Source organism: Podarcis melisellensis (assembly GCF_964234715.1).
Source record: "Podarcis melisellensis genome assembly, chromosome: 17".
In the NCBI taxonomy this organism is placed as follows: domain Eukaryota; kingdom Metazoa; phylum Chordata; class Lepidosauria; order Squamata; family Lacertidae; genus Podarcis; species Podarcis melisellensis.
In genome coordinates this window covers 11,736,755-11,879,918 of record NC_138534.1, presented here as the reverse complement: position 1 = coordinate 11,879,918, position 143,164 = coordinate 11,736,755, and the positions used below count along the sequence as shown (strand labels likewise).

General features: G+C 43.6%; 9 protein-coding genes across 11 annotated transcripts; 1 reads left to right on the top strand and 8 right to left on the bottom strand.

Moving 5' to 3' along the window:
• Window positions 1-5,238: 5,238 nt before the first annotated feature.
• TMEM52B (transmembrane protein 52B) lies at window positions 5,239-19,422 on the bottom strand. 2 transcript variants are annotated; one of them, XM_081894894.1, is made up of 6 exons: window positions 18,811-19,422; window positions 18,348-18,479; window positions 17,944-17,987; window positions 16,215-16,264; window positions 8,120-8,290; window positions 5,239-5,809 (listed from the first exon to the last, which is right to left on the bottom strand). In XM_081894894.1, exons 2-6 carry the CDS (start codon window positions 18,399-18,401, stop codon window positions 5,559-5,561), a joined length of 570 nt encoding a protein of 189 aa, XP_081751020.1. In that variant the 5' UTR covers window positions 18,402-18,479; window positions 18,811-19,422; the 3' UTR covers window positions 5,239-5,558. The 2 variants fall into 2 exon arrangements, with proteins under 2 accessions (XP_081751020.1, XP_081751021.1); XM_081894895.1 differs by having other exon boundaries at window positions 18,823-19,422.
• Window positions 19,423-21,147: 1,725 nt separating this feature from the next.
• Window positions 21,148-25,600, bottom strand: LOC309360080 (olfactory receptor 10T2-like). 2 transcript variants are annotated; one of them, XM_081894656.1, is made up of 3 exons: window positions 25,196-25,600; window positions 22,912-23,095; window positions 21,148-22,685 (listed from the first exon to the last, which is right to left on the bottom strand). In XM_081894656.1, the coding sequence occupies exons 2-3, from the start codon at window positions 22,991-22,993 to the stop codon at window positions 21,730-21,732; spliced, it is 1,038 nt and encodes a 345-aa protein (XP_081750782.1). In that variant the 5' UTR covers window positions 22,994-23,095; window positions 25,196-25,600; the 3' UTR covers window positions 21,148-21,729. The 2 variants fall into 2 exon arrangements, with proteins under 2 accessions (XP_081750782.1, XP_081750783.1); XM_081894657.1 differs by lacking the exon at window positions 22,912-23,095 and having other exon boundaries at window positions 21,148-22,696; window positions 24,366-25,600.
• Window positions 25,601-27,718, bottom strand: LOC309360106 (olfactory receptor 10T2-like). The gene has a single exon (XM_081894693.1). The coding sequence runs from the start codon at window positions 26,731-26,733 to the stop codon at window positions 25,789-25,791; it is 945 nt and encodes a 314-aa protein (XP_081750819.1). The 5' UTR covers window positions 26,734-27,718; the 3' UTR covers window positions 25,601-25,788.
• A 2,157-nt stretch (window positions 27,719-29,875) lies between these two features.
• LOC309360105 (olfactory receptor 10T2-like) lies at window positions 29,876-32,859 on the bottom strand. Its single transcript, XM_081894692.1, has one exon. It carries the CDS (start codon window positions 31,817-31,819, stop codon window positions 30,875-30,877), a length of 945 nt encoding a protein of 314 aa, XP_081750818.1. The 5' UTR covers window positions 31,820-32,859; the 3' UTR covers window positions 29,876-30,874.
• A 5,593-nt stretch (window positions 32,860-38,452) lies between these two features.
• LOC309360648 (olfactory receptor 10T2-like) lies at window positions 38,453-40,439 on the bottom strand. The gene has a single exon (XM_081895324.1). It carries the CDS (start codon window positions 40,003-40,005, stop codon window positions 39,061-39,063), a length of 945 nt encoding a protein of 314 aa, XP_081751450.1. The 5' UTR covers window positions 40,006-40,439; the 3' UTR covers window positions 38,453-39,060.
• Window positions 40,440-44,606: 4,167 nt separating this feature from the next.
• On the bottom strand, window positions 44,607-46,102 carry LOC309360505 (olfactory receptor 10T2-like). The gene has a single exon (XM_081895063.1). It carries the CDS (start codon window positions 45,564-45,566, stop codon window positions 44,622-44,624), a length of 945 nt encoding a protein of 314 aa, XP_081751189.1. The 5' UTR covers window positions 45,567-46,102; the 3' UTR covers window positions 44,607-44,621.
• Window positions 46,103-49,414: 3,312 nt separating this feature from the next.
• Window positions 49,415-55,095, bottom strand: LOC309360118 (olfactory receptor 10T2-like). The gene is made up of 2 exons (XM_081894710.1): window positions 54,813-55,095; window positions 49,415-50,625 (listed from the first exon to the last, which is right to left on the bottom strand). The coding sequence occupies exons 1-2, from the start codon at window positions 55,018-55,020 to the stop codon at window positions 49,889-49,891; spliced, it is 945 nt and encodes a 314-aa protein (XP_081750836.1). The 5' UTR covers window positions 55,021-55,095; the 3' UTR covers window positions 49,415-49,888.
• A 4,422-nt stretch (window positions 55,096-59,517) lies between these two features.
• Window positions 59,518-60,615, bottom strand: LOC309360104 (olfactory receptor 10T2-like). Its single transcript, XM_081894691.1, has one exon. It carries the CDS (start codon window positions 60,568-60,570, stop codon window positions 59,626-59,628), a length of 945 nt encoding a protein of 314 aa, XP_081750817.1. The 5' UTR covers window positions 60,571-60,615; the 3' UTR covers window positions 59,518-59,625.
• Window positions 60,616-89,297: 28,682 nt separating this feature from the next.
• On the top strand, window positions 89,298-138,234 carry LOC309359748 (ovostatin-like). Its single transcript, XM_081893766.1, has 35 exons — window positions 89,298-89,556; window positions 93,379-93,562; window positions 96,675-96,831; window positions 98,658-98,710; window positions 98,830-98,850; window positions 101,026-101,194; window positions 101,844-101,928; window positions 102,738-102,855; window positions 105,824-105,953; window positions 106,120-106,229; window positions 106,518-106,676; window positions 106,959-107,186; window positions 108,351-108,405; window positions 109,167-109,315; window positions 110,572-110,721; window positions 112,250-112,420; window positions 113,590-113,713; window positions 114,931-115,021; window positions 115,448-115,676; window positions 118,461-118,587; window positions 119,331-119,422; window positions 120,818-120,869; window positions 121,696-121,779; window positions 122,872-123,048; window positions 124,371-124,452; window positions 127,343-127,499; window positions 130,000-130,074; window positions 130,511-130,676; window positions 132,418-132,638; window positions 132,805-133,020; window positions 133,133-133,257; window positions 135,756-135,846; window positions 137,175-137,237; window positions 137,337-137,439; window positions 138,084-138,234. Exons 1-35 carry the CDS (start codon window positions 89,492-89,494, stop codon window positions 138,134-138,136), a joined length of 4,332 nt encoding a protein of 1,443 aa, XP_081749892.1. The 5' UTR covers window positions 89,298-89,491; the 3' UTR covers window positions 138,137-138,234.
• Window positions 138,235-143,164: the final 4,930 nt, after the last annotated feature.

Here is a 143,164-nt window from a genome sequence, read left to right as displayed (position 1 = left end):
TCTGCCTGCATCTCAGAGAAGGTGCATCACACAGGTCTGCGTCCCAGTGGCAACAGCCTCTCCTCCTCCTTCCCTGCTCTCCAACAGGCACTATGAGCTGCCCAAGGGAGGATGCTAGCAGTGGTGGCCATGGAGAAGCCAGGGAGAGGCAACGGGATGTTTGCTTCCAGCTGCCACTGCTGCCGCCACTCTGGACAAATACAAACTCCTCCTCCTCCCTGAGTTCAGCGTTGGTACTGATGGGGGAAATAGGGCATCTCAGGATCAAATCAGAAGCCGGGGTGGCCTCCGTAACTCTGGGACTGTCCCTGGAAAACTGGGACACTTGGAGGGTATGCAAAAAGGTTAGGAGTGTCGACATGCAGAGGGCCAGGAGGCCAGCTGGCTAGCCCCAGCTGGGCCGTCTCCTTCCAGCTGTCCTGCTGCGAAGACCATCACCTCTGCTCTGACGTATATCAGCGACCGGGGCTTCTGAGCAAGGGCACACTATCAGCAGATCAAACTGCACACACAGAATAGGCTGGAGGCTTATGGAAGCATACTACAAGTACAGAGCTCAACCTCAAGAGCCAGTGTGGTGTAGTGGTTAAGAGTGGTGACTTGTAATCTGGTGAACCGGGTTCGCATCTCCGCTCCTCCACATGCAGCTGCTGGGTGACCTTGGGCTAGTCACACTTCTCTGAAGTCTCTCAGCCCCACTCACCTCACTGAGTGTTTGTTGTGGGGGAGGAAGGGAAAGGAGAATGTTAGCCGCTTTGAGACTCCTTAAGGGGAGTGAAAGGCAGGATATCAAGTCCAAACTCTTCTTCTTCTTCTACAGATTTATTAATCATAAATCAGAACAAAGAAACATGTCATCTCTCTCTCATGTCGTCTCAGAGAGAACAGAAAAAGCAAAAGCTATACACAACGGAAGTTCCCAGCAATCTGTGCTGGAATGTAAACAGACATGTGACACGCAACAATTCCACACGTCTGCTCCTTAAGGTGGAATGGAAATGTCAACAAGGAGAACCCACTTCCTCCTAGTCTGAGCAGTCCTTGCTCAATAGACTCCAGAAATGCCTCCTGGATTTGAACAGAAGACGGAGGCAGCACTTGTGGACTACAATGATCAGCAGGAGGGAAAGATTGAGAGTGCAGAAAGGTAAAGGTAAAGGACCCCTGAATAGTTAAGTCCCGTCAAAGGCGACTATGGGGTTGCGGCGCTCATCTTGCTTTCAGGCCAAGGGATCAGGCGTTTGTCCACAGACAGCTTTCTGGGTCATGCAGCCAGCAGGACTAAACTGCTTCTGGCACAACGGAACACCGTGATGGAAACCACAGTGCACGGAAACGCCGTTTACTTTCCCGCCACATTGGTACCTATTTATCTACTTGCACTGGTGTGCTTTTGAACTGCTAGGCTGGCAGGAGCTGGGACAGCTATGGGAGCTCACACTGTTGCGGGGATTTGAACCGCCAGCCTTCTGATCAGCAAGCCCAGGAGGCTCTGTGGTTTAGACCACAGTGCCACCCTTTTCCCGGTTGAGAGCGCAGAACCTGCTGTTGATGAAGTAGACTGGCAGATGGCACCAGAGGCTGGTGCTGAGCATATTGGCCAAATAGGGGCTGCCATGGCGTCACCTGGCCAGCAGGGGGAGTGGCAGACGGCCCTCTGTGCTGATGCAATGCATCCCACCTGCTGTGGCAGAGGAAGTTCAGTAGAGGGAGCCTGGAAACTGCTGGTGAAGAATAGGTTGTTATGTGGCAATAGCTGCAAACGAAGACGAACCCTGTGAATATGCCCACATCAGAGGGGCTCATTGGGGATTCAGACAAAACAGCTGTCTTGGCCCCCTTTCAACTGTGGTCCTCACCCAATTGCTTATCACACCTGCAGTGTTTTTGGGCCAATGTTTTCCAGAGAGTGCTCAACCAAAGGAGGATTTTAGCTAGCCATGTTTCCAAAAGGAGAGAAAAAAATTGGATTTTATTGGGTGTATAAAGCACAGAAATAATACAAATATAATAGCCACCCCTCCCCTCACAACCTCCTTATTTCTTCCTACAACAATAGCTTTGCAGTGATGGAAGACATCGTTTGCCAAAGTCAAAGATTGAGTGATGTTCAGTGCTCACATTTCAAACGACAAAGATTTTTAGCACCTATAATGAGAAGGCCCCCTGGCCAGAACCCCTCTGACATGATTTTATATCTCCTTGCAGACACAGATAAGTATGTGACCTGGAGTGTAGCACTCTTTGCAACTGCCGCTAGGAAAATTAGAGCAAATTATATAACCAAGGTAGCCACCAACTGTAAAGGAGATGAATTTATTTGACCCTATCTACATCAAGCTATATTCTATCCTTATCACCAAACTCTGAATATAATTGCACATTGTATTAATTAACATAGTTTTTTAATATATTAGTGGCCATGTGATAATTTTAGCTTATAAATTTTATTGTTTAATGTCTTAAGTTGTATATTAAGGTACTTTTATAGCTCTGTTTAGAGTAGGTAATGTCTTGATAATATAAATGTTTAAAGTTTTTTTTGCATCAATCCAGAATATTTTCTTTTAATTGTTGAATGATTCTGTGTACATTGCGGCAGCCTTTGGCTATATTCAATAAAGCTGACCGACTGACCAACGACAAAGAATGAGAGCTGTAGTCTGAGGAAATAGTGGAGCTACCAGAAGATTGAGCATTTGATCTTTCCGTCATGACATCCAGATTTACGTGTAATGTAGTTGCAAATAAAGTGTCTGACTTCTCCTCCCCTTAGGAGGCCCTGGTGTTGTGAGTGTCTTCTTGGCAATTGCCAACTTCCAAACATTTGTACAGCACAATCTGTGTAAGGTCTTGTAGGTTTATCTACCGTATTTTTTGCTCTAAAAGATGCACCAGACCACAAGACGCACCTAGTTTTTGGAGGAGGAAAACAAGAAAAAAAATATTCTGAATCTCAGAAGCCAGAACAGCAAGAGGGATCGCTGTGCAATGAAAGCAGCAATCCCTCTTGCTGTTCTGGCTTTTGGGATAGCTGCGCAGCCTGCATTCGCTCCATAAGACGCACACACATTTCCACATTTTTAGGAGGGAAAAAGTGAGTCTTATAGAGCAAAAAATACAGTATGTCTGAACGATTGCCAGGCATGCGCCAGCCAGAAAGGAAGTTAAACAGCTTTGACTGATTTAAATGGCATTTCCAACACTCAGGTAACACAAGCTGAATTTCCCCGAATTTGTTTTGGCACAACTAATAGGTGCAATGAAGTGTAGATTGAAGAATTATAATAACAGCACACACAAAACGAAATTAGTGCTAGCGAATAAAATCTGTTTCCAGTTCAAAAATTGGACAAATACTTCCATAACCAGTTGATTTAGCTTAAACTCATTAAATTAGCAAATGGCACAGATGCTGGCATCATATTTATGTTATTTATTAATAGCTTTTACAATAGTTACTGATTTAAAGTATTTTATAGCAATACAAACAAGAAACAAACAAACAAACAAACAAAAAACAGTAGGAAAGGTACCAGCAAAGCAAGTCTGTTTTCTTGGATGGGTTAGTACTATACAAAGTCAGATCAATATATTCATAAACAAGGACTCAGCTATTCAGCTGTAAATAAAACGTTTTAATTGTGTTGCGTGTTTTAAGTGCAATATACAATGTGACACTAGATGGCAATGGTGAGCCTTATGGAAAATTCAATGTATTTTTCAAAATGCTTTTTTTTTAAAAAAAAATAATAATTTCAGAACGGTTTTTATATGTGTGTAGATTCCACCCTAGAGCAATATGGGGGTGGGGGTAGGAAGGGAGAGAAGAGGGCAGATGGGAAAAGGATAAACTCCAGCAGAACCCATTTGGCATATAGATCATGCGGAACTCTAAATAGGAGTCCCAGGTCTCAGGATGTTTTATGTTCTTTGTGCTTCCAGCTAAAGGTGGCCTTTTCTTTTGCTGCAAAAGAAAAAGGTCTCCCAAACATAATGCAATCGGGGAGCTGTCCGATCCTTCCAGTATTTGATTGTAGCTGCTTAGCTAATAGGATTTGCAGGGACCAATCTCATTGCCCTCCATCAAGGCAGAGGACACCAGGAAGTAATGGTGTACAACATCAACATTTGAATTAATACAGGACAAGGCTAGATCATAAGTTTTGAGTGCTGTCCTGGCTTCACTACAATGCCAGTGCAAATCTGTAGATGAAACATGTTTGTGACAGAGGAAAGGGAGGGAGGTACATGGCAGGGGGGAAAAAAGCTGCAAGAACAAAGGTCCGTATAGTTAAAGCTATGGTTTTCCCAGTAGTGATGTATGGAAGTGAGAGCTGGACCACAAAGAAAGCTGATCACCGAAGAATTGATGCTTTTGAATTCCGGTGCTGGAGGAGACTCTTGAGAGTCCCGTGGACTGCAAGAAGATCAAACCTCTCCATTCTTAAGGAAATAAGCCCTGAGTGCTCACTGGAAGGACAGATCCTGAAGCTGAGGCTCCAATACTTTGGCCACCTCATGAGAAGACTCCCTGGAAAAGACCCTGATGTTGGGAAAGATGGAGGGCACAAGGAGAAGGGGACGACAGAGGACAAGATGGTTGGACAATGTTCTCGAAGCTACCAGCATGAGTTTGACCAAACTGCAGGAGGCAGTGGAAGACAGGAGTGCCTGGCGTGCTTTGGGCCATGGGGTCACGAAGAGTCTAAACGACTAAACGACTAAACAACAACAAGCTGCAAGAAAGGAAAGCTGCCAGTACCACAGGCTCAGATGTATGCGGCTATTCAGCTCCCTTTTCTAATCTGCCATCAGGCCACCTTGCACTGAATTTGATGGCTGAATCAAGGAATGGAAAGACCCCAGGTTTGTTTACTTCCTGCAGTGTTAATAGTTTGTAATTCAACCATCATGCTTCACCCAGGTCCTCAGGCATGGAAAAAGAGAACCAAAGAATTAATCGCACACCACATCTTTTTAAAAAAACCAAAACAAAACAGTATTTCCCCCACTCAAATACTTTAATGGCCTCCTTCAATTAATCACCATTCTCACTAATCATGTAATGATAACTAGTGATAGTTTAAGGATTAAGGACTCAAAGGCAGGCAACCTATTATGTACATCATTAAGAAGAAAACACCACACAAATATTCAAGGCAGGAATGGATGGTCAGTGAATAAAGATAGATCATGAATTGAAATTCACTGCAAACATTTGTGTTGTGCTTCCAGCACTAGTGATCGATTTAAGTGTCCAAGAGAAATGCAAACTTTGGAAACACGTGTAAAATCTCTGCTCTTGCATACAATGTATTTCCACATTGCTACAGGTTGTATGCAATTTATTTAATGCATCGTGCAAATAATAATAATAATAATAATAATAATAATAATAATAATAATAATAATAATAATATATTTACACCCTGCCCATCCAGCTGGGTTTCCCAAGCCTCTCTGGGGAACTTGAGAATTGTAGCATTAGAAAACACTACAGCTACCAAAGGAACATAATTTGAAGTGGTCTTGGCAGTACTTGATGATGATCTGGTTCAGGAGCCTTGGCTTGATGGTTGATCTGCTTGTTGGCCTTTTTCGGCATCCACCGACTGTTTCTCCTCCTGCTGTGACTCTGGGGCTGGTTCTCCACTTCTAGCCACTCTGAATCTACTCATGTGCACAGCCTCCTCGTAAATGGGGGGTGTCTCCACCCCAGCAGGGTAATGTATGGCTGGGAGAACGCTGTGGGAATGAGCTACTGCAAGCATTCTTCTAGCAGCTGGACCAAACACCGAATGGAAGGCTGAAAAGGAGAAGAACACACAACTCTCCAGGTTACTTCCAGGACCTTAAATATTAGGAATGAGCGAGGATAAGAATGACCCCAATGCTGTGACTGATCGATGGTCGAGGGGGCTTCCGCCAAAGGAATGCACACTGCAGAATGCACACAGAGTGCACACAGAATTTATTATCCATGATAACACAGAAGAGACACAGTAGTGGGAGGGGGCAGGGGAGCCATGGCCCTGGGCACTCATTTTTGAGGGGTTGCAATCAGGTGCCCCCGCAACGGGCACAGAGTCCTGGCAGCTGAGGTATTTTTTTTTAAAAAAAATATTGACAATTTCAACATAACAAATTATCAAAACACATCATCTTCATTATTCCCCCCCACCTCCCCAACAAACCCTCCCTACCTCCCCCCTACGACTTCCCTCAGCTCCTCTCTCTGATTTCTCAACCAATGTTAACTTCTGCATATTATAAAATGGTATACATCCTTATATTATCTGTCTACTATGTTAACCCTCAATAAATTTGTGTATGTTTATTCAAGATCTGCCAAGGAGCCCGATTCATTTTTCTGTCTTTTTAAATAACGTGTAAAAGGTTCCCATTCTTCTCTAAAGTCACAGTTGTCCTTGTCTCGTAATTTGCGTGTCAATTTTGCCAATTCTGCGTAGTTCATCAATTTTTCTTGCCACTGTTCTTTTGTCGGGGTTTCCTCATTCTTCCATCCTTGTGCAATCCAGACTCTTGCCGCTGTTGTTGCATACATCAATAAATTCTTTCTTTTCCTTGGCAGGTCTTGTCCTACAAGCCCTAACAAAAAGGCATTTTTGGCAGCTGAAGGTGGCGGCGGGCGGGTTGGTTTAGTGGGCAGGTGGGTGGAGTCAGTGGGGGAGGAGCCTGTTGGAGGCAGGCTCCGTTCACCCTCCACACATGCCCCCCTGGCGTTCTCCTCCCCATTGCAGCTGCCCAGTCCACCAGGAGGGCACAAAACCTGCCTTGCCCTGTGTGCCAGCAACCCACGCTATGCCACTGTAGCTGCTTCTACAGCTCTGGATATCGACACCTACCTAGGGGCAGAGACAGGCTGCAGCTAAAGTTTCCTTGTGCCCGGCAGTTCCGGCGGAAAGAGGAGGGTGGGCACCAATGCTGCAGCCCACTCTCCTGGACTGTGGCACCCAAGTGTACCCTCTGCGCCGCTTTGCAAGCTCCCTGCATTTTCCACCCCTCCTTGGGGGACCTCTCTGCACACCCGCCCCGGGCAGCGTTTCCATACGTTCCACCACTGAATACATTTTAAAACTGTAGCATCTCTCCAAGGGAAGGAAGCAAGACTGGGATAACAGAAATGCAAAACAATCTGCTTCTTCCTTGGATGAAATGTCCGAGACCGCTCTGCACCATTACTGGTTTTGCCTCAAAGGCAGATGGAGATTGGAGTAGGGTCCTTTCTATTGATTTAATTGATTTTTCAACTTAAAGCTTTACACATAAATCATTAAAACAAGATTCCAAGGTATATCCTGGATTCCATCCTCCCCTATGTGGGTCCTATTATTAATCATTTCCTCCCGCATCTTTTATAATACAGTGGTACCTTGGGTTGCATACGCTTCAGGTTACATATGCTTCAGGTTACAGACTCTGCTAACCCAGAAATAATACCTTGGGTTAAGAACTTTGCTTCAGGATGAGAACAGAAATCATGTGGTGGTAGCGGGAGGCCCCATTGGCTAAAGTGGTACCTCAGGTTGAGTACAGTTTCAGATTAAGAATGGACCTCCAGAACAAATTAAGGTACCACTGTATGCTGAAATGGCTAAAATGACCGGAAAAGTCAGAAATCAGGAAGACCAAAATTTTAATAAGGAATGGGGAAAATTTATAGCTTATGTTAAAGACAATTGTAAACAGTTAAAATCGTTAGTAGGATTGGAATATCACTTGTTTAAGGTTGATTCTGAACATAATGGAAGAGGTAAAAGGTAAAAGTACAGTGGTACCTCGGGTTAAGTACTTAATTCGTTCCAGAGGTCCGTTCTTAACCTGAAACTGTTCTTAACCTGAAGCACCACTTTAGCTAATGGGGCCTCCCGCTACCACCACATGATTTCTGTTCTCATCCTGAAGCAAAGTTCTTAATCCGAGGTACTATTTCTGGGTTAGCGGATTCTATAACCTGAAGCGTCTGTAACCTGAAGCATCTGTAACCTGACGTACCACTGTAGTCTGTTAACTCGATCTGCCATTCTTCTCTAGTAGGAACCTTTGTATAGATTTTAAGCAGCTAGCATGGGACTAGTATGGTTGCTCAACTCACAAGTGATGGTGCTTTGAAGAGTGCTGTCATGGTCAAATGCGATGACTGTGACTTCATAGGGCTGTGAGTTGTCGTCTTCCCCGGCTGGGTGGCAGTGAAGGCAGCAGTACCTCACACAGACAGAGACGAGGCCGCAGAGGAGGAGGAGCCCAACCATCACAACCACAAGCCCAGAAGTGGGGGGAAAGAAGGGGAGAGTCAGAACCACTGCCGTTTATTGTTCATACTAAGTAGGAACATGGGCATAGCCTATGGTTACCAGACATCCCCATTTCCCAGGGACAGTCCCCGGATTTACAAATCTGTCCCCGGACAAAATCTTTCCCAAGAATGTCCCCAGATTTCATTTAATGTCCACAGGTTTATATTTTAAGTGTTGTAGATTTATTTGTAGGGGATGAATGTTGTGTTATTGGTTCAACTGCACAAGGCACTTCATATGGGGACTTCCAGCGATGCAAAATGGCGGGCGCCATGGCAGCGAGCAGCTCCTGAAGCCAGCCAGAGTCAACTGCGCTACCAGGCTGGCTCCGGGCTGCTGAGACTGCCGCTGCCGCCATCACTGCCGAGGGGGAACCGGGGATGCCCGGCGCGTCAATTGGGGGAACCGCTGACACACACATGTGCGTGACCCAAATTGAGCCAGGCGCAAGAGCCAGGCCCAACTGCCCAGCAGCACTCCGGGGCCAGGAAAACCCCGGAGCCGACACAGGGAGAGGGAGGAGAGGAGAGGAGAAGGAAGAGAGAAAGAGGAAGGAGAAAAAAGAGGGGAGCCCCGACCTTGTCGCACCGCTGCCACCACTCAGGAGAAGAGGTAGGAGAGCAACGGGAGGGCAAGGACACGTGGCTGAACCCAGGACCGACCCGAGCCTACTCCATGGCGGCTAGCACTCCAAGACAGCAGGCCGGGGCCCAGTGGAAGGCCACGTGACAGAGGTGACCACAGAAGAGAAGATATTACTTCTTAATTTTTTTAAATAACTTTAAAAAAATATACCCCCTTTTTTTTAATAAAAAGTGTCCCTGAATTCCTTGAAAAAAATCTGGTAACCTTAGCATAGCCAGGCTTTATGTTAGGGGGGCAGGCTTCATGTTAGGGGGGGCAGAGCCTCAGTTAGTTAAGTATTTTCATTGATTTACTTGATTTAGGGGGGAAGCTGCCTCCTGTCTCCCCCGCCCCGGTTAAGCCCATGTATTGGAACCCAAACATCATGAATCAAGTGATGAGCAGATTTCCCAGCATGCCATTCGTTTGTACCAAAATAAGTCCGTTTGCCCCTTCTCAGGCTGGAAGATATGTCGGCGGCCCTCCGGGCCTCCTCTGTGAACTGGCTTATCGTCCTCCTGCCGCCAAATTGGCCAATGGCAGAAAGAATTAGAGGGTGTTCCCCTGGGCGCGGGAATAACAAGCCAATAGCGACGCTTTGCCCCATGCCCAGAGCAAGGATAAATTCCTGGCCTGCTGGGCATTTTGGCATCTCTCTCGCTGCGATGGTGCACACACACCTTTTGAATGGCAATGCCCATCAACTTTTGAGGGGCTTGGCCCCCTCAAATACTTTGGAGTACATAGGAGTTGGTTCCTATGTCTGCAGTTTGTTCCAGAAGCAGAGCAATTCAATTTGTTCCTTCAGTCTACAGCAGTGGCGTAGCGTGGGTTGTCAGCACCCGGGGCAAGGCAAGTAATTTGCACCCCTAACCCATGGATTTGCGCCCCCTAACCTGTGGATTTGTGCCCCCTAACCCTAACCCCCAGATGTTGCGCCCGGTGCGGCCGGGCACCCCCCACGCTACACCACTGGTCTACAGTCGTACCTTGGAAGTCAAACGGAATCTGTTCCGGAAGTCCGCTCAACTTCCAAAACATTTGGAAACCAAAGCACAACTTCTGATTGGCTGCAGGAAGCCCCTACAGGCAACAGAAGCTACAGAAGCCCCATCAAACGTTCGGCTTTCTAAAGAATGTTTGAGAACGTGAACACTCACTTCTGGGTTTTGATCATTTGGGAGCCGATTTGTTTGGGAGCCAGGGCGTTTGAGATGCCAGGTACGACTGTATTTGCCTTCCCTGCCCCACTCCCCCTGCCCCACATCTAGAATGACAAAACACTACCCAAAGGCACTCTTGAACTTTGTTTCTGTGTGGTGTTTTATCAATGCACACGTGCAGATCTGGTAACTGAGAAGAAAAAATATATGAACTACTGTTGGAACCTACTGTAAACCACATGTGCATGTTGGTGTTGCAAAATTTAGAAGCAGGACATCAAACAATGAAGAATTTCTAATTTACCAGTACAGTGGTATTTTGGTAGTTAAATGCCTTAGTTGTCGAACAACTCAACTTCCGAATGTCACAAACCCAGAAGTGAGTGTTCCAGTTTGTAAACGTTTTTTGGAAGCCGAACATCTGATGATGCTTCTGCAGCTTCCGATTGGCTGCAGGAAGCTCCTGCAGCCAATCAGAATCTGCACCTTGGTTTTTGAACCATTTTGGGGGTCAAACGGACTCCCGGGACAGAATAAATTCAAGAACCAAAGTACGACTGTATCATTTTGGAAGGACACTGGATGCAAGGGGACACTTCCTTCTCATCTAGTCCCTGAATCCAGGGGGATATAATATTAGGGCTGCTGGCTGAGGTAGTAGACCTGAATGTGCACCATAGCATTTTAATCTGCAGGCTTAACAGGAATCACACGTCCTCTGCATTAACAATCCATCTATGTAGAAAACTAGTACAACAATAATATTATGGCCAGTCATCTCTCTGTAATGGTAGTTTTCTATGCTGGGGTATGTTAATATTTTAAACAGAGGTGTTCTAGCCCTATTCAAAGTGGATCTTTTTGAAATTAATGGTCATTGAGGCCCATTAATTTCAATGGCTCTACTCTGAGCAGAAATCAGTTGGATACAAGCTCCAACCTGCAGATTGATGTGGCACAGCCCTAGCACAGGTTTGGGTCTTGTTATGTAGTGTAGTTTCACCCTGGGCCAACAGGGGGATACTGTATATAGTTTTCACTCAGGTCTGTAGATAGTTTTCACTCAGGTCCGCAGCAGTTATTTTAGGCGGGAACTCTGGGCTGTGGTTGTTACAATGTTGACAGCCGGCTGCCTATAAAAGCAGGCCGGCTGAGCTGTTTGCAGTCAGTTCTATTCCAGCTTACAAAATAAAGAGCTACTTGAAGAAATCGCTGTGCCGGCTGCTATGTCAACCCCCAACTTAATACTGGCGACGAAGGTGGGATGGATGGACATCAGAGCACAGCCAGATGCGGCCAGCCTCTGAACTGAGTTGAATCACTGAGCTGAATCACAGAGCGAAATCACTGAGCGAAATCACTGGGCAGAACCAATTCAGAGCTGACTGTTCTGGCTAGAGCACTGTGTTCCATCCATCGCCCTTCACGCCGGCATCGGAATCATGGCTTCACTTGTGCCTCTACCGCCGTTTGTGTCAGCCTCTGAATCATGGGACTCCTACCTCGCTCGGTTCGACTGCTACCTCCAAGCCAACGAGCTGACAGCAGTATCAAAGGATCGGAAGCGGGGCCTATTCCTCAGCCTCTGTGGGCCTGAGGTGTTTGAGACGGCCCGAGCATTGGTTGCGCCTGAAGCAGTCCAGGCAACACCATGGGACACGATCCAAGAGAAGCTCCGCAACCACTATGCACCAAAGCCGTCCAAGATTGCTGCCCGCCATGCGTTCTACCACCGGAACCAGGCAGAGGGGGAGTCAATCAACAGCTACACCACCGCCCTGCGCCAGGCTGCAATGCACTGTGAGTTCCGAGACTTAGACGATGCCCTGATGGATCGAATCGTCTGCGGGGTCCGGGACATCCATCTGCAACGGCGTCTCCTAGCCAAGCCAGACCTCACGCTACAGAAAGCCATTGAGGAGGCTGTGGCCTCAGAAGCTGCTGAACGCTCCGCCCAGGAGATCCGCAAGTCCAGCAGCCCGCGTCTTGCTAGGGAGCCAGTTCCGGTGCATCATGAAGAGGCCAGCAGTGATGAGGCATCCTCCAGTGAAGACGATGACGTGCACCAGACAAAGCGGGAGCGCAGGAAGTTCCAACAGAAGTCCAAGGGCCAACCGGAATGTGCCGGCTGCGGAGGCAACCATTCCCGTGCCAAGTGTCGATTCAGAGACGCCATCTGTAGGAAGTGTTCCAGAAGGGGCCACATCGCTAAGGTCTGCCGATCGGCTCCGTCTGACACCCCCCCTTCATCGACTCGCAAGTCCAAGTCTTCACTCCAGTCTGCCAAGGAAAGTTGTTTCGCTCTCACCAACTGCCGCTGCCCGTCTGGAACCACGATTGGCCAAACCGACTCGCCTACGCGACGCAAGCTGAACGTCACGGTGCTCATTGAAGGAGCTCCATGTGACATGGAGATCGACACCGGGTCTGCCCTGTCCATCGTGTCATGGAGCACCATCAAAAGACTGGTACCCAGAGTGTCCAAGAGGCAACTCAACTCTCACCGCGTACACCTGAGAGACTACCAGGGAAACGACATTCCCGTGGTAGGCGTTGGCCGGTTCCGGATCGCCTTCAAGGATTTTTCGGGCCTGCTCCGATTGGTGGTGGTCGAAGGTCAGCGGCCAAGCCTCCTAGGGCTAGACTGGTTTGATGCCCTCGGCCTGGAAGTCACCGGCATCAACTGCATCTCTAACGCAGAGACTGAGGGTCTGGTCAAAGACTTTGCCGAGGTTTTTGACGGCACCTTGGGGCAATATACAGGTACGCCCATCTCCTTTAGCCTTGATCCACAAGTCGCCCCCATCAAGCTAAAGCCACGCCGGGTTCCCTTTGCTCTCAAGGCTAAGGTGGACGAACAACTGGACAAACTGATTGCCCAAGGAGTTTTGGAGCCGGTTGACCACGCCAAGTGGGAAACCCCCATCGTCACGCCTGTCAAGCCAGATGGGTCGGTGAGAATCTGCGCCGACTACAAGTGCACGATCAACAAGGCACTTCAGCAGCACGCTTATCCGGTTCCTGTTGTCCAACACCTGCTGCATTCCCTGGGTGAGGGTAAGGTCTTCGCTAAGCTGGACCTTGCCCAAGCATATCAACAACTGCCAGTTGATGATGCCACTGCTGAAGCCCAGACGATCGTCACCCACCGGGGGGCATTCCGTTGCCGCCGGTTGCAGTTTGGGGTGAGTGTGGCTCCTGGAATCTTCCAAAGCCTTATGGAGCGTCTCCTGCAAGGGCTTCCGGGCGTGGTACCATATTTTGATGACGTCTTGGTGTCTGCAGACTCACACCAGCAGCTGTTCGAGCGCCTCCGTGCCGTGCTGACTAGGTTCCAAGAGGCCGGGCTCAAGGTAAAGAGGGAGAAGTGCCAGATCGCCGTTCCACAGGTAGAGTTCCTGGGCTATCTTATCGATGCCTCCGGCCTTCACCCAACCACATCCAAGATCCGCGCTATCCAGCAGGCCCCCACCCCAAAGAACAAAACGGAGTTGCAGGCATTCCTGGGGCTGCTGAACTTTTATAACATGTTCCTGCCCCACAAAGCCACAGTGGCTGAGCCTCTTCACCGACTCCTTAGCACTAAGACGCCTTGGGCCTGGGGTCATCGGGAGACGGCGGCCTTCAACGCGGTCAAGGCTCTCCTTTCTTCAGACAGTGTGCTGGTACAGTACAGTGAATCCAGGCCGCTGGTCCTTGCCTGCGACGCCTCACCTTTTGGCATCGGTGCTGTCCTTAGTCACCGTTTTCCAGATGGAAGAGAAGCACCGCTCGCCTACTTTTCCAGGACACTATCTCCAACGGAACGGAATTACAGCCAGCTCGACAAGGAGGCATTGGCACTTGTGGCTGGAGTGAAGAGGTTCCATGAATACCTCTATGGCAGGACTTTTGACCTCATCACTGACCACAAGCCACTCCTGGGCCTCCTCGCCGGTGATCGTCCAACTCCACCGGTCCTCTCGCCACGCATGCTGCGATGGACTGTTTTCCTGGCTGCCTACCACTACCGGCTCATCCATCGCCCGGGGAAATCGATGGGCCATGCCGACGCCCTCAGCCGTTGCCCTCTTCCAGCATTTGTGGAAGACCCGGCTCCAGCTTCATCGCTCCTTCTGATTGAGGATCTTCCGGCAGCGCCTGTATCAGCTACCACTGTGGCCTCCGCGTCTGCCCAGGATCACACCATCAGCCGGGTGCTCAACTGGGTGTGGAGGGGGTGGCCACAAGGGCCTTTTGCATCGGAGTTCCAGCCCTTCGCAACCAGACAACATGAACTCTCAGCTCATCGCGGCTGTCTGCTGTGGGGAGACCGCGTCGTGATTCCCCAGGGACTCCGTCAGCGCGTCCTGGAGGCTCTGCACGTTGGCCACCCGGGAATTGTCAAAATGAAGGCATTGGCTCGGTGTTACGTCTGGTGGCCTAATATGGACGATGCCATCACTGCCTGGGTGTCCGCCTGTCAAGCGTGCCAAGAGTCGAGGCCTGCACCACCGGCAGCTAAGGGACACACCTGGGAGATGCCAAAGACACCCTGGTCGAGGGTGCACATCGATCTGGCTGGCCCCTTTCACGGCCGGACCTTTATGGTAGTGGTGGACGCCTATTCCAAATGGCTGGAGGTCGCCCTGATGCCCTCCACCACTACCGAAGCTGTCATCCGGGTGCTGCGAGGCCTGTTTGCAACGCATGGGTGTCCTGATGTCCTTGTCTCTGACAACGGACCGCAGTTCACGTCAGGCACCTTTGAGCGGTATCTTTTGGGACTGGGCATCCGCCATGCCCTAACGGCACCCTTTCATCCATCCAGCAACGGGCAAGCGGAAAGAATGGTGCGCTCGGCAAAAGAGGCACTGGCGCGCCTGGACCGGGGAGACTGGCATGAGCGGGTCGCCGAATACTTGTTCGTGCAACACATCACCCCTCATGCGGCCACAGGGAGGAGTCCTGCTGAACTGCTTATGGGCCGCCGCCTCAGGTCACCGCTCGACCGGCTACACCCGGACTTTGCCGTGGCTGAACCCCCAGGCTGTGCCAACGCGCCACGGTCATTTGTCCCAGGAAACCAGGTCTTTGCCCGGAACTATGTGGGGGACATTCCTTGGGTGCCAGCCACAGTAGTGGGAGTCACTGGACCTCGCTCGTACCAGGTGGCACTCGAAGATGGACGCTTGTGGCGACGGCACATAGACCAGCTTAGGCGCAGGGTTGGGAACTTGGACACTACCGAGGTGCCCCCAACTGCGCTTGCAGCTCCAGAAGAGACACGTACAGATGGCGAGGCCCCACCTACACCTCCCTCGCAAACTACCAGCGTGGAGCCGAACCAAGCCGCTTCAGAACAGACTCAGACCACTCCACTTGCGGAGGCTCCACCCACAGCAGCGGATCCAGGGGAGTTGGTCCCAACGCCACCTAGGGTCGCACCACAGCCTCAGCGAGAACTGTGTGGCCCTCCGGACTTGGCTACCAGTCCCCGGCGGTCTGGCAGAGTTTCCAAGCGCCCAACTTATTTAAAGGACTATGTTGTTGGACATGTATCACTGTTGGTCTAAGTATGGTAAATGTAACCGATATGCTTTTGTGCCTAATTGAACCATTACGCGTAGTGCTGTATATAAGGAAACCATTACGATTGTAACTAACGCCTTATCTCGGTGGGGAGGGGTGTTATGTAGTGTAGTTTCACCCTGGGCCAACAGGGGGATACTGTATATAGTTTTCACTCAGGTCTGTAGATAGTTTTCACTCAGGTCCGCAGCAGTTATTTTAGGCGGGAACTCTGGGCTGTGGTTGTTACAATGTTGACAGCCGGCTGCCTATAAAAGCAGGCCGGCTGAGCTGTTTGCAGTCAGTTCTATTCCAGCTTACAAAATAAAGAGCTACTTGAAGAAATCGCTGTGCCGGCTGCTATGTCAACCCCCAACTTAATAGGTCTTCAGTGAAAATTAGGCTTCAATGGAAACAGAACTCAGCACTGCACAGAAACCCCAGGCTGTCACAATGCACATTCCAGGACAGCTTGCAGCTGGTGGCATCATTCATCAACGCAAACATCACACAACTGACACAGTTACAACATCTTTTTTCCAAAAAGAAACTTACCAGATGTACCAGAGATGGACCCAGTTTTGGCTTGAGCAGCTTTGGGGAGAACTGGTGATTCAAGAAAATGTTAATATCATAGAAATAAAAGCCAGGTTTGCACATCCATGAATGCCCCTATTTCCCTTTGCTTGGTTACTCAAGATTTGTTAAGTAGCATCTGTGCATTTAAAGTGATCAGAGGAGACAGGACTGTTTAATCAATGCTTAACATTCATCTCTTTCATGGTATTTAGCTGAAGACCACCTTGGGAGAAAGGCAGATATGAATATATTAGATTAAATCAATAAATGATTTGGTTTTGTAATCTGCACAGTTACTTCAAACATCTTAAGCCTCAGCCATCTCTAATACTTCTTTTCTTTGAACATCCCAAGTGCAGATAAACACAGGAAATTTACTGGGTGATAACAGAGGGCTGACAATGAGATACTTGTTTGAAAGAAGGCGGGCAATATTAGCTTTTAAAGTGAGACTGTTCCTTTCAAGACTTCGTTCAGCTGGTTCCAAGAAGCTCAGATCTCCTCTTCTGCACACACAATTTCCACAGCGCTCACTGACATTATTTAAGGATCTCTCTAAACCTGGCCCCAAGAGGCAAAGAAGTCTAGTGGCCTTCAAAAGTTGTGACTCTGTGCATCAAACATGGATTCACATTTGAAGCATGTGGTCTAGAGCTCACCCGCCGATAATCCCAGACCTATGGTGAGATTGTGAGACAGTGCAGGGGTTCTGGCTTAAAATATTTGCAAACTGGGCAAGTAAACAAGCCCAAGATCATCCCAGAGCCAGCATTGGCCTACAGCTCCATTTTCTGGGGGAAGAATGACAATTCCCATACATTACAAATCCACAATGACAAAACTCTTAGTGGCAGAGTGACTCAAACTTTCCAAAAATTGGGGAACATCTGTACACATTTCCATGAAAAATTGTTAAACTAAGCTATGGCAACTGGGCCTTTAGGAGAAATTGACACAACAACATAGGGAAACCCACAACAACAAGTTCAAAGTGACCCAATACAATATCCCTTTCCTTGCCTTGTTCATAGCTGTCAACGTTTCCCTTTTTTAAAAGGGAAATTCCTTTATTCCGAATAGGATTCCTCGCAAGAAAAGGGAAATGTTGACAGCTATGGCCTTGTTACTGAAGGGGATCAGATAGGTGGCCCCCAAGTCCCCCTCTTATTTTGGATGTTGGAAGTTGGATGTCAAGTTCCCCGAAATTTCTTGGGAGTCTGTAACTTCTGGTCAGACTCTTTAAAATGGCTGTTGCAGCCCCCTGCACAACGAAACCAGTTCGGAAATGATGGTGTTTGTATCACCACTAAATACACTTTCTGGAGGACCCAAGCTTTCCTTACAGGGGTCAGCAAACATTTCCAGCAGGGGGCCAGTCCACTGTCCCTCAGACCTTGTGGGGGGCCTGACTATATGGAGGGGGTAATAAACAAATTCCTATGCCCCACAAATAACTCAGAGCTGCATTTTAAATAAAAGGAAACATTCTACTCATGTAAAAACACTCTGATTCCCGGACCGTCCGCGGATTGGATTTAGAAGGTGATTGGGCCGGATCCGGCCCCCGGACCTTAGTTTGCCTACCCATGATTGAGACCATTGCCAAAGAGTGTGTGTCTCCCATCTGAAAACTGAAAACTGAGGCAAATTTTCACTCAAAATTTCAGTCAACTGCAGGAAGCAGTTAATTCCATGAGCATACTCACTGGTCAGTGCCTGAACAGCTCTCCTGCAGTGTCACCTGAGGAACCTTTAAGAGATGAAAAGTCAAAGTGGCTTTTATTCTTTCCTCTTCATCCATTTCATTTTTAAATCATAGAATCGAAAGGGTCATCTAATCCAACCTGAATATGCAGCCGGGCCATACAGGGATCAAACCTGCAACCCTGGTGTTATCAGCACCACATTCTAACCAGCTGAGCTATCTTTGCCGTCTTCCTCAAGGATATAATTTTTTGTTCTACACCCCAGCCAGATATTTCATTCTTCTCTCTCTCTCTACTGCATGACTTAGAGATGCTTTCTACATTTTACAATACAGAACCCTATTTGAATTCTAATTCCCTGCTGGCTTTCCTTTCTGGCCAAACCGAAATCCAAGGTGCCTTACCTGAGACAGACATGTCAGAGCAGAGATGGCCACAACTCGGCTCGTCTTCCCCATCAGTGAATCTTCTGTTGCTCAGTCTTCTGTCGTCCAAAGCAGGGACCTCCTTGCAACCTCACGTTCATCATGCGCCATCTTCAAGCCGGCATAAGAGACATTGATATTGCCTGGGGGCACCACATCTCACAGCTTTTATTCTTTATACTTTTGCCCCCATCACGTAGCCTTTCTTAGAAATTCACACTTCCTATCTTTTAGCTCTGATCGATCTTCTATAAGGACACACACAGAAATATAGGCAAATTGTACATGCGTAATCTCAGTAGCTTATACCTCAGAAAGTCAAAGAAAGCTGAGGAGTGTCTTGTCCTGGTGCCCTGTGAAAAGTGCTCCTGTATCACTCTACCTGTCCCCTTGCCTTCACCACCCCAACTCCCAGAACCTAGTTCAGGATAAAGCAACTGACCTTCTGCTTTACCTAGGTTGAGAGGTCTGTTCCTCTGCCTTCTGCATCTATGTCCTTATCGCTTTTCAATGAACAAGAGGGGATACTTGAAAAACGACGGAAAAAGCATTTCCCAGTATTCCACCCATGCGTTCCACTAATCCCCCATGGCCTCCCTTGCTCCAAAGTTTCAATAAAGCACCAGAGGTATAAACATTAATCTGTAGCAAATGATTGCTACTTCCCTGTTTAGACCCACGTGCTTTCCACGCTTTTTACTTTAGTGCCGTTTGGCTTTCTTCTCTCAGTTCTCCCTCAAGCGGTTACATTAAACAGTCTCTTAACGGCCTGTTTCCCCCTTGTATAATAACCACAATTACATTCCTGCATGTTCAGCATATAAATACATGAGCTGAGCATGCAGATTTGTATATAGCAGTAGGGGAGAAAGGGTAAACATTTCCGAATAATCCATAATTCAAATTTCAGTCGGTCATAACACAATCGGTTTTTGCGCTTAATAATCCTTCTGCTCTGGGGCTGTATTGCATCTGAAAAAGTCTGGCAGGTGTTTTACCCTCTGCTACAACCGTGACAACAATTAAGCTGGTGAATCATTACTCTGGCATAATTTTCCGAGGCAGTGAGCAGAACCGATGGATTTTTTTTAAAAAAAAGGAATAGAAGTCACACAACTAGAATTTAAACAGGCATGTCAGGTGTATATGCTCCAAGGAGAACAGCATGCATATAAAAGTGCAGAAATACAGACAGCAGCATGTTGACACGGATGCTGGATCCAGAAACTGACTCTCTTTGGTGCTGGTTCAGGAGCACCTGACCCCCAAACAGAACTGAATATTTTCCCTTAAATATTTTGCCCTTCAAGGTCAAGGTCCTGAGTGGAATACTGAGAAATACTTTTCCATTCATTTTTCAAGCACCACCACTTCTTCGCTGCAAAGCCATAAGCACATGAATGCAGAAGGGGATCTTTGCAAAAACCCCATCTGGAAGGGCCCTATATCTAATAATCTAATGGGCAAATAAAAATTATAAGCTTTTCCCCCATATGTTGCTCTGCAGGTTTAAATTATATAAATATTAATGCTAAAATAAATTTATGCTGTAAAAATGGCAAAGCTCCGTTTTGCATGTGCTGTATATGTGCCAGCCAACAATTTTCAAAAAGCAATTGTCAGAACAGGCAAACTAATTCTGCGCAGTGGTACCTTGGGTTAAGAACTTAATTCGTTCTGGAGGTCCGTTCTTAACCTGGAATTGTTCTTAACCTGAGGTACCACTTTAGTTAATGGGGCCTCCCACTGCCGCTGCACCGCAGCCACGAGATTTCTGTTCTCATCCTGAAGCAAAGTTCTTAACCCGAGGTACTATTTCTGGGTTAGTGGAGTCTGTAACCTGAAGCGTCTGTAACCTAAAGCGAATGTAACCTGAGGTACCACTGTATTTGTTTGCTCTGAAGGTCTCCTCACTGAATTCAACCTAATGAGATGGGAGAATTAAGGGAAAGGAACGTATGCCATACTAATTGTTCTTTGAGAAAGCCAAAGAGCAGAAATTAGGTCCATTCCACATCAATTCAAATTTCTGAAAAACAACAGACATATTTTCACATGATTCCCTGTTTAAAAATAGTCTTTACTGGGGAGAAGCAAGAGCAGAAGAAGCCACCTCCACAAAGATCAGCAGAAATGTTGAGTTTTTCCAGCATACCCAACTGCCCCCAGCTCAAATATACAGTACATGATGATGATGATGATGATGATGATGATTTTATTATTTGTACCCTGCCTATCTGGCTGGGTTGCCCCAGCCACTCTGGGCAGCTTCCAGCATACAATAAAACATTAAAACATTATATAAAACATAATAAAACATTAAACATTAAAAAAAACTTCCCGAAACAGGACTGCCTTCAGATGTATTCTAAACGTTCCATAGTGACTTATCTCACTGATATCAAGAAGATTTTTCAACACAAAGAACAATCTTGATGCCTTGGTTAAGTTTCAGCATTTAATGACTCTGCATGAATGTTTAGTCATGAAATTGGGATTAAGATTTGGGAAGAAACAAGAGTAATCTTTCAAAACATGTCTTTTGTTCTAGAGCTTCCTTTATGAGACAATCCCCTTTCAAACCAATATATTTCACAGCATTTTAAAAGGTAAAGGTAAAGGCACCCCTGATCATTAGGTCCAGTCGTGGACAACTCTGGGGTTGCGGCGCTCATCTCGCTTTATTGGCCGAGGGAGCCGGCGTACAGCTTCTGGGTCATGTGGCCAGCATGACTAAGCTGCTTCTGGCAAACCAGAGCAGCACACGGAAACACCGTTTACCTTCCCGCCGGAGCAGTACCTATTAATCTACTTGCACTTTGACATGTTTTTGAACTGCTAGGTTGGCAGGAGCTGGGACTGAGCAAGGAGAGCTCACCCCGTTGCTCAGATTCACTCAAAAGGACCACAGTGCCACACCGCGCCTTTCCAGCATTTTACTAAACAGATAATCAAAGTTATAACTACTAAATCAAGCCCACCATTTTCCAAACGAATATTCCATATCTAGATGAGTGGAAAGATAATGCTGCAGTACTATCAGAGATCTGCTTTCTCCAGAACATTATACAAAATTTGTTGTGCTTGATGATTCCTCTTCAGGGTGAAAACTTGTATTTCCTTCTAGATTCTCAGATTTGTTGGGTGCAGCAGGGGCTTTTCCAGCATTTTACTAAACAGAAAATCAAAGTTGTAAGTACTAAATCAAGCCCACCATTTTCCAAATGAATATTCTATATCCAGATGAGTAGAAAGATAAGGAACAGCCGCAGAACTTTCAGAGATATTCCTTGTCCAGAGAGTTATACAAAATCTGTTGTGTTTCATGATTCCAAGGTGAGAACTATTTCCCTCTGGATTTTCATATTCTTTGGGTGCAGGAGCTTTTGCCAAGCGATTTCTTAAGCGCTATTTGAACATCTTTGTTTCTCAGGCTGTACACCAAGGGGTTCAACAAGGGAGTCACCATTGTGTAAGAGACAGAAATAAAAGTGTCCTCATCTAGTGTGTATCTGGATTTGGGCCTTAAATAGATAATGGAAGCACAACCAAAGTGCACTACGACCACGATAAGATGGGAGGCACAAGTGGAAAAGGCTTTCCGCTTCCCAGCCGTTGTGGGGATTTTCAAGACAGTGTTAACAATTGAAAAGTATGAGAGAAGGATGAACAGGAATGAGCAAAATACAACCAAAACACAAATAATGAAAATGACAATTTCTCCTATGTAGTTTCGGTCACAGGCTAATTCAAGCAAAGGTGCTAAATCGCAAAAGAAGTGCTTAAGTTTATTTGGTCCACAGAAAGGCAAAGTAAATATGATTATAGTCTCTGAGGTGGAAAAAAGAAATCCAGTTGTTGCTGAACAAGCCACCAGCTTGGTACAGAGTCTTTGATTCATCAGAATCTGATAACGTAAAGGTTTGCATATGGAGACATATCGGTCATACCCCATTACTGCTAGAAGCATACAATTTGTGCACCCAAAGCCCAGGAAAATGCACATCTGAGTGGCACAGCCAATGAAGGAGATGGTCTTCTTTTCTCTTAGAAGATTTGCAAGCATATTGGGGATAATGACAAGTGAGTAGCAGATTTCTGAGAAGGAGAGGACGGAGAGGAAGAAGTACATGGGGATGTGGAGGCTGCGGTCAAGCCGTATCGCAGTGATGATTATTATATTTGCGAACAAAGTTAGCAGGTAGATTAGAGAGAACACCAGAAACAATGGAACCTGCAGGTCTGGGAAACTGGAAAACCCAGCAAGGATAAATTCTGTCACCACTGTTTGATTTCCTCTTCCCATTGATGCAGCATCTGAAAATAAACTTTAAAAGCGTTACAGATTGCAACAGTGCTCGTCAGCTGATGTTTTATACAAAAATACTGGGGGGAAATGCTTGTTCAGAAAATTATTTTTTATTTTTTGTTATTTAGTAAATTTGCGTACTGCCATTCAAGTGAATATCACAAGCCAGTTTACAACATAAAAACACAAAATGCATAACATGACTGTAAAAATGCAATAACAATAATAACTTACAAGGAAGCAGGTTGGATGTTGAGCTCTTCCAAGTGACAGCAATTTGCCACAATATCCTTTTTATGATGTTTTTATTTAGCATGGAATGATGTAAACACTTAGAAATCCCACCTGATATTATCTCCACGGTGTTTCAAAGCGTAAAATAATCAACCATCTTATTATCAGTGGGAGTTGTTAAAATCTACAAGTAATGTAAAAATACATGTAATTTTATTGGGTGTATTTCCCCCCCTAAGACTGTTGACTTAATCTATATCGATACATTTTAGTATGTCTACTTGATTTTCAATTTTTATTTTATCATGATGAATATTACAGTTTGTTTCGGTCTTTCTGATTAAGTGGTTTGCCAATATTGTTTAATAAATAAAACAGCTGGGTTAGCTGCATCAAAGTGACCTCCTCCGGATACAAGTGTGGGCAGTGTGTATGGAGGTACATGTCATGTGACAAAGACACATGAGAGCAGAAGCAGCAAAGCAGGCTGGGAAGTGCTGGGACTGCACAGTCATTTGGGCCTACTAAAGTTATTCAGGCCTAACTGCCAACTGTTGAGTCACCCTGACATGTGACTTAGTAGCCAGTTTCTCTTTTGTGCTCTCTGTAAGATGTGAGAGTCTGTCTGCTTCAGCTATGAACAGTGTTGAATAGTGGGTAGACATAGCAGACGACGCAGCGATTTCTCCAAAGCAGCTCTTTATTTGTAAGCTGGAACAGAACTGAACTGAAGGGTTCAACCAGCCTGCTTATATAAAGCTCCACAGTAACCGTTTTCTGTAACTATCCAATCACTGAACTTCACTTTCGATCCCTTATTTGCATATGTGGACCTGAACTATCTACAGTATCCCCCTGCTGGCCCAGGGTGAGAACTTCAGTACATAACAAATATTACCGTATTTTTCGCTCTATAGGACGCACCAGACGATAAGACGCACCTAGTTTTTGGAGAAGGAATACAAGAAAAAAAATATTCTGAATCTCAGAAGCCAGAACAGCAAGAGGGATCACTGCGCAGTGAAAGCAGCAATCCCTCTTGCTGTTCTGGCTTCTGGGATAGCTGCGCAGCCTGCATTCGCTCCATAAGACGCAAACACATTTCCCCTTACTTTTTAGGAGGGAAAAAGTGAGTCTTATAGAGCAAAAAATACGGTATGTGTTTTATTTTAATTATCTCATATTTATCTGCATTTGATAATTTTTTTTCAGCGGGGGTGGAGCAATAATGGGAAGTTGAGGGACCTGCACAGTTCCTCGGGGCTGTCATTTTCATTTCACGTGAAGGATCTCAGAGGCTCCTCTGAAATTTAATTGATTGATTTCCCCCTCATCTGAAAATCTCAGGGCATAAAAATACAAGATAGAAACACAAAATACAGAAGAAAAACATAAACAAACAAAAACCACACCCCCTCTCCCACAAACACATTTAAAAGAATAGAAGATGTTACCTCAGCCCAAGGCCTCAGTTGACAAGGAACGTTTTTGCTTGGTACCTATAGGTAGTATAATGAAGGTACCAGGCGGGCCTCACTTGGGAGAATAAAGCCCCTTTTATAAAAATTCCTCCTCCTTCTTGGTGCCCGCTTGTGGACCCACAAACATGGCACCTCTTCCTTCAGCATTTTCCTTGGAAATGCAGACAGGGCACTAGAAGAAAAAGGGAGAGAGGGCAATGTCTTCTGCTCTGAATCTCTCTCTGTGTATATGTGTGTTGGGGGGCAGGCAGGGGGCAGAGAGAGTTAAAGGCCAAAGGCCTGGTTATAGAAGAAACCTTTTTGCCTGGTGCCTAAAAATATATGATGGTAGTCCCAGTGCAACTATACAACTGTGAAACCTATTCTATGTGTGGTAAATTTGTCCCTGCATCTTGCCAGGGAGACTGAGAATCTTAAGCTCCTCTTATGCTTTTATATCCATTTTTTGTTTTAGATCACTTTTTTCAGATTCGTTGCTTTTTTAACATTTCAGTTTAATATTAGTTAAATAAGGGGCTATATTTCCTTTTCAAGGGCGATTCAGCATCATAAGTTGGTTTGTGGTGTAGTTTATCTGGGTCTGAGGTAACTTCTGTTTCTGCTTGTCCTACTTTTGTATTGTTAAACTTTGGCCGTATCCATGCTACACATTTAAAGTTCTGTGATACCATTTTGAATGGTGGGGTTGGGGCTCCCTCAGGGTGAAATCCCCAGCTCTCATTCCCCACCCCAGGGTGTGGGGTCATCCTTCAAAGCCACCATAGCCTCATACTCCTTCCAGTATTGGAGGCAGCCTAGCTTACCTCAGAGGGTTATTGCCAGGATAATTTGGATAGGGAAAGCACACCATGTATACCACCTTGACTTCCTTGAGGAATGGTGGGGTGTTCAAGTAAAAATAAGAACAATTTTGACACTTCAGTCTCAGCACTATATGAATTGGAAATAGTTCTGCATGAATGTTTGGTAGTGAAAATGAGTGCTAGGATTTGGAAGAAAACAACAGCAATCTTTAGAAATGTTTCCTTTGTTGCAGGGCTGAATGATTACAGGTTTATTTATGAGAAAATTCCCACAACTCAATTTATTTTCCAGTGATTTACTACAGAGAAAATCAAAGTTGTTTGTAAATGCTAAAGCAAGGCCACATTTTCCCAAATGAATATTCCACATACAAATGATTTTTAAAAAAGATGAGAAAAAGCTACAATACTATTTGAGGCGTTCTTTGTCCATTAAACAACAAATACAGTATTTGTTGGGTTTTAGAATTCATCTTCAATTTTTAAAAAGATGAGAAAAAGCTACAATATTATTTGAGGCGTTCTTTGACCATTATACTATACATATTTGTTGGTTTTCATAATTCCTCTTCAAAGTGGCTAACACTTAACTGTCACATTCTTTGGGTGCAGGAGCTTTTGCCAAGTGATTTCTTAAGCGCTATTTGGACATCTTTGTTTCTCAGGCTGTACACCAAAGGGTTCAACAATGGAGTCACCATTGTGTAAGAGACAGAAATAAAAGTAGTCTCATCTAGCGTGTAGCTGGATTTGGGCCTTAAGTAGATAATGCCAGCACACCCAAAGTGCACCACGACCACGATAAGATGGGAGGCACAAGTGGAAAAGGCTTTTCGCTTCCCAGCCGTTGTGGGGATTTTCAAGACAGTGTTTGAAATTAAAATGTACGAGAGAAGGATGAACAAGAATGAACAAATTACAACCAAAAAAGAAATAATGGTAATGACAATTTCACCTATGTAGTTTCGGCTGCAGGCTAATTCAAGCAAAGGTGCTAAATCACAAAAGAAGTGCTTAAGTTTATTTGGTCCACAGAAAGGCAAGGTAAATATGATTATAGTCTCTGAGGTGGAAAAAAGAAATCCAGTTGTTGCTGAACAAGCCACCAGCTTGGTGCAGAGACTTTGATTCATCAGAATCTGATAACGTAACGGTTTGCATATGGAGACATATCGGTCATACCCCATTACTGCTAGAAGCATACAATTTGTACACCCAAAGCCCAGGAAAAGGAACATCTGAGTAACACAGCCAATGAAGGAAATGGTCTTCTTCTCTCTTAGAAGATTTGCAAGCATATTGGGGATAATGACAAGTGAGTAGCAGATTTCTGAGAAGGAGAGGACGGAGAGGAAGAAGTACATGGGGATGTGGAGGCTGCGGTTAAGCCGTATCGTAGTGATGATGATTACATTTCCCATCAAAGTTACCAGGTACATAAGAGAGAACACCAGAAACAACATAACCTGCAGGTCTGGGAAATTGGAAAATCCAACAAGGATAAATTCTGTCAATATTGTTTGATTTTTTCTTCCCATTGATGTAGAATCTGAAAATGAACTTTAAAGATGTTAGAGATTGCAACAGTGCTCGTCCGCTGATGCTTTATACAAAAATACGTTGGGACAGGCTTGTTCATAAAATGATTATTTATTTTTTGTTCTTTATTAAATTTATGTACTGCCCTTCAGCTGACTATCACAGGCCACTTTACAACATAAAAACACAAAATGCATAATGTGACAGTAAAAATGCAATGGCAATAATAAACCATTTGATGTGCCTTAAGCAGCACGCTATACAGCTGCCTGAGAAAAGGCCGCCTCCATTTGCCCAATGGTAGAACCGGCCTCAGTAGACCGAACCTAGCACAACAGTTGTGCAACCAGCAAAATAATTGTGTCACCCCTTAGACCTTTTATGACATTCACTTTACCAACACGTCTACACTGCAGAGTTGAATGTCTGATAGAGTTGAATGTCCTTTCGAGGAATCCTGGGAATGTCTGCTCCCAACTTAGTGAGGCAATAGAGCCAGTTTACAAGACTGTATTTTCCATTGAACTAAAATTTTAGCAACCAAACAACATCTTGGCATAGCTCATCACCATAGATTACAATTCTGTATTCTTATAATTGATGTAATTCCACTGTGAATGGATGTCTGGCTACAGCCCACAAACTGATGAAGGAGCACAGAGGCAAGTGAGCTGAAAGTTTGAGGCTTCACAATATTCCTGTCAATGGAAAAATTAACAGCATCACAAGGCATAACTCTGAACACCACTAGAATATTTTATTGAGGAGCATGCCTATCTTAACCTGCCTTTTAAACAGTCATGCAGTCAGTGTCTATTCCAAATTGTAGCACCTCTGCAGCGTCTCAGGTTGCAGTCTTCACAAGGGCTGCCAAGCTACCTCATACCCCTTCAAGCAAATATTGGATCTGGAGCATTGTGCATGAAAAACAGTAACTCTGCCATTGAGTATGAATCTTGTGGCCAAGATAAAAAAGAGTCAGGTGCTTTGATTTTGTTCTTATTTACCTTTAAAGTGGCAGACAAGAACATGGGTAAGGCAAACTAAGGCCCAGGGGCCAGATCCATCCCCCCCCCAAAAAATATAGTCCGGCCCACCACAAGGTCTGATGGACAGTGGACTGGCCCCCTGCTGAAAATGATTGCTGATCCCTGGACAAGAGCATCTGAAGGGCTGAATGAATGAATTCAAAACAACGCTGCAGAACCTCAAACCACAATAGACTTACAAGGAAACACGATGGATGTTGAGCTCTTCCAAATGACAGCAATTTGCCACAATATCCTTTTTATGATGTTTCTACTGAGCATGGAACAATGTAAACATGATTATAAATCCCACCAGATATTATCTCCACGGTATTTCAAAACATAAAATAAACCAACCATCTTATTATCAATGGGAGTTGTTAAAATCTACAAGAAATAATTAACAATACATGTAATTTTATTGAGTATTGCTATTTTTCAATATGCATTTATTTTAGCATTCATAGCAATACTCCATTTTGTGTACAATATATTATTACATTCTTGCCAACACTGTACAGAAAGCAAATGTCAGAACAAATCACATGAAAGCAAAAGAGCAGAAATTAAGTGTGTTTGGTTACAAGAATTCCAACATTGAAAAATCAGACTCCAAATGTTTTGTGTCACTGGGATGGCGGGAATTCTGTATTGATTACACTGGTCAACAACAAATTTGTTGTCTGCGTTTTTTCAGTTGATTTAGGACAAATCCGATGCGCTGAATCCAAAAATCACATTGGTTTTGCTCAATCAGGTCACGTTTTTGAGCTATGGCCACATGTCATTTTTTTTTTATGTTTTTGTTCACATGTACGCTTGTGTGGAGTATTTCAGAAGAAGTTGGTGGGGGTAAAATGCCATGTCGAATAATTGTTTTGATTGGAAATGATTATTTTAATGACAAGAAGTATTCAGGTCCAATAGTTCTGGGTGATTATGTCGAAAAGGGATCAGTTTGAAGTAATAAAACCTCGAAATCTTCCATAAATTGGTGCGGCTGGGATCAACAGAAAGAACCGGAGCAGCCTCAAGTATCCTGATCTTCAATCAGCACGTCGTCCTGTAGCTCACTGTGATGAAATTCCAGTGCCTATCTTCGGAGAACTATGTGCTGGAGAAAATTGGTTATGATCAGCATAAGTGGTTTATTTGTGTTGACCTGAAGATGGTGAACTTTTTGTTGGGACAACAGTCTGGCTTCACCAAGTACCCATATTTTCTGTGCATGTGGGATAGTAGGGACCGTGCTCAGCATTACATGAAGAAGAACTGGCCTGTGCGGGAGGAATTGGTGCCTTGCAAAGAAAGGAACGTCATCAACAACCCTCTGGTGGACAGAGACAGAATACTCTTCCCACCGCTGCACATCAAGCTCGGCTTAATCAAGCAGTTCACCAAGGCTCTGGACAAGGATGGTGACTGCTTCACTTACTTGTGCCAGGCTTTTCCAGGATTGACCATGGAGAAGTTGAAAGTTGGCATCCTTGACGGTCCTAAGATCTGTCAGCTCATCAGAAATCCAGAGTTCAGAAACTCAATGAAAGAAGTGGAACTGGAAGCGTGGAAGGCTTTTGTTCTGGTAGTGAAGAACTTTCTTGGCAACAATAAGGCCAGAAACTACGCAGAACTTGTCAACAACATGCTGACTGCTTTCAGAAACCTGGGCTGCAACATGAGCGTCAAGATGCACTACCTATTTTCACATATGGACCAGTTGCCTGAGAACCTGGGTTCAATGAGTGACGAGCAGGGTGAGAGATTCCATCAGGACATGAAAGAGATGGAGACCAGGTATCAGGGTAGCTGGGACGCAGTCATGATGGCAGACTACTGTTGGACTCTGAAGAGAGACCTCCCTGCCGCTGAGCATTCCAGGAGTTCCAAGAAACAGAAGTTCAAGCCCTGAAGTTTGAAAAATGGTGAAGCAACATGCAATTTACGGGTACTTACCTTTATCAATGCCCACCATTCAGTTTACAGTAAACCTGACCTGATGGAGAGAAATGGATGCCATTTCCTGATTCAGCAGTGCAAAAATACCCTAAATCACTTGTAGAAATCTAGACAACATTCAAAAAGTAAAAAAAATTGCCCAGTGTTAGCTATGAATGTTTGTATGTGATGCCAGTAAAAGGTTTGATGATGATGAAAAAGCAGATTCCCTCCTTTAAAAATACCATCACAGGGGACAAGGAAGGGCAGAAAAAGCCACATCCACAAAGATAAACAGATACGTACCCCAAACTGACCCCAAAAGAAATATACAGGTACCAGCCAGGGACCTGGGCAGGGGGAGAATTCATGCCGCTGCCCGGGAGAAGCTGCGCACTGCTATCCCATAAGCCAGGACAGCAAGCTGTGATCCCACTTGCTGTCCTGGCTTCTGGGATTCAGAATATTTTTTTTCTTGTTTTCCTCCTCCAAAAACTAGGTGCGTCTTATGGTCTGGTGTGTCTTATAGAGTGAAAAATACAGTACTTAATTCGTTCTGGAGGTAGGTTCTTAACCTGAAACTGTTCTTATCCTGAAGCACCGCTTTAGCAAATGGGGCTGCTGCGCCGCTGCCACGTGATTCAGTTCTCATCCTGAAGCAAAGTTCTTAACCTGGGGTACTGTTTCTGGATCAGCGGAGTCTGTAACCTGAAGCGTCTGTAACCTGAAGCGTATGTAACCCGAGATACCACTGTATACGGGTACCAGCCATTCAACAAGAACGATTTTGACACTTCAGTCTCAGGACTATATGAGCTTGAAATAGTTCTGCGTGAATGATTGGTAGAGAAAATGTGGGCTAGGATTTGGGAGAAAACAACAATAATCTTTAGAAAAGTTTCCTTTGTTGCAGGGCTGAATGATTACAGGTTCATTAGGAGAAAATTCCCACAACCCAATTTATTTTCCAGTGATTTACTAAAGAGAAAATCAAAGTTGTTTTTAAATGCTAAAGCAAGGCCACATTTTCCCAAATGAATATTCCACATACAAATGAATTTTTAAAAAGATGAGAAAAAGCTACAATACTATTTGAGGCGTTCTTTGTCCATTAAACAACAGATACAGTATTTGTTGGGTTTTAGAATTCATCTTCAAAGTGGATAACGCTTAATTTTCACATTCTTTGGATGCAGGAGCTTTTGCCAAGTGATTTCTTAAGCGCTATTTGAACATCTTTATTTCTCAGGCTGTACACCAAGGGGTTCAATAAGGGAGTCACCATTGTATAAGAGACAGAAATAAAAATAGTCTCATCTGGCGTGTAACTGGATTTGGGCCCTAAATAGATAATGCCAGCACACCCAAAGTGCACTACAACCACGATAAGATGGGAGGCACAAGTGGAAAAGGCTTTTCGTTTCCCAGCCGTTGTAGGGATTTTCAAGACAGTGTTTGCAATTAAAATGTACGAGAGAAGGATGAACAAGAATGAAGAAATCACAACCAAAAGACAAATAATGAAAATGACAATTTCACCTATGTAGTTTCGGCCGCAGGCTAATTCAAGCAAAGGTGCTAAATCGCAAAAGAAGTGCTTAACTTTATTTGGCCCACAGAAAGGCAAGGTAAATATGATAATGGTCTCTGATATAGAAAAAATAAATGCAAGTGATATTGAACAAGCCACCAGCTTGGTGCAGAGTCTTTGATTCATCAAAATCTGATAACGTAAAGGTTTGCATATGGAGACATATCGGTCATACCCCATCACTGCTAGAAGCATACAATTTGTGCCTGCCAATCCCAGGAAAATGCACATCTGAGTGGCACAGCCAATGAAGGAAATGGTCTTCTTCTCTCTTAGAAGATTTGCAAGCATATTGGGGATAATGACCAGTGAGTAGCAGATTTCTGAGAAGGAGAGGATGGAGAGGAAGAAGTACATGGGGATGTGGAGGCTGCGGTTAAGCCGTATCGTAGTGATGATGATTATATTTGCGAATAAAGTTAGCAGGTAAATTAGAGAGAAGACCAGAAACAATGGAATCTGAAGGTCTGGGAAATTGGAAAATCCAACAAGGATAAATTCTGTCACCACTGTTTGATTTCCTCTTCCCATTGATGCAGCACCTGAAAATAAACTTTAAAGGTATTACAGATTTCAACAGTGCTCATCAGCTGATGTTTTATACAAAAATACTTGGGGAGAGGCTTGTTCATAAAATAATTATTTATTTTTTGTTCTTTATTAAATTTATGTACCACCCCTCAGCTGACTTTACAACATAAAAACACAAAATGCATAATGTGACCGTAAAAATGCAATAGCAATAAAAATCCTTTGATGTGCCTTAAACATCATTTAAACAGGATTAAGGATTTAGGTTTGGTGGGCAGAGTGTCTGAAGAACTATGGATGGAGGCTCGTAACATTATACAGGAGGCAGCAGCTAAAACCATCCCAATGAAAAGGAAATGCAAGAAAGCAAAGTGGCTGTCTAACGAGGCCTTACAAATAGAGGGGGGGAGAAGGCAAGCAAAATGCGAGGGAGACAGTGAAAGATACAGGAAATTGAATGCAGATTTCCAAAAAATAGCAAGGAGAGACAAGAAGGCCTTCTTAAACAAGCAATGCAAAGAAATAGAGGGAAACAACAGAATGGGAAGAACCAGAGATCTGTTCAAGAGAATTGGAGATATGAAAGGAACATTTCGTACAAAGATTACCATAATAAAGGACAAAAGTGGTAAGGACCTAACAGAAGCAGAAGACATCAAGAAGAGGTGGCAAGAATACACGGAGGAATTATGCCAGAAAGATATGGATGGCTCGTACACCCCAGGTAGTGTGGTTGCTGACCTTGAGTCAGACATCCTGGAGAGTGAAGTCAAATGGGCCTTAGAAAGCACTGCTAATAACAAGGCCAGTGGAAGTGGTAGTATTCCAGCTGAACTATTTAAAAGTTTAAAAGATGATGCTGTTAAGGTGCTACACTCAATATGCCAGCAAATTTGGAAAACTCAGCAGTGGCCAGAGGACTGGAGAAGATCAGTCTACATCCCAATCCCAAAGAAGCGCAGTGCCAAAGAATGCTCCAACTACCGCACAATTGTACTCATTTCACACGCTAGCAAGGTTATGCTTAAAATTCTACAAGGAAGGCTCAAGCAGTATGTGGATCGAGAACTTCCAGAAGTGCAAGGTGGATTTAGAAGAGGCAGAGGAACCAGAGACCAAATTGCAAACTTGCACTGGATTATGGAGAAAGCTAGAGAGTTCGAGAAAGACATCTACTTCTGCTTCATTGACTATGCAAAAGCCTTTGGCTGTGTCGACCACAAAAAACTATGGCAAGTTCTTTAAGAAATGGGAGTGGCTGATCCTCATCTGTCTCCTGAGAAATCTCTGTGTGGGACAAGAAGCTACAGTTAGAACTGGATATGGAACAACTGGTTGGTTCAAAATTGGGAAAGGAGTACGAAAAGGCTGCATATTGTCTCCCTGCTTATTTAACTTATATGCAGAATTCATCATGCGAAAGGCTGGGCTGGATGAATCCCTAGGCAGAATTAAGATTGCCGGAAGAAATATCAACAACCTCAGATATGCAGATGACACAACCTTGGTGGCAGAAAGTGAGGAGAAATTAAAGGACCTTTTAATGAGGGTGAAAGAGGAGAGCGCAAAATATGGTCTGAAGCTCAACATCAAAAAAACGAAGATCGTGGCCTCTGGTCCCATCACCTCCTGGCAAATAGAAGGGGAAGAAATGGAGGCAGTGAGAGATTTTACTTTCTTGGGCTCCATGATCACTGCAGATGGTGACAGCAGCCACGAAATTAAAAGACGCCTGCTTCTTGGGAGAAAAACAATGATAAACCTAGACAGCATCTTAAAAAGCAGAGACATGACCTTGCCAACAAAGGTCCGTATAGTAAAAGCTATGGTTTTCCCAGTAGTGATGTCTGGAAGTGAGAGCTGGACCATAAAGAAGGCTGATCGCCGAAGAATTGATGCTTTTGAATTATGGTGCTGGAGGAGACTCTTGAGAGTCCCATGGACTGCAAGAGGATCAAACCTATCCATTCTGAAGGAAATCAGCCCTGAGTGCTCACTGGGAGGACAGATCGTGAAGCTGAGGCTCCAGTACTTTGGCAACCTCATGAGAAGAGAAGACTCCCTGGAAAAAACCCTGATGTTGGGGAAGATTGAGGGCACAAGGAGAAGGGGACGACAGAGGACGAGATGGTTGGATAGTGTTCTCGAAGCTACCAGCATGGGTTTGACCAAACTGCAGGAGGCAGTGGACGACAGGAGTGCCTGGCGTGCTCTGGTCCATGGGGTCACGAAGAGTCGGACACGACTAAATGACTAAACAACAACAACAACAAACATGACTCCATACAGTTGCCTGAGAAAAGGCCGCCTCCATTTGCCCAATGGTAGAGCCGGCCTCAGTAGACATAACCTAGCACAACAGTTGTGCAAGCAAGAACATAATTGTGCCACCCTATAGACGTATTATTACATTCACTTAACCACTAAGTCTACACTGCAGAGTTGAATGTCTGATATCTCCCTTTCGATGAATCCTGGGAATGTCTGCTCCCAAGTTAGTGAGGCATTAGAGCCAGTTTACAAAACTGCATTTGCCATAGAACTAAAATTTTAGCAATCAAACAACATCTTGGCATAGTTCATCACCATAGATTAAAATTCTGTATTCTTTTAATGGATGTAATTCCACTGTGAATGAATGTCTGGCTACAGCCCACAAACTGATGGAGGAGCACAGAGGCAAGTGAGCTGAAGAGTTTGAGGCTTCAAAATATTCCTGTCAATTGCAAAATTAACAGCATCACAAGGCATAACACTAGAATATTTTATTGAGGAGCATGCCTATCTTAACCTGCCTTTTAAAGAGTCATACATTTGGTGCTTATTCCAAATTGTAGCACCTCTCTAGGGTCTCAGGTTGATGTCTTCACGAGTCCTGCTAATCTACCTCATACCCTTTTGGAAAAATATTGGATATGGGGCCTTCTGCATGAAAAGTAGTAAATCTGCCATTGAGTATGAATCTTGTTCCCAAGATAAAAAAGAGTCAGGGGCTTTGAAATTGTTCTTATATCCCTTCAAAGTGGCAAGGACAAGAGCATCTGAAGGGCTGAATGAATGAATTCAAACCAACGCTGCAGAACCTCAAACCACAATAGACTTACAAGGAAACACGATGGATGTTGAGCTCTTCCAAATGACAGCAATTTGCCACAATATCCTTTTTATGATGTTTCTACTGAGCATGGAACAATGTAAACATGATTATAAATCCCACCAGATATTATCTCCACGGTATTTCAAAACATAAAATAAACCAACCATCTTATTATCAATGGGAGTTGTTAAAATCTACAAGAAATAATTAACAATACATGTAATTTTATTGGGTGCATTTTTTCCTAAAACTGTTGACTTCATCTCTATATCGATACATTTTATTATGCCTACTTGTTTTCCATTTTTTCTTTTATCAGGATGCATATTACAGATTGTTTCGGTCTTTTTGATTAAGTGGTTTGTGAATATTGTTTAATAAATAAAAATAGCGTCCAGGACAAATGGCTCTGGGGTAAGCCACACCCATTGTCAAAAAGGCAGGGCAAGTTCCATCTCACAAAACCTAACATCTCACAAGGGTACTGAAGACATCAGGGTTCAAGGAGATGAGCATAAACTGAATATTTTCACAGATTATATATTACTGATGCTCCACAATCCAAGCTAAGCCCCTTTTCCTTTGCAGAAGGTACTAAATAATTTCATGGCAGTATCTGCATTCTCAATGACTTGTGGACCCAGGTGTTCAATCTAATTCCTATTATTGTGAGTCAACCCTTGGCAATGGATCCAGATTTGGCATTACGTTCTCTAGAAAGCAATACAACCCAACCATTGACCGCTATCCTCTTGTATTTATGTTCTAAGCATCAGCTAAAATCTCCATTGCTAGTCACTGGAAATCCAGATCCCCATCCTGGTATTGTTGGTTTAAAAGGTTATGGGACATTGCTCTCTCTAAACATCTAACATGCCGGAGAGGGCATTAAAAAACTTTGAGGAAATAAGAGAACACATCTCAGACTGGTTCCAATACCATCAGTTATTTGAAAAATTTAAATCTGACAAACAAAAGGGGTTCTCAACAGAAATTTCCCGATTCGAATCTGATCTTGTAAATTCTAAAAGAAAAACTCTTTCCAAAACTTATCGACTCCTTCTTGACTGGACAGTCAAGGAGGAGGAGGCAACAGTGGCAATGGTGAGGTGGTCCCAGGATTTTGGCCATTCAATAACCATGGCCCAATGGGAAAATTTATGGAAGATCAATTGGAAATTCACAAATTGTTACCCAATTAGAGAGAACTTTCAAAAAATGCAACATCAATGGTATCTAACACCATGGAAACTTTCAAAAATGTATAAAAATGTGTCAAGTAATTGTTGAAGATGCGGTGAATCAGGAACATTCTACCATATGTGGTGGATATGTAGGAAAATACAGGTATTCTGGGAGAGTATACATGCAGAACTGCAAAAAATGCTAAAGATCTCTTACAATAAAAAACCAGAGGCCTACCTCCTGGGAATAACAGATTTGGATATTCCACAAAAGAGGAAGGGTATCTTTTTATATGTGACGGCGGCAGCAAGAGTTTTGATCGCAGCAAAATGGAAGAGTAATGAAATCCCCTCTATACAAGATTGGATCCAAAAGCTGACAGAATATGCCGAATTAGATGGTTTATCATAAAAAATAAATCAAAACAGGAATTTGTTTCAAAATGGGAGGTTTTCAAAGATTATCTGAAAAATAAATATAGTAGTTTAAATTCTGTTGCAGCAATCGAGGAACATCAGTAATACTTTCAAGGTAGATATAAGAAATTAGATTTATTGAGAATAAGTTTAATTATGATAAAAGTGTGTACTGGCAAAAAGTAATATGAATTTGAAATATGGAATAGACGGGAGGTTGGGTCTTTAGTGTTAAGACCAATAGATGTTTTATTGTTTGCTAAGAAAATTATGTGTCTATGGTTATTTTTGTAATTTGTGTGTAATTTGGTATATCTGTGTGTGTTTTTTTCTTGTTGTATAAATAAAAAACTTTAAAAAAAACATGCCAGAGAGGGTTTAGCGGCAGGGAGACGAAAACAGGCTGTTTCTATTCCATTTGGTAGCTCTTTCTATCCTTTGGCAATGCCGAGCCAAACAAGCACCAACTGTCCCATAGCCCAAATAAACATATGGAGAAGTTCTCCGTATGTTTAGTTGATATTATATGGTATTATATAGTTGATATTATATAGTAAACACCTGGCTTGGGCATCTACGTTTTTAGCAGCATTGCATGAATGGTTCTTTTTTCCATTGTTGTTGTTGGAATCATAGAATTTTAGAGTTGGAAGGGACATGTCATGAATGAGCCAGCTCCCAGTGAAGGAAGCAGTTACAAAGAGAGAGGGTTAAATGGCGGACAAGAGGAGCCTTGGCCAGGGTCAACTCCTCCGCCCGTTGGAATGACAACTGATAATGTTGCATGCGAGCAGGAACCTAGCCAAAGCTGTCAGGACTTTCAAACAGGAGCGAACAGAAACATGGGTAGTTCATCAGAAAAGGAAAAGACTGAGCTAAGACAATAAGTGTGGATAATAGGTGAAGGGGCGGTTGTTAGGAAGAAAAACAAGAGAATTAGGGTTAGTATGTTCAATATTTTCCATCATCACAGGAAGGAGTCAGAAGGGTCATCATGATTAGTGGAGATTGGCGGCACTGTAGAGTCATCTGGAGAACACTGTTATTGCTATAAATCTTCCTTTTTAATTAACCACGCTGGCTGCGTTATCAAGTCGGAAACTGGGACTCCTGACAGGACCCAAGGGCCACCATCGGCTGTGGTGAGAACTGCAGGGCCTGCTCCCTTAAAGGCCTTTCCAGCTGACCTAGGGAGCAAGGACCAGGCCCTCACACTTACAGCTATGAAGGGACTCCTGTGGCAGAAACTGCTTTCTTGGCTGCTGAACCCACTATTGATCTCATCAGCTCAATCCACCAGAGCCTGTCATACGGGAGAATTCCTCCTTGACACACACACACACACACACACACACACACACAGGCACTATAGCTAATCTAGTAACTTCTTTCAATACTGCCTGCCATTCCCATTCTCCCCAGGTAACAGCTTGCTTGCTCTGCTGAGACTCTTTGCGGAAAAGGTGCTGAAGAACGGACACCATTCAGACCATTCTATCCCAACCACACCATACAGTAGAACTGCACCCAACCCCTTCCACACTACTGAATTATGCGGGACCTTTCTTGATATATTGTGTGTTTTATGGTAGAAGGGAAATCAGCCTGGGAGCTACATTATTCTAGGATGCCAACTGAAGGACAAAAACATTATGTGGTCCAATGCAGGAAAATCGGGGGGTGAGGGGTCCACTCAGACATGATAGCACTGCAAATTAACGATCCAATTGCATATCTGATTATGTAATGGGAATATAATATGATATAGCCTTTCTTTGGGCATGGCTTTGGAAGTAATTAAAGTGTCAGGTTTAATATATATATATATTATATATATATGAATGAATGCTAAAATAAATGCATATTGAAAAATAGCAATACTCCATTTTGTGTACAATATATTATTACATTCTTGCCAACACTTTATAGAAAGCAAATGTCAGAACATACTACATGAAAGCAAAAGAGCAGAAATTAAGTGTGTTTGGTTACAAGAATTCCAACTTTGAAAATTCAGATTCCCTCCTTGAAAATAGCCATTACTGGGCACAAGGAGGGGCAGAAAAAGGTACCTCCACAAAGATAAACAGAAATGTACCCCAAACTGAACCCAACCAAAATATACGGGTGGCAGCTATTCAACAAGAACAATTTTGACATTTCAGTCTCAGCACTATATGATCTTGAAATAGTTCTGTGTGAATGATTGGTAGAAAAAATGTGGGCTAGGATTTGGGAGAAAACAACAATAATCTTTAGAAAAGTTTCCTTTGTTGCAGGGCTGAAGGATTACAGGTTCATTTATGAGAAAATTCCCACAACTCAATTTATTTTGCAGTGATGCACTAAAAAGAAAATCAAAGTTGTCTGTAAATGCTAAAGCAAGGCCACATTTTTCCAAGTGAATATTCCATATACAATGAATTTTTTAAAAGATGAGAAAAAGTTACAATACTATTTGAGGCGTTCTTTGTACATCAAACAACAGATACAGTATTTGTTAGCTTTCATAATTCCTCTTCAAACTGGATTACGCGTAATTTTCAAATTCTATGGGTGCAGGAGCTTTTGCCAAGCGATTTCTTAAGCGCTATCTGGACGTCTTTGTTTCTCAGGCTGTACACTAAAGGGTTCAACAACGGAGTCACCATTGTGTAAGAGACAGTAATAAAAGTAGTCTGATCTAGTGTGTAACTGGATTTGGGCCCTAAATAGATAATGCCAGCACACCCAAAGTGCACCACGACCACAATAAGATGGGAGGCACAAGTGGAAAAGGCTTTTCGCTTCCCAGCCGTTGTGGGGATTTTCAAAACAGTGTTTGCAATTAAAATGTATGAGAGAAGGATGAACAGGAATGCACAAATTACAACCAAAACACAAATAATGAAAATGACAATTTCTCCTATGTAGTTTCGGCCACAGGCTAATTCAAGCAAAGGTGCTAAATCACACAAAAAGTGCTTAACTTTATTTGGCCCACAGAAAGGCAAGGTAAATATGATTATAGTCTCTGAGGTGGAAAAAAGAAATCCAGTTGTTGCTGAACAAGCCACCAGTTTGGTGCAGAGACTTTGATTCATCAGAATCTGATAACGTAAAGGTTTGCATATGGAGACATATCGGTCATACCCCATCACTGCTAGAAGCATACAATTTGTGCATGCAAAGCCCAGGAAAATGCACATCTGAGTGGCACAGCCAATGAAGGAGATGGTCTTCTTCTCTCTCAGAAAATTTGCAAGCATATTGGGGATAATGACAAGTGAGTAGCAGATTTCTGAGAAGGAGAGGATGGAGAGGAAGAAGTACATGGGGGTGTGGAGGCTGCGGTCAAGCCGTATCGTAGTGATGATGATTATATTTGCGATCAAAGTTACCAGGTAGATTAGAGAGAAGACAAGAAACAATGGAACCTGCAGGTCTGGGAAATTGGAAAATCCAACGAAGATAAATTCTGTCACCGCTGTTTGATTTTCTCTTCCCATTGATGCAGCATCTGAAAATAAACTTTAAAGATGTTACTGATTTCAACGGTGCTCGTCTGCTGATGCTTTATACAAGAATACTTTGGGATAGGCTTGTTCATAAAATGATTATTTATTTTTGGTTCTTTATTAAATTTATGTACTGCCCTTCAGCTGACTATCACAGGCCACTTTACAACATAAAAACACAAAATGCATAACGTTACCGTAAAAATGCAATAATAACAAATTAAAGAACAAGCCATTTAATGTGCCTTCAACATCACTCCATACAGCTGATTGAGAACTGCCTGCTTCCACTTGCCAAACGGTAGAGCCGGCCTCAGTAGACAGAGCCTAGCACAACAGTTGTGCAACCAGGAACATAATTGTGCCACCCCTTAGACCAATTATTACATTCACTTGACCAACACATCTACACTGCAGAGTTGAATGTCTGATATCTTCCTTTCAAGGAATCCTGGGAATGTCTGCTCCCAAGTTAGTGAGGCCAGTTTACAAAACTGCATTTTCCAGCGAACTAAAATTTTAGCAATCAGACAACATCTTGGCATAGTTCATCACCATAGATAAAAATTCTGTATTCTTTTAATTGATGTAATTCCACTGTGAATGAATGTCTGGCTACAGCCCACAAACTGAGGAAGGAGCACAGAGGCAAGTGAGCTGAAGAGTTTGAGGCTTCACAATATTCCTGTCAATTGCAAAATTAGCAGCATCACAAGGCATAACTCTGAACACCACTAGAATATTTTATTGAGGAGCATGCCTATCTTAAGCTGCCTTTTAAACAGTCATGCAATCAGTGTTTATTCCAAATTGTAGCACCTCTGCAGGGTCTCAGGTTGATGTTTTCACTAGTCCTGCTAAGCTACCTCATACCCTTATGGGAAAATACTGGATCTGGAGCCTTCTGCATGAAAAACAGTAACTCTGCTATTAAGTATGAATCTTGTTCCCAAGATAAAAAAGAGTTAGGTGCTTTGAAATTGTTCTTATCTCTCTTTAAATTGGCAAAAACAAGAGCATCTGAAAGGCTGAATGAATGAATTCAAATCAAAGCTGTAGAACCTCAACCACAATAGACTTACAAGCACGATGGATGTTGAGCTCTTCCAAATGACACCAATTTACCACAATATCCTTTTTATGATGTTTTTATTGAGCATGGAACGATGTAAACAATTTTATAAATCCCACCAGATATTATCTCTACGGTGTTTCATAACGTAAAATAAATCAACCATCTTATTATCAAAGGGAGTTGTTAAAAGCTACAAGGAATAATTAACAATACATATAATTTTATCGGGCATATTTTTTCCTAAAACTGTTGACTTCATCTCTATATCGATACATTTTGTTACATCTACTTGTTTTCCATTTTCTTATTTTATCATGATGAATATTACAGATTGTTTTGTGTAAAGTGCCGTGTGGTCTTTCTGATTAAGTGGTTTGTGAATATTGTTTAATAGATGAAAATAGCGTACAGGATAAATGGTTCTGGGGTACGTCACACCCATCGTCAAAAAGGCAGGGAAAGTTCCATCTCACAAAACCTAACATCTCACAAGGGTACTGAAGACATCAGGGTTCAAGGAGATGAGCATAAACTGAATATTTTCACAGATTATATATTACTGAAGCTCCACAATCCAAGCTAAGCCCCCTTTCCTTTGCAGAGGATACTAAATAATTTCATGGCAGTGTCTGCATTCTGAATGATTTCTGGACCAATGTGTTCAATCTAATTCCTATTATTGTGGGTCAACCCTTGGCAATGGATCCAAATTTGGCATTACTTTCTCTAGAAAACAATACAACCCAAACATTGACCACAATCCTCTTGTATTTATGTTCTTAGCAGCAGCTAAAATCTCCATTGCTAGTCACTGGAAATCCAGATTCCCATCCCGGGATTGTTGGTTTGGAAGGTTATGGGAAATTGCTCTCTCTGAACATCTAACATGCCAGAGAGGGCTTAGTGGCGGGAAGATTAAAAACAGGCTGCTTCTGTTCCATTTGGTAGCTCTTTCTATCCTTTGGCAATGCTGAGCCTAACAAGCATCAACTGTCCCATAGCCCAAATAAACCTATGGAGAAGTTCTCCGTATGTTTAGTTGATATTATATGGTATTATATAGTTGATATTATATGGTAAAAATGTCTTGGGCATTTTCATTTTTAGCAGCATTGCATGAATGGTTTTTTCCATAGTTGTTGTTGAAATAATAGAATCTTAGAGTTGGAAGGGACATGTCATGAATGAGCCAGCTCCCAGTGAAGAAAGCAGTTATGAAGATAGAGTGTTAAATGACAGACAAGAGAAGCTTCGGCCAGGGTCAACTCCTCTGCCCATTGGAATGACAACTGATAGTGTTGCATGCGGGCAGGAACCTAGCCAAAGCTGTCAGGACTTTCAGACAGGAGCGAACAGAAACATGGGTAGTTCATCAGAAAAGGAAGAGACTGAGCTAAACCAATAAGTGTGGAGAATAGGTGAAGGGACGGGTTGTTAAGAAAGAAAAAACAACAACAGGGTTAGTAAGTTCAATATCTTCCGTCATCACAGAAAGGAGTCGGAAGGGTCATCATGATTAGTGGAGAATGGCGACACTGTAGAGTCATCTGGAGAACACTGTTATTGCTATAAATATTCCTTTTTAATTAACCACGCTTGCTGCGTTATCAAGTCGGAAACTGGGACTCCTGACAGGACCCAAAGGCCACCATCGGCTGTGGTGAGGACTGCAGGGCCTCCTCCCTTAAAGGCCTTTCCAGCTGACCAAGGGAGCAAGGACCAGGCCCTCACACTTCCAGCTATAAAGGGACTCCTGTGGCAGAAACGGCCTTCTTGGCTGCTGAACCCACAATTGGTCACATCAGCTCAATCCACCAGAGCCTGTCTTCGCATACGGGAGAATTCCTCCTTGACACACACACACACACACACACACACACACACACACAGGCACTATAGCTAATCCAGTAACTTCTGTCAATACTGCCTGCCATTCCCATTCTCCCCAGGTAACAGCTTGCTTGCTCTGCTGAGACTCTTTGAGGAAAAGGTGCTGAAGAACGGACACCATTCAGACCATTCTATCCCAACCACACCATACAGTAGAACTGCACCCAACCCTTTCCACACTACTGAATTATGCGGGACCTTTCTTGATATATTGTGTGTTTTATGGTAGAAGGAAAATCAGCCTGGCAGCTACATTATTCTAGAATGCCAACTGAAGGACAAAAACATTATGTGGTCCAATGCAGGAAAATGGGGGGGGGGGGTTGAGGGGTCCACTCAGACATGATAGCACTGCAAATTAACGATCCAATTGCATATCTGATTATGTAATGGGAATATAATATGATATAGCCTTTCTTTGGGCATCGTTTTGAAAGTAATTAAAGTGTCAGGTTTGAAATATATATATATATATGAATGAATGCTAAAATAAATGCATATTGAAAAATAGCAATACTCCATTTTGTGTACAATATATTATTACATTCTTGCCAACACTTTATAAAAAGCAAATGTCAGAACATACTACATGAAAGCGAAAGAGCAGAAATTAAGTGTGTTTGGTTACAAGAATTCCAACTTTGAAAGAACAGATTCCCTCCTTGAAAATAGCCATTACTGGGGACAAGGAGGGGCAGAAAAAGCCACCACCACAAAGATAAACAGAAATGTTCCCCAAACTGAACCCAACCAAAATATACGGGTAGCAGCTATTCAACAAGAACAATTTTGACACTTCAGTCTCAGCACTATATGAGCTTGAAATAGTTCTGCGTGAATGATTGGTAGAGAAAATGTGGGCTAGGATTTGTGAGAAAACAACAGTGATCTTTAGAAAAATTTCCTTTGTTGCAGGGCTGAAGGTTTACAGGTTCATTTATGAGAAAATTCCCACAACCCGATTTATTTTCCAGTGATGTACTAAAGAGAAAATCAAAGTTGTCTGTAAATGCTAAAGCAAGGCCACATTTTTCCAAGTGAATATTTCATATACAGATGAATTTTTTAAAAGATGAGAAAAAGCTACAATACTATTTGAGGCATTCTTTGCCCATCAAGATGTTAGAAAATCTCTTAGCCATGTCAGAGGAATGTGCCACTCTCCAGGCACCCGGCATGATTTCCTTGTTGACCTCCCCGTCTGCGACTCCCGGCAGGATACAGGCGAGGTCTCTATCGGCGATCCTTCTCAACGTGAGAAGAACAGACCACTCCTCCCTCCTCCCAGCCTTTCCCAGGGAGGGGAAAGAGACAGACAGAAATGTATTTGCATGCCTTTATTTCTGTCTTTCCAGCAGTACAGAGAAAACATGTCTGCACTCTCTAAACACCAACAGCAGAGCGAGAGACTCCGCCCCTGTACTTACAGTACAGGTCAGATGACACTCTGAGCTAACATCCGGTGCTCAGTACAGTGAATAGACTGCCCCTTTACTCCCACGGTACAGTCCCAAACATCAACATCCTGTTTGGCTTTCCAGCCAGCTGCAACTCGCTGCTGCATTGCTCCTTTTTTGTAACACAAACTACACATATTTGTTGGGTTTCATAATTCCTCTTCAAAGTGGATAGCGCTTAATTTTCACATTCTTTGGGTGCAGGAGCTTTTGCCAAGTGATTTCTTAAGCGCTATTTGGACATCTTTGTTTCTCAGGCTGTACACCAAAGGGTTCAACAACGGAGTCACCATTGTGTAAGAGACAGAAATAAAAATAGTCTGATCTAGCGTGTAAATGGATTTGGGCCTTAAGTAGATAATGGAAGCACAACCAAAGTGCACCATGACCACGATAAGATGGGAGGCACAAGTGGAAAAGGCTTTCCGCTTCCCAGACGTTGTGGGGATTTTCAAGACAGTGTTTGCAATTAAAATGTATGAGAGAAGGATGAACAAAAATGAACAAATTACAACCAAAACACAAACAATGGTAATGACAATTTCACCTATGTAGTTTCGGCCACAGGCTAATTCAAGCAAAGGTGCTAAATCGCAAAAGAAGTGCTTAATTTTATTTGGTCCACAGAAAGGCAAGATAAATATGATTATAGTCTCTGAGGTGGAAAAAAGAAATCCAGTTGTTGCTGAGCAAGCCACCAGCTTGGTGCAGAGTCTTTGATTCATCAGAATCTGATAACGTAAAGGTTTGCATATGGAGACATATCGGTCATACCCCATCACTGCTAGAAGCATACAATTTGTGCATGCAAAGCCCAGGAAAAGGAACATCTGAGTAACACAGCCAACGAAGGAAATGGTCTTCTTCTCTCTTAGAAGATTTGCAAGCATATTGGGGATAATGACAAGTGAGTAGCAGATTTCTGAGAAGGAGAGGACGGAGAGGAAGAAGTACATGGGGATGTGGAGGCTGCGGTTAAGCCGTATCGTAGTGATGATGATTATATTTCCCATCAAAGTAACCAGGAACGTAAGAGAGAACACCAGAAACAACATAACCTGTAGGTCTGGGAAACTGGAAAACCCAACAAGGATAAATTCTGTCACTATTGTATGATTTTCTCTTCCCATTGATGTAGAATCTGAAAATGAACTTTAAAGATGTTAGAGATTGCAACAGTGCTCGTCAGCTGATGTTTAATACAAAAATACTGGGGGAGATGCTTGTTCATAAAATGATTTTTTTTGTGTTTTTTCTTCTTTATTGAATTTATGTACTGCCCTTCAGCTGACTATCATAAGCCAGTTTACAACATAAAAACAGAAAATGCTTAACGTGATCGTAAAAATGCAATAATAACAAATTAAAGAACAAGCCATTTGATGTGCCTTAAACATCACTCCATACAGCTGCCTGAGAAAAGGCCACCTCCATTTGCCCAATGGTAGAGCCGGCCTCAGTAGACAGAGTCTAGCACAACAGTTGAGTAACCAGCAACCTAATTGTGCCACCCCTTAGACCAATTATTACATTCACTTGACCAACACATCTACACTGCAGAGTTGAATGTCTGATATCTCCCTTTCAAGGAATCCTGGGAATGTCTGCTCCCAAGTTAGTGAGGCCAGTTTACAAAACTGCATTTTCCAGCGAACTAAAATTTTAGCAATCAAACAACATCTTGGCATAGTTCATCACCATGGATTAAAATTATGCATTCTTTTAATTGATGTAATTCCACTGTGAATGAATGTCTGGCTACAGCCCATAAACTGATGAAGGAACACAGAGGCAAGTGAGCTGAAGAGTTTGAGGCTTCAAAATATTCCTGTCAATTGCAAAATTAACAGCACCACAAGGCATAACTCTGAACACCACTAGAAAACTGAGGAGCATGCCTATCTTAAGCTGCCCTTTATAGAGTCATGCAGTCAGTGTCTATTCCAAATCGTAGCACCTCTCCAGGATCTCAGGTTGCAGTCTTCACTAGTCCTGCTAAGTCCTGCTACCTCATACCCTTTTGGAAAAATATTGGATCTGGAGCCTTCTGTATGAAAAACAGTAACTCTGCCATTGAGTATGAATCTTGTGGCGAAGATAAAAAAGAGTCAGGTGCTTTGAAATTGTTCTTATATCCCTTCAAAGTGGCAAGGACAAGAGCATCTGAAGGGCTGAATGAATGAATTCAAATCAAAGCTGCAGAACCTCAAACCACAATAGACTTACAAGCACGATGGATGTTGAGCTTTTCCTAATGACACCAATTTGCCACAATATCCTTTTTATGATGTTTTTATTGAGCATGGAATGATGTAAACAAGTTTATAAATCCCACCAGATATTATCTCCACGGTGTTTCAAAACGTAAAATAAATCAACCTCCTTATTATCAATGGGAGTTGTTAGAATCTACAAGTAATAATTAACAATACATGTAATTTTTTTCTAAAGCTGTTGACTTCATCTCTATATTGATACATTTTGTTACATCTACTTGTTTTCCATTTTTTTATATTATCATGATGAATATTACAGATGGTTTCTGTGTAAGGTGCAGGTTGGTCTTTCTGATTAAGTGGTTTGTGAATATTGTTTAATAGATGAAAATAGCGTACAGGACAAATGGCTCTGGGGTAAGCCACACCCATCGTCATATAGGCAGGGAAAGTACAATGCTAGCACAACACCTAACATCTCACAAGGGTACTGAAGACATCAGGGTTCAAGGAGATAAACATAAACTGAATGTTTTCACAGAGTATATATTACTGATGCTCCACAATCCAAGCTAAGCCCCTTTTCCTTTGCAGAGGATACTAAATAATTTCATGGAAGTTTCTGCATTCTCAATGACTACTGGACGCAGGTGTTCAATCTAATCCTTTTATTGTGGGTCAACCCTTGGCAATGGATCCAGATTTGGCATTACTTTCTCTAGAAAACAATACAACCCAAGCATTGACCACTGTCCTCTTGTATTTATGTTCTAAGCAGCAGCTAAAATCTCTATTGCTAGTCACTGGAAATTCAGATCCCCATCCCATGATCATTGGTTAAGGAAGGTTATGGGACATTGCTCTCTTGGAACATCTAACATGCCAGAGAGGGCTTAGCGGCAGGGAGACAAAAACAGTGTTTCTATTTCATTTGGTAGCTCTTTCCATCTTTTGGCAATGCTGAGCCTAACAAGCATCAACCGTCCCATAGCCCAAATAAACCTGTGGTGAAATTCTGTCAGTCACAGTTGATATTATATGGTAAACACCTGTCTTGGGAATCTACATTTTGAGCTGCATTTCATTAACGGTCCCCCCCCCCATGGTTGTTGTTGGAATCATAGAATCAAAGATTTGTAAGGGACCCAAGGGTCACCATCGGCTATGGGGAGGATAGAAGACGTAGAAGAAGAAGAAGAAGAAGAAGAAGAAGAAGAAGAAGAAGAAGAAGAAGAAGAAGAAGAAGAAGAGGAGGAGGAGGAGGAGGAGGAGGAGGAGGAGGAGGAGGAGGAGGAGGAGGAGGAGGAGGAGGAGGAGGAGGAGGAGAAGGAGGAGGAGGAGGAGGAGGAGGAGTTTGGATTTGATATCCCGCTTTATCACTACCCGAAGGAGTCTCAAAGTGGCTAACAATCTCCCTTCCTCCCTCACAACAAACACTCTGTGAGGTGAGTGATGCTGAAAGACTTCAGAGAAATGTGACTGGCCCAAGGTCACCCAGCAGCTGCAGGTGAAGGGATGGGGAATCGAACCCGGTTCACAAGATTACAAATCCACCACTCTTAACCACTACACCACACTGGCTCTCTTAAAATACATAAATGCATACATAAAATAAATACAGGGCCTACTACCTTACAAGGCCTTTCCAGCTGGCCTAGGGGGTGAGGCCCAGGCCCTCACACTTCCAGCTACAAAGGGACTCCTGTGGCAGAAACTGCCTTCTTGGCTGCTGAACCCACTATTGGTCTCATTAGCTCAATATGCCAGAGCCTGTCTTTGCATACGGGAGAATTCCTCCTACACACACAAACACACACACACATCAATTAATCCGGTAACTTCTTTCAATACTGCCTTCCATTCCCATTCTCACCAGATAACAGCTTGCTTGCTCTGCTGAGACTCTGTGCAGAAAAGGTGCTGAAAAATGGACACAATTCAGATTATTCCCTCCCAACCACACCATACAGTAGAATTGCACCCCTTCCACACTACTGGATCATGCTGGACCTTGCTTCAGATATTGCATATTTTCTGAGAGAAGGAAAATCAGCCTGGCAGCTACATTATTCTGGAATGCCAGCTGAAGGACAACAACCTCCTGTAGTCCAATGCAGGAAAATCAGGGGTGACGGGTCTACTCAGACATGATAGCACTGCAAATTACATATCAAATTACACATCTAATTAAGTAATGGGCAAATAAAATGTTATAGCCTTTCTTTTGGCATGTTTATGAAGGTCATTAAAGTGTAAGTTTTAAATTATATAAATATGAATGCTAAGATAAATGCATATCGAAAAATTGCAATGCTCCATTTTGTATACAATATATTGTTACGTCCTTGCCAACACGTTACAGAAAGCAAACGTCAGAACAAATCACATGAAAGCAAAAGAGCAGAAATTAAGTGTGTCTGGTTACATGAATTCCAACCACTGACAACGCAGCATACTGTATTTGTCACCCTATAGGACGCACCTGATTGTTGTTGTTTTTTGGGGGGGGAATAATATTTTTTTAAAAATCCGCCCCCCAGCTGCAGATATCTGCCCAAAGGCTCCCCAGGCTTGCTGATAGCTTCCTGAAACCTAGAGAGCGAGTGGGGTCGATGCGAACCAACCCCTCTCGCTCTCTACGCTTCAGCGACAGCCTGCATTCGCCCCATAGGACGCACACAAATTTCCCCTTCATTTTTGGAGGGGAAAAAGTGTGTCCTATAGGGCGAAAAATATGGTATATGATCCCCTCTTTAAAAATAGCCATTACTGGGGACAAGGAAGGGCAGAAATAATTATGTACCAAAGATAAGCAAAAATGGACCCAAACTGACCCCAACAAGAACAATTTTTATGCTTCAGTCTCAGCATTTTATGAGCTTGAAATAGTTCTGCGTGAATGTTTGGTAGTGAAAATGAGGGCTAGGATTTGGGAGAAAACAATAGTAATCTTTAGAAACGTTTCCTTTGTTGCAGGGCTGAATGATTACAGGTTCATGTATGGGAAAATTCCAAAAACCCAATTTATTTTCCAGTGATGTACTAAAGAGCAAATAAAAGTTGTTTGTAACTGCTAAAGCAAGGCCACATTTTTCCAAGTGAATATTCCATATACAGATGAATTTTTCAAAAGATGAGGAAAAGCTACAATTCAACTTGAGGCATTCTTTGTCCATTAAACTACACATATTTGTTGGGTTTCATAATTCCTCTTCAAAGTGGATAACGCTTTATTTTCACATTCTTTGCGTGCAGGAGCTTTTGCCAAGCGATTTCTTAAGCGCTATTTGAACATCTTTGTTTCTCAGGCTGTACACCAAGGGGTTCAACAAGGGAGTCACCATTGTGTAAGAGACAGAAATAAAAGTGTCCTCATCTAGCGTGTATCTGGATTTGGGCCTTAAGTAGATAATGGAAGCACACCCAAAGTGCACCACGACCACAATAAGATGGGAGGCACAAGTGGAAAAGGCTTTCCCTTTCCCAGCCGTTGTGGGGATTTTCAAGACAGTGTTTGCAATTAAAAAGTATGAGAGAAGGATGAACAGGAATGAGCAAAATACAACCAAAACACATAGAATGAAAATAACAATTTCTCCGATGTAGTTTCGGCCACAGGCTAATTGAAGCAAAGGTGCCATATCACAAAAAAATTGCTTAACTTTATTTGGCCCACAGAAAGGCAAGGTAAATATGATAATGGTCTCTGATGTAGAAAAAATAAATGCAAGTGATACTGAGCAAGCCACCAGCTTGGTACAGAGTCTTTGATTCATCAGAATCTGATAACGTAAAGGTTTGCATATGGAGACATATCGGTCATACCCCATCACTGCTAGAAGCATACAATTTGTGCCTGCCAATCCCAGGAAAATGCACATCTGAGTGGCACAGCCAATGAAGGAAATGGTCTTCTTTTCTCTTAGAAGATTTGCAAGCATATTGGGGATAATGACAAGTGAGTAGCAGATTTCTGAGAAGGAGAGGAAGAAGTACATGGGGATGTGGAGGCTGTGATCAAGCCGTATTGCAGTGATGATGATAATATTTGCGAACAAAGTTAGCAGATAAATTAGAGAGAACACCAGAAACAAGGGAATCTGCAGGTCTGGGAAATTGGAAAACCCAGCAAGGATAAATTCTGTCACCACTGTTTGATTTTCTCTTGCCATTGATGCAGCATCTGAAAATAAACTTTAAACGTATTACAGATTGCAACAGTGCTCATCGGCTGATGCTTAATACAAAAATACAGGGGAAGAGGCTTGTTCATTAAATAATTTTTTAATTTTTTGTTCTTTATTAAATTTATGTACTGCCCTTCAGCTGACTATCACAGGCCACTTTACAACATAAAAACACAAAATGCATAACAGGACTGTAAAAATGCAATAATAACAAATTAAAGAACAAGCCATTTGATGTGCCTTAAACATCACTCCATACAACTGACTGAGAACTGCCTGCTTCCACTTGCCAAACGGTAGAGCTGGCCTCAGTAGACAGAGCCTAGTACAACAGTTGTGCAACCAGCAACATAATTGTGCCACTCCTTAGACCAATTATTACATTCACTTGACCAACACATCTACACTGCAGAGTTGAATGTCTGATATCTCCCTTTCAAGGAATCCTGGGAATGTCAGCTCCCAGGTTAGTGAGGCATTAGAGCCAGTTTACAAAACTGCATTTGCAATTGAACTAAAATTTTAGCAATCAGACAACATCTTGGCATAGTTCATCACCTTAGATTAAAATTATGTATTCTTTTAATTGATGTAATTCCACTGTGCATGAAGGCATAACTCTGAACACCACTAGAATATTTTATTGACGAGCATGCTTTTCTTCAGCTGCCTTTTAAAGAGTCATACATGTCTATTCCAAATCGTAGCACCTCTCCAGGATCTCAGGTTGATGTCTTCACTAGTCCTGCTAAGCTACCTCATACCCTTTTGGAAAGATATTGGATCTGGAGCCTTCTGTATGAAAAACAGTAACTCTGCCATTGAGTATGAATCTTGTGCCCAAGACAAAAAGACGTCAGGGGCTTTGAAATTGTTCTTATTTTCCTTTAAACTGGCAAAAGAAGGGCATTAGAAGGGCTGAATGAATGAATTCAAATCAAAGCTTACAAGGAAGCACGATGGATATTGAGCTCTTCCAAATGACACCAACTTGCCACAAAATCCTTTTTATGATGTTTTTATTGAGCATGGAATGATGTAAACCAGTTTATAAATCCCACCAGATATTATCTCTACGGTGTTTCAAAACGTAAAATAAATCAACCTTCCTATTATCAAAGGGAGTTGTTAAAAGCTACAAGTAATAATTAATAATACATGTAATTTTATTGGGTGTATTTTTTTCTAAAGCTGTTGACTTCATCTCTATATTGATACATTTTGTTACATCTACTTGTTTTCCATTTTTTTATTTTATCATGATGAATATTACAGATGGTTTCTGTGTAAGGTGCAGGTTGGTCTTTCTGATTAAGTGGTGTGTGAATATTGTTTAATAAATAAAAATAGCGTACAGGACAAATGGCTCAGGGGTACGTCACACCCATCGTCATATAGGCAGGGAAAGTTCCATCTACAAGTACAATGCTAGCAGAACACCTAACATATCACAAGGCACTGAAGACATCAGGGTTCAAGGAGATAAACATAAACTGTATGTTTTCACAGACTATATATTACTGATGCTCTACAATCCAAGCTAAGCCCCTTTTCCTTTGCAGAGGATACTAAATGATTTCATGGCAGTATCTGCATTTTCAATGACTTCTGGACCTAAGTGTTCAATCTAATTCTTATTATTGTGGGTCAACCCTTGGCAATGGATCCAGATTTGGCATTACGTTCTCTAGAAAGCAATACAACCCAACCATTCACCACTAACCTCTTGTATTTATGTTCTAAGCAGCAGCTAAAATCTCCATTGCTAGTCACAGAAAATCGAGATCCCAATCCTGGGATTGTTGGTTTGGAAGGTTATGGGAAATTGCTCTCTCTGAATATCTAACATGCCAGAGAGGATTTAGCCACAGGGAGACAAAAACAGAGTGTTTCTATTCCATTTGGTAGCTCTTTCTATCTTTTGGCAATGCTGAGCCTAACAAGCGCCAACCGTCCCATAGCCCAAATAAACATATGTAGAAGTTATGTCACTTCTCCATATATTTAGTTGATATTATATGGTATTATATAGTTGATATTATATGGTAAACACCTGGCTTGGGCATCTATGTTTTTAGCAGCATTGCATGAATGGTTCTTTTTTCCATTGCTGCTGTTGGAATCATACAATCTTAGAGTTGGAAGGGACATGTCATGAATGAGCCAGCTCCCAGTGAAGGAAGCAGTTAAGAAGAGAGAGGGTTAAATGGCAGACAAGAGGAGCCTCGGCCAGGGTATGTACAGGTACCAGCCATTCAACAGGAACTATTTTGACACTTCAGTCTCAGCACTATATGAGCTTGAAATAGTTCTGCATGAATGATTGGTAGAGAAAATGTGGGCTAGGATTTGGGGGAAAACAACAGTAATCTTTAGAAAAGTTTCCTTTGTTGCGGGGCTGAATGATTACAGGTTCATTTATGAGAAAATTCCCACAACCCAATTTATTTTCCAGTGATGTACTAAAGAGCAAATAAAAGTTGTTTGTAACTGCAAAAGCAAGGCCACATTTTTCCAAGTGAACATTCCATATACAGATGAATATTTTAAAAGATGAGAAAAAGCTACAATACTATTTGAGGTGTTCTTTGTTCATTAAACTTGTTGTTGTTGTTCAGTCGTTTAGTCATGTCCGACTCTTCGTGACCCCATGGACCAGAGCACGCCAGGCACTTCTGTCTTCCACTGCCTCCCACAGTTTGGTCAGACTCATGTTTGTAGCTTCGAAGACACTATCCAACCATCTCGTCCTCTGTCGTCCCCTTCTCCTTGTGCTCTCCATCTTTCCCAACATCAGGGTCTTTTCCAGGGAGTCTTCTCTTCTCATGAGGTGGCCAAAGTATTGGAGCCTCAGCTTCACGATCTGTCCTTCCAGTGAGCACTCAGGGCTGATTTCCTTCAGAGTGGATCGGTTTGTTCTTCTTGCAGTCCATGGGACTCTCAAGAGTCTCCTCCAGCACCATAATTCAAAAGCATCAATTCTTCGGCGATCTGCCTTCTTTATGGTCCAGCTCTCACTTCCATACATCACTACTGGGAAAACCATAGCTTTTACTATACAGACCTTTGTTGGCAAGGTGATGTCTCTACTTTTTAAGATGCTGTCTAGGTTTGTCATTGCTTTCCTCCCAAGAAGCAGGCGTCTCTTAATTTCGTGGCTGCTGTCACCATTAAACTACAGATACAGTATTTGTTGGGTTTCATAATTCCTCTTCAAAGTGGATAACGCTTAATTTTCACATTCTTTGGGTGCAGGACCTTTTGCCAAGCGATTTCTTAAGTGCCATTTGGACATCTTTGTTTCTCAGGCTGTACACCAAGGGGTTCAATAAGGGAGTCACCATTGTGTAAGAGACAGAAATAAAAATAGTCTGATCTAGGGTGTAACTGTTTTTGGGCCCGAAATGGATAATGCCAGCACACCCAAAGTGCACTATGACCACAATAAGATGGGAGGCACAAGTGGAAAAGGCTTTACGCTTCCCAGCCGTTGTGGGTATTTTCAAGACAGTGTTTGCAATTAAAATGTATGAGAGAAGGATGAACAGGAATGCACAAATTATAACCAAAACACAAATAACGAAAATGACAATTTCTCCTATGTAGTTTCGGCCACAGGCTAATTCAAGCAAAGGTTCTATTTCGCAAAAGAAGTGCTTAACTTTATTTGGCCCACAGAAAGGCAAGGTAAATATAATTATAGTCTCTGAGGTGGAAAAAAGAAATCCAGTTGTTGCTGAACAAGCCACCAGCTTGGTGCAGAGTCTTTGATTCATCAAAATCTGATAACGTAAAGGTTTGCATATGGAGACATATCGGTCATACCCCATCACTGCTAGAAGAAAACAATTTGTGAATGCAAAGCCCAAGAAAATGCACATCTGAGTGCCACAGCCAATGAAGGAAATGGTCTTCTTTTCTCTTAGAAGATTTGCAAGCATATTGGGGATAATGGCCAGTGAGTAGCAGATTTCTGAGAAGGAGAGAATGGAGAGGAAGAAGTACATGGGGATGTGGAGGCTGCGGTTAATCCGTATCGTAGTGATGATGATTATATTTGCTATCAAAGTAACCAGGTAAATTAGAGAGAACACCAGAAACAATGGAATCTGCAGGTCTGGGAAATTGGAAAACCCAGCAAGGATAAATTCTGTCACCACTGTTTGATTTCCTCTTCCCATTGATGCAGCACCTGAAAATAAACTTTAAAGGTGTTACAGATTGCAACTGTGCTCATCAGCTGACTTTTAATATAAAAATACTTGGGGAATTACTTGTTCATAAAATTATTTTTTATTTTTCTTATTTAATTTCTTATTTATTAAATTTATGTCCTTCAACTGAATATCACAGGCAAGTTTACAAAAAAGTTTATAAAAACAGAAAATGCATAACAGGACCGTAAAAATGCATAATGTGACAGTATCAAATCAAAGAACAAATGATTTTATGAGCTTTAAACATCACTCCATACAACTGCCCGGGAACTGCCTGCTTCCACTTGCCCAATGGTAGAGCCGGCCTCAGTAGACAGAGCCTAGCACAACAATTGCGTATATAGGTCCCCAAGCCACCCCTCAAAACAATTCACAAATCACACATAATTTAAGTTTAAGGTTTTTGGGCACTATTTTGGCCCCAACTTTATTAAAATACAAAATCTGTGAGTGGTTGCTTAGACATTGGTTATGACTATCTGTCCCCCAGCCTGGGACAGAACTGACTATCCGAACTCCATCGGAAGCCAGTGAAGGGAAAACAATGTTGGGGATCAGTTGAGCTGATTGTCAGTCCCTCACCACTCACCCAACCAGGCTTGCCGGCCCTGGTCCCATTTCAGGGATTGGACGAAATCGTGGCAAGTCCCAGGATTCCTTTAACGGAATTCCCTTCCAGCACCATTGGAGGGGCAGGCACAGCCTATCCTGACCCCTCCACCACCAGCTTTTTATAACCAATGCCTAACCGCAACCTTACAAGTTGTGACAAATTGCTAAGTAGTAGGCAAAAACCAAGTGGCCCCAGCCAATCAGCCAAATGGACAAAATTCCTACTAGGCCCCTGCCCCAAGGCAGACGACCCCATGACAGGCAAAGCAAGGTCAACCAGAACACAGGGCGGGCGGGCGGGCGGGTGATCCGATGCACTCTGCGAAAGGGAAAGCAAAAGGCAGAGTGCCCCAATATTTAAAGACTATGGTCCCACCCACCAATTTGCTGCATGCAATTTGCCCCAGCAACCCGGTCAGCCAATCATCGCACCAGGCAATGACTGGCAGCCCACACCGCAACCAGTGCTCTTATTTTAGGGAGAACACGCTTTGTGCAACCAGCAAAATAGTTGTGTCATCCCATAGCCATATTCACTAGACCAACAAGTCTACACTGCAGAGTTGAATGTCTGATATCTCCCTTTCGAGGAATCCTGGGAATGTCGGCTCCCAAGTTAGTGAGGCCAGTTTACAAAACTGCATTTTTCATCGAACTAAAATTTTAGCAATCAGACAACATTTTGGCATAGGTCATTACCATAGATTAAAATTCTGTATTCTTTTAATTGATGTAATTCCACTGTGAATGAATGTCTGGCTACAGCCCACAAACTGAGGAAGGAGCACAGAGGCAAGTGAGCTGAAGAGTTTGAGGCTTCACAATATTCCTGTCAATTGCAAAATTAACAGCATCACAAGGCATAACACTATAATATTTTATTGAGGAGCATGCCTATCTTAACCTGCCTTTTAAAGAGTCATACATTCGGTGTCTATTCCAAATTGTAGCACCTCTGCAGGATCTCAGGTTGCTGTCTTCACTAGTCCTGCTAAGCTACCTCATACCCTTTTGGAAAAATATTGGATCTGGAGCCTTCTGTATGAAAAACAGTAACTCTGCCATTGAGTATGAATCTTGTGGCCAAGATAAAAAAAGAGTCAGGGGCTTTGAAATTGTTCTTATATCCCTTCAAAGTGGTAAGGACAAGAGCATCTGAAGGGCTGAATGAATGAATTCAAATCAAAGCTGCAGAACCTCAAAGCACAATAGACTTACAAGCACGATGGATGTTGAGCTCTTCCAAATGACAGCAATTTGCCACAATATCCTTTTTATGATGTTTTTATTGAGCATGGAACGATGTAAACAAGTTTATAAATCCCACCAGATATTATCTCTACGGTGTTTCATAACGTAAAATAAATCAAAAATCTTATTATCAAAGGGAGTTGTTAAAAGCTACAAGTAATAATTAATAATACATGTAATTTTATTGGGTGTATTTTTACCTAAAACTGTTGACTTCATCTGTATATCGATACATTTTGTTACATCTACTTGTTTTCCATTTTTTTATTTTATCATGATGAATATTACAGATTGTTTCTGTGTAAGGTGCAGATTGGTGTTTCTGATTAAGTGGTGTGCGAATATTGTTTAATAAATAAAAAATAGTGTACAGGACAAATGGTTCTGGGGTAAGCCACACCCATCGTCATATAGGCAGGGAAAGTTCCATCTACAAGTACAATGCTAGCACAACACCTAACATCTCACAAGGCACTGAAGGCATCAGGGTTCAAGGAGATAAACATAAACTGAATATTTTCACAGAGTACAGTGGTGCCCCGCAAGACGAACGCCTCGCAAGACGAAAAACCCGCTAGACGAAAGGGTTTTCCGTTTTGGAGGCGCTTCGCAAAACGAATTCCCCTATGGGGTTGCTTCACAAGACGAAAAAAATCTTGCATCCCCCCGCGGGTTTTTTCCGCTTTTTTCGCCCTTTTCTTAAGCCGCTAAGCCGCTTATCAGCTGTTCCGCTGATAAGCCGCTTAACAGCTGATCGCTGGAAGCCGCTTGACAGCTGTAGCGCTAATCCGCTAAGCTGTCAATGGGCTTGCTTCGCAAGACGAAAAAAACGCTATACGAAGAGCCTCACGGAACGGATTAATTTCGTCTTGCGAGGCACCACTGTATATATTACTGATGCTCCACAATCCAAGCTAAGCCCCTTTTCCTTTGCAGAGGATACTAAATGATATAATAATAATAATAATAATAATAATAATAATAATAATAATAATAATAAATTTTATTTATATCCCGCCCTCCCCAGCCGAAGCCGGGCTCAGGGCGGCTAACAACACCAAAATAGTGCAACATTATAAAAACATTATAAAAATTAATTCATGGCAGTATCTGCATTCTAAATGCCTACTGGATGCAGGTGTTCAATCTAATTCCTATTATTGTGGGTCAACCCTTGGCAATGGATCCAGATTTGGCATTACTTTCTCTAGAAAGCAATACAACCCAACCATAGACCACTATCCTCTTGTATTTATGTTCTAAGCAGCAGCTAAAATCTCCATTGCTAGTCACTGGAAATCCAGATTCCCATCCCGGTATTGTTGGTTTGGAAGGTTATGGGACATTGCTCTCTCTAAACATCTAACATGACAGAGAGGGCTTAGCAGCAGGGAGACAAAAACAGGCTGCTTCTGTTCCATTTGGTAGCTCTTTCTATCCTTTGGCAATGCTGAGCCAAACAAACAGAAGTTTTGTCACTCACAGTTGATATTATATGGTAAACAGCTGTCTTGGGCATCTACGTTTTGAGCAGCATTGCATGAATGGTTCTTTTCCCCCATTGTTGTTGGAACCATAGAATCTTAGAGTTGAAAAGGACCCAAGGGTCTCCGTCGGCTGTGGTGAGGACAGCAAGGCCTGCTCCCTTACAAAGCCTTTATCAGCTGGACTAGGGAGCCAGGCCCAGGCCCCCAAAATTCCAGCTGTAAAGAGAGTCCTCTGGCAGAAACAGTCTTCTTCGCTGTTAGACCCACTATTGATCTCATTAGCTCAATCTAATTCATGTCTGGTTACTGTTGAATGGTCACTTTAAAATGTGAAGGTTCATTATTGCTTCACAAGTTGTGTATGTCTTTAAGGGCCAGGGCCAGGGCAAATAATGAGGCACAGTCTTACAGCTTTGAAACATAGCTGCTGAGTTGTGTTAATCAAGCTGTGTCAGTAATTGGGTATAGTATATAAGGAGCAGCACCTAGCTCTCCCATTACCCTGGGGGATGGGTCGGTGTTTGGGTCATGTTTGTTGTTGTTATCTTTAGTGAAAGAGGAGTTTTTGGTTTTGTTATTAAAACCTTGTTTAAGTTATTTTTTGAGTCCCTTTTTAATGCATGGTCTCCTCAGCAAGCTCTCTGCAGCGCTACTAAACTGCATCAGCAGTTACATGAATTCCAACCTTTGAAAACGCAACATATATGATCCCCTCTTTAAAAATAGCCATTACTGGGGACAAGGAAGGGCAGAAATAATTATGTACCAAAGAAAAGCAGAAATGGACACCAAACTGACCCCAGCAAGAACAAATTTCACACTTCAGTCTCAGCATTTTATGAGCTTGACATAGTTCTGTGTGAATGTTTGGTAGTGAAAATGAGGGCTAGGATTGAGGAGAAAACAACAGTAATCTTTAGAAACATTTCCTTTGTTGCAGGGCAGAATGATTACAAGTTCATGTATGGGAAAATTCTGACAACCCAATTTATTTTCCAGTGAAAATTTATTACCCAATTTATTTTTCCAGTGAAAAATCAAAGTTGTTTGTAAATGCTAAAGCAAGGCCACATTTTTCCAAGTGAATATTCCATATACAGATGACTTTTTCAAAAGATGAGGAAAAGCTTCAATACTACTTGAGGCATTCTTTGTCCATTAAACAACAGATATTTGTTGGGTTTCATAATTCCTCTTCAAAGTGGATAACGTTTAATTTTCACATTCTTTGGGTGCAGGAGCTTTTGCCAAGTGATTTCTTAAGCGCTATCTGGACGTCTTTGTTTCTTAGGCTGTACACTAAAGGGTTCAACAACGGAGTCACCATTGTGTAAGTGACAGAAATAAATGTCGTCTCATCTAGCGTGTAACTAGATTTGGGCCTTAAATAGATAATGCCAGCACACCCAAAGTGCACCACGACCACAATAAGATGGGAGGCACAAGTGGAAAAGGCTTTACGCTTCCCAGCCGTTGTGGGGATTTTCAAGACAGTGTTTGCAATTAAAATGTACGAGAGAAGGATGAACAAGAATGAACCAATTACAACCAAAAAAGAAATAATGGTAATGACAATTTCACCTATGTAGTTACGACCACAGGCTAATTCAAGCAATGGTGCTAAATCACACAAGAAGTGCTTAAGTTCATTTGACCCACAGAAAGGCAAGGTAAATATGATTATAGTCTCTGATGTAGAAAAAATAAATGCGAGTGATACTGAGCAAGCCACCAGCTTGGTGCAGAGTCTTTGATTCATCAGAATCTGATAACGTAAAGGTTTGCATATGCAGACATATCGGTCATACCCCATCACTGCTAGAAGCATACAATCTGTGCACCCAAAGCCCAGGAAAATGCACATCTGAGTAGCACAGCCAATGAAGGAAATGGTCTTCTTTTCTCTTAGAAGATTTGCAAGCATATTGGGGATAATGACGAGTGTGTAGCAGATTTCTGAGAAGGAGAGGATGGAGAGGAAGAAGTACATGGGGATGTGGAGGCTGCGGTTAAGCCGTATCGTAGTGATGATGATTATATTTCCCATCAAAGTTATCAGGTACATGAGAGAGAACACCAGAAACAACGGAATCTTCAGGTCTGGGAAATTAGAAAATCCGGCAAGGATAAATTCTGTCACTATTGTTTGATTTTCTTTTCCCATTGATGCAGCATCTGAAAATAAACTTTAAAGGTGTTACAGATTCCAACAGTGGTCATACCTGATGTTTTATTAAAAAAAAAATACTTGGGGGAAATGCACTCATAAAATGTCTGCTTCCAAGTTTGTGAGGTATTAGATCCAGTTTACAAAACTGCATTTCCTTGAGAAATAAAATTTTAGCAATCAGAAAACATCTTGGCATATTAAAATTAAATTGATGTAATTCCACTGTGAATTCATGTCTGGCTACAGCCCATAAACTGATGAAGGAGCACAGAGGCAAGTGAGCTGAAGAGTTTGAGACTTCACCATATTCCTATCAATTGCAAAATTAACAGCATCACAAAACATAACTCTCAACACAACTAGAATCTTTTCCTGAGGATCATGCCTATCCTAACCTGCCTTTTCATGCAGTCAGTGTCTATTCCAAATTGTAGCAGCTCTCCAGGGTCTCAGGTTGATGTCTTCACTAGTCCTGCTAAGCTACCTCATACCCTTTTGGAAAAATATTGGATCTGGAGCCTTCTGTATGGAAAACAGTAACTGCCATTGAATATGAATCTTGTGGCCAAGATAAAAAAAGAGTCAGGGGCTTTGAAATTGTTCTTATATCCCTTCAAAGTGTTATAGAGAAGAGCATTTGAATGACTAAACCATTCTGCAGTTCAAATAAAACCTGCCAAACCTCAAAACACAATCAGCTTCTTCAGTTATCAACCAGGAAATATATATATATAGCAAATAATTCTTACAAGGAAGAAGGTTTGGTGTTCCAAATGACAGCAGTTTGCCACACTATCCTTTTTACAATGTTTTTTCTGAACATGGAATAATGTAAACAAGTTTCTAAATCCCACCAGAAAAACTTAAAGTAAGTCAACCATCATGTTATCAATAGGATTTCTTAAATTCACAGGTAATGTGAATATTGTTTAATAAATAAAAAACCCAAAGTCTAAAAGGTGAGGAAAGTTCAATCCATAAGCACAATGCTAGCACTTTCTAATATCCTCAGAAGCATTGTGAAGATTTGGGGCTGGTTCATTACTGAGAGATTTCAGAATGATTTCCATGAAGTATGGGAAAACTGAAAATCTAATAAAGAACCAAAATCATCTAAAGAAACGGATTTGGTTGCACAGGGTGCTTACAGATGAGCCCAGGTGTAAGAAGAGCATACGTAAGAAATGGAAGGAAGGAGAAATCATGAATAAAAAGTGTACATGAACAGCCAACACTTGCAGGGAGAAGATCAGGTAGCCCAAGCTCTGGATGAATTCCTGATTGCAAGAGGTTAAATATAAAAATCATAAAGGTTTCTTTGGCTATGTTCAAAGCATGAGGAAGAACAAGCAAGTAGGATGTCCTCTGTATGGAGATGATGGAGAAATGCTATTGAGTGACAGAGAAAAGGTGGAAAACCTAATTCAAAATTGCAGGGCCTGATGAGCTCCTCCCGAAGGTACTAAAAGATCTTATTTCAGAGCCTCTATATATCTATAATCTATAATCTTTGAGAATTATTGAAGAACAGATGAGGTCCCCGTTCACTGGAGGCAGGCAAATGTTGTCCCGATCTTCAAAAGTAGTGGGGGAGAAGACCCAGGTAGCTACTGACCTGTGAGCTTGACATCGATACCAGGAAAGGTCTTAGAACAGATAATAAAACCATTTGTCTGTGAGCACATAGAAAAGATTCTGTGATTACTAAGACCCAGCATGGGTTTCTGGAAAACAAGTCATGCCAGACGAATCCCATTTAATTTTTTGACAGAGTTACAAGCATGGTGGATCAGGAGAATGCTATGGATATAGTGTGTCTTGATTTCAGTGAGGCTTCTGTCCCCCATTTATATTCTTGTGGAGAAGCAGGTAAAACGTGGGTGGATGAGGTATCTGTCAGGTGGATTTGTAGTTGGTTGAGTATGAGGACCTCACGCATCAGACCGCCCTAGGGACATAGTCATCTGATTCTAGAGATATTAAGCTAAAGAAGCTATTTTCAAAGCATTGCTCCATTTCCATGAACTGAAATGTGGGTTGGATTTAATAGAAATATTCAAGGTTCTCTGTCCAGAGATCCTTTCCTGCCACAAAGCTTTTAGTCAATACACTCTGGCTTTCAAAACCATGGGGATCCTTTATCAGTGGATCCTTCAAATTGCTAGTGCAAGATAATGGCAAATTCTGGGTAATTAGTGATGACCAACATGCAGGAAACCTCCTCTGGTACTGTACCTCAAAATTATGCTTAATGAATCTAAACTTGGGCTTACTGTCCACTTATTCCTACCCTCTGCTTTCTCTTACTTAACCAGTTACTGATCGACAAAAGGGCTACACCTCTTATTTCTTATTTCTGCTATGAAACTGGTTTATTTTTAAAAGAATCAAATAGCAACAAGCTCTCTAACGGTCCCTGAAGTTCATATTTTAGCAGAAGAAAATAACCAACCCCCAAGTGTCTTGTTTGTCTAAGAGAACAACAGAAGGGAATCAAAACTGATAAATGCAATTATAAGTTCAGGTGTCCCTCAGAAATCACTTATTTGAAAAGTGCCAATTTCCTAATGATGCCCTCGGTGACTTATCTCTTCTCTGTTGTGCTGGGGAATTGGAAGGATGATTTGAGACGGGGAAATGATGCAATATTCAGCTTTGTTTCTCTTGGTATCTAACAAAACCAGAGTTCAGTGTATATTGCAATTTCCAAAGCCCAGGGCTGCACTTTTGGCCCTGCTCCTGGCATGGGGCACAGTGCTGGGACCCCTTTCCTGTTCTCTTAGAATTACACCACTTTGTTGCTGTTCCCTTGAGTATCCACTAGGGGGAGAACCTTCTCCCCCAGACCTGACTGAACTTTGCTATAAATTGTTCCCTTTAACCTTTCCCCTTCCTCTTATTGGTGGTTCTTCCTCCTTATTTAAGCATAAGAATTATTACCACCAGAAGAATAGTAGGTTTTATTGTGGTGTCTATGATTTAAAAAAATAATAATTGTCATTTGATTTTTACAAATTCCTTCACACAAATAGTATTATCAAACTTTACTCAATATTCTTTTGAATCTCAAGACGCCCCTCCTCCCCCTGTGGATTCTTTAACTAACTTTTTAAACTGCATAGTATAAATCTGTCTAGTTTATCATCCTCCATTGTATCCAAAGTCTATGTTTCATTGCAAGCGTTATTTAAAGCCTGCCAAAGATTTCGAGTGTTTACAGTGGTCTTTCAAGTACATTATATATTTATCCCATTCCTGAGCCCAGCTCTGGCCGGGGAGGGTGGGGTATAAATAAAATTATTATTATTATTATTATTATTATTATTGAAATCAATGGAGAACTACAGAGACCCAGTGGTGGAGCTTCATGCTCTGGCACCGGGGGCGGAGAGCAGGCAGGGGCATGGCTGGCGCTCATCCCAGGGGGCATGGCATGTGTCCCGGGGGCGCGGCGTGTCACCTATGGGGGAGTGGCGCCTTGTGCAGGGGGGCAGCCACAATGACACCCCACCAGGATTGTGGTGCCCCCTCTTCCTCCGCCAGTGCAGAGACCTGCCTGTCAAACCGTGTGCGTGAAATAAGTTTAGTACTAGTTATTAATCTTGGCCAATTTTATGAATGAAAGCTCAGGAAAAACATGAAGGAACTCTGGAAACTGTATGAACATGGGTTTAATTGTAAATAAAAGTCAAGCCGAAGATCACTACCTAAACCAAAGGGGTTCCAGGGATCAGACCAAACCATGAACTGCCACGATCTCCAAGGCGCAGGATAACATGGGCAGAATCCAGTCTTGGGAAATTGCCAAACAGGCTATCAGAACTGGTGTTAGGAGAAAAGGGCAGCTATCAATGCACAAATAAAGAAATGTTTGACACAGATAAGGTGAATAGCGTATGACAATGACTGTGATTGAATGTGAAGGCAAATGTTAATGTACGCCTGAAAGGTGAAATATGAGTGGAGACTTGCCATTCAGATATCTTGATTGACAGCTGGCCTGTCAAGTTTCAGATATCTTGATTGACAGGTGACCTATCAATGGCAAAACTTACCAGAAAAATAAGAAATCAAGATAACAAACTTTTTATAAAAGAATGGAAATGGTTTATTGAATATTTGCAAACAAATTGTAAACAGATAAGAACATTGGCAGGATTATTGTAATACAGTGGTACCTCGTGTTAAGTACTTAATTTGTTCCGGAGGTCCGTTCTTAACCTGAAACTGTTCTTAACCTGAAGCACCACTTTAGCTAATGGGGCCTCCCGCTGCCGCCGCACGATTTCTGTTCTCATCCTGAAGCAAAGTTCTTAACCTGAGGTACTATTTCTGGGTTAGCGGAGTCTGTAACCTGAAGCGTATGTAACTCGAGGTACCACTGTAACCTGCAGTTTTGTAACAGTATATATTTAGATTAATAAATGAACAAATTGAGTTAATTTGGATATGCCGAAAATATTAAAAATAAATTTAAGGAACCGCAGAAAGAGGGGGAAGGAAGTCAGGTTTTGAAATGTTAAAATGACTTTCAAATTATTGAAATGTATAAACCTGATATATAGATATAGATACACACACACACACACACACACACATATCAGGTGACCTGTCAAGGACTCACATTTCCATTAAACACCACCTCTTTCTGTGACATGTTGTGATGTTTGTACTACACTCTTAGAGGTGGGATCGGGGAGTAGGGGACAGCTTTTAAAGAAATTGCATCCTTTCTTGGGGGCTTCTTCTTCTGATGTTATTTTAGTCGTAGAAACCTTGTTGCAACAAACTAAAGATCAGGCTTATGAACTGCATTGCTTTTTATATACCTGGTTGCAGTTTCTTGCTTTACTCTAACCAACAAGCGGACCCCACAGGATCGTGAGTTCCTTCAGCTATAGCAGTGGTCCTTTAACAAAATTCAGAGTTCAACCTCCAACACCAGAAAAGATTTGAACCAGTCAGGAAGAGTACCAGTAGCATGACATCTGCATGGGCAGGTCAGCAATTTAGGGCAGTCTCCTCCAACTGGCAGCTCAATTTTCTCCCACCCTCCACAACACTCTTTGGTCCTACCCCTCTTTGCCCACCCCCAACTGACTATTGTATTTTTTGCTCTATAAGACTCGCTTTTTCCCTCCTAAAAAGTAAGGAGAAATGTGTGTGCGTCTCATGGAGCGAATGCAGGCTGCGCAACTGTCCCAGAAGCCAGAACAGCAAGAGGGATTGCTGCTTTCACTTCTTGCTGTTCTGGTTTCTGAGATTCAGAATATATTTTTTCTTGTTTTCCACCTCCGAAAACTAGGTGCGTCTTGTGGTCTGGTGCGTCTTATAGAGCGAAAAATACGGTACCTCATACACCCTTGGCAGCAGTATCCTTTATATTTGTGCACCCTGAGATGGAGGCCTTCCTGTTTACTGAGCGGAGAGGACAGAGGCTGCTGGCTCATCAACTTCCCTGCTAGTTTCGCCTCACAGTCCTATCCTGAGGCCTTCTGAAGCCAGATCATTCTAGGCGTGGGAAAGGGATGCCTGCCTGCCCCTCCCTAGCAACAAAGGAACAACACTGTGCCAAAACCATTGCACAATGTTTGGGATGGAAAAGATCTGAAAAGGGAAAGGCACTAGGGTGTGGTTGAGACCCAGTCATTCCTGCAGGGGTTTTGTGCCTTGGACAGCAAGGTAGACATTCGCAGGGTAGACATTCGCAGGGAAACCAAAATGCTTGCTTACAAAGCTGTTGTATTACCAACCTTACAGTATGCCTGTGAAACATGGACCACTTATAAACTCCGTCTCCAGCTCTTCGAAAGATTCCATCAATGGTGTCTCCGAATTTTTTTACACAACACTTGGGAAGACAGGCAAACTAATGCCAGTGTACTGGAAGAAGCAAAGATCACCAGTGTCAAAACAATGATTCTTCAACATCAACTTTGTTGGACCGGCCATGTTGTTCGGATGCCCGATTATCGTCTTCAAAAGCAACTACTCTATTCCATAGCTGTCAACTTTTCTCTTTTCTTATGAGGAATCCTATTCAGAATAAGGGAATTTCCCTTAAAAAGGGGGAAACGTTGACAGCTATGATCTATTCCAAACTTAAAAATGGAAAGCATAATGCTGGTGGTCAACAAAAGAAGTTTAAAGACTCTCTCAAGGCAAATCTTTAAAAATATGGTATAAACACTGACAACTGGGAAACACTGGCCTGCAAGTGCTCCAGTTTACCAAAGGTGTCATGGACTTTGAAGACGCTCAAACTCAGGACGAAAGGAAGACATGTGCTAAGAGGAAGGCACGCTTGGCAAACCCTCACCATGATGAACTCAGAAACCCATGTCCCCAATGTGGAAGGACGTGTGGATTCAGAATTGGCCTCCACAGTTGCTTACTGACTCAATGATAAGACCGTGTTCACGTAATACAATCTTACTCAGCTACGAGTGATCACCAAAGAAGAATAAGACAGTGATGTATCACTAGATTCCTCATGGCACAAGCTCCATGTTCTGAACACCTTTACTTTCTTTGTTTTTTAAAAAAAAATTATTTTTTTTATTTTCAATGCAGAGTCATAACAAAAATTACAAACATTGAATCCAAAATAATACTATACATTCAAAAATCCCGGGAACATATAGAAAAAAACCAGAAAAGGAAAGGAAAAGAAAAAAAAGCAAAGGAAACAAAACTAAACTAAACAAAAACAAAAAAGCACACATCTACAGAACAAAACCATATCATTACGTACATAAACAGACAATGACTTCCTTCCTTTGTTCTAAGACCTCAAAAAATTTACTCTTACTGTATTGTTGTGTCTAATTAGATTACTTCCATCTTTGTGCTTTTTTACACCATTTTTCTTATTCTTTAACCCTGTAAAGCATCATTCATTACATACCAATATACTAACTCCAGAACAATGTTTTTTCATATACTCTTTAGCACAACCCCATTCTTTTAATAATTTCTGGTCCGATTGTCCCCTTATGTAAGCTGTGAGTCTTGCCAGATTTATGTACTTTACTTTCTTTGTTATGGAACTTGCAAGAGTGCATAATCAAGGGACAAAACAACTTGACTGCGTTGCAATTTTTTTTTTGAGGGGAATGCATTCCAACGTGGATTCAGCATCATGCCAGCTGAAGGATGGGAGATGGTGTCCATTACAACATGTGCAGAAATCATGACTTCTTCATTTAGGTTCATGGGCAAAAAGAAGCAAGTATGGATAAGACACAAAAAGAGCCAAATTGGTTTTGAACCATCATGTTCACACCAATGGTACTTAGCAGGCTGCCAGCCCCACAACACACATTTGAGATGTACCCTTTAGTCTCACCACCCCACACCTAAAAGAAATTGGAAATGTATCTAAATGTCAAAGCTGGTTTCTCTACAGAATACAAAGGAATTAAATTTGGAAGGTTTCCATAAGTGTTTGCCTTGTGGGCTGCCATATTCAGCAGTATCAAGTTACAGTATAGGAAAACTGGTTCTATTAACAGTAATCCTTCTAGTTGGTTAATTGGTTTGGCAACTTCCATGCACATGACGTGTGATGCTAATTATTTCCCGTGAGAGTTAAATGATAACCAATCAGAGGCAGCTACAGGAGAGCTATGAGATTAAGGTGAGGGTCAGATGCCTTGTCATTCCCAGCAGGTATATAAGAGGACGACCCGGCCTGCCCAGGCCATAGGGAGTGGCTCTGCTTCAGAATTACAGGAAGCTCTGGTTCCTAAAGCGTGTCTAGGAGGTGGGGCCCATTCACCCATCCCTCCATCCCTCCATCCCTCCATTTACCTTCATCCAAAGATCTCAGGGCAGTTCACAGCATAAGAATGCCGAATAAAAACACAAAATCCACAAAAAGAGCATAAGCAAAACAAACCAATAGCCCCCGCCTCCCACAAACACATTTAAAAGGGCATGTCAAAGAACACCACCAGAATCTCTTCTTGAGGATCATGTCTTAACCTGCCTTTAAAAAAAGTCATAAGGTATAAGGTCAGTGTTTATTCAAACTTGTAGCTGCTTTCAAAGCAGTGTCTACCACTGAGTCTGAAATGTGTATCCATGACAAAAGGAGTCAGGTACTGTGCTTTGAAACTCTCAAAAGTTGCATAGAAAAGAGCATCTAAAACCTGCAGAACCTCAAGCCAAAATAAAGTTTTCCAGTTCTCTACCAAGAAGAAATATACATCAATTCCTACATGGAAGCAGGTTGGTTTCTGAACGGTTCTGAAAATGACAGCAACTTGCCACAGTATGCTTTTTATGGTGTTTTTATTGAAGAGGCAATGGCCACTTACCTGGTACAAGGGTGGGCAGCAGTTGTGACTCGGCCTGGCGCTCCCCCATCCTGGAGCCCCGCCATTTTGACCCAGCCATTGGCTGGGTTCCTGCCAATCCATGAATTCTGGCCAATCCGTGGCAGCCTGGGGGCGGGGCCAGTGAGCAGACTGCGTGGCCAGAAGCTTGCCTCTGATCCACTCACCTGCTCCTTTTTATGATGTTTTTATTAAGGAGGAAACAATGTAAACAAATTTATAACCCATGGTGGAGTTTCAAAGCATAAATCAGCCATCCTATTATCAACGGGAGTTGTTAAAATCTACAAGTAATAATTAGCAATACATGTGATTTATAGTCAGACATGTAATGTTAAGGCTTTATTACGGTATGTCACGATGAGATTGTTTTTCTGTAAACTGCAATTAGGTTTTCTGATTAAGTGGCATTTAAACTTGTTAAATAAATCAAAAAGGTGAAAGAATGTACCATCCACATGTACAACACTAGCCCTTAAAAAAAAGAATCACAAATTGTAAGAAACATGTGACAACAAATAACCACGAACCAAGGCAAAAGCAGCTCATTAGTCACTTTGTTTAGAGAATTACAATGGACAACTGGGTATTTGCATAGGCATATGAGAGGCACAGTAATAACTCCTGTGCATAATCCAGTAGATCTCTCCACAGATTTCCATAAGGGGGCCTCCTTGTTTTGTCTTTGTAGTACGTATATGAAAACAATAAATGCCATTCAACATAGAAAGTCGAAGGATTTGATGTGATTTGCTTCTACAGTGGTACCTCGGGTTACATACGCTTCAGGTTACATACGCTTCAGGTTACAGACTCCGCTAACCCAGAAATAGTGCTTCAGGTTAAGAACTTTGCTTCAGGATGAGAACAGAAATTGGGCGGTGGTGGTGTGGCAGCAGCAGGAGGCCCCATTAGCTAAAGTGGTGCTTCAGGTTAAGAACAGTTTCAGGTTAAGTACGGACCTCCGGAACGAATTAAGTACTTAACCTGAGGTACCACTGTACTTGACAAGTTAACTTTTCAGCCACAGCAACAGACCAAACTTTAGCATACCAAGAACTCCTGTAGCGGAGGGCCAATGTCTGGCCATTTCTAGGTGAGCTGCTACCAGAAGAAACATTCATTCTGACTATTTATTATTTACTAAAGTTCTCAGTCACTTTATCTTGCCCAAGGCAACCCAAAGCGACTTGCAGTTCTTTATAACACAATTGTTCACTCAACTCATCTGTAATCCCAAATTTGGCTGAGAGAGGAGAATGTACAACTGTCATATGCATAGCTGTCAACCGTCCCTTATTTGGCGGGAAACTCCCTTATCCCAGCGCCGTGTCCCGCTGCTGTCCCTTATTGATGATGTCCCTTGAATTTCCCGGGTTTCATGCTCGCCCGGCTTGGGAGACAAGCAGCGGCTCGGGATCCTCCGCCGCAGGAGAGTGCGCGCACAAGCTGCCACGTCTCCGTCTCTCCTTTTCCCCCCTCAGAGGTGCGTCGTGAAGAGACGGGCGGCAGCGGACGGGCAGGCAGCCCCTCTCTTGCAAGACTTCCGCCTCACTGCCAGGGGAAGCCAGAGGCAGCGGAGGCGGCAGCAGCGGCTGAGGAGGCGGCCTGAAGGAGGAGGAAGAGGAGGGGATGAGGAGGGATGTAGAAGCGCGGCGCTTCTGCGGCCGCCGCAGCGCCATCATTACCTCATGCCGGGCTCACGGGCGGTGTGGATGAGAGTCTCTCTCCCTCCCTCTCTCTCAGGAAGGGAAGGGCCGATGGAACTCCTCACGCCAGGACGATGGCAGCCCCAACATGCTGCTTAGCATCCCCTCCAACCAGTGCAGCATCTTAATGTAGTGATTTCCCCCTCTGCATCCCTTTCATAACTCTATTTTTATAAATCATTTGTCCATCCATAGTTCAAATTTTTACTACAAGTTTTCTGTCAATCCTACCAATGTATGTAACTCTTTACAATAGCTTTTCAAATAAATTATAAACTTTCCCCATTCTTTATTAAAGAGGTCCTCTTCCTGATTTCTAATTCTGCCTGTAAGCTTTGCCATCTCGACGTCGTTCATCCGTTTTGTCTGCCACTCTTCTTTGGTTGGAGTTGTAGACCCTTAGGTTCATCTAGTCCAACCCCCTGCAAAACACAGTCAGTCGCAGCAAAAGCAGCATGGCTCCATGAGTGGCGGATTTCTGTAAAAGCTAAGCCAAAATCCCTTATTTTGGCTGCTGATCCCTTATTTTCGAGGCTTGTTGTTGTTTAGTCGTTTAGTCGTGTCCGACTCTTTGTGACCCCATGGACCAGAGCACGCAAGGCACTCCTGTCTTCCACTGCCTCCTGCAGTTTGGTCAGACTCATGTTTGTAGCTTCGAAGACACTATCCAACCATCTCGTCCTCTGTCGTCCCCTTCTCCTTGTGCCCTCCATCTTTCCCAACATCAGGGTCTTTCCCAGGGAATCTTCTCTTCTCATGAGGTGGCCAAAGTATTGGAGCCTCAGCTTCAGGATCTGTCCTTCCAGTGAGCACTCAGGGCTGATTTCCTTCAGAATGGAAGATGCTGTCTAGGTTGGTCATTGATTTTCGAGGCTGCTGGTCCCTTATTTTCAAATCTGTAAGTTGACAGCTATGTTCATATGACAGATTGTTTCTGTTTCTTTAAAGACAGCTGTCCAAACTCATCTGCCATGGCACATTGCCACCAACTAAAACGTCCCTTTGGCTGTGTACACACTCCTGCTTACTTTGCATCATGTGCAGTCCCAGTGCTGGTTTGAGAAATGGTGTGCAAATGAAGTTAACCAGAATCCAAATCTATACTGCTGTTTTTTAAGGGAATACTGTACTTGGACCCATGAGTCCTCAAACTGGCTTCGATCTGAATTGAGAAAAAGAACAACCTCTGTGTATTTTAAGCTTGCAATGTGTACAGAGTCTTAATCGGCTTCCTGTTCTACGAGTGGGGAGAGATGGCAGAAAGAGAGGGAGATTTCACAAACATTTGTTCTACCCATGCCTGGGGCTGACTTTTTCCCCTTTGGCTGCCTCCTCGTCATCGTATCGAGAGGCATCACTTTCTTTCTTAAAGTCCCTCATTCATAATTCTCATCATGAGGTGATTCTGTACCTTATGATGTATAAAATAAGACCCCAATAAGATTTACTTGGGGGTAAGTCCTTTTGAACTCAGTGAGGTTTATTTCTGAATTAGGCATCAATTGCTCAGTCCCTGCTCCTGCCAGCCTAGCAGTTCGAAAGCACATCAAAGTGCAAGTAGATAAATAGGAGGAAAGGTAAACAGTGTTTCCGTGCGCTGCTGTGGTTCACCAGAAGCGGCTTAGTCATGCTGGCCACATGACCCGGAAGCCGTACGCCGGCTCCCTCAGCCAATAAAGCGAGATGAGCGCCGCAACCCCAGAGTTGGTCACGACTGGACCTAATGGTCAGGGGTCCCTTTACCTTTGCCCTGGTTTATAAATGTTGGGTGGCCATTAAAAATATTGTTATTCCAAAATTATTACTAAGTGCTTATTGTAAACATTTAAGTCAGAAGAAAATGAAATGTGGAAATTTTGCATTTCTGGTCTCTCCCTCTTAATCGTCTTCATTCCATTGAATTTTTTTTTTTATCTCATTGCTCCCTTGCATTGAGATAGATGTAGGCAAATTAATAATGCAATCCTGTACATGCCTAGTTAAGGTAAAGGGGGCCCTGACCATTAGGTCCAGTCATGGCCGACTCTGGGGTTGCGGCGCTCATCTCGCTTTACTGACCGAGGGAGTCAGCTTACAGCTTCCGGGTCATGTGGCCAGCATGACTAAGCCGCTTCTGGCGAACCAGAGCAGCGCACAGAAATGCTGTTTACCTTCCTGCTGGAGCGGTACCTATTTATCTACTTGCACTTCTTGCTTTCGAACTGCTAGGTTGGCAGGAGCAGGGACTGAGCAACAGGAGCTCACCCCGTCGTGGGGATTTGAATCGTCGACCTTCTGATCGGCAAATCCTAGGCTCTGTGGTTTAACCCACAGCGCCACCCGTGTCCCCTGTACATGCCTACTCAGAAGCAAATGCTGTTGAGTTCAATAAGGTTAGAATACTGAAGTCTTAAATTAAGTTCTCTGGACTTCTGAAATAATCTTCAATTTCTTCTCATAAATGTTCACCAGGATTTCTAATGCAAATTCCTCCTAGTCAACACATTTTTGTACATATTAACACATTTTTGCAAGCAGTTTCCCCTAGTAGACATTTTGGTATATTATTTTCACCATATGAAAATGTGTATAAATTTTTAATCACATGTCCCCAGAACATATGCAGTATTTGTTCATATTGTTTGGCTGGAGAACTGCACCACAAAATTCAGAGAAGTGCAAAATTCAAAGGATACCTTTGAGAAGTGTGAATTAGGTGGCTTCTTGTTAAAATGCAAAGAAGATCAAATTTCTCCTCCAACCCTAGACAAGAGACAAATTCAAGTTGCTACTGAGAAATTAAAAATGAGCAAGGCACTAGGTACAGACGGCATCCGTCTCTGAAAAGATAGGTTACAACTGGCTGGTAACAAATGACAAAATTTCCTGCTACCAGTGACTCAGCCAAAAGGCAATCTAGGAACACACCCAAACTGTGAGTCACTCTTTTAGGAGAACTATGACTCCATCTAGAAGAGGCAAACACACCACCTTGAGTTCATGTGCACTCCACTTCATTTCACTATATATCATCTTCTAGAAATCCTTCACTAATTTACACCACATATGATAAAACGTACCCTCCATTTCTTGAGACTTCCAACACGTACTTGAATCTGATTTATACATTTTTGCTAATTTACTTGGCATTAGGTACCACCTATAAATCATCTTCATAAAATTCTCTTTCAAGGTGTTACAACACAGGGCACATACTTTGTGTCAACCTCTAGATACAGAAAATTGATCAGGGCCACAAAAGCATTCTCCAACCCAAAACCCTGTCTGAAACTTGAGAGGGGTGACTCTAATTAATCTTTCTTATTAAAGGCTAAATTAGAATATCTGTGTCCACTTGATCGCTATTCCTCAACATGGAACATTCAAACCCAGCCTGTGCTTATTCACATCAGCCCAGGCCAATTATATGGTTGCTTTTGTTTGATTTTGGTATTGGAATTAAGGTCAATGGCATCTATAAAAGAAGAGTTAATCATTACTCTAAGCAATAAACAAAACCTCTCTAATATTTGGTAAGGGTCAAATGGATTTGAGTTTCCAGTCCGTTTGGCTGCCTCCCTGGGAGGTACTAATGGGAAGAATCCAAACTAACCAGATGAGCAGAAGATTCAGGGGCATCTGCAGCAGGTGTGGGGAACCTTTCCCCCCCAAAAGTTGCTGAACTACAACTCCCATCATCCCTGGTCATTGGGCATGGTGTCTAGGGTTGGTTGGAATTTTAGTTCATCAACCTCTGGAGGCCAAAGATTCCCCACTCCTGCTCTTCAGGAACTGTTACAACAGCCATGTGCAAGTAGGATCGGAAGTGACTGATTTGATCTTCAAAATGCTTTGCAAACTGGTCACAGCAGGCTGGTGAAGGGCAGGTCACCTCCACAGGTGTACTAGGGATGCAACAATCCCAAAACTCAGAAAATATAAATATGAAATCTCTCATTGCAAACATGCCTGCGGCCTAGAGACAATTGCACAATTTGCTCTCTCACAATATGTCTTCGGTTTTTCAAAATTTCTGTGCTTTTGCAGTACTGTGAGTTGATTCATAGTTCAGCTTCCACTTCCTTGCGGCTTTTAAATATTGTGAAATGTCGTATTGGGCATGGACCCATTCCTATAAACATGGCTTCTGTTATGATCCAGTGGTGCTCAGCTCTACCAAGTGAAATGGCCTGCATTTTTTAAAAAATAAGCACCCTGCAAAATCTCAAAGCCACATTTTTTTCTGTTCTCACACATCCTTCCATCACCCATTTTGATGTAGAGAGCGTTCTGGATACTTTCCTGTCAATCTTCCATTCTCTGGCCAATCAGTTCTCTGTACCACTCAGCCAATCTCAATCCAAAAGTATATCCATGGCCAGGAGGTCCCACCCATCTGTCTCCGGGCAGCAAAAAGCCAATTTTCATTTTACCTTGATGTGCAGCTTCCCTCTCATTTTCATTTTCTCAACCCAGGTAACATGTCTAACATTAACTGGCTTTTGGGTTTGTCCAGGGGCTGTTTGGCGCATGCTCAGAGCTGTTCTCTTCACATCTTTCGCAAGGAGGCAGGAGAAATGAGTGGTTCTCAGTATGAGCAGATTGTATTTGTCACGTGAGAGAGAGCTTGGAACAGGGTATAGTGTGAATTTCTTTCTATAATAAACATGTATCTATTTTGCAACACTTAAGCTATTTGCGTTTATTTTTGCACACCTTAAGAAGAGAAAAAGCAAACTGTGGATAGCTTGTGTGTGTTGCAGCAGAAGAAAGGCTGCTATCTGCTCTTGGTGGAGGCAAAGGATCTCCTTCTTGTCTCCCCTGAGCAAATCCTCTGGCTTACTTCCATGCTACTTAGTAATCAGGAGGTGCAGAAATGCTCTCCTCCCCCAGATTCATTTCTCATCTTCCAGCCCAGAGCTTCTACACATCATGGATGTATCTGAAAGAGATGTGGGTGGGTGTGATGGCCTGGGACTCGGGCTTGGACTCGAGGAGACTCAGTCCGCACCTGATCCTTTGCCTCAGGCATCATCTGAACCCAGTCTGGGGCCTGATCCTGAAGAGTCCCAGTCTGCACAGGTTCCCCTGCAACAAACACCAGCTGGGCAGAGTCAGGGGCCTGAGCCTGCCCTGGCTCCAGATGCGGGGGTGCCCTCGTTGCCTTCAGCTGGGCCATCACTTACAGCTGCTCCACTACCGGTTGGGTCAGGGGAGGCTGAGGCGGCCCCTGGGTCTAGTAACCCACTGACGTCTCCTGAGCTGCAGAGACTAAGGTCTGAGAGAAGGAGAGACCTGAGTACTTGCAGGAGAAGTGCTCGCCTTTGGGTGAAACAGGGAGGTGAGACCGGCAGCTACCCCAACAAAGATAAAAGGCTGTCGGACCCCACCCCAGGTTGCGGGAGCAACATTGCTGTATGCTAGATCCTGTACCTGTCCTTGCCTGGTTTCCTGCCTCGTGTCCTGCCTTGGCCCTGTTGGACTGACTCCCAGTGGAACCTTCGGATTCTGGACTAGTCCTGGACTGCGTTTCACGGGTTACCCCCGGGCCCAACACAGTGTGGACCAAACTAATGTGAGGCCTGCAGGTGTCACATTGACATGCCTTTGTGGGCCCTTGCCTACCTCCGCCTCCTAGAGCGTACCTCCTGCTGTTCCTTACCTCTCAGAGCCCATCGTGTTCAGAGAGACAGGGGCCCTTCTGGCGATGGGTCCTGCTGCTCTGGTTCCTGGGCACTGACCTCCATTCCCTCACCATCCTCCATCATTCTGTGAAGACTTTCTGCCCCAACCTCTCCTTCTTCACCCCCAGTCTGCCCCGGTGTGCCCCAGTCATGGCTACACGGCTCGCTGGGATCCTCTTCCCACAACAACGGTTCCTACAACAACGGTTTGAGGGAGGTCACTGCTCAGTGGCAGATGAGGGGGAAAGCTGGGAAATAATGGGAGTAAAGGAGGAGGAAGAAGAAGCACCAGGGGAGCAACAGCTGATGGACTCACTGTCTTTCAAAAGCATTCCAGACCCCTCTGTAGTGGAAATGCGGAAGACAATTGTATTTTGAGGAGTTAGGTGGCATGTCCCTTTCCCTTTAACATCTCCAGCTTGAGGTCTGCTGGATTCTTGTGTTTCACACACCTGTCAGGAGTTTCTTGGGTTCTTCTGTGTTGGAAGTGCTGGCTGGATGCCCGGCTGCAGGTAGTGAGAGACTCTCAGCCGCTCTGTATTCCAGGTGCACTTGATTACATCAAGGCAGGCTATAAAAGCCATAGGTGGGAGGGGCCCGGTGAGCTTCTGCCCGGATCAAAGGACCTGATGCTGGGAGACCGATGCTCTACCTGGGGCTCCAGGCAGCTGTAGGGGAGATTGGGTAGCCCCTGTTGGATATGTTTTATGTTATGCTTTGTATGCCTGCTGTTTATTTGTTAATAAAACTGTTTTGGTTCCCCTTCCACCTCCTCATTCCTTTTGTCCGGATATCCTTGGAAAGAACTGCTGTATTTGGCAGCACACCCTCCTCTCCCAGAACAAGGCAGGCCTTGAAAGTAGGAGAGCAAAGTGCTCAAAGGCAGAGGGCACTTTCCAGCACCTGTAGCAATGACTCATGAGGAAGTGGGAGAGACGGAAGGGGTGGAGCTTCACTCGGAGCAATGCCATTATTCCAAGAGGCTGCATTTCTAAGCCTCTCTCTGTGAATATTGAATAGTAAGAACTTTCTGCAATGTGCTCTATGTGAGGCTACCTTTGAAGGTGACCAGGAAACTACAACTAATCCAGAATGCGGCAGCCAGACTGGTGACTGGGAGCGGCCGCTGAGACCATATAACACCGGTCTTGAAATACCTACATTGGCTTCCAGTACGTTTCCGAGCACAATTCAAAGTGTTGGTGCTGACCTTTGAAGCCCTAAACAGCCTCAGCCCAGTATATCTGAAGGACGTGTCTCCACCCCCATCATTCAGCCTGGACACTGAGGTCCAGCTTTGAGGGCCTTCTTGGTAGTGGCTCCTGCCCTGTGGAACTCCCTCCCATCAGATGTCAAGGAAATAAACAACTACCTGAATTTTAGAAGTCATCTGAAGGCAGCCCTGTTTAGGGAAGTTTTTAACGTCTGATGTTTTATCATTTTTTAATTATTATTATTATTATCATTAATTCTGTTGGGAGCCACCCAGAGTGGCTGGGGAAACCCAACCAGATGGGCAGGGTATAAATAAATTATTCTTATTAATATTATTTCCTTGTCTTATCCCTTCCTGGCAACCTACCGTGAGGGTTGGATCCTCTGACGCCTGACACTGCAGTTCATGACACTTTGCAGTTTTGGCTTATACTCTTCCTCCACCATTTCTCAGTAGCTCTGACTCGGATAAGCAATGGTGGGAAAAGGAAGAATGGTTGCCTACACAGTTAGAAGAAGATACAGTGGTACCTCAGGTTACATACGCTTCAGGTTACAGACTCCGCTAACCCAGAAATAGTGCTTCAGGTTAAGAACTTTGCTTCAGGATGAGAACAGAAATCGTGCTCCGGTGGAGCGGCAGCAGCGAGAGGCCCCATTAGCTAAAGTGGTGCTTCAGGTTAAGAACAGTTTCAGGTTAAGAATAGACCTCCGGAAAGAATTAAGTACAGTGGTGCCTCGCAAGACGAAATTAATTCGTTCCGCGAGTCTTTTCTTCTTGCGAGGTTTTTCGCCTTGCAAAGCATGGTCAGTCACAACTGCACCTCTTCAAGCGTTTTTTTTAAAAAAAGGAAACAAACTCGCAAGACGTTTTCGTCTTGCGAAGCAAGCCCATAGGGAAAATCGTCTTGTGAAGCAACTCAAAAAACGAAAAACTCTTTCGTCTTGCGAGTTTTTTGTCTTCCGAGGCATTCGTCTTGCGAGGTACCACTGTACTTAACCCGAGGTACCACTGTATTGCCAAAAAGGAGGAGGTGGTGGTATTGATAGCTTTACTTTTGGAACAAGGGTATTACCCTGCATTTTGGCTTTCAAAACGTTCAACAACCGAGGCGCCACTTCCGATTGGGAGCAGGAGCTTGCTGCACTCAAGCGGAAGTCGTGTTGGATGTTTGGCTTCCGAAAAACATTTGAAAAACGGAGCATTTCCTCCTCGGTTTTCAGCATTCAGGAGCTAAAACATTCCAAAACAGAGGCGTTCAGGAGCCGAGGTTTGACTGTACTTACTTCTGTGGGCAGAAAGAAAAATCTTATTTTTTGTGGTCCAAGAATAAATTTATCACAGGACCTTCACGCTCTCTAATTCTATGTAGCAAATGCTTGACAAGGGCAAACTATTATGCATCCCTGGAAATGATTACATGCTAAGCTGGCCTAATGAATCTGCTGAGAACACTTAACCCTGTCTCAAGTAAGTAGGCAAGCAACTGCTGACATTTCAGAGAAGTATGAACAAGGCAATAGGTGTCTTTGCCTTCAGTAGCCTGCAGAGCAAGTTTGAAGGGCACAAGCAGCCGTATGACGTGCAGGTATATATTGTTTTGAAATTCAAGAATTACCCAGTTCCCAGACACACCTTTTGTGGAATGTGCAATTTAGAGTATCAACCTAGCAACATAATCAGTGCAAAAATATATTAGAATAAAAGTTGTTGTTTGTAACCCACAACTATGAGTTTCCTTGCAGATAAAAAAGTAATTCCACATGATATTGGTCCATTGTCTTAATCTGCACAACTGGTCTGAGTAAAAACTGCAGTTTGTAAGACAATAGCCCATAACTGCAGGTATCTTTATAATAACAGAAGCTAAAAAATGTACCTTTCAGCATGCAAAATCTGCAGATAATAATCATAAAGCTGCCTTTGAAAAGTGTTCGAAAACTTCAACTGGCCCAAAAAGCTGCAGGCAGATTGTTGAACAGAGCTGGTTATTGAGTGCACATGACTCCCTTGTTACAACTCCACCGGCTACCAGTCTGTTTTCGGGCACAATTGGAGCTGCCTTATTTCAAAAAGTAGAAACTAGGAAGGACCCCCTGAAAGTGAACTTTTAAGGAAGCCACACACAAAAATTGAGTTTTGTTTTATTTTTGTTTTTTACAGAAACGCCAACAAACACTATTTTTCAATTGACTTGCCTAAGATCCAGGACAAAGCGACGCCTTTTGGAAATTCCCCGGACATCTGGGCAAATCCCTATTTTCTAGGCTACAGTGTTTCCCTCCTTGTTTTCCTACCAGCAGATGAAGGCTTCCTTGTTCCAGCAGGCTTTTTGGAACTGGTTGGGGTGTGTGTGTGTTTGTGTGTGTGTGTGTGTGTGTGTGTGTGTGTGTATATATATATATATAGCTTTAGTTCTACCGGACTTCAAATACTCCTTGACTGTTATATTTTATGTGTTTTTAGCTTTTACTATTTTATCTGTGTTATTTTAATTTGTGAAAGCCACCTTGTGAAAAGGGTGGGATAAAAACAACAACAACAACACTGATGATAAATTAGCAAATATTTGGCCATGAGACAAAGAGTGTTCAATGTGCTTAATTTTAATTCTGCAATACATAGTGTGCAATAGCTATTTCCTTCTCCCAGTCCAGGCTCAAAAGGCAATTTAAATCTGAGTGATCTATACAGGCGATCGACTCACATGCAGCCACATATATGTGTGGCACCGGGAAATCCATCCATCCATCCAAACCCGGAAATGGCAGGAGGGAGCTGGGGAGTCCTTGTGGCTGATGAGAGGACCCTCCCTGGAGCCTGAAGAGAACATCAGTGAGGCTGAAGGAAGCCTTGAAGAGACTAGAGATGCAGCAGAGCTTTGTAGATGCTGCTCAGCCTCCCCACCTAACAGCTGAAGTGTGAGGTAGCGCAGCAGCAGCAGCCACTTTCCTGCATCCAGCTGGCCCCAGCGCTTCAATTCTAGTTGTGGATATTTTTGGATACTATATTTTTGGTCTGGATTGGAGAGAAAGCAGCAAGGAGGGTGTTTAGAGGTGTTTAGAGGGTGCCCCCCTCCTCAGTTCATGCAATTTCACTTATGTGCGCCGGGGCCCGGAACATAACCCCCAGATAAGTGGGGAGAGGCCTGTATCCGATCACGTGCTGAATGTCAGCGATTCAGGTTTAGTCAGATTCCCTTTGACTTCACTGGAGAGTTCTGCCTCCTTGTCTGTTCTTTGACGATTTCGCTGGATGTTAACTCAGAAGTAATTTCAGTATTTATAGGAAGACTTGCTTGGCAAGTCCTCTGAATGACCTTTCAAAACATTTATTAACTGCCTCTTGTATCCCATCAAAATAGATGTTAACAAATGCATGTAAATTACAGTGGTCAGGAATAATGAAACAGTCATCGTGACTGTTGTAATAATTGTTTCTGAAACACAAACTGCCAATTTGCTCCAACTTGCATCTGAAAAGGAACCCTGGGATGATAGAGAGCTCATCCACACCAGAGTTTAATGTAGATTTGAAGAAGCTTGTGTCTTCATTTGTGTGTGCGCACCCATGTGTGTGTGGTGTCCTTATGAAGTCCTCTTCACCCAAGTGGCAGCTCTCCCACACACCCCAGCTAAATGTAGATTTTCTCATTTTGTGGCTAATTCATTACAGGGAGAAAATCCAACACACACAGACACTGAAGTGGTGTATACATTTTTATGAATACATTAAAAAAAATCGTGTGCTTGGTGGGATTTCTTTTTAGTGCATGTTGTTACATTTTTCTTTGTGCTATCCTTCACCACAACCCCACTTCCATTTTGTTTCCATCCATTGTGTCCGGATGAAAAGATGCAGCCTGCCCATTTCCACTAGTTGTTGCTGAACGCACAATCTAGGTATTTCTATTTTTAAAAACAGCTCATTTACATGGCAGCAGCAGCATGTATGCTGTAATCATTACTGATGTTGAAGCTTACTGTTAATATGTCAACTCCTGTAAGAACAAATGGATTTATGGGTCGCTAGGGGAGGGGTAGTCATGTTCCTTCTGAAATTGTCTGTCCACCTTTGTCCCCATCCTGCACTCAGCTCTCACCTGTGCATCCTAGAAGCTGTCAGCATTCAACAGGGGCCACATCCTAGGAATGGATTTGACTGGCTGGCTAAACCAGGTGAGGGTAGTCAATGGGTCTCAAACTCTTGGTGAGTTAGAGACTTTCCCTACATGTGAAAACAGGATTCTCTGGATTGAGCAGATGAGACCACTAGTGATTCCAGCCATCAAAAAAGCAGATGGGGCTTGTCAGCCTGGGAAGGTAGCCCATCTTGGAGAAGGAAAGCTCTGATCATAATAATAATAATAATAATAATAATAATAATAATAATAATAATAATTTATTATTTATACCCCACCCATCTGGCTGGGTTTCCCCAGCCACTCTGGGCGGCTTCCAACTGAATATTAAAAACAGTACAGCATCAGATATTAAAAACTTCCCTAAAGAGGGCTGCCTTCAGTTGTCTTTTAAAAGTAAAATAGTTGTTTATTGCTTTATTGCTGGGAGGGCATTCCACAGGGCAGGCGCCACTACGCCACTACCGAGAAGGCCCTCTGCTTGGTTCCCTGTAACCTTACTTCTTGCAATGAGGGAACCGCCAGAAGGCCCTCGGTGCTGGATCTCAGCGTCCGGGCTGAACGATGGGGGTGGAGACGCTCCTTCAGGTATACAGGACTGAGGCCGTTTAGGGCTTTAAAGGTCAGCACCAACACTTTGAATTGTGCTCGGAAACGTACTGGGAGCCAATGCAGATCTCTCAGAACTGGTGTTATGTGGTCCCGGTGGCCACTCCCAGTCACCAGTCTAGCTGCCGCATTCTGGATTAATTGCAGTTTCCAGGTCACCTTCAAAGGTAGCCCCACGTAGAGCGCGTTGCAGTAGTCCAAGTGGGAGATAACTAGAGCATGCACCACTCTGGCAAGACAGTCCATGGGCAGATAGGGTCTTAGCCTGTGTACCAGATGGAGCTGGTAGACAGCTGCCCTGGACACAGAATTAACCTGCGCCTCCATGGACAGCTGTGAGTCCAAAATGACTCACAGGCTGCGCACCTGGTCCTTCAGGGGCACAGTTACCCCATTCAGGACCAGGGAATCCCCCACACCCGCCCGCCCCCTGTCCCCCAAAAACAGTACTTCTGTCTTGTCAGGATTCAATCTCAATCTGTTAGCTGCCATCCATCCTCCAACAGCCTCCAGGCACTCACACAGGACCTTCATCACCTTCCCTGGTTCTGATTTAAAGGAGAGGTAGAGCTGGGTGTCATCTGCATACTGATGAACACCCAGCCCAAACCCCCTGATGATCTCTCCTAGTGGCTTCATATAGATATTAAAAAGCATGGGGGAGAGGACGGGACCCTGAGGCACTCCACAAGTGAGAGCCCAGGGGTCTGAACACCCATCCCCCCACACCACTTTCTGGACACGGCCCAGGAGAAAGGAGCGGAACCACCGTATAACAGTGCCCCCAGCTCCCAGCTCCTCTAGACGGTCCTAAACCTCCACTACCTTGCAGGATATTTGGCAAAAGACAAAGGACTGAACTCTACACAAATCAAAATTTGGGGTGTCAACTTGAATGAAATATGGGGGGCGCAAGTAAGCCGTCTCCCACAGAATCAATCACAAGGTGTGGTGCACACACACCATTTGAATGGCAATGGCTTTGGGGGCACCTGGGCCCATCAAATATTTTATTGGGTCCCTGGGCCCCTAGGAGTTGACTCCTATGTCAAGAGTGGAGTCCCTAAGACAATTGGAAGGCACCTTGTATGCCTCCTTCTGGCAACTCCTGCCTCCATGCTGGTACCAAATGTATTGCTATGCTTTCCTTTGGACCACATCAGTGAGGCTGAGAGAGGGGTCTTGTCATCTGGGCATCCCAGCACCTCCATATACACTGCCCAGGAGGTCACTTTTGGTCCTATTAATGCAGCAGTTTGACTTCATCCCCAGAGGCACAGTCAACTGTCTCTTGAGCCAAACAGATAGCAAGAACAATAGGAATAGAACATATTTTGCCAGAAGTGAAATGGTTGCAACAAAAGTGTTTGCATGGTCAATAAGAAAAGGTACCTCCAACTATTCATTTATCTCTGGTGGCATCTAGATGTCAATAAGCCATTACCGGAAGGCTATTAAAGTCTGTCTGTGACTCACTCACAGGTCAGTTCTGATGCAACACTGGGCAAGAATCCATCCATTCTTGTTAAAGGCAGATTTCTGCAGAGGTTCTTCACATGCCTGTTCTTGCTTTATTCATGATTTAAGCAATCATCTATAGTTCACTCCATGACACTTGTAGGAGAATATAGACTCAATGATGATGCATCTGCTCTCTGAACTCTCGACACCGTATCTGTAGCGCAGGCTGCCTCTAGAATATTTAGAACTAAAGCTTTTGGATCAAGTAAAGTAATCTGGGTTCCAGGCCCATTGTCTCCAGTTTGGTCCATGACAGCCCCCTGTCAACAGTGTCAAAAGCAGCCTTAATATCTAGGAAGGCCACATAGAGACGTTCTTTGTGGAGCCGCATGTACTTAGTGGCTAAATGGGATAACACCATGCAATTGCGTAAAGTGGATTTCCCTGGCCTAAACCCTGCCTGCTCTGGACCAAGATGTCCAGAGTTATGCCAAGTAGTTAGTTTATTTAACAGATGTTTACAATTTCCCAATATTTGATAAAGCCACTTCCGACCTCGGGAGGAGGTGGTGTTGCGGACTTCATGCCTCCAACACCCACGCGGAGGCTTGCTCCCAGCCCCGCGCGATCAGGGGAATCCTCTGCTGCGTCATCCCCCTGGCCAGCCAATCAGCTGGCTCGGGGTGTGTGGCTTGCCACATTTAAGGCAGGCGCGGCTCTTTTGATGCCGCTCAGCTGGGCGAATTTCCCACCCACCCGCCCTTCAAGGTTTCTCCTTTCACCTTGTTATGGACCTCAGTTGGCCGCCGTTAAGGAGCCTGGTAGGAATTTTTCCACTTGGCAAATTGGCACCAGCCACTTGGTTTTTTTCGCCTACCTCGTAGCAAATCGTCAGAACTTCCTCGGTTTGGAGGTTAGGCATTGGTAGGGGTATTGTTATGTAGATGAATGGGGGGGAGGAGCGCCATCACCTCCCCCAAATATTGAAGGGTAGTCTTGTAAGGGATTCCGGGGAGCGTGACCCGTCCGAAGCCTATGGAGGCAAGGACCCAAGGCACGTCCCTGAGCTGTGACCCCTGGGGGAGTGCCTAGTTGATGTGTATCGGCAGGGCTCCCCCTGCTGGTGTTAACCCTTCCCGGCCTTCAGGCAGACAGACTGAAGCCAGATAGCCGATTAGGACCAATGCCTAAGCCAATACCGCTCATCACGTGTAACCAATAAAGTTGTGGCCAATTTTAGCCCATTAACCTAAACATCGGTGTCCTGTGTCTTTATTTCTACTGGTGGGAGGCAGGAACTCGCCACGCAATAGACTTATTGGCCGATAGTTGGACAGCAGCTTTTTATCACCTTTTTTAAAAATTGGGATAATTATAGGTTGCTGCCATGAGTTAGGCATAATACCAAATCTATCTATCATAGTGAACAATTCCGCTATTACTGGAGCCCACCACTCTGACTTAAAGGTAAAGGGACCCCTGAACATTAGGTCCAGTCGTGACCGACTCTGGGGTTGCGGCACTCATCTCACTTTATTGGCCGAGGGAACCAGTGTACAACTTCCGAGTCATGTGGCTAGCATGACGAAGCCGCTTCTGGCGAACCAGAGCAGCGCACGGAAACGCCGTTTACCTTCCCGCCAGAGTGGTACCTATGTATCTACTTGCACTTTGAGGTGCTTTCAAACTGCTAGGTTGGCAGGAGTAGGGACTGAGCAACGGGAGCTCACCCCGTCGCGGGGATTTGAACCGCCGACCTTCTGATCAGCAAGCCCTAGGCTCTGTGGTTTAACCCACAGCACCACTCTGACTTAGCTTTGATCAATTCAGATGGAACGGCATCAGGGCCGGCAGCCTTTCCTAGTTTCATCTGGTCGATTAAACTTATAACTTCGGTAATGGAGACAGGATGTTTGTATGTGATGCCAATAAAAGGTTTGATGATGATGATATTTAGAACTGCTCTCGGAGCTTTCTGCAGCAACTTACTCAGGTGATTCATAAACTCTACAGCAATGGAAAGGAAACGCCATGGATGCAGACTCAGAAGAGCCATTTTCCAGTGCAGAAAATAATCTACTTAGAAAGGAATGTGGTTGTAGAAATAATCCTTCCCATCAGTTTTAGCCTTCTTAATATCTTCCAAGTCAAATCTGAGGAACAGAGATGCATTTATTACAGTCAAACCTTGGCTCCTGAACACCTCCGTTTTGGAATGTTTCAGCTCCCAAACTTCAAAAACCCTAAAGTAAATGCTCTGGTTTTTTAAAGTTTTCTGGAAGCCAAACGTCTGACACAGCTTCTGCTTGAGTGCAAGAAGCTCCTGCAACAAATTGGAAGTCACGCCTCGGTTGTCAAACATTTCAGAAGCCGAACGGGCTTCCGTAATGGATAACGTTCGGCAACCAGGGTTTGACTATATATTTGAGGCACCATAATGCGCTGTGGTCTAAACCACAGAGCCTAGGGCTTGCTGATCAGAAGGTCAGCGGTTCAAATCCCTGCAATGGGGTGAGCTCCCTTTGCTCAGTCCCAGCTACTGCCCACCTAGCAGTTTGAAAGCATGTCAAAGTGCAAGTAGATAAATAGGTACCGCTCCAGCGGGAAGGTTAACGGCGTTTCCGTGCGCTGCTCTGGTTCGCCAGAAGCGGCTTCGTCATGCTGGCCACATGACCCGGAAGCTGTACGCCGGCTCCCTCGGCCAATAATGCGAGATGAGCGGCGCAATCCCAGAGTCGTCCGCAACTGGACCTAACGGTCAGGGGTACCTTTACATTTAATTACCCTTTGCAAAATGCAGTTTCTGTTTAGACCTCCCAAACATATGGAAATTAAGTAATTTCAACCCCTATCCATTTCATTTCTAGCAATTTGAAATCCACAAACTTTTCTATTTCAGGATTTCCGAAGCTTTCTTTGGTTATGGCTCAAGGTGCTATCTGTAAGCATTCCTAAATGTAAACCGGCCGCAGTTAACATTTCTAAAGATGCACTTTATTGCTTTAAACCCAAATGAGGTTTTTTTTTAAGGGTGTGTTTATATGTTTACCAAGGAACTTCTCATGTTTTCTCCTACATCCAGGGGTAAGCCACATACATTTTAATGCCAGAGGCAGAAAAATCCAAATAACATTCACAACTTAATGTGGGCAACAATTCAGAGAACCAAAATCATCTACCTGAGGGAGCAGCCTCATTGTCCTTAAGGGATTAGGTCTGGCCCAGAGGAAAGGAGAGTTTATTGGCCTCTTTACAACACCCGTGATATTCCGTTGTAGTCCAGAATATCTAGAAAAGCTGGTTGATGGAGTTCACTGTCACCCCAAGATACAGTAACATGTTCCATTTTTGACATTTGGGAACAGTGTCAAGTACTGTGTTTTTCACTCTATAGGATGCACTTTTTCCCCTCCAAAAATTAAGGGGAAATGTGTGTGCGTCCTATAGAGCGAATGCAGGCTCCTTGGCTTCAGCGATAGCAACGCGAAGCCTCTGAAGCGCAGAGGGAGCGCTCCCTCCACGCTCCAGAGGCTTCGTGTTGCTTTCGCTGAAGCCTGGAGAGCGAGAGGGGTCGGTGCTCTCCAGGCTTCAGGGATAGTCGCCTGAAGACTTTAGAGTGCAGCGCAAGTTCGCACTGCATTCCGGAGGCTTGAGGTTCCTTTCACTGAAGCCAGGAGAGCAAGACTCTCCTGGCTTCAGCAGAGAGGGAGAGCTGCGCAGTGCCCCTTCAGCCAAGCGGGAGGAGAAATGGAAGGGGCTCTGTTTCTCCTGCTGCTTCGTTGAAGGGGCACTGAGCAGAGAGGGGGAGAATATTTTTCTTGTTCTCCCCCTCTAAAACAAGGTGCGTCCTATAGAGCAAAAGATATGGTGCCTACATTTCTCAATAGTGTGTATGGAAGTCATTTTAAGACAATGATCACCATAGTTCATCTGAATATAAACAATGCAGAACAAGGCAGATCACTGGGTACTGTACCAGTCTTTGGGTTCCAGGGCAGAGCAGGAGTTGTACTCAGAAACTTGGAACAGTTTTGGACACAATCCAACAATCCACACCCACCCACAGAAATAATCATATTGAGAGAGGCTAGGGTTGTCTGACACACAGAATAATTCAGTGGAGAGAGGATAAAAGTTAAAACAGAGTCACACTAGAAAACACAACACAGAAAGGACTTGTATGTACACAACACACACACAAGGAAGTTTAACATGGCTTCTCTTTACAGCACCCCCGGATTAAGACACTGCTGTCAGAGTGTACTTCACATTTGACATTTGGAACAGTTTATGGTACATTTGCCAAGGATGCTATAAAAAAAGAAAGTCAGAGTTTCCAGTGTGGTAAGATATTTTAGCAGCAGTTTTTCCGGCGATACAAAAATGCTGAGCAGCAACCAGTTATTCCTATGGCAGCATCCTAGATACCAAAGTCTTTGGGTTCTGGAGGAAATACTCTGACATTTGAAGCAGTTTTCAGTTCAGTCATTTACAGTGTGCCCAGCTTGGTAAGGTAGAGCAGTTGTAGATTTTGTATGGATAAGCATAATGATATTTGGAACACATTTATAAAAAAAAAATAGTCGGTTATAAATAACCATATATGTATTTGGATAATAATAACATTTATATACCTATATACTACACAAGCATATAGTAAATTGTAGTTGTTTGCATATATAGTAGTATAATGTAACTTTTTTTCTTTTCTTTTTTTTCTTTTATTTTGTTCAGTTGAAATACTTTCAATAAAAAATAAAAATGGAAAACAAAACATCATGACTCTCAGCCCTGCAGTGGGATCCTGGGAAACGGGATCCTGGCCTGAGGCGTGAAACTCTGCTGACATTTTGGGCATCAATTAAAATCAATTGTTTCCTGTCATGGAAATATGAACCTCAGAGGCACATGCTGCTCATTTCAGAGGTGAGGTGAACATTTCAACCCCATAATTTTTCAGTAACTCAGAATAAAGGCAGTAGAATTATACAGAAACTCCTTTAAGAAGATATCACCTTCTGGATGTGTGTCTTTGTTTTTATATTGTACATTTGCAAGCGGGGTCTTTGTTATTTTTAACAAGGCCCAGAAATTTTAAGTGTGTCATAAATAAAAAATCACCACAACTGTGCACCTAACCAGGACAAAGGGCTTATCCTCTCAACCAAGGTCTGACTCAGATGAGTCTCGGGGGCATGTTGATGAAGATTTTGTGTCTTTGAGGTCATCATCACACAGTAACATCAGCTGCCCAGACTGGAATAGGCAATGCTGTCTGGGGGAAGAAAGTTGGTTAAAACGTAACAGAGCCTGTGAAATTCCTTTCTTTAGATCCCTGGAGGAATTATCTTCTACTTTGTGGAATTTGGCCAGGGCCTATTTATTCCCTGCTTTAATTGCCCTCCAGCAAAATAAGCACACTGTGCTTTGAACAATTTGGCTCTTCTGCAATAACAGCCCTAGAACAAACGCTGGGTTTAAGTGAGTGATGTACTGGGCTGCTGTTGACAAACCTTTTGGCAACGTGTGCAGACTGGATATGACCTACCTGAGAGAGAAGTCAAGTATTTCAGCAATACAGGAATCTCCTGAAACCAATGCAAAGGGCAGCAGCAACAGAAGAACCGAGAGGGGAAGGAAATGTGTGGCAGTATGCAAATCTTGCTCCTCACATTTGACACGGGACTTTAGAGGAAGAGGTGGAGCAAGTTCACCAAAGCAGTTTAAAAGGCACAGGACCTGGTCCTCATTTTCATCTTTCCCACACCAGAGCAGAGATGGGCTCCTGGATTTTTCTGGTAGCCCTCCTTGCTCCTTTAAGTATCGCAGCTCCTCCAGACCCGTAAGTAATCATGTCTGTGTATAGCATTTTCCTGCTTTGGAGTCAAAAGCCTGGTGGTGGCAATTGCAAAAAACTAACTCAGGTGGTGGTCTATTAGGCGCAGCCGTTTGTTGGTGGTTTGTTCCTTAAAGATGCATGTTGAATGCAGCAGTGGCAGATGTAATGTGGCAGTCCAGGAGGATACAGACTCCTCACACCAGCATCTCTGCAGAATACCTGGGGAAGCATCAGTGGTGAGGTTGGGCTTGCATAGGTGCACAACCATAATTAATCTAGTGCTTCTGATGCTGTGTCAGCACCTTGCCAGCCAAATACCAACCAGGTAAGCTACAGAGATGGTGGCTTTGTTGTGCTCCTGAACCACATTGGCTCCTACTACAGTGGTACTTCAGGTTAAGTACTTAATTTGTTCCAGAGGTCCGTACTTAACCTGAAATTGTTCTTAACCTGAAGCACCACTTTAGCTAATGGGGCCTCCTGCTGCTGTCGCGCTGCAGGAGCCTGATTTCTGCTCTCATCCTGAAGCAAAGTTCTTAACCTGAAGCACTATTTCTGGGTTAGCGGAGTCTGTAACCTGAAGCGTATGTAACCTGAGGTACCACTGTATACTGTAGTGCCTCAGAATAGCACCCATGAATCTGTCTTTCTGCTTTATATTATTATTATTATTATTATTATTATTGGAGTGCCTAAGGCATGTAAGTTGTAAAGTAATCCTATTTTTAAAAAAGTCAACTACAGAGCTTGGTTTGAAGGAGTTGCTTTCATTGCTGCAAAGTGAATACTTCAGTCTCCACCCTGATTAACTAGGGCAGGAAGAGATTGGCAGCAAGAGACACAAAAGAGACAGCAGGGTGGCAACGAAACACTGGTGTTACCGGTTCGTAACCCAACCCAATTTCTAGAGAATGAAGAGGGTGAGCAGCCACACAAAAAGACAATGAAAAGCAGGATAGAGAGAGGAATCACAGGACTGTAGAGTAGGAAGGGGCCTTGAGGGCCATCTAGTCTAACCCCTTGCAATGCAGAAATCTCAACTAAATCCATACATGACAAATGACCGTTCAACCTCTGCTTGAAAACCTCCATAGAAGAGCAAAGGATCCTGTTTCTTTAGCAAACAAATACAAAACGGGGCTATACTAATTCTAAAGTCTATTGCTGCCACAGACGCATGGCGTTCCCAGCCAGTGTGGGGAGGGTCAAGAGAATGGACACAGGAGACTGGTATTGGGTTGAATTAGGCCACAACTGGGACGCGGGTGGCGCTGTGGGTTAAACCACAGAGCCTAGGACTTGCCAATCAGAAGGTCAGCGGTTCGAATCCCCACAACAGGGTGAGCTCCCGTTGCTCAGTCCCTGCTCCTGCCAACCTAGCAGTTCAAAAGCAAGTCAAAGTACAAGTAGATAAATAGGTACCACTCCGGCGGGAAGGTAAATAGTGTTTCCGTGCGCTGCTCTGGTTCGCCAGAAGCAGCTTAGTCATGCTCGTCACATGACCTGGAAGCTGTACGCCGGCTCCCTCGGCCAATAAAGCAAGATGAGTGCCGCAACCCCAGAGTCGGTCACGACTGGACCTAAAGGTCAGGGGTACCTTTACCTTTACTAGGCCACAACTTTACTGATGACAGGACAGACCAGGTTTGTCTAAGGCACTGGGCTTGCATCCGGCAGTTGTCACACTGCATGATAGGAATCCATTGGGGTCGAGCCTCTGATTGGATGAGGTACATTGGCCAATTGGTCTCTGTGTGGACTCCCAGACAGAGTCACCCCTCCTGGACCCCTTTTATGCGATACCCCCCGCAACTAAGGATCCAGCCCAATGCCTTATCCACCCAAGTTATGACAGTTGCTATGAGGTAGGTGAAAATCTGCAAGCCGGCCAGTTTGCTTGCAGGAGAAAATTCCTCCTTGGCCCTGAATATGGTGACCGAGTAAACCACAGCTAGGTCCATATGCCAACTTGCCAGTTCCCCCACTGCCAGGGCCATAACAGGCTGGCTGGGTGGGTGGAAAGTCTTGTGGCACACAGCAAAGAGGCCGTCCTGCACCTGGGCACCATTTTAAATACAAGAGGGGCAGGTAGGACCCGGGAACCTGCCCCAATTGGCCTTGAGGGTCAGGCCTGCCCAGAATGGAGGGCCCAGTGTAGTTGGAGTTGGCTGGCACCAGGTGACCACCCCATCCCCCAGATGCGCCAGAAGATGGAGCACACACACCCCCGGACCACCCACAGCTGTGCTGTGCAGAAAACGCCACTCACCCAAAGCCCTAGGTGAACAAATACAGTGGTACCTTGGGTTAAGAACTTAATTCATTCCAGAGGTAGAGGTCCATTCTTAACCTGAAACTGTTCTTAACCTGAAGCACCACTTTAGCTAATGGGGTCTCCCGCTGCTGCCACGCCACTGGAGCACAATTTCTGTTCTCATCCCGAAGCAAAGTTCTTAACCCGAGGTACTATTTCTGGGTTAGTGGAGTCTGTAACCTGAAGCATCTTTAACCTGAAGCGTCTGTAACCCGAGGTACCACTGTACTCTTAAGCAGGCTTACTCATAACCAGGTTTGCTCATGAGGGTCTCGTGATGCTTGTAGAGCATCATTGTCTTTTGTGTGGGATTCAGTCAAATGCCAGTACATTCGAGTTACGCAACTGAAGTTGGTTTGGCACTCTTGTGCAACAAACTCAAGAAAGCAAACATTGTGCAAAGAAGGAAGATGCACTGGAAAGTGGGGTGGGGTTAACAATTGCTTGATGCGTACAGTTCTCCTATCTGAAAACCTACTCCACCAAGTGTTATGGCGAGTCATTCAGGGGGGAATTCCACTTGGCACATGTTCCACGGTAACTTTGGTTAATAGTTTGCACAGAAAACGACTCTTCACTTATTGTCCTATCTCCCAAGTTCTACCTGGGGTGGGGTAAGGAATGGGTGTCATGCAGCCATGCTGCTGCACCCCTTTCCCACACAAATGCTTCCCCATACGTCCTCCCTCCCCTGTTCCATTTAGAAGGTCAAATAAATGTGTGTTCTCCCCCTTTCGGTCAATAACCTCTGTCTACAGTGAGAGTGATGGAAGCAGATGCCAAGTAAATACTCTGCCTTTCTGTCATGATTGCATAAAAGCTGGGGGGGGGGGTGAACTATGTGGATAAATGGTATGGACATGATTTTTTCCATTTCAAATTTACCAGTAAGGTCATATGCATACACACACAATTAAAACAACAACGAGACAATACTAAATAAGGAAAAACAGAACACATTGTCCTGTTTGTTTAGTCGTTTAGTCGTGTCTGACGCTTTGTGACCCCATGGACCAGAGCACGCCAGGCATTCCTGTCTTCCACTGCCTCCCGCAGCTTGGTCAAACTCATCCTGGTAGCTTCGAGAACACTGTCCAACCATCTCGTCCTCTGTCGTCCCCTTTTCCTTGTGCCCTCCATCTTTCCCAACATCAGGGTCTTTTCCAGGGAGTCTTCTCTTCTCATGAGGTGGCCCAAGTATTGGAGCCTCAGCTTCAGGATCTGTCCTTCCAGTGAGCACTCAGGGCTGATTTCCTTCAGAATGGAGAGGTTTGATCTTTTTGCAGTCCATGGGACTCTCAAGAGTCTCCAAATATTCCATTGCAAGGTATATTGTGATGTAAAACAACGAGCTGTTTCCCTTGTGCCAATTTGACAGATTTGGCTCTCCTTAAAGATTTCTTTTTTTGCTTAGAATTTAGTCCCAATTCTCTGCATTGCTGGTTGCTTTCAAACTATGTCCCTTGATAGTGACTTGTGGCTGACAAGCTGTACCCTTCTCTTTATTGCAGGCAGTACATCCTGATCGTGCCGGCAGTAGTTCAGAGCAACACTACAAATGAGGCTTGCGTGCAACTCCTCAACCTCAATGACACGGTCTCTGTGGATGTTGTGATGGAGTACAACGTGGACCGCTTTCCCCTTTGGGAAGGGACTGTGGACGAAAAACACTTTTCCCAATGCATCAATTTTACGGTAAAGAACTCTTCATTTTTTCTTGCACCATCCTGCATTGCCAAACACACAGAAAAAGGCCGGGGGAAGGAGTAGCATGTAAAAAGGAAATAATAATCATATCTTATAACTGTTTTTCACCCCATTTGGGATGAAAGTTGCTGCATATGAAGGTCATTGTTAAGGGTGGGTGGCGCGATCTCTTCTGCTGCTTAGTGCCCCCATATGTACATTTGTCCTAGTGGCAGAAACTAAGGCACGGGCATGGGCATAGCCAGGGGGGCAGCTGCCCCCAATCAATAAAAAGCAAAACAAATCTGAGGTTCTGCCGTCCCTAACAAAAGCCTGCCCCCCTTAACAAAAATCCCATGGCTACGCCCATGGGTAGGGCAAGAAGTTTTGCAAGAAGTGAGTATGAGGAACTGAGGCAGGCAGAGGAATGAGAGATGACGTTCTAGGCAGTGCCAGATTTATGTATAAGGTAAACAAGCTATATACCTTAGGGCCCCTCTCTCTTTGGCCCCCCCCCCAAAAAAAAATTAAAGGAAGAAAACCTGAATTTACTTTAATAAAATACCATATTTTTCGCTCTATAAGACGCACCAGACCACAAGACGCACCTAGTTTTTGGAGGAGGAAAACAAGAAAAAAATATTCTGAATCCCAGAAGCCAGAACAGCAAGAGGGATCGCTGCGCAGTGAAAGCAGTGATCCCTCTTGCTGTTCTGGCTTCTGGGATAGCTGCGCAGCCTGCATTCGCTCCATAAGACGCACACACATTTCCCCTTGCTTTTTGGGAGGGAAAAAGGTGAGTCTTATAGAGCAAAAAATACGGTACATATTTTGTTATGTGCAAGTGGCTTTAGATACCTATTAGGTCCATAAATTACCATATAACATATATTCAACACAAAAAGCAGTGGCAATCTGTTGTTGACAAAGGACAGCTGGACATATAAAGGGCCCCATTACCTTCAGTAGCTTAGAGCCTCATCAAACCTAAATCCAGCCCTGGTTCTAGACTTAATAGAAGAAATAAAAACTGACAAATTGCTGGGTCTGGATGGCGTTCACTGAAGAGTTCTCAAAGAACTCAAATGTGAAAATGCTGATCTTCTAACAAAAATATGTACCTTGGCCCTCAGATCAGCCTCCATATCTGAGGACTGATAACACCTTTTATTTTTTAAGGGTTCTAGGGGTGATACTGGAGATTGCAGGCTGGTTAGATTACTGTCTGCCCTGGAAAAACTGGTGGAAAATATTGTGAAAGCTAAAATAATCAAAGATATAGAACAAGCCTTGCTAAAGCAGATCTAGCATGGCTTCTGCAAGGATAAGTCCCATCTCCCTAACAGGAATTAAGAAGACAGGAGTTAGTTCTTTGTGAGAGTCAACAAGCGATATAGACTTTCAGAAAACTTTCAGAAAGGTTTCTCATCAAACACTCATGAGTAAGCTTAGCAGTCATAGAATAAGAAGAAATGGCTTCGTGTGGATCAGAAATTGGTTAAGTTGCAGGAAGCAGAGAGTAGGAATAAAGGGACAGTTCTCTGAAAGGAGAGCTGTAGAAAGTTTAGTTCTTCAAGAATCAGTATTTGGACCTTTGCTTTTTAACTTGTTAATGAACGATCTAGGGTTAGGAGTTCGCTGCGAAGTTTGCTGATGATACTAAAGTTTGCTGATAATACTGTCCACGTTTGCTGATGGTACTAAATTGTTCAGGGTTGTTAAAACAAAAAAACAGATTGTGAAGAGATCCAAAAGGACCTCTCCAAACTGAGAGAATAGGGAGTAGAATGGCAAATGCAGTTCAATGTAAACCAGTGTAAAGGGATATATTTCAGGGCAAACCCCCCCCCCCCTTAATTTCACATCTATGCTCATGAGGTCTGAACTAGCAGTGACTGATCAGGAATGAGACCTTTGGAAGTCATAAAAGATAGCTCATTGAAAATGTTGACCCAGTGTGTAGCAGCTGCGAAGAAGGCAAATTGCATGCTAAACCTCCCAAATGATGCCATTATACAACACTATGGTGCAACTGTATTTCAAATAGTGTGTACAGTTCTGGTTGCCTCACCTCAAAAAGGAGATTATAGTGTTGGAAAAGGTCCAGTATGCAGGGATGGAACAGCTCATCTTTGAGGAAATATTGCAGCATTAGGGAATTTTTCGTTTAGAGAACAGGCAAGGAAGATGTGCCATGATAGAAGTGTGTAAAAATTAGTGTGGTATGGGAAAAGTGGGCAGTTTTTCTCCCTCTCTCATAACACTGGAATCCTGTGGGTCTCTAAGGAAGCTGAATGTTGGAAGATTCCATACAGACAAAAGAAAGTATTTATTCATGTAGACCAGTGGTTCTCAACCTGTGGGTCCCCAGATGTTGTTGGACTACAATTCCCATCATCCCTGAGTTCTGGTTAATTATGGCCACCAGCACAAAAGGTAAAGGGACCCCTGACCATTAGGTCCAGTCATGGCCGACTTTGGGGTTGCGGCGCTCATCTCACTTTATTGGCTGAGGGAGCCGGCGTACAGCTTCCAGGTCATGTGGCCAGCATGACTAAGCCGCTTCTGGCGAACCAGAGGAGCACACGGAAATGCCGTTTACCTTCCTGCCAGAGCGGTACCTATTGATCTACTTGCACTTTGACGTGCTTTTGAACTGCTAGGTTGGTCGGAGCTGGGACAGAGCAACAGGAGCTGACCCTGTCGCGGGGATTCGAACCGCTAACCTTCTGATCGGCAAGTCCTAGGCTCTGTAGTTTAACCCACAGCGCCACCCACGTCCCTTTGGCCACCAGCATAGATGGCTTTAAAATCCAATTCAAAAAATTCACAGAGAATAATGCTACCAGTAGCTACTAGCTGTGTTCACTATGTTCTGCATCCACAGTCCAGTTGCTGGAAACCACAGGAGCACAGAGTGCTTTTATGTTTGTGTCATGTTGGCAGAGTTTCCACAGGCATTTATTTGGCCACTGACAGAATAGGACTGTTAACAACTTTTGGAAACCCTAATACAAACAGGCCTATTAACCTGATGCAGAATCACTTCTTGCCAATTTCTAGAGTGAAAAGATAAACGGATCAGCTTTTATTAACTCTTCCCCTATTTTCTCACACACAGGTTCCTCCTGCCGATTCTAATCCACTAGCTTACATAGTTTTTTCAGCTAAAGGCGCCTTGATCAGCTTCCATGAAAGGAGGTCTGTGGCTGTTCGAAACATAAGTACACTTGTCTTTGTCCAGACAGATAAACCGGTCTACAAACCCGACCAGAAAGGTGAGTTCAGCATGCATTGTAAATCCCTGCAACTACCTCTCAGAGAACTGAAAAATTTCCTTCACTGAGCCAACAAGTAGGGTTGCCACCTGTCCCTAGAAAAATGGGAACACCCCATTTTTGGACAAAAGTGTCCCCTGTCCCATTTGGACTTCCAACAGGACACCTTCGGCTGGCCCCAAATGGCAGCTGTGTCACCCCCTCCTTCCTTCCCTCTCACTGGGGCTCCCCCTTAGCCACCACCCACTAGTCTAGCATGGTGTGGCTCTGCTGATGCTTGGCCATCTCTACCACACCGACCTGATGTCTCCTCCGCCCTCCTCCTCCTCCACACTCAAGTCTCTTTTGACGCCAACATAGACAAGAGGCTGGAGCTACAGGTCAAGTCGCCCATGGGAGCTGGCTGTCTGCCCCTGGTCCCTGCCCATCTTATGTGAATCGAAGGGAACAGTGGGGCCAGGGTGGGGAGGGAGGTGGGAGGCCGAATGCAGGGAACCCCCTTCACAAAAGGGGGAAGGGTTTGGGTGTGAGAGTGTGTGTGTGAGTGTGTGAGTGTGTGCCCCCCATTCCCCATCCCTGACCAAAGGTGTCAATCCTACAGTCAGTTAAGTTGCAACAAGGCACAGGTCACCCTTCTGATTGGGATTTGGGGTTTGTACAGAGCAGGTGCACATATCTGCAAAATGCACGATCACAATTTCTAAAGCGTCTGCATTTGTCGTCCCATCCCCCCCACCCCACCTTAAGCATGGTGCTTTGAGGTGCTAATATGGTTTAGCCATTTCCGACCTAGGGAGGAGGTGGTGTTGCGGGCTTCACACCCCCACCATGTGTGCGGGGGCTGGCTCTCAGCCTCCGTGCGATTAGGGGAATCCTCAGCCGCGTCATCCCCTGGCCAACCAATCGGCTGGCTCCGGGGGTGTGGCCTGTGCTATTTAATGCAGGCAAGGCCAGGGATCCCCCTCTTTGCTGCTCAGCTGCTCCGGTTTCCCACTCGCCCTTCTGCCCTTCAAGGTTTTCCTTCTGACCTTGTTATGGACCTCGGTTGGTCGCCTTTAAGGGGCCTGGTAGGAATTTCTTCCACTTGGCAAATTGGCACCAGCCACTTGGTTTTTCACCTACCTCGTAGCAAATCATCACAACTTCCTCGGCATTGGCGGTTAGGCATTGGTATGGGTATTGTTATGTAGATGGAAGGGGGGGAGGAAGAGTCATCACCTCCCCCGCATATTGAAGGGTAGTCCGATAAAGGATTCCAGGGGGCATGGCCCTGTCCAAAGCCTAGGGAGGTGAGGGCCTAAGGCACGTCCCTGAGCGGTGACCCCGGGGGAGTTCCTAGTTGATGTGCATCAGCAGGACTCCCCCTGCTGGTGTTAACCCTTCATGCAAACAGGCTGAAGCCGGATAGTTGGTTAGGACCAATGCCTAAGCCAATACCGCTCATCACCTGCAACCAATAAAGTTGTGGCCAATTTTAGCCCATTAACCGAATATAACAGTGTTGTGTGTCTTTATTCCTACTGGGGGGAGACGGGAACTTGCCAGGCAAATGATAGCTGTCAGAGCTGCCCCTGACAATAGCATACACATAATATTAAACATGATGGCTTTATGAGCTCAGTTGACAATTCTACATTTACTTTTGAGACTGGCAGATCCTGGATACTTTCAACTTAGTTAATTACCAAATAAAGTTCCACTAATCACTAGAATGTTACATCGCTCATGGATGTAAACGTGAGCAAAAAGTCTGTAGAAACGTGATTTTGAACCAACCGTATTTTTAAAAACAGTAAATGGATTTATTTCCTCTCCCCTCTTTTTAGTGATGTTTAGAGTTGTTTCTATGGATAAAGATTTCAAGCCAGTGAACGAAATGGTGAGTGTAACTGGAACTCAAAAGGTTTTCCAGGAACTCTGATGTTTTAAAAATAAGAAATCATTCTCTTGCCCTTCAAATGCAATGTTGACCTTTTTCTTTCTTTCTTTCTTTTCCAGTATCCTGCAATCTACATCCAAGTAAGAGCTACACCAAGCTATTTAAAGCTTTTTGCCTGCTTCCTTGATTCAAAGAACTGGCCTCTCAATTGCAGCAAATCCTAAGCACCAGGGCTTTATACTTACTGCCTAATGGGCAATAATGCTGAGCATGAAACATAACATAAAACATGTTTCTAGAGTTGCCGTTTTTCTTGCTTTATAGGATGCACTTTTTCCCCCTCCAAAAATTAAGGGGAAATGTGTGTGCGTCCTATGGAGCGAATGCAGGCTCCTTGGCTTCAGCGATAGCAACGCGAAGCCTCCGAAGCTCAGAGGGAGCGCTCCCTCCATGCTCCAGAGGCTTCGCGTTTCTTTCGCTGAAGCCTTCGGAGCGCAGCACGAGTTGCCGCTCTGTTCTGGAGGTTTCAGGTTCCTTTCGCTGAAGCCAGGAGAGTCTTGCTCTCCCGGCTTCAGCAAAAGGAACCCGAAGCCTGCGGAGCGCAGCGGGAACTTGCGCTGCGCTCTGAAGGCTTCAGGGATCTTTGATGGCAGTGGGGGAAAGAGAGCAGGTCAAAAGGAACCCGAAGCCTCCAGAGCCCAGCGGGAACTCCCACCGCACTCCTGAGGCTTCGGGTTGCCTTCACTGAAGCCTGGAGAGTGAGAGGGGTCAGTGCGCAGTGACCCCTCTCATTCTCCAGGCTTCCAAGGTAGCCGCCTGCAGCCTCCAGAGCGCAGCAGGAACTCCCGCTGCGCTCCGGAGGCTTCGGGTGAACGCACCTTGAATGCACAGAACGCATCTTGTTTTAGAGAGGGAGAACAAGAGAGAAAAATTCTCCCCCTCTCTGTGCAGCTCCCCTTCAGCGAAGTGGCAGGAGAAATGGAAGGGGCTCCGTTTCTCCTGCTGCTTCACTGAAGGGGCGCTGAGCAGAGAGGGGATAATTTTTTTCTCTGGTTCTCCCCCTCTAAAACAAGGTGCGTCCTATGGTTGGGTGCATCCTATAGAGCAAAAAATACGGTAAGTGGACTGACTCAACCTAAGCCCCCTCCTTTTGCCTTTTCTTTTCTTTTCTTTATTTTTTTGAGGGCCCTTGTAGGTATTTTTGTGTTCAGGAAACTAATACTTCTGCAGAGGAATGATGGCCCCAGAGTGAATTTCCTTAGCTGGAACTCGGGGTGGGTTACTCTTAATTCTGGTTCATGTCACTTTCACATGTATTCAGAATTCCTATTCATGTCGCCTTTGCATTTTTTATTTTTCACTGAACAGTAATAGTCACCCCAGGTGGCTAGAAATGCCAGCACATATGACATTCTGCCTTTAAACAAACAAACAAAAAAACCCTGTGGTTCTTCTGGATAGTTAATTTGATCTATCTATTATGTAATTCACATTGACAATGCCAAGGGTACCTTTTCCCCATGTCTGAGGTGCATAAAGGCCAAACTAATCTTTACTAATCTATTGCTCTTTGTTCAGAATATACAGCTTTATCCCTTTAAGAAAAGGTTGTCCTATATCCATCATCTCCAAATTTTTCTTCATAAAATGCCAAGAGATGTTATCAAATGCTTTTTCTGCATCAATAAATATTAATGCAGCTTGCTTATCATTCCTGGTCTTGATATATTCTATTTTATCAAGTATATTTCTCACATTATCTTTCATCTGTTGACCAGGAGGAAGCCCACTTGATCTTTGTGTATCTCCTCCATTAAAATAGTTTGTAATCATTATTTAGCAACGATATTGGTCTGTAATTTTTAACTTGCAATAAATCTGTATCTTGTTTTGGAATTAAAGTAATATATGCCTCCTTCCATGTCAACAGAATCTTTCCTTTCATCAAAATATTATTCATAAGATCTCTTAAATTACAGTATATTGAGCATATCCTTTGCAAAAATGGCCTTTATGCAGGCTATATATATATTCCAGGAAATGATGACTGGCTTGCTGAAAACCTTAAGCAACTTTTTATGGTATAGGCAGTTTGGTGCTCTGTCCGGCCTTGCAGTCCTTTATGGCCTTTCACTGAAGATATCCAGTGCTGATGAATTGCTAGCAAGGCATTCCAGTTGACAATGACTAAATGCTGATAAGGCATAGAGATTCATAAACTGAACTTCACTGACCCAACCCCATTAAAGCTGGTCTCATAGATTGAAGAAAATATTGTAGAAAATGGCATGGTTTATCTCTTGCTGCTTCCCCAGGATCCTCAAGGAAATCGGATTGCTCAGTGGCTGAATCAAACACCTTCGTTTGGCATCCTCCAATTAGAACTCGTAATAAATCAAGGAGCATTGTTGGGATCCTACCAAATCGTTGTTGAGAATCCACCAAACTATAATACCCATCACTGGTTCACTATGGAAGAATATGGTGAGTACCACTGTGAAGCTTATCTGCTTTAGAAATCTGATTTGGTATTAGTGGCAGCATTTTGGCGCATGGATAAAATAACCTCCCCAAAACTTTCTATAGCTACTTTTTCATAGAACCTAAGTCTGTGAGCATCTGATTTTTGAAGTTTGGCAGAGAAAATGGAAACATGTATACGAAAAAATGAGCAGCGTGTTTAGGTGATATGACTGGACCCCTAACAAGTTTCAGATGCGTCTATAAATGATAGGAGGAAGCCATTGACCAGTAGACCAACTGCAAGGTCACTAGCAGCCTATTATATGGCTGTGTGTGAAATTTCTCCTGCCATCCCATAAGCAGATGAAAAAAGGAATAGCTCTGGTCCCTCCATACCTTCATATAATACATTTCTGTTCCAAAACCATGATTCCAAAATCATCAATCTTGTTTGTTTGTTTTTCATCATAATCTATTGGGTTTTTTAATGTTGGTCAATATACACTTTTAAGTCATTTGTATCCTTGTTTATTTTTGCCCTCCTAATAATTCCTCCTCATGTCTAAGCAGTTGTCTCAAAGAGACCACCTTCCTCGTTATGCCATATATCCAATCGGTTACTTGGTCTGACTAGACTTTCTTAATCACATTTGTTATATATTTTTTTCAGTGTTGCCAAAGTTCAAGATGGACATCAAAACACCAGACAGGATCTCTGCTTTCGATGAAGAATTCCAAGTATACGTCAGTGCTCAGTAAGTTTATGAAGTAGAGCAAGTGTATGTGGAAATTTGCATTTCAGCATCTTGAAATTTGGAGGGGGAAAGGATACTATTTTGTCCCACAATCCCAATGGAAGCAGGTAGTTGCAACTGAGGCTGAGCTGTATCAACTTGTCCAGGGCTGATCCTGATTTCTGCCTTGACTGGAGTCTAAGGGGAACTTTGGGCGCTGGCTAGGGAAGAAGCATTTTCAAAGTGGGGATCAGGGTTCTGTTATATTCCACCTTGCTCTGAAAGGTACCACATACTGGCCACAACAGAGACTTTGGGCCCATCCAGGCTTACTTTTGCCCTGCAGCTTCCCCCAAGAAAATCCAATATTTACTGCTGATGGGTTTTGCCTGGGTTGACATTTGCTGTGAATTATCACTCAAGAGTGGGGTTTCCTGGGGAAAGCACTGGGGCAAGGATAAAACCGCTCAGACTCTTGCCTAGAAAGTACGAGAAGCGGAAAACCACTCAGGACAAGACAAGCGCATGTCTGGGTGAGCCCTTGGAGAATGTGAAGTTATCTCCTACGGCAGCACTGGGATGCTTCTGGGCAATACTAGGTCCCCACCCCCCATTCACACACACACAAACTACATATGTTTCTCAAAGCAAAGAAGCCATATTTGCAAATGTCTGGAATGCATTGTGGAATTCCGAGTCTTGCTGGTGCGAAATCCAGTTATTCCAAATGGCTCCCTGTCAAATCTGGGCTTGCCTGAAGTCAGCCACTTACAGCATGATCTGAATTTTTCTTTCTCTCAACTGATTTAATTTATGTTTTGTCCTGTTAGATATACATTTGGCCAACCTGTTCAAGGGACAGTCCAGATCAGAGTGTGCAGACATCGCTATTACGATCCAAGATGTAATCGAGATTCCAGTGGGATTTGTGAAGCTGTTAGTGCTCAGGTAACAGGAAAATCGGTCCTCTGGGCCACTGTAGAATGTTTTCAGGCAAAAACCCAAAGCAGGCTGCTTTTGAAATCTTATCAGGGTATATTTGGAGACACTTAAAAAGAACTGAGTGTTTTCTCCTACTTTATTCATTAGGGTTGCATGTTTGGGGCTGCATGGTTCATCAGAGATGCTACTCTCCACCTGCTTCAAACTTGTGTAGTGTTGTTACTGACTTTTTTGCGGATAGATGTTGTGGGAGTATTATTTAAACACAGAGACGGTATCAGAAAATGTGTAGTTCCTCATGCTTCCCTGAGTGTGTTGGCCGAATGAAGCCCACAGTGCCACAGGACTGAACTGTTAGTTGTTTAGCCCACGTAGACTCATCATGGAATACCAGTCTTACCACACAGCTGGATGGCCAGCTTCAGGGTGTGCAAAAGTGGGATTCACTAGCAAACTTTAGGCCTATCATTTGATGAGAGTCGCAGCCAGGGCCAGCCTGCTTATGAGGTGGACTGAGGAAGCCGCCTCAGGCAGCAGAATCCCAAGGGGTGGCACACCTATGGGAGCTACAGCCAGAGAAGCAAGGAGAAGAGGTGCTGGCTTCTCGTGAGATCTCACAAGTTCTTGCTGCTGTTGCTACTTCTCCTATGGCAAGGGGTGTCTGCCTGCCTGCCTGCCTCCATAGCCGCAACAGCTGAAGACGCAATGAGAAGCGGTTGCAGCTTCCTGGTTCTGGTGAGATCTTGTGGAACTCCTGCAAGATTTCACTATGTGCTGGACCCAGGGATTAACCAGAGCAATGCAGTCCAGGTCTGGTCCCAAATCCAAGGATTCCGCGAGGAGTCAGTCCGACAGGGCCAAGGCAGGACACAAGGCAGGAAAAAAGACTAGGTCAGGCACAGGGTCTCAGGCAAGTTCTAGCAAACAGCAATGTTGCTCCCGCAACCTGGGGCGGGGTCCGAAAGCCTTTTATCTTTGTCAGGATAACAGCTGGTCCTGATCCCCGGTGACTCACCTCCCTGTCTCGCCCAAAGGTGAGCACTCCTCCTGCGAGTACTCAGGTGTCTCCTTCTCTCAGACCTTAGTCTCTGCAGCTCGGGAGACATTGGTGGGTTACTAGACCCAGTGTCTGCCTCAGCCTCCCTTAACCAAACCTGTAGTGGAGCAGCTGTAAGTGATGGCCCAGCTGAAGGCAACAAGGTAATCCCCACATCTGGAGCCAGGCTCAGGCCCCTGACTCAGCCCAGCTGGTCTTGTTGCAGGGCAACCTGTGTAGACTGGGGCTCTTCAGAATCAGGCCCTAGACTTGGTTCAGATGCCGCCTGAGGCAAAGGATCTGGTGCGGACTGAAACTCCTCTAGTTCTGAATCCGAGCCCAAGCCCCAGGCCATCACACACTAGAAGTCAGAAGCTATAGCCACATAACCCAGTGAGGTGCAGGCAGCATGGCGACAGCATTTCCTTGTCTCACTTAGGTGGCAAAATAGGCCAGGCTGCCTCCATTTCCTGCATGTTACATTGGACAATTTGCCCTTGTCTGACTATAGATATATTTTGTTTTGGTACTACTTTAAATAGCTGGTTCAGTAGTGTGCTGGCCCTGATAAAGTTTGAAGAAAATGTTCAACCCTATATTGTATACATTCAGGCTGCAGTCCTATAACATGCTTATCTTGGAGCAAGTATTGTTGAATTGAGTAGGGCTTACTTTCTCCAATAAAAATAGGAACGTCTTATGGAAAAGCAGGACATTCCAGGATCAAATCTTCTGTAAATCTGGGACAGTCCCTGGAAAATAAGGACACTGGTGCAAGCATTGCAGCTTACTGAACAGAACAATCCCTCTCTCCTCCCCCCCTCGCTGCCCTGTTCTGGGGGTTGTCCCAATTCTCCCAATTATGGTAAGGGAAGAGCTGGGAGAAGCCTCGTTGTGCAAGCAGCAATCTGCTGACATGGGTCATTAGGAGAATCCCGTCCCAAGGACTTGGAGTGATTCATCCCAAGAAACAAAGGGTTTCAGTATGCTCATGACTTATCCTATCTTTCCCTTTGAAACAGCCACTAATGCCCTCTGACAGAGGTGGGTGGTATTTAAGCCTGTAAGCCTGATTCTTCTAGATAAAGCCAAGGAATAATTTTCCTGGGCCATGTAAAGAACAGTCAGTACTGTTTTACACTAAAGAATTTGGGATCCATTGTAACTGGAGGAAGGGACTTTCCCAACACTGAAAAGCAATTTGTTTCTTTACAGGTGATCATTCTTTCTCAATTGCTGTGCAACTTACCATACATTAGTCCCCAATTTGATCTTGTTTATATTTAGGCTTGGTTCAGAAATGTATCGCTTCTCCTTCTATTATGTGGTTGTCTGGTCCTGTCCCATTTATAAGCCATTACTTCTGTTCCGTTTCCCCACTCCCTCTCATACATGTGTTTGTATGGAGAGCCAGTGTGGTGTAGTGGTTAAGAGCGGTGGACTCGTAATCTGGTGAACCGGGTTCGCGTCTCCGCTCCTCCACATGCAGCTGCTGGGTGACCTTAGGCTAGTCACACTTCTCTGAAGTCTCTCAGCCTCACTCACCTCACAGAGTGTTTGTTGTGGGGGAGGAAGGGAAAGGAGAGTGTTAGCCACTTTGAGACGCCTTCGGGTAGTGATAAAGCGGGATATCAAATCCAAACGCTGCTGCTGCTGCTGCTGCTGCTGCTTCTTCTTCTTCTTCTTCTTCTTCTTCTTCTTCTTCTTCTTCTTCTTCTTCTTCTTCTTCTTCTCTTTTTCTTCTTCTTTGTAGCCCTGCAACTTAGACTTTTTCATACTTCCAGTGAGCAGCCACTGATCACAGAAGCCTATACTGAAATAGTTCTAATTCTTCAGCATACTTTTTGATTGCTTCGCTGCAGCAGACTAACATGACGACCTCCAGGGAAGTTCCACATACCTTCCACACTTTTATCGTAATTTTCTTTCCCTTTTCAGCTGGACAAAGATGGCAGCGTTTCCAAAACGATCAGCACCAAAGCATTCCGCCTTTACGCAAACATGCATACGCAGCGTTATTTTTATGTGTCACTCCACGCAGAGGCAGTCATCACAGAGAAGGGAACAGGTAACCGTTTTATAATGGGGCACAACAGAATAGGGAGGGGGAGCTTTGAAAATCTTGCTCTGAGAATTGGCCTCTCTGGGCACCATATTCAGCACCTGAATACTCCAGATATCTATATAATCTAGCTTGTTTTACAGGTTCTTTTATGCATTTGTGTATCTGACAGGCATCCAGATTTCAAAGTCTAACTACATCTCTGTCTATCAAGCAAAAAAAACCATCACATTGGAGAATGTAGATCCATATTATAGAAGAGGGATCCCTTTGACAGGACAGGTAGGACAATGGGGATGATCTTCTCTGTGAGGAACAAAATTCTAAAATGTGTATTTTAAATGGGGGGGAGGGAGACAAATTGTGTGGGGTTGCTGTTTTCAAGTAGCAGTTTAATGCAGAAACAAGATGGAACGGAAAGAGACGTGGACGAGAAACAGACTAATTGTTCCATCCCAATGGGATGGAACTACGGGTGCCACCACGTAGTTGCTAAGCTAACCACTCAGTCCAAGTGCTAAGCACTGTTCCTAAACATTTTGCACCTGTGTTTCCTTGTCCCACACCCAGATGAAGGTCAATGACGAGGATGGAGCGCCACTGCCAAACGGGCTTATTTTTCTAGAGGTTGACGGCGAGGTTGTGGCCAACTACACTACGGACAACAATGGCAGTGCCCAGTTTTCCATACCAACTTCTCACCTCTTTGAACCTCGCTACAAATTGAGAGTGAGTCGCTGAAAACTGAGGGGGGATGGTGGTGGTTGATATGACCAAGTGGGAAACTGCCCTTTTCTGGTAGCTCAGGTGGGTCAAGCCCTCATAACCTACTGATTCCTTACCCTTCCTTTACTGCCCACCAGAGACATGCATTACAGCCCAATCTGTGGAGTCCATCCAAGGGAATGATCAAACAACTCCTTTTGGGAAACCCTTCCAGAGGCATCACCCTTCTGTGGAATGTTCTATTTCTGGTACATTTTACTTTCTTTTGTACCTTTCTCTCATCAGGCTATCTATGAACCAGATCAGTGCACTGAGTATGGCTGGCTGGAAAACTACAAGCCAGAAGCTGTTCATTACGTCCAGCGCTATTTCTCCCGGACCAACAGCTTTGTGAAGATAGAACCGGTGCTGCGTGAACTGCCGTGTGGCAAACAGGAAGCAATCTCCGTGCACTACATCCTGAACACAGTTCAAAATGAGGAATTGCCCTCCAAGGTTCACTTCTACTATCTAGTAAGTGCAGAAAGGCCGAGTGGCTTTGCCATGACCTTCCTCTTAGCTTTCAAGCCTCACTGGAGGTTGAATGGGTATGGAACCACCTGCAATGCCTCTGTCCACGTGGTGGGAGTTGCAAAATGAGTACCATCACATCACTAATCTGATTTCTATTCTGATGTGCTTAAAATGCCTCCAAGTGGAGTACAAAGAAAAAATAAGCAGGTCCTGGACAAAATGCCCTACAAATATAATTGACCCATACCCTGTAGTGGAGCTGTTAAGTTCCGGTGAACATATCAGACGACACAGCGATTCTTCAAACAGCTCTTGTTTATTCACAGGCTAGAACAGAACTGAACTGAAGGGTTCAGCCAGCCTGCTTATATAGAGCTCCACTACAACGCAACAGTAACCACTTTCTGTAACTATTCAATCACTGAACGTCACTTTCAATCCTTTATTTGCATATGTGGACCTGAGTGAAAACTATCTACAGTATCCCCCTGCTGGCCCAGGGTGAGAACTTCAGTACACAACAGGAGCCATGACAGAAATAACAACAACAACAACAACAACACAGTCATATCTTGGGTTACAGCTGCTTCAGGTTGCGCTTTTTCGGGCTATGGACCGCCGAAACCTGGAAGTACCGGAATGGGTTACTTCCGGGTTTTGGCAGTCATGCATGTGCAGAAGCGCTAAATTGCTCTTTGTGCATGCGCATAAGCACCAAATCGCAACCCGCACATGCACAGACACAGGTTGCAAATGCTGCGGGTTACGAACGTGCATCCCACACAGATCACGTTCACAATCCGAGCGTCCACTGTAATAATAATATATTATTATTATTTATACCCCACCCATCTGGCTGGGTTTCCCCAGGCACTCTGCGTGGCTTCCAACAGGATGTTAAAAATACGATAAAACATCAAACATTAAAAACTTCCCTTAACAGGGCTGCCTTCAGATGTCTTCTAAAAGTCAGATAATTGTTTATTTCCTTGACATCTGATGGGAGGGTGTTCCACAGGGCGGGCAGCACTACCGAGAAGGCCCTCTGCCTGGTTCCCCGGAACCTCACTTCTCTTCGTGAGGGAATCACCAGAAGGCCCTCAGAGCTGGATCTCAGTGTTTCTAGCAAAATTATTTATGCCTTGATTTCTTTTTTGCATACAGATTATGACGAATGGTAGAATTGTTGATGGAGGTGAACACCTAGTCAGCATTAAGGGTAAGTGGTCCAATTCTGCTCATTGATTGTGGAGAAATGAAGGTATTTGGCAGTCATGGAGAAACAATCAGCAGACCTATAGAATGATTCCTAGCATGACCTTTCTCTTAAAAAGGAATTCCATTTATAAATCTTAGGTTAAGTCACAGGCTGGATCTACACAGATATTTAAAAAGCTATGAAAAAAACGCTATAAAAATATACAACTCCCAATGTAATTTTCCATTGACTTTGGATTGCTGCTCTACAGCGCCATCTGTTGTTATATTTTTAGAACACATTTTTAATGTTATAAATTGACCAGTGTAGCTGAGTCCACAGAGTGACTGATTATCACTTAGTCCAGCGGATATAATAATGATTTGATTCAGCATGGATTTGGATTTTCTTATTTGATTGAACCACATGAGGAATTTCAAGGAAAAGATAGAGTTACAGTAAAACGACTAGTTTTACTAGTTTTCTTCTCCACATCCCTAGCTGTCATGGACCTGAATTAATTCTTGATCAACTTTTCTGTGGTGTGTAAACCAGTAAGAGGAGCTTTGCTAGGGGGCAAAGTGTGCGATTATGAAAGACAATCCCATCCCCAATTATTTTGCACATCATTTGGTTCCATCTGAGGGGAGACAGCAAGACCACCAATGCCAAGGTCCTAGTGGGGCTTCCGTCTTAATTTTGTACGCGACAGTCAACATTAGCTCATCGGCTTCTCTTGACCTCTTTCCTTGACTCCTTTAATTTCATGTTTTTCCTCACAGCTGGACAATATAGCAGATTCTCAATCCCACTGATGATTGACCAAAAAGCAGCTCCCAGAGCAAGGCTGCTGGTTTACACTCTGCATCCTCATGGCGAGCTGATCGCTGATAGCATCTCTTTTGAAGTTGAAAAGTGCTTCAGAAACAAGGTAAGAGCTGATCAGTCTGTTCCCCACTCAGAGTAAAGGGTGTTTTCTATTCCTAACTCTCTGTTTATGCTGACAAGGAGTACAAAAGTCAAATAGGAAAGGTTTATTGCAAGTGGAATGGTTGGCATGTCTTATGGATGGCTGAAAATAAGCTAAAAGTAGCAATGTATCTTGGCTAATGAACCTTTTGCATGATTTAAAATCCTAATGAGTCACTGTGGCGTTTGCCTCCTAGGTTGGGTCATAAGGAAAGGGTTAAAATGGGTGTGATGTGATTGGCCAGTAAGAATGCAAGGGGGGAGTTGAGAGTTGAGGTTTGGGAGTTGAAGAGGGAAGAGGGAGGATTAGGAAGTGGGTTAGTCGAGTTGTATTGTGAGAGAGGGATGCGGGTGGCGCTGTGGGTAAAAGCCTCAGTGCCTAGGACTTGCCGATCGTCAGGTCGGCAGTTCGAATCCCCGCGGCGGGGTGCGCTCCCGTTGCTCGGTCCCAGCGCTTGCCAACCTAGCTGTTCGAAAGCACCCCCGGGTGCAAGTAGATAAATAGGGACCGCTTACTAGCGGGAAGGTAAATAGTGTTTCCGTGTGCTGCACTGGCTCGCCAGATGCAGCTTGTCATGCTAGCCACGTGACCTGGAAGTGTCTCCGGACAGCGCTGGCCCCCGGCCTCTTAAGTGAGATGGGCGCACAACCCTAGAGTTGGATACGACTGGCCCATACGGGCAGGGGTACCTTTACCTTATTGTGAGAGAGTGAGAGGAATTGTTAGGTTGAGTCAGATAGATAGTTGGGAATAATCAGTTTGGAGTTGTTAGGAACTAAGATTTAAGAAACTGACAAGAGAAAAATAAACTGAAACCATACGCGTGTTCCTGCATTTAAAAATAAACTTGATTATTTGTTAATGTTAACAACTGTCTGGACTCCGTGTGTCCCCGTGAGAAGCGGGATGGTGGCAGCGAAGAAAGCAATCACAGTGGTGGCACAGGGTCAATATACCGTAAACGTCCGGGTGCCCTGTGCGATCGCCACAGTCACTGATGGCGTGTACCTAATCTGAGAAGAGCTCATGCCATGTTATAAAGTAGTGAACTATGGTCATACAGTCCAGACATTGTATCTTGTGATAATTGCCAGGGGAATATACAGCTGTTAAGTAGGCTTTCACAACAGACAGAATAGCTATGGGTGGGAGACTGTATCACAATAACTTCTGAGATGATCCCCTGACAGATATCTGACATCTCCATTCAATTCCAGGTCAGCCTGCAGTTCTCTAAGAAAGAAGCACTGCCAGCCTCAGGCATTGGCCTTAACCTCAAAGCTGCCAGCAACTCCTTCTGTGCCCTGCGGGCTGTGGATAAGAGCGTTCTGCTTCTGAGGCCTGGAGAAGATCTGACTCCTGAGAGCGTGAGTCCTGGATTTTTGGTGCACCTTCAACCCAGAGCCATTCCAAGTATTAGGTCTCCCTTCAGTGGTCCCACCACTGAAAACCACCATCTATAGAAATGAGCACAGATTCAGGTTGTCTACTCCTCTGGCACCAGAAATCCTCCCCTTGTGTTGTATTCAGAAGTATAACTCTTTGAGAAACCCTTAGAGACCCACTTGTATTTTGGTCTGCTTTATGCTGAGTTGTTCTGTTCTAGACATATTTTTTAAAGATATGGGTGACAGAATCCTTCAGCACCTTGAAGAATGATTTTTTTAAATGCAGCCTGTTTATGATTTTGAGAAGGTTTAGCTAATAATACCAAATTCCTTTGGGGCTTCCAGAGATTGTTACCTGAAACCAAGAACAGAACAGGCATGATATCTTTCCCCACCGGAAATTGGGAAGCAAGAGGCTCCTTAATGTGGCCAAGTACCAAATTTTTCTAGCAATTTCTGTTCATTGATCTTCTTGAGGGCGGCCCATACATTTTCCTTGACACACCTGCGGCAGGATGGCATTTTCTGCAAATGTTTTTCAGAGAAAAGAACAGTAATGATAACCATATTTGCTTATGAAGCTATTCAGTTCTGCAGGGAATGAGAAAAAGACTATTACAACCAAATATTAGTGAATAGGCCTGCATGAAATTTCTTTGACTCCTCATCCCAGCTGTGGGATATAGAAAAAGGTTCAATATTCTACTGTGCACCGAAACATAATAATTAAATGGGTCTTGCTAATAAAAAGCTTTGACTACGTTGTGTTCCAGGCATGCTTCATCTGCTGAAGGAAAATCAGAAGGAATAGATTTCCGCTCATATATTAAGCCATTAAAGGGCACGCAGAATAAGAATGGTTTTACCTATAAACCTTCAGCATCTCCATACAGTGGTGCCCCGCAAGACGAACGCCTCGCAAGACGAAAAACCCGCTAGACGAAAGGGTTTTCCGTTTTGGAGGCGCTTCGTAAAACGAATTCCCCTATGGGGTTGCTTCGCAAGACGAAAAAAATCTTGCATCCCCCTGCGGGGTTTTTTTCGCTTTTTTCGCCCTTTTCTTAAGCCGCTAAGCCGCTTATCAGCTGTTCCGCTGATAAGCCGCTTAACAGCTGATCGCTGGAAGCCGCTTGACAGCTGTAGCGCTAATCCGCTAAGCTGTCAATGGGCTTGCTTCGCAAGACGAAAAAACCGCTATACAAAGAGCCTCACGGAACGGATTAATTTCGTCTTGCGAGGCACCACTGTAACTGGAATGCCCATCTTGATGTTTGCTTGTAGATATCATTGCTCAGTGCTTTTTTTCTAAAAAAATAATAAATGTTTAGGGGTACTCTCATTTCCCTACTCATATTGAAATACTGCCCCTCAATGAGGCCAAACTTAGATTCACAAAATGTTTAGGGGTATGCGTACCCCAGAAAAAAAAGCACTGCCCCTGCTCATGTAAGACAGGCTTTTATGCTCCTCCAGGTTTCATCTGTGTTCATTATTCATTTCTCATCAGGTGTACTCTCGCCTTCCTTATCAAGAACTTTATGGCTATTATTATAATGGGTTGAACCTTGAAGATACCCCTAAAGAGCCATGCATTGAGCTGAAAAATACTTTCTTTGATGGCCAGTTCTACATACCTGTGAATGTGACTGATGACGGCAATGTCTATGATGTTTTCAGGGTATGTTTGTCTTTATGCTTATATTGGGACTGGCACTGCTGGTTTGGGGGAGGGCAACTTGTTTATGGCTAGTACTGAAAACCAGTTATGATCTAGAGCAGAGGTGAGCATGAGTGGTGCTCTTTTAAGGTAAAGGTAAAGGTCCCCAGCGGGTGGCGCTGTGGGTTAAACCAGAGAGTCTAGGGCTTGCCGATCAGAAGGTCAGCGTTTCAAATCCCCACGATGGGGTGAGCTCCCATTGCTTGGTCCCTGCTCCTGCCAACCTAGCAGTTTGAAAGCACGTCAAAGTGCAAGTAGATAAATAGGTACTGCTCCAGCGGGAAGGTAAACAGCGTTTCCGTGCCCTGCTCTGGTTCGCCAGAAGCAGCTTAGTCCTGCCGGCCACATGACCCGGAAGCTGTACACCGTCTCCCTCGGCCAATAAAGCAAGATAAGCACCGCAACCCCAGAGTCAGCCACAACTGGACCTAATGGTCAGGGGTCCCTTTACCTTTAAAGGTCCCCTGGACAGTTAAGTCCGGTCAAAGGCGACTATGGAGTTGTGGCACTCATCTTGCTTTCAGGCCAAGGGAGTCGATGTTTGTCCACAGACAGCTTTCTGGGTCATGTGGCCAGCACTTCTAGTGCAACAGGACATCGTGACGGAAACCAGAGCGCACAGAAACGCTGTTTACCTTCCCGCCACAGCGGTTCCTATTTATCTACTTGCACTGGTGTGCTTTTGAATTGCTAGGTTGGCAGGAGCAGGGACTGAGCAACGGGAGCTCACCCTGTCACAGGGATTTGAACTGCCGACCTTGCAATCGGCAAGCCCAAGAGGCTCAGTGGTTCAGACCACAGCACCACCCGTGTCTTTTATTATAGATCGCCCTTGTATTATAGATCACCTCTTCCTGAAATAGATGGATTCAGTTTTCATGAGCAAATAACTGTAGCAATGTAATCAACACTGGTCATCTAACAACACTTTATCCCCTTAAGCCCAGTTAATAAGTTATAAAAGTATGTGAAGAACCAGTGAGGTGGCCTGAAATATGTGTGCTACTCTGGATAAATAATTTACCTCACCTAGAAAGAACCATATTATCAACGAGAAGGTCTTAGAAAGTGTGGTAGGTTTGGTTGTCTAAAGAAATCAGTTAAACAGCATTTTATCTATTCCTTTTAAGAGCTTGGGTCTCAAGGTTTTCACCAACTCCACACTACAAAAGCCCGTTGTATGCCAAAGCGACTTTGAGTGCAAGAAGATTTCATCTGATTATCCTGATCATGAACCTCGTATTATGGATGAAGGTTAGAAAAGGACTCGTTGCAATGTTATAAGGGTGATGGGTTGTTCTGTTTTAGGCTGATTGTTTTGATGGAACAGCCTTCACATAGGGATGGCGAGAGCGTTCTCCCATCCTTATCACCTGAACCAGAGCCTATCCACAACCTTACAAGTTGTGACGATTTGCTATGCGGCAGGCAAAACCCAAATGGCAACAGCCAATCAGCCAAGTGGGAAAATTCCTGCCATGCCCCTGTCCCAACGACAGACGACACACGACGGCATAGCAAGGTCAAGCGCAAAACCCTAAAAGTAGGGAGAGGTGGGCGGGTGTTCCAAATGCACATGCTGAAAGAGGAAGCTCTGGGTCACGTGCAGGGGCATAAATAGGTACCTCAAACCGTTTGGACTGCGTCCCATTGTCCAGATTGCCCCCAGCTACGAGGGACCTACCAATCAGGTGTTGTGGCTGACCTATTGTACGCACCCACAACACAGAGGGTCGGTTTCCAGGTCTCACCACAATACGCGCCCTCTTTAAGGGAGGACACGATTTATCAGCACAGATGGTGTCGTGCTAGCGCATTGCAAGGCATAAAATAAGATTCAGCCTCCCTCCAATGTTTTGCTTTTTTAAAAAAAGAAAATGTCTAGACTCACTATTAATTATCAAAACCATAGTGATATCATAATGGTTGCCCCCTTATTAGTTATACCCGCACTGAGAGACAATCGAACTAGATTGTGAGCAGCCGGCATTGGGATTGTGGGATTCCAGCTGAGATCAGGGCGAGAGCAAAGTCTCAATGCCCCCTGCCTCTCGTGCCATGATCTCAGTCCAGTTCAGGGGATAGGACCCCACCACACTGGTAATTTGTTTAAAAGCCCACCTCATATGTCAAATGTCACATCTCATTTGGCCGCAACAGACATAGGAGCCACAGAGTTTCTGATAAAGGTAAAAAAATCCCTTGTTGAAGGCTATTATTATTTCCCAGATTTAGAAATGCTGACATCTTATTTTGCATAATGGCAGCAGTAGTGCGCCATGTTGATGTATCATGACCCTTAGAGCTGGCAAAAGGAGGTTATCTATAGTTTCAACATCATTCCTGCTTGATGTCCTTTTAATGTGAAGCATTAATTTCACCATTAAACACTAAACCTCTTCAGTACTATTTCTGTTATAGAAGCCAAACTCCCTTTTCTCTCATCATCTTGTCCTTTCTTTGTTTTTCAGCAAAAGTTGCTTTTGGTGCTGCAGCTGGGGGTACAAGCACATTGAGAACATACTTTCCTGAAACATTCTTTTGGCAGCTGCTTTGGGTTGAGTGAGTCTTTCTCCTATTCTATCTTGTTATTTTTATTTTCATTTTCTGGATTCCGTTTAAGAGTCCTTGTGTGGAAAAAAGTTGAGAGAATTATTAGAACCTCATTTAGCTGGATAATCCTTTCTTCATTATGGTTTTTATTTTTGGATATTTGGGCAACTTGTGGGAAAAACACACACGCACACTCAGGTGCTGAAGAGCCCTGCACTGCACTGTATGGGATATTTATTGTATAAATTTGGGAGCTGCTACTGGTAGCAATAGCTTTCAGTGGAAAATCCATCCACAATATTTTTATTTTAGTATATAAAGATATTTGGGACATATACATACTCTTAAATGGTATGAAGCTTATATTAGTAACAAATTTAATTGTAGACAGATCCATGCGAAAAGAGTCTACAATTTTGTCCTCTTATGCTTCAGTTCTAGTGGGAAAGCCAATCTCTCATACACCGTTCCTGACACCATCACTGAATGGGAAGCCAATGCATTCTGCATGAACAACAACAGTGGGTTTGGCCTCTCAGGAATTGCCTCCATGACAGCTTTTCAGCCATTCTTTGTTGAGCCGGCTATGCCCTACTCCACTATCCGAGGGGAAGTATTCCTTTTTAAAGGCAATGTCTTCAATTTCCTGAAAGACTGCATTGAGGTACGTTCTTCTGTCTCCAGTTAGTGCTCTTAAAACCTAATACAGGGTATGAAGTGCAGGTGGGTCCCCATAAGGCAAGACACAGCGATAACACCAAGAACCTTTATTGAACCACATAACTGGGAAACAGTTTCCTGAGAGCCAGTGTGGTGTAGTGGTTAAGAGCGGTGGACTCGTAATCTGGTGAACCGGGTTCACTTCCCCGCTCCTCCACATGCAGCTGCAGGGTGACCTTGGGCTAGTCACACTTCTCTGAAGTCTCTCAGCCCCACCCACCTCACAAGAGTGTTTGTTGTGGGGGAGGAAGGGAAAGGAGAATGTGAGCCGCTTTGAAACTCCTTTGGGTAGTGATAAAGCGAGATATCAAATCCAAACTCCTCCTCCTCCTCCTCCTCTTCTTCTTCTTCTTCTTCTTCTGCCTGGGCCACTCCCATTCCCAACATGATTGGCTGTCTAAACTTCCAAGCTTCAAATCACAACTCAGAGTTCAAGGGCCGGTGGCAGAGGCCCAAATCCAGAATGCTTAGACCAGACTCAAGCTCAGGCAAACACAGACCACTGAATACATAACAGCGTAGCAAAACACAGAAGTGGAACACATTACAGAAACCCTGTCCCTGCAGGCAAATTTTATTTTTAAAAAACTTGCTTTAGCTGCTATTATGACTTGGCATCTTACATAATTTAGGAGAGCTGGAACTGAAGAATCCACAATCCTTTACTCATCATTCACTTTCCTTGGGTGCTTTCCTGTTCTATCTGTGAGCAGGACCTCAGAGGGCAAGAGGAAAGTCTAAAGAGAGAGGGCCAATCTAGCTAAAATGCAGCCAGTCTTTCAGGCAGGGCAAATACCTAGTGTACCTGACTCCAGGAAGTCAGTATGTTACCTGCCCTGGGTGGGGCTGCACTCTCCCTGAAGAATCAGGTGAGTAGCCTGGCGGTGCTCTTAGATCTAACGCCATCACTGGAGACTCAGAAGTCCTTGGTCACTAGGGGTGCCTTTTACAAGATTCAGCTGTAAGACAGTTACAGTCGTTCCTGGATTGTGATCATCTGAGCTCTTGACATTTTCTGGTCCAGGAATGCAAGTTGCAAGAGTAGGAAAAATGCCTTGTAATCAGTGATGGATTACCAAATAGGCAGAGTAGGTACCAGTATATGCCCCCCCCCCACCTTTTACAGGGGCCCTGTGACAATGGATCAAAATAATATCATCATCATTTTATTTGTATGCCAACTTTCCATAGAGCCACTTCCGGCCCGCCCAGGAGGTGGGGTTGCGGGCTTCACGCCCACCCCACGTGAGCAGGGGCTGGTTTCAGCCCCCGCGAGAGCAGGGGAATCCCGGCCGTGTCGTCCACCCAGCCAGCCAATCGGGTGGCTGGGGGGGCGTGGCCTGCCCTATTTAGGGCCGGCGCGGCCGAGGCTCGCCCTCTTTTGCCGGCTAGCCTCCATGTTTTCCCACCCTCCCTCCCTTTAGGTAGGTTTCTGACTTTGCTATGGACTTCGGTCTGTCGCCGCAAGGGGCATGGTAGGAATTTTTCCCAACTGGCAATTTACAGCCATTTGGTTTTTCACCTACCTCGTAGCAACTCGTCACAACCCCTTAGCATTGGTGGTTAGGCATTGGTAAGAAGGGGTTAAGAGGATGTGGGGGGGGAGGAACGCCATCACCTCCCCCCAGTGAACGAAGGGTGGTCTGATAAAGGACTCCGGGGGGCGTGGCCCCGTCCGAAACCTATGGAGGTGTGGGCCTAAGGCACGCCCCCAAGCGGTGACCCGGGGGGGGGGCTCCTAGTTGACGTGCCTCAGCAGGAGACTCCCCCTCTATGGTGTTAACCCTTCCCGTGTCTCCAGCAAATGGGCTGGAGCCGGATAGTCAATAGGTCCAATGCCTAAGCCAATGCCTCTCATTCCTGAATTCAATAAAGTTGTGGCCTAATTCGCCCATTTAACCTTAAATTATGGTGTCTGGTATCTTTATTTATCCTTGGTGGGGGGCGGGAACTCGCCACGCAACTGAAACTATGCTCAAGGCGGCTTACAACATGACAAGATTTACATAATTACAAACTTAACAGAAGTCATAAACAATAAATAAAACACTTCAAAAAGTACACAACCAAATGGAAACAATTTCCACGTAAATCATAAAATCTAAAACTAAAGATACAACAACAATATCAATAACAGCAACAGCTCTCTCATACTCCAGCCCAAGAATCTGTTCAACAGCCTCAGCTTTTGTAGCTGGAGTCAGTCCGCACTCCACTCTCCCAGGCCAGATTTGATCTTGAAAGAAAATGACAATCAAGCTTTCTTAGTTCAATGTTATTCCTCTACATAATTTGTGAGGGGTGTGTGTGTCAAGATTTCGATTGCCATGAGGACTTCACAGGGTGAAATCCGGTACCGCTTGTAATTTGCTCCCAAGTCAAGATAGCAGTTGTACATTCTAGGTTTTAATTGGCACTTGACAGCTCCTTATTTTATATTGTTACACACCAACCCAGTCTCCAAGTGGTGTGTGATTCCAGGAAGAGACTGTGTGCCTTGCTGATGGCCTTTGTGATGCGCCATTACCCTATCTTTTGCGTTCTCTTAATGATCTTCAGATGATTATTTCATCAGGAAGCCAGCCTGGCTTTTTTAAAAAAAAACAACAACAACATGTCTTATATTTTAACATGCTAAATTCAGTGTCTGCCACCCCAGAAGTAGAAGGGCAGACCAGGCGACTCCACAAACTTACAACACTATTGTCATTGTTTTCCCTGCTCTCAGATAGATGTTAAGCTGGAAGAGTCTCAGGATTTCAAAGCAGAAAAGCTGTCTCCAGGGAACAACTCCGTAAGAATCTGTGCGAATGAAACACAATCCTACACGTGGAGAATTACCCCTCAAAGACTGGGTAATCATCTTCTCTTGCAGAATTTTGCAATTTTAGCTTTCCTCTGAATTTCTTGAATTTCTCCCCAAATTGCAACTTAGAAAAATAATGTATTTTTAATGAAGTGAAATGATAAATGAAACTGAAAACCCTGATAATCCTTATGGCTTCAAGCAAGAAACAAGCTGCTACTGTTTACTGCTAGGAATGCCCTATGTACATTATAAATGATTTGTATATTAGTTATCTAAAACATGCAGCATACAAGGGAATATATATGCTGCTCTTCTTGCTTCAGTGCCATGGCGGTGACAATCTGGACTTTACATGTAAGTTTGTGGGGGGTTTTGCCGGTCATTTTTTATTGATTTTTCATATTTTTTAACAAATGTCACCAGATTAATACAAATTAAATACAAAGATTTGAGGAGTGAGGTTTATTACCCCTCTATTATTGTCAATGCCGGGTCGCTCAACCATTGCTACTGTGTCCTTTCTTTTAGTAGATCAAGATGATCAGGTGACAGCAAAAACTGCAAGGTTTTTAGCGGGGGCAATTAGAATAAGATCTATTATTTCATGGTTGATGCAAACCTCCAAAATGTATTTTGTATTGTTAAGTTTTTACCTCTATCTTCAGTACATTTTATTTTATTGCTATGGCTAGTGGCTGGTGCAAATAAAGATTCTTCTGATTCTGAATACAAATTTAAAAGCTGGCTTGCCACCCGATATGTAAGTTTTCTTTCCATTCCTTCTTTCAGGTATGGTGAATTTCAGTATCACTGCTGAAGCCAAAGGAACTGAGCTGAGCGCAGGACGAAGTGACACCGTGATCAGGCCGCTTTGGGTTGAGGTAAGCATGAAAAGCTTGGCATCTGCAAGAGATGGAGAAGGGTTTTGTGGACCCCAGTGGTGTACATTAGCAACCAGAGTCATTTAGCAGTGGAGAGGTTGGAGTTGGAGCTGCAAAAGTTTTCAGGCAAAAGGACTGGCTTGGATTCATTCACTCCTGCCCTGCCCTGTAAGCCTTAGATCTCTCTCACACACACACGAGACGACTCTGGAAGTTAATTACTTCAGATTTATTAGTCAAATAAAAACGTCCCAGTCGGAGCTCAGCTAATCTCTGTCCTCCTAAGATAGCACAGTTGCCGGAACTGAGCTCCGCCCCCTTTCCCCACAACAGGAAAACCTCCACCGTCACTTCCCGTCCTTTTCGTGCTTTTTGGCCAGTCTCGTGATTCAACAAGATGTTGCAGAGGGCGCTCCCTGTACTCCTGTATCTGTGTCACTGTCTGAGCTGACAACTTGCATTCTTTCCCTGTGTCCAGAGATCAAGTTACGGCTGCTCCCTGCTGTTGCTCCCTCCCCTCTGCATTCCACTCTTACCTGTTCTCTCTCTATGCCTGCATTCTCATTCCCTCTCAGTGAAGGAGCATTGCTGACATCCCCCATCCATCATCATCATCATAAGGGGACGCAGGTGGCGCTGTGGTCTAAACCACTGAGCCTCTTGGGCTTCCGGGTCATGTAGCCAGCATGACTAACCCACTTCTGGCAAACCAGAGCAGCACACGGAAACACCATTTACCTTCCCGCTGGAGCGGTACCTATTTATCTACTTGCACTTTGACGTGCTTTCAAACTGCTAGGTTGCCAGGAGCAGGGACCGAGGAACGGGAGCTCACCCCGTTGTGGGGATTCGAACTGCCGACCTTCTGATCAGCAAGTCCTAGGCTCTGTGGTTTAAGCCACAGCGCCACCCGCATCCCTATACCGGTGGTATATGAGCACAAATGCAGCTACGAAGAGGAAAAGGTCCTTATAAGGGGTCGCCCAGTGTGTGCATAGGTTTGGCATGATGCATTGTGGAAGCCTAGAAGTAAATGGGTGGAAAACAGAAACTAGCTGACAGTCCCAAATGAGGAGGAATAGATAGCAAATTGTTCCTCCACTGGTATGGATTAATTGAGACCTGCAATCTGGAGGGTCTTCAAATGAAGCACAGGAGAACTTTGCACGCAGCTAATGAATTCTCTGTATTATTCTGGCTTCTGTTGCTATCTAATTGCAAGCTTTATGTTCTTTTAAACTGTGGGGGTATTGTTTTCATATTTGTTCATTATTACATTGGGCATTTTTGAGTTTTTATATGCCCTGAGATCCTTGGGTGGTGTAGAAAATGAATGGATGGATGGATGGATATGCATTCTGTATTTTTCATCTTACCGTTTCCTCTGCCATCCAGTCTGAAGGCATCAAGAAGGAGGTGACCCAGAGCTCTCTGATCTGCGTAAAAGGTATGCGCTACATGCATAGAATGAAAATTCACTATTTCCACAATTGTTTTTAGACTTCAACATCCATTTGTTTGGTTTTACTTGGCAGGTGTAAAATACATAATTGCACCAGCTGCCAAACATGTTTGTTATAGTAGAATTTTCTGTTACATTGTTGGCTGCCTTAAATATATATATTATTTTTATAAAGGCATTACAGAAATACTGTAAATAAAAATATCAAATATTAATACCATTAATTCTTAGCTTCAATTACTGTTTGAGAATAATAACCTGACCCACAGCAATCCTGAGCCTTAAATAGCATTGTATCCAATACAATGCATTTAAGGCACTTTAACAGTCATTATTGTTTTATTGTTACTTATTAAATTTCTATACCGCCCTATACCTGCAGGTGTCAGGGTGGCTCACAGGATAAAATCACAATATAAAAACACAAAATACACAATCAAAATAAAAACAAGAACAACCCAAGAACTTTGGCTTCTCCCAAGGAGTCCTGGGAACTGTAGTTTAAGGGTGCTGGCCTCAAAGAGCTAGAATTCCCAGCATCCTTAACAAACGACTGTTTCCAGGATTCTCCATGACAGTTGAAGTGGTATAAGAATGTTTTAAATGTATAGTGTAGATTAGACCTAAATACTGAAGTCAAATATTCACTGGCTATCCAATTATAAGTGGTAGGTAAATTAATTTCAGCTCCAATACCACCATTTGCCAGTTTCTTCACTTAAAAGCTAAGACAATGGCTCCCGTGCTATATGAAGAATGTTGAAAGAGGACCCACATTCAGTCCCCATTATTTATTGCTGTAAATCCTTAGGTACACCAGTCTCTGAAACAATAACCTTGAACTTGCCTTCAAATCTGGTGATTGGATCAGAAAAAGCTTCACTTTATGTCCTTGGTAAGTTCTCAGAATGTTATCATACTTGAAATCTTTCTTTCCTGTTTGCGCCTTGTGGAAGATTGTTGTGACATTTCATATTTGATGTGATTTTTCCCCCGGGTATGACATTGCTCCCTCAATATACAGTTGTACCTTGGTTGTCAAATGGAATCCGTTCCGGAAGCCCGTTCAACTTCCGAAAACATTCGACAACCAAGGCGCAGCTTCTGATTGGCTGCAGGAGCTTCCTGCACTCAATTGGAAGCCGTGTAAGCCACGTTGGACATTTGGGTTCCAAAGAACGTTCACAAACCAGAACACTCACTTCCGGGTTTGTGGCGTTCGGGAGCCAAAACAGACGAGTACCAAGGCATTTGACAACCAAGGTACGACTGTAATTGTGAGGTGTCTCCCGTAAGTCATTGCTTGATCTGATACAGAGCAGTCTTCAGCACCCCTGAGTGTGCAGAGAAAGGCAAAAGTTGCCGCTCATTCTCCCTTGCCATTCTAACATCAAACCTCCTTCCCAACACACACGTACCACTTCCCTTCTTTACTCTGTGCTTAGCCTGGAGTTGTATATTTACAATGACCAGGAATTAATTACAGACTTGATAGTGGGCTGGGGTAAAGATTTGGTTTGGACCCCATTTTGGTGCTTCAGAAAAGAGCAATGTTTATCCTGTAGCCCTTGGGAGACCGTGATTTGGCTCACTAGTATTGTAGAGATTTCTTCCCCTAATGATTATGCCTTTTTAAACTGTGACAGAATTGGATTAAAATTGCAGATATTCTAGGTGGGAGAGAACTAGAGGGGATTTGCTCTGTGTGCTGTGAGTCTACGGACAATCATTTTATTATGAAAACAGCATTCATTGTAGAGGTAACTATCAGGGTGCCAACTTGAATAAAATATTGGAGATCTGCCCCACATAATCGTTCACAATATGCAGCTCATGCACACCATTTGAATGGAAATGCCCATCAACTTTTGGGGGACTCAGCCCCCTCAACTATTTTATGGGGTGGGGCTGAAGGGACCTCGACCCTTAGGAGTTTGTTTCTATGTGACATGCAGTGCATAAATGCCCATATTCTTTTGCTCCCAAGGTGACATTCTGGGCACAGCCATGAAGAACGCTGAAAATCTTCTCCCAATGCCATACGGTTGTGCAGAACAGAATATCGCCATGTTCTTATCCCATTTACATATTTTGTTCTACCTGACTGATACAAAGCAGTTGACAGAAGAAAAAAAATCCAGGATCCTTCGAAATTTAAATGCTGGTGAGTACTTTCAAAACTGACATTTGTGGATATTTGTGATGGCATCTGCCAAGTCGCTCTTTTATGGCTGCAATGTAGGCAGCCATACATGTTTACGCACATGAAGGTATAGCACAAGCACACTTGTGGCAAGGTAAAAAGATTCTGGGAGTTAATCTATAATGAACTTAAAAAGATATTTAAGTATACTTTTCCAAAAAGACCAGAGGCATTTTTGCTAGGTTTGGTGGGAAAAGAAATTAAAATAAAAGATCAGAACTTGTTCATGTATGCCACAGCCGCCGCAAGAACTTTACTGGCCCAAAGATGGAAAACACAAGATTTACCAACCATCCAGGAGTGGCAGGTGAAGATGATAGATTTTGCGGAACTTGCCAAATTGACAGGAAGGATCCGGCCCCAAGAGGACCAGAGATACAATAACAATTGGAATAAATTTATTGAATATATAAAGGAGAACAACAAAAATATTAAGACACTAGCAGGACTGGAATAACACCTCCAATGTAAAACAGTAGAGTTATGACAATAATATGCACAAAAAGTATGTGATGTATATACCAGCGGTCAGGAGGGAGGGAAGTCAGGACTCGGCAGAGTCAAAGGGATTATAATGTGACAATAAGGATTGTTGGAAAAAGAATTACATGTTGAAAACAATAAAAAATTATTTGGGGAAAAAAGGTATAGCACAAGCACAAAGAGGGCACTCACATGTTCTGTCAGCTTGTGCACATTTCATGCACACCTTTTGCATGAAAGACATGCTTTCCCATGTATTCGCCAGCACAATATGCATTTTGTATGCGTATTTCATATACGATTTGCACATTATGTTGCAAAGTCTAGAGTGCATCAACCCAGTCAGATTGGAGGGGTACAAATAAATCATCATCACCATCATCTCATGCTGAGCTGTGTAACAATTTGCTGGCAAGTTTGGGGCACATCAGGTCAGTGCACTGTGGAAAGCAGACTGAATAGATTTCCCCCCTAAAATGCAGCATTAAAACTTTCCTTCCTGGTGAAGGAGAAATAAAACCAATTTAGCAGCTCAGATTATAGAATAAAACAAAACTCAAACATTGAGCCCAGGGGTTTTTGTTTGCTTTCACAGGCATGGGTGAATAGAAAGTTTTCCACCTGACACATAATTAAATACATAAGGCACCAGGCAAGCCTCCCAAGGGAGCCTATTCCATAGCCAGGGTGCCACCACAGAGAAGGCCATCTCTGCTCTTGCCATCTTCCTCACTTGAAATGTATTTGACAGTTAAAGCACCTGAAAAAAAATGGTTTGCTGTATTTTTCTTCCACTTCAGGATACCAGAGGCAGATGCCATTCAGACGCCCTGATGGTTCCTTCAGTACTTTTGGTAGCAGGGAGGCAGAAGGAAACCTTTGGTAAGACCTGTGAAGTTGCTTTAAGGCCTTGAGCGGAAACAAGATGGCAGTGCACTGTTCCTTCAGACGTGTGGCTGATGGGCTTCCAGGACCAAATGTCTGAAGAAGGCACAGGGTTCCAACCTGGGAGCACTTGGGAAGATGAGTTCCTTCCTGCTGCTCCCACTGGTACAAGCATCATAGGTTTGTCCTCCTAGATCAGACCAAGAGTCCATTCAATCCAGCTTCAACGGTTGGCCAGCCATTTCAAGTGGGAAGCTCATGAGTATTGCATGAAGTACTACCCCCCCCCTTGTTTGCCCTCAGCAAGTGCTGGCTCTAATCCACAGTTTCCCAAACTTGGATCTCCAGCTGCTTTTGGACTACAATTCCCACCAACCTAGACCGCTCAGTCCTGCTAGCTAGGGATGATGGGAGTTGTAGTCCAAAAACAGCCGAGACCCAAGTTTGGGAAACTCTGTTCTAATCCATTTGGGTCCATTAGACTTTGTCTGGCTATTATTATTATTATTATTATTATTATTATTATTATTATTATTAATTTGAATTTATCCAGGTGAAACTCGAAAAATTAGAATATCATGGAAAAGTTCATTTATTTCAGTAATTCAACTTAAAAGGTGAAACTAATATATGAGATACTCATGACATGCAAAGTGAGAAATGCCAAGCCTTTATTTGTTATAATCGTGATGATTATGGCGTACAGCTGATGAAAACCCCAAATTAGCAATCTCAGGAAATTAGAATATTAAATGAAATCAGCAAAACAAGGATTGCGAATAGAGCAATATTGGACCTCTGAGAAGTAGAAGCATGCATATGTACTCAGTACTTGGTTTGGGCCCCTTTTGCATCAATTACTGCAAATAACAAATAAAGGCTTGACATATCCCGCTTTGCATGTCATGAGTCTATCTCATATATTAGTTTCACCTTTTAAGTTGAATTACTGAAATAAATGAACTTTTCCATGATATTCTAATTTTTCGAGTTTCACCTGTATACCGCCCTATACCCAGGGGTCTCAGGGCAGTTCACAGAACAATATCCATTGACTGATCTATATCTGTGGCTGCTTAATCTAGGGGTCAGCAAACTAAGGCCCGGGGGATGGATGTGGCCCACCAGGCTCGTTAATCCGGCCCATGAACCTTGCGGACCCTGCCGCCCGCTCGCCCCATGCTAAACCAGCACAGCGCAGAGGCCTCACTGTACAGGAACTGACTTCCGCAATGCTGGCGTGGCTTCGGATTGGCTGCAGGAAGCTCCTGCAGCCAATCCAAAGCTGCGAACACCTCTGGGCGACACCTCTTCCTTCCCGCTGAGGTGGCCGTGTATGGCCAAGAGCCGAGCGGGAGGAAGCGGTGGCGGCAGAGAGGCTACCTCTGCCACCCAGGCCAGCAGCATGGGCTTTGCGCCCCACAGACCCCTGGCTGAGGCAGAGGATGACGATGCTGCCGAAGACAAGGCGCTATGAGCAGCTGTGGCATGAGTGGCGGTGGGGGGTCCTTTCGGGAGGGGGGGTGCTTTCGGGAGAGGGTGGTTCCTGCCCCCCACAAGGTCTGAGGGACAGTGGACCGGCCCCCTCCTGAAAAAGTTTGCTGACCCCTGGCTTAATCCTTTAAAAAAACACACACACACTCTGCTACCAGGGGTGACAACCGGAATAAAATATGGTAAGCCTTACCATGCATAATTGATCACATGATGCGGTTCACGGGCACAATTTGAATGGCAATGCCCATCAACTTGGGGGGGCTGCACCCCCCTCAAATATTTTAATGGGGGGGTGAAGACCCCTCAGCCCCTAGGAGTTGGCTTCTATGTCTGCTATAAATCAGAAACGATTCTTTTTTAAAAAAATATTTATTACTTTAAAAGATTACAGAAAAGGAAAAGGAAAAGTAGAAAGACAAGAGAGAAAAGACAAAAAAAGGAACAATACAATACAATATATAAACAATACAAAACACAACCTAAACACATTAAACTAAACACATTAAACTAAGCTAAACAAAACCCTAACCCACCCTAACCCTAAACAAAATAAAAAAACCATTAAAAAACATGCATCACAGCTTTTCCATGCTCTATCTTTCATTCCCTTGTTTCCTCGACTTCCTCTCACTTCCCTTTTTGTATTCCACTTCTATTAATTGTTTCAGCAAATCCTTTCCATCTTTCTCTATTTTCTGTCATATTATAAATATCTTAACATATTTTTTATCCTTATTTTCCATTAAAACTAAAATACTTATATATGCTTAACTCCTTATAACATTTCTGCTAAGACCATAAAATTTATTCCCACCATTTTTCTATCACTCATTAATTTTACAATATTTCTATATATAGACTTTAAATTCTCAAAATCTTCTTTCACCATCTCCTCTCCCTGGTTTCAGATTCTGCCAGTCCTTTCTGTCAATTCCATATAGTCCATCAACCTGGAGATCTTACGTCCGAGGCTCTTAACTCTTTTCCAGGTCCCTTCTGCTGATCTTCTTCATATTCTTTAATGCCAAAGAACAGATCTCGGGAAGACTCCAACCTAACAACACTTTTATTCCTTCTGGACAGGTCAGCCAAATTTCCATAGTTGAAACTGAGGTCTATAAGATGTTTCATGACATGTTTCGAAATTCCTCCAAATCCAAAGGCCCCCAGAACTCCAATCTCCTCCAGACCCTGGAAACGATTCTTTCCCGTCCTTCTGCTGAGCTTTTCATCAGCGCCTCGCCTGGGTTTATCCTGCTTTCCTAATTCCAGATGTATACAGTCCCTTCTGCATATTGAAGCATTGGAAGTAGTGACTCTGGTCTAGACTTCTTCCTGCTTTGCCAAGTGCTGTTCTCATCCCAGGCCCATCTGCTCTTTGTCCTTTCAGGCTCACCACCTTAGTCTACAAAGCATTTGGACAGAGCTCACCTGCTATATTTGTAGATGAAACCATCCTGAATCAAGCACTCCTCTGGATTTCAAGCAAACAGGGGCCAGATGGCTGCTTCAAGTCGGATGGGAATATCTACAACCAAGCCTTAGAGGTGGGAATGGATTGATCACTTTCCCATGGGAAGTTATGGACACAAAAGTATAAATGGAAATTGTGTGTTACAGGTTCCACCCCTGTTGAGGGATGTGACGTTTATTACGATGGACAAACCCTCCTTGCCCCCAATTTCCTGAAAATATGGGGGGGGGGAAGTATACTTTCTCATTGGGGAGGGGAGAAAATTGTTGGAATTTTGTGGGAGGGGTTGTCACTTACCTTACAGTGTGTTTCCTGCGAGTGCAGCCAGTAGGGAGCTCTGTAGAGAGCTCTGTGCTGCTCTGAGTTGCATGGGTCTTTCTCACTTGAAGAAACAAGGGAATAAATAGAAAACTCTTGACCACCATGTAAGGTTATGTGAGATACGTGGCAGCCCCTTCTAAAAAAAAATTCAGATAAATCTATTATCTCTACCCAATGAACTTTTGGGAGGGTTTTGTTTGGCACTCACTCACCCAATGAGTGGGAAAAAGAAATGTTCAGCACAGCTCTACCAGGCATCAGACTTCCCATACCTCAACCCATATAAATAAGAGACCAATAAGACTGGTTTTGGGTCAAAACAGGCCACAGCTTTATTGAATATCTATGAAAGAGGTTTGGCTTGGGTATGGGGCAATCTAAGTATCGTATTTTTTGCTCTACAAGACGCACCAGACCATAAGATGCACCTAGTTTTTGGAGGAGGCAAACAAGAAAAAAAATATTCTGAATCCCAGAAGCCAGAACAGCAAGAGGGATCGCTGCGCAGTGAAAGCAGCGACCCCTCTTGCTGTTCTGGCTTCTGGGATAGCTGCGCAGCCTGCATTTGCTCCATAGGACGCACACACATTTCCCCTTACTTTTTAGGAAGGGAAAAGTGAGTCTTATAGAGCAAAAAATACGGTACTTCCGGCCCGCCCACCGGATGTGATGCGTGGTCAATCCAGGCGGGGGTTCCTAAGACTTACATCAAATAGGGTGACTGCCATTTGAGAGAGTGCCTTCGGTCCTGGCCCCCCTGGGCACACGGACATGGCCACTCCCCCCCCCAGATCCCTTTAATGGGATACCCCAGCGTTTGGAGGGGCAGGCAGAGACTACAACCTCCCCTCCATCCAAAACAAAGGATTGCCCCAATGCCCAAACGGTTGTGACGATTGCTATGAGGTAGGCAAAACCACTGGGTCAGAGCCAATTAGCCCGGTGGGCAAATTCCTACCTGGACCCATAAAGAACAGCTACCACCGTAACCACAGCAAAGTCATTGACTAGCAGCGTAAACCGTGGGTGGGTGGGGAAACCTGGTGTACGAACAAACAGGCAGTGCCCAGGTATGGGCTGCTTAAATGGGCAGGGGGCAGCTCCGAGGGAAGCCCACCACCGGCTCCATCGGCTCTGCCCCCTGGCCCAGCACAGGTCCCAGCCTGCATCCCCATTTGCCAAAGCAAGGTGCAGGCTAGGATCAGGTTCCTGATAGGCAGCAGGGGCTTATGCCCCCATTGCCTATCAAGAAGGGCACTGCAGTTTGAATTCCTCTGTTGGGGCCCCAGTGAAGCCTCCTCCGTCCTGCAACGCTGTGGCACCAAAAGGGGTGAGTGGACTTGCAGACCAGATTCATACAAGTAGAAACAGTGCAAGCCTATGCATAGCTATCTGGAAGAATTAAATCCCACTGATGAGGACTCATCCACATTTCCACTTGTGCCATACCTAAAAAGCACAGGTCCAAGCTGTTTTCCCCTTGCCCTGCTCGTTTCCAAGGGAAAACTCGCTCTTTAGCAATAGATCGGAACGAATGGCAATCCAAGAGTGCTGAAGAGAAAGCAGCAGGACAATAGGAAGTGTGGAGAAGCCCTTAGTTTAAGGGTATTAAGTCTCAAGTATGTATACTTGCAGGGTGTAAGTATGTGGGTTAAGCCACAGAGCCTAGGACTTGCCGATCAGAAGGTCAGGGGTTCGAATCTCCGCGATGGGGTGAGCTCCCGTTGCTAGGTCCCTGCTCCTGCCAACCTAGCAGTTCGAAAGCACGAAGTGCAAGTAGATAAATAGGTACTGCTCCAACGGGAAGGTAAACGGCGTTTCCGTGTGCTACTCTGGTTCGCCAGAAGCGGCTTAGTCATGCTGGCCACATGACCCGGAAGCTGTACGCCGGCTCCCTCGGCCAATAAAGCAAGATGAGCGCCGCAACCCCAGAGTCAGCCACGACTGGACCTAATGGTCACGGGTCCCTTTACCTTTATATATTTGTATCTTGATTTTCTACAAGAAAACCATATCCAAAATAAGGGCCTAAAGGAAATAATTGAAATACATAAAATAACAGAACAGTTGGTTACGACTGGACCTAATGGTCAGGGGTCCCTTTACCTTTATGTATACTTAGGACTGCAGGTTGAATTTCATTTCCAAGGATTGTTGCAGGCAAGCAAAATTAAAAGCCCAACAAAATTTCTCTAGGGAGGGGACTTTATGCTCTTACACCCCTGTTTTAACTGATTTTTCCTTTCAAATAGGATGGAGCGGATCAAAACACCATACTCACGGCCTATATTACTTCATCTCTACTGGAGAGCAACCTCAAAACCTCGGTACTGATTTACTATTACTCTAGTTTTCATAGATATTTCTCAGGCAATTCCTTTAAGATGTGTTAAAACGCCACGCTTGCATTTCCGTTTCCATAATCTTTCATCTTATTTAACGCCACTGGGAAATGAGCATCAAGTCAATATAGAATCTCCGCCAACTCCAAGGAGATGTAACAAACCTTTCTTTTGGACCTTCCCTTATTATCTGAATTAACTATAACACAATGTAAAGGGTGCTCCTTCATCCATTTTTAATCACATTTTTTCCATGTCTCCTTGATCATTCTTGAGTACTTGAAGTAAACAAAGAGCACAATCCAATGGGAACAATAGAATAGGGCAATAAAACAGTAAAACGGTGAGAGCAGCTGCCTCGCCTTGCCTCAGAGGCCGGCGGCCATCTTGATAATATATAACAATCTCTCTTAAACCCTAGTATCCTGTGGTGCGGGCTGGCCTCTCCTGCTTGGATGCTGCTTCTGATGGGCGTGTTAGGAGCACGTTCGAAAATGCTCTCCTGGCCCATACATATGGTTTAGCTGGCAACGCAGAAAAACAGAAACATTTCTTGGACGTCTTGATGACATCTGCTACTAGAAATGGTAAGTGGTGTACTGTTGTGATTTGTGGCTTGCCTCCATGAAATTTGTCATCTGGAACTGCTTGCATGCACTTTTAGATTTCTAGCAGTGGCACCACTTGAATTTTGGTTGTTTACTTCAGCCATGCCATGGCAGCCCACCCATTCAGGGACACTGCTTTATCTCTGAAATGTTGGAGGGTATACAACAGGCTGTAATAATTTGGTGGTTCATATTGTGGTGGCACTGCTTTGGTGGTACCCCGAGTGTGAGCGCAACCCAACAACTGACCAAGAAATGAGTGTGCGCATGACTTTATGACAAGCAGACCTAGGTGTCCCTATTAAAATTCATTATGTTATGCCCACTTCTCAAATCTGTGAAGGTCATTTTGAATCCAGATTCTGTCTTCTGCGGCATTAGCTCCCCCCACAGCTTGGCGTCATCTGCAAATTTGATGAGCATCCCCTCAATTCCTTCATCCAAATTGTTTATAAATATGCTGAACCACAACGGGCCCAGGACACAACCCTGTAGCACCCCACTTGTTACTTTTTCTCCAGGATGAGGAGTTATGTGTTGAGGACCTCTAAGATACCCCTAAATAAAACACGTTCACACATCACTTTTGTTTTGGTTTTTGGCATAATTTTGGCCACAACTTTATTGAATTACAGTAAGTGAGTGGTTGCTTAGCCATTGGTTAGCGACTATCTGTACCCACTTGGAGGTAGGAACAGAACAGACAACCATAACCATGCAGAGGTCAGTAAGGGTAAGCAATTTTGGGGAGAGAAAAGCTGGGCGCCAGGCTCACACCTCTCCCCAAATGCTCCCTGGGGCTCTTGCATGGCCATAGCCCTTTGTCAGGGATACGGACGAAAGCATGGTGAGCCCCTGGATTCCTTTAACAGAATACCCTTGCAGCAGCAGCATTGGAGGGGCAGGCACAGCCAACCACATCCCCTCCACCAACCAAAATATTAACCAATGCCTAACCGCAACTTACAAGTTATGATGATTTGCTACACAGTTGGCAAAACCCAAATGGCCCCAGGCAATCAGCCAAATGTTAAAATTCTTACCAGGCCCCTGCTCCAAAGCAGACGACCCCATGACACGCATAGCAAGGTCAGCGCAAACAAACCCTAAATAAAGGGAGGGTAGGCGGGTAATCCAATGTCCGCAGCGAAAAGAAGAAGCTCAACACTGCGCACAGGGACCTATATAGCACCCCCATCAATCAAATAAAATTGCAACAATCAATTTTCCCCAGCAACAATGGAGGTGCCCAATCAAATCCGTGGCCATCCAAACTAACCCACCCAGCAACAGGGGATGTCATGGTTGCTCCCACCGCAACACGTGCTCTCCATGAAGGAGAACCCACTCTACCATTAATGAGCACTCTTTGGGTTCAGTCAGTCAGCCAGCTACAAATCTACCTAACAGTTGCCTCATCCAGCCCACACTTTACCAGCTTCTCCACAGGAATATCATGGGGTACTTTGTCAAAAGCCTTACTGAAATCAAGATACATTACGTCCACAACTCCAGAACTGTTCAGCTGCCTGCACCTCACTTTGGCAGATTAGAAAGATAACTACTTCAAGGCAGTGATTTCTCTTGCCCTTACCTTGTGGCACACACATGAGAAAAGATTGGTTGCTGTGGATCAATATGAAAGCCAGGAAACTTGACATGGAAGTACATTGATAACCATTGTTTCCCTATAACTTAATAGTCTCTTCTGCATCTTCAGGTGGTCTGCTGTACTGGAAAAGGGAAAACAGGCCTAGAGTAGAAGATTTCCCTTCTTTCTACACTCGTGCATCATCTCCCGAGATTCTGATGACTAGTTATGTACTGCTGGCGTGGCTTAACCGACCAAACCTATCCCAGGAGGACCTGACAGTCGGCTCACAGATGGCGCGGTGGCTGGTCAGAAACCAAAATTCTTTAGGAGGCTTCTCCTCTTCTCAGGTAACTTATACATAATTGGGGACTGTATGAAGAGGTGCCTTCTGTTGTCTGTCCTGAATTGATTGTCAAGTCAGTTTAACTGAATAACCCTGAGTTTTAGGGACATGAAAGAGGAAGGGAAACTTCTCTCTATTCACCTTCTCCATATATGTATGATTCTTTCCAGGACACTCCTATGGCTCTCCTGGCTTTATCTCGGTTTGGGAATCTGACCTTCACAAAAGATGCAGAAAACACAGTGGAGATCAGTGCTGGGGGATCTTTTAAGAAGGTTTTCCAGGTGACGAGTAGCAACAGTGTCCTGCTGCAACAGGTTGAATTGCCCAACATCCCCGGAAACTACAGTGTGGAAGTGAAAGGTTCTGGTTGTGTCTACATTCAGGTAAATGGCATCCCTAGCCCACAAGTGCCTCTGCTACTTAGTCACAGAGCTATTGTCAGTAACAAAGTAGTTGCCCCCTGTTATATGTGCTATACATTATTTTCTGTTTCAGACACCCCTGCAATACAACATCATCTTCCCTACACATGGCTCTGGATTTGCTCTCACAGTGCGGACAAAAAATGCTTCCTGCGCAAGCAACTTTCTGTCCAGATTTGATCTTGAACTGAAAGCCAGGTAATGAAAAGACTGCAAAGTTATGCCTATCCCCTGTTGACAGCTTTGCCATGCATTGCTGTATAAAGCAATATAAGGCACTTTGGTTATTCCTGAGCCCTTGCTGGGAACCCATTTGGTTTATACAGGGAGAATATAGGAGCAGCAGATCTGCATATTATTTGTTGGGGCAGATTGGGATTGGCAGGGCTGCGTTTGCCGTAGCTCTGTTGACACACGGAAGAGGTGCAGAAATCAGCACCCTAAATTTGTCCAGGTTCTGTTTACAAACAAAAGCAAGTCTAGCTCCTCAGGTTGTGAAGATGTGCTTGATAGTACATGAGTCTTGGGAGTCGGAGGGGAGGTGCTGAAAAATATCTCCCGTGCCTGTTATAATGCCCTTTCCTTTCTGCTAATTCACATAATACTTTGGTTTTTAAAAAGGCCGAGTAAGTTATGCCAAAGAAATACATTTGCATATTTTTAGAAACTTGAATAATTCTAAAGTCACTGCAGTCATTCTTTCTTGTGGGAGAATTTGAATTAACAGGATTCAGCATTTTGTGTCTGAACCATGGAATCCAAAAATGAGGGTCAAACTACGCATTACTTTAATTGTGCAACATCTGGATATTCATTTTTAAATGTAATTGCATACTTGGTGGGGGATTATCAAGACTGCAGACAGTCAGGTAGTGTTCAACACTCTGCTCTCCAGCCTTGATTCTAAGAAAATCATCCCTATTTCTGCTATGCAGCTCAGAAAAATGTTCCCAGTGGCAGCAATTAGAGTTGTTGTTTGTTTTTTCTATGCTACATAACCACATGCAGGTGGCATTTTTTGTGGGATTGCAACTGGGGAGTGCAAGGTTAAACCTTCCTTCTCTACATGATGGAGTCCTGGTGACACTTCCTCCTTCATTGCCTATAATTAAAAGAATAGATAGATAGATAGATAGATGATAGATAGATAGATGATAGATAGATAGATGATAGATAGATAGATAGATAGATAGATAGATAGATAGATAGATAGATGATAGATAGATGATAGATTAGATAGATAGATAGATAGATAGATAGATAGATAGATAGATATAGATAGATAGATAGATAGATAGATAGATAGATAGATAGATAGATAGATAGATGATAGATAGATAGATAGATGATAGATAGATAGATAGATAGATAGATAGATAGATAGATAGATAGATGAGAGAGAGATAGATAGATGATAGATGATAGATAGATAGATAGATAGATAGATAGATGATAGATGATAGATAGATAGATAGATAGATAGATAGATAGATAGATAGATAGATGAGAGATAGATAGATGATAGATGATAGATTAGATAGATAGATAGATAGATAGATAGATAGATAGATAGATAGATAGATAGATGATAGATGATAGATAGATAGATGATAGATAGATAGATAGATGATAGATAGATATAGATAGATGATAGATAGATAGATAGATAGATAGATAGATGATAGATAGATGATTGATAGATAGATAGATAGATAAATAGATAGATGATAGATAGATAGATAGATAGATAGATAGATAGATAGATAGATGATAGATAGATATAGATAGATAGATGATAGATAGATAGATAGATAGATAGATAGATAGATAGATAGATAGATAGATAGATGATAGATAGATAGATAGATAGATGATAGGTAGATATAGATAGATAGATAGATAGATAGATAGATAGATAGATAGATAGATGATAGATAGATAGATGAGAGATGATAGATAGATATAGACAGATAGATGATAGATAGATAGATAGATAGATAGATAGATAGATAGATAGATAGATAGATGATAGATAGAGATAGATGATAGATAGATAGATAGATAGATAGATAGATAGATAGATGATAGATAGATAGATAGATAGATAGATAGATAGATAGATAGATAGATAGGTAGATATAGATAGATAGATAGATGATAGATAGATAGATAGATAGATAGATAGATAGATAGATAGATAGATGATAGATAGATAGATAGATGATAGATGATAGATAGATAGATAGATAGATAGATAGATAGATAGATAGATGATAGATAGATGATAGATAGATAGATAGATAGATAGATAGATAGATAGATAGATAGATGATAGATAGATGATAGATGATAGATAGATAGATAGATAGATAGATGATAGATAGATGATAGATAGATAGATAGATAGATAGATAGATAGATAGATAGATAGATAGATAGAGATAGATAGATAGATAGATAGATAGATAGATAGATAGATAGATGATAGATAGATAGATGATATAGATGAGAGGTAGATGAGAGGTAGATAGATGTCAACACAATTAAAGCAATTTGTTGTTTGGCCTTTAATGAACTATGTAAGACAGTGTGTACTATATCCTAAAAGAGCTATTTGCAGTATCTTCTCAATTTGCTTTTGACTCAGTTTGCTCTGTCAGAATACAAAATGACACCTTTTTTTTTCTTGTTTCAAGATACACTGGAGAGCGCAACGCATCTAACATGGCTATCATTGACATCAAAATGCTGTCTGGTTTTGTCCCTGTCTCATCATCCCTAGAGCGGGTAAGATTTAGAACAAAGTGAATGAGTCACCCTAGGAGAAAATGGCTGGATGAAGTAAAATTGTTGTTGTTTAGTCGTGTCTGACTCTTTGTGACCCCATGGACCAGAGCACGCCAGGCACTGTGAGATAAGATGGTGCCCAGCATGCTTCTGCTGCGCCGATGGACGTCTGTGCCGATAGAAAAAACTTGAGCTCACTTAGCTCTCTTAGCAATGTTCTTTAGCAGAGTTCTTAGCAGCGGCAGAAATTGTTGCCTTGTGTGTGGATAATAAATCAGACTGAATGCAGGGTTCTTGCTAATCTCCAACAGCCTTTAATGAGAAGAAAAACATCATAAATCAGCCCGGCGAGAGAGCAGACATCCTTTCGTCTCTCAGCCAAAAAACAAAAGGAAACTCACACACAAAGAAAGATTCCCGTATGTGAACATAACCATGTCTCAGAATGTGAGACGTCACACAGAACTGTTTAACCCTGTAAGTTCTGATTCTCCTCACAGGCACTCCTGTCTTCCACTGCCTCCCGCAGTTTGGTCAAACTCATGTTGGTAGCTTCGAGAACACTGTCCAACCATCTCGTCCTCTGTCGTTCCCTTCTCCTTGTGCCCTCCATCTTTCCCAACATCAGGGTCTGGCCAACGTATTGAAGCCTCAGCTTCAGGATCTGTCCTTCAAGTGAGCACTCAGGGCTGATTTCCTTCAGAATGGAGAGGTTTGATCTTCTTGCAGTCCATGGGAGTCTCAAGAGTCTCCTCCAGCACCATAATTCAAAAGCATCAATTCTTCAGCGATCACCCTTCTTTATGGTCCAGCTCTCACTTCCATAAATGCCAGGCTTAAAAAGTGTCATCATAAATGATGTTGTAGGAAATCCATAGATTACTCAGGCTAGTAATCCTCCAGCCTCGATTCATCATTTCTGAAGCTGCGGACCAACAGGCCAAAGTCTGTTACCGTTTTCCAAGGCGTGATCACTTTTCTTTTCACACGGAAGTGGCACTGGTAAATCTGCAATCTTGTTTGTTGCCCATGGCACCCACCCAAATACATAGAGCGTCTTCATGCCAGCAGCCACACTAAAGTGCAGAATTGAAAAAGGAAGCCATGAGCCATGGGGCAGAGGCTCACAGCAAGAAGGTTTGAGATTTCTGTATGGAATTGGTCCAAAAGGAAGAGCTTGCCAGGTTCAGTAATGTTTGCCAAGCCTCTGGCTGTTTTTTATTATCTGGTTGTTATAAATCCATCTGAACTATTCTTATTCACTTTGTTACGATGCACCCCTTTCCTGAAAGCAAAAGTATCTTTCTCTCCTTGCTTTTATTGTGCAGCTCCAGGACAAAGTGATGCGTACCGAAACCAGAAATGACCATGTCTTCTTATATCTGGAGAGTGTAAGTTTGCCTGAAGTTGCATCATTACAACAAACCTGCAAAAGAAACCCCCCCCCCCTCATAAACTGTCACTGATATTTTCTGTCTTCCTGTGCTCAGGTATCATCAAAGGAGATTATCTTGACATTAACTCTAGAAGAATCCCATCCTGTGTCCCAAAGCAAACCTGCTGCAGTTCGAATGTTTGATTATTATGAAACAGGTAGGAGACTTGCTCTCACAGTTTAGGTGTATTTTGTGTATTTTGATTTCGTAGTTCCCAGAAGCCCATGCAGTTTCATCACTAGGACTGCCAGAAATTTTACTGCCTCTTCCTTCAACAAGTATCCTATAGGAAATGAGTGTCCCATGTTTGTGTTGCCATTTCAATTGTCTCTTCTAAAATTGAAGCTAGTACTCTTTTCTGAAGGGACACGGGTGGCGCTGTGGGTTAAACCACAGAGCCTAGGGCTTACCGATCAGAAGGTCAGTGGTTCAAATCCCCGCGATGAGGTGAGCTCCCGTTGCTCGATCCCTGCTCCTGCCAACCTAGCAGTTTGAAAGCACGTCAAAGTGCAAGTAGATAAATAGGTACCGCTCCGGCGGGAAGGTAAACAGCATTTCCATGTGCTGCTCTGGTTTGCCAGAAGCGGCTTAGTCATGCTGGCCACATGACCCGGAAGCTGTACACCGGCTCCCTCGGCCAATAAAGCGAGATGAGCGCCGGAACCCCAGAGTCGGCCACAACTGGACCTAATGGTCAGGTGTCCCTTTACCTTTACCTTTACTCTTCTCTGAACACCTGAAAGAGAAAATGTGGATCCATGCAACATCTAATGCTGTGCTCTCTCCTGTTCCTCCTACTAGATATAGCGGCCCATAGTGAATATAACACACCGTGCCGCCAAGAATCAGCTTGAGCCCGAACAAAGAAGGTAAGTCAAAGGAAGGGATGCCAGCTATGCAGGCGCTAACAGAACAAAGAAAAGCAAAACTTGCATTGATAAAGAAGAGCTATTTTGGACAGTGGTGTAGCATGGGTTGCCAGTGCCGGAGCCAGGTAGAGACGGGGGGTGAGAAACGGACAGAGTATGCATGCATATCCAACTGCCTAATGGCAGCCACATCACCCAAGAGATCACAGCCACAGAGATAAAAAAAGAAGAGTCATTCCGTTGTCTGGAGAGGTCACTTCCTGATTCTCATACAAAAGCCATTTTCAATGGAGCCCAGGAACGGAAACATGCAGCCGTATTGAAGAAGCATTGGGGATTGAAATTTTGCACCCCTAACAATTCTGCGCCCGGGGCAACCGCCCCTGTGCCCCCCCCCATGCCACTGATGGTGGATTAGAGTTGCCTCTTGCTTTGAGGCACTCCCGGCAAGGATAATTTTATTTAGTTAGATGAATGTGTTTCCCACTATTGCTCTGAAAAATACGGTGTTTGGGGTAGCTTACAGGATATAAAACTATTCACCATACAATAAAAGCAAAGCTAATAAATAAGGATAAGCAGACAGCGCAGTAGAGAATAAGAATTAAGGAGTACAGCTATGTGTCTTGATCCCACTCCTTTTAAAACCTTATGTAGTTTATTTTATTTGTATGTTGGTATCTTATGCCAGTCTGTAACTGTAATAAATTTTTTGTGTTGTCTTTGACTGCTGCATTTTTTCTACTACAGTATTATGGCCTTTTCTTTTTTCTTTTTTTTCTTTTTTTTTGCTAGATGTATTCTACCACTAAAATTGGGGAGTTTTTAAAATAATAAAATGGCATATAGATTGTATGAAATAAACAATTGCAACTTTTGCTATTCCCCCTTATAGAGGGTAGGAGAAATGGCTTCATGGCCCATTTAAACATGTTGACGCAGCTAAGACTTGAAATCACATTTTCCACTTACTGATTCCTATGTCCATTTCTTAAATGTCAATTTTTATTTCAACAGGAAGATCAGAAGCTATATCCCTGTGTCTGATGTGGTTCAGAAAAATCACCATTCCAGATAATCTGCTCAAAAGATTATATTCAGTTGAATTTTTTTTGGCTGGGATCTCACTCCACATCTTTCCGACTTTCAGAACTGTATTTTGAATGTCTCGTTTGTAGAATAAAATTATTTCTAGTTGCTATAACCATTTGCAAATCTCTCTTTTGCTGTTGTGAGTTTCTTTGCTATTTGATGATTAGAGTATTTCAAATACTCCAGAAACAAAAAATTCTGGCAGAGCTGGATTGAGCCATCAAGCCAATGGAACAGGAATGAAAAGAGTTTTGTGTCTGTCTGTGTTGAAAAGCGTGCAGACATTTTCTTCCATACTGACATATTATTATAGAATCTCATAGTTTTTACTATGGGAGCAGATTACTCTGTCAGCACCAGCAATTCGGGTTGCCTGATTGAATGACCTTCCTTCTCTTTCCTCTGTGTATTGTGCTGGGGGTTCTCCCAGTCTCCCCAGAGTCAATTTTTTTGGGGGGGCACATGGTAGGAAGATGGGGAGTGGCCTTGTATGGGCTTCTGCTGATGGGACTCATTAGCTGAATCCCACCTTGAATCTCAAACTGTATTTATAATGGCTGTCTCAGGAATTATGTGTTCCCAGGAGAAGGCATGTATGGTGCATCTATTATATTTATTTCATCCATGTCCCACTTTTCCTTATTTGATGACAAATCCAAAGTGGCTCATAAAATCACATCCCCTCCAACATTTCTCCAATGAAAACAGGGACGTCCTTTTCCATAACAACAACAATTTTATTATTTATAACCCGCCCATCTGACTGGGTTGCCCTAGTCACTCTGGGTAGCTTCCAACACATATAAAAGCATCATAAAACATTTAACATTAAAAACTTCCCTATACAGGGCTGCCTTGAGGTGTCTTCCAAAAGTTGTATAGTTACTTATCTCCTTGGCTCGGAGGTTACTTAACTCCATACTCTCCAACATTTCTTTTATGAGAATAGGGACGTCCTAAGGAAAATTGAGACATTCTTGGATCAAATCAGAAACTGGGGTGGCTTCTGCAAATTTGGGACTGTCCCTGGAAAATAGGGACAGTTGGAGGGTGTGAAATAACATCATCACTGTGTATTCTTGAACAACAAAAATAACTTGTAGTTACTCTTATTCTTGCATGTTGCTACATACTTATTATTTGCAGACAGAAATGTGTGAACTGGTATTCATGAGCAACTAAGACTTCCGCAGTGAGATACCTTTCTAATGGTCAAATTGCCAGATTCCATGTCAATAATTGCTCTGTCCTTCAAAGGTGAATAGCATCTGCGGCCCTCATCTTCGCTTTCAGCCACTATATTTGCTCCCCCCCCCCAAAAAAAAAAACTTGACTAATGTGCTTTTAAATACAGTGGTACCTCTGGTTACGTATTTAATTCGTTCCGGAGGTCCGTTCTTAACCTGAAACTATTCTTAACCTGAGACACCACTTTAGCTAATGGGGCCTCCCGCCGCTGCCGCGCGATTTCTGTTCTCATCCTGAAGCAAAGTTCTTAACCCGAGATATTATTTCTGGGTTAGTGGAGTCTGTAACCTGAAGTGTATGTAACCCGAGGTACCACTGTACCGGTTACAGAAGCACATCTTTTCCTTCAATACCAACCACAAGGTTCTTACTGAGGCAATCTATAACCAAAAACACAAAGCAAAAATGGAAAATTAACTGCTTGTTCTGTTGAAAAGGGGGTAGACATAGCAGACGACGCAGCGATGTCTCCAAAGCAGCTCTTTATTTGAAAGCTGGAACAGAACTGAACTGAACAGCAAACAGCTCAGCCTGCCTGCTTTTATAGGCAGCCGGCTGTCAGCATTGTAGCAACAACAACCCAGGGTTTCCTGCCTAAAGTAACTGACGTCGACCTGAGTGAAAACTATATACAGTACATGATACTCCTGGTGGCCAGGGTGAGAACTTCAATACATAACATGTTCATTATAGCAGGACTGTAGGACTGAACGCTGGCGGAGAAAAAGGCTTCTACAAACATATAAACACATCCACAGCAAAAAAAAATAAACCACAAAAAATACTTGGATACAATTATAAAAACAGAGATAGAATAAACTGAGGAAATGGGGTAATTGAGGAAATGGGCAGTGCAGGGAGGGAGGAAAGAAAAATGCTTTATTTGACAGAAAGGTGGGTGGAATTAAGGATTTGAAACCTGCGGGATCAGAGATTCTTAGAGGACTGGAGTAAATATGTGAACTATTTGAAAAGTAAATGTGATGAACAGATTATGTTAGTAGGACTGCAAGAAGTTTTGTAAGGTGGATTATCTGAAATATTACAAGAAAGATTATTAGTTAAGGACAATTAAATGCAATATAGAAATTAAGAAATGCAGAATAAGTGATAAAGAACGGAAAATCATCAGAGGTGTTGACGGAAGTCTAAAACATTGTATAAGATGAGAAGATATGTTGTATGACTGTTGGAACGGATATGTTAAAAAATTAATAAAAATGTATAAAAAAGAAAGGGGGGAGAATTTGAAGGAGGGGAATACTGGGAGAAGCAAATTAAAAGGAGAGTAGACTAAAGGCAAAATTGAGGAAAAGGTTTATATATATCATAATCATCATCACTTTTAATTTGTATACCGTCTTTCTATTTTACAATATCCAAGGCAGTTTACAAGCTGAAGAAACAGAATGTACAACTTTTAACAATCTAATCCAATACAAATATGTGATAATAAAACATAAATTTAAAATAAGGAACTTATATCAAATAAAGTAATATTCAATAAGCCCACGCCACCTATCAGGAGCCAGATCCTGGCCTGCATCAAGGATTGGCAAATGGGGAGACAGGCTCAGACATTGGCGGGGCCAGGGGGCTGGAGCTGACGGAGCAGGAAGGCTTCCCTCAGGTCCACTACCTGGGCATTTCAACAGCCCTCACCTGGGGCCCCACCTGCTTTTTCTTCATTGAGCTCCCCACCCAGCCTTGGTTCAAGCTGTGGCTACAGTGGTCACCATTTTATGGGACTGGGTAGAAATTTATGCACCAGGCAAATTGGCTCCAACCTGGTGGTTTTGCCTATCTTATAACAATCATCACAACTGGGTTGGGCATCAGGGCAATCCTTTGTCTTGGATGAAGGGCAGGTTGTAGTCTCTGCCTACCCTTCCAAACACTGGGGTACCCCATTAAAGGGATCCTATTTGATGTAAGTCTTAGGAACCCCCACCTGGATTGACCTATGCATCACTTCTGGTGGGTGGGCCAGAAGTATTTTGTTTTTGTTTTTAAATAATTTGTATTCATTTTCCAAACAAATTTTATACAGTCAACAAATTATTTTGCACTCATTCTTCAATTTTTGACTTCCCTCAGTTTCTCTGTCAATCTTTCATAAAATTTCTATTTATTAACGCATTTCTAAACATAATATTGCCTTTCCCAACTCCTTTTCCTCTTACTCTCTTTTTTGCAGTATTTCTTACTCACTCACAGAGTCTCTTCAAAACCAACAAGCGTTGTCTGTACATCACATATATTTTTCAGATATTCTGTAAATTTTTCCCAGTCCTCGATAAACTTTTGGTCTTTCTGATATCGAATCTTCCCAGTCAATTTGTCCAATTCTGCATATTCAGTCAATTTCCTTCTCCATTCTTCCACTGTTGGAATTTCTTCCTGCTTCCATCTTTGGGCCAGAAGTATCCTTGCGGCAGTCACTGCATATTGAAACAGTTTACAGTCTCTCTTATTAATTTCGTTTCCTACCATTCCTAATAGAAAGGCCTCTGGTTTTTTAACAAACGTATATTTCAACATCTTTTTCAATTCATTTCCCAGAAGTCTTTCACCCTTTTACACTCCCACCACATATGATAGAAAGTACCTTCTTTTTCTTTACATTTCCAACACTTATTGCATGTAGGGCCAGAAGTATTTTGATTGCCCCGT

Bases quoted from the DNA above. Each gene is read 5' to 3' on its own strand.
- TMEM52B (XM_081894894.1), bottom strand. From the start codon at position 18,401: ATGGGGAAGACGAGCCGAGTTGTGGCCATCTCTGCTCTGACATGTCTG. The intron at 17,988-18,347 runs GTAAGGCACCTT...CATCTCTTAAAG, and splicing joins CTCTGACATGTCTGTCTCAG to GTTCCTCAGGTGACACTGCA. The intron at 8,291-16,214 runs GGTAAGTTTCTT...CCCCCACTTCTG, and splicing joins GGTCCATCTCTGGTACATCT to GGCTTGTGGTTGTGATGGTT.
- LOC309360080 (XM_081894656.1), bottom strand. From the start codon at position 22,993: ATGCTAAATAAAAACATCATAAAAAGGATATTGTGGCAAATTGCTGTC. The intron at 22,686-22,911 runs GTAAGTTATTAT...GTTTATTTTCAG, and splicing joins AACATCCAACCTGCTTCCTT to ATGCTGCATCAATGGGAAGA.
- LOC309360106 (XM_081894693.1), bottom strand. From the start codon at position 26,733: ATGGGAAGAAAAAATCAAACAATATTGACAGAATTTATCCTTGTTGGA.
- LOC309360105 (XM_081894692.1), bottom strand. From the start codon at position 31,819: ATGGGAAGAGGAAATCAAACAGTGGTGACAGAATTTATCCTTGTTGGA.
- LOC309360648 (XM_081895324.1), bottom strand. From the start codon at position 40,005: ATGGGAAGAGAAAATCAAACAGCGGTGACAGAATTTATCTTCGTTGGA.
- LOC309360505 (XM_081895063.1), bottom strand. From the start codon at position 45,566: ATGGGAAGAGAAAATCATACAATAGTGACAGAATTTATCCTTGTTGGG.
- LOC309360118 (XM_081894710.1), bottom strand. From the start codon at position 55,020: ATGGGAAGAGGAAATCAAACAGTGGTGACAGAATTTATCCTTGCTGGG. The intron at 50,626-54,812 runs AAATCTGCTACT...TCTCCTTCTCAG, and splicing joins CTCCATTCTCTCCTTCTCAG to AAATCTGCTACTCACTTGTC.
- LOC309360104 (XM_081894691.1), bottom strand. From the start codon at position 60,570: ATGGGAAAAGAAAATCAAACAATAGTGACAGAATTTATCCTTGCCGGA.
- LOC309359748 (XM_081893766.1), top strand. From the start codon at position 89,492: ATGGGCTCCTGGATTTTTCTGGTAGCCCTCCTTGCTCCTTTAAGTATC. The intron at 127,500-129,999 runs GTGGGAATGGAT...CCTTTCAAATAG, and splicing joins TCTACAACCAAGCCTTAGAG to GATGGAGCGGATCAAAACAC. The intron at 132,639-132,804 runs GTAACTTATACA...GATTCTTTCCAG, and splicing joins GAGGCTTCTCCTCTTCTCAG to GACACTCCTATGGCTCTCCT.